Source organism: Equus asinus, chromosome 9, assembly GCF_041296235.1.
Source record: "Equus asinus isolate D_3611 breed Donkey chromosome 9, EquAss-T2T_v2, whole genome shotgun sequence".
NCBI classification, from domain to species: domain Eukaryota; kingdom Metazoa; phylum Chordata; class Mammalia; order Perissodactyla; family Equidae; genus Equus; species Equus asinus.
Window position 1 is genome coordinate 12206217 of NC_091798.1, and position 128929 is coordinate 12335145.

A 128929-nucleotide genomic window follows, 5' to 3' on the forward strand; every position below is an offset into this window, starting at 1 on the left:
TGAACACACGAATGGACAAAATGTTCTAAACTTTGGGTTGCATTTGCTGACTCCCCTTAGCCATTGCACTTGCTGTCCTTCTGCCTAGAACGTTCTTCCCTGACTCATTCAGATCTCAGCTCAAATATCTCCTTCTCAGGGAAGCCATGCCTTATTACCCAATCCAAGAAGGCTCACTACCCCCACCTCCAGCACCTCTTTATGCTTCATCTCCTTGTTCATTTTCCTTCCTAATACTTTTCTCACCAGGTAATTATTCCATTTGTTTATGGCCTGTCTCTCCCCACTACAACATCAGCTCCTTGAAAGCAGTGCCTCTGTCTGTCTTGTTCACTGCAGTATCCCCTTTAGAATGTCTGGCATGTAGTAGAAGTTCAATAAATACCTATTGAGTGAATGTATAAATGAATATGCCTTCCAACCTTTTGTAAGGCTTCCAATGGCCCCCTCTCCAGAGCAGAGGATCTTTCTCATCCATCCAGTTCCCTCCAGGGTCTCTCACAATATAAAGCATCTTAAAAGTCTTTCCAGCCTTGACATCAGTAACCCCACACCACCCTGGCCTCCTATCCCTTTGACCGTGCTTCCCATCCTTCTCCTACCCCCAGAGCCCTGCTCCTCACCCTCTGGATTGTTGGTTAAATTTTATTATGGGGTAGGAATACTACACAGCTGTTAAAAAGGATGTAAAGAAGTGTGTGTATCAACACACAAAGTTACTCACAATATTACAACTAATTAGATTACAACATTTTATATAGGTAGTTAGATTCTGTTTCTACAAAATCTCCATGTGTAGGTATATGTGTATTTAACACATGGAAACAATCAGAAGATTATACAATAAAATGTTATCAGTGATAATATTTATGCATTTTCTTTCTTTGTGTTTTCCTGTCTTCTATTTTTTTATGATGCTTCTATATACCATGTACAACTTCCGGAAATTTTTAAGTTGAACCATCTGAAATTGCTAGTTTGATAAATCAAAAGCAGTCAAATATCTTCCATTTCATATGATTGGATGAAATAAATAAACCATGAGACCACCTAACATTTAGGCAGGATCGAAGGTTAGGACGCATGGAGAGAATATACGGACCAAGAGCCCTGGGAGCACGTGCTGAGTGGAACTGCTATGCAGGGAACCCAAAGCACTCAGTGGGACCAAGTTTGGGTAAAGACTGTGAGCCACCTGTGCTCCATATTAGGGCACTAGAGTCCTTGGTCACTGCTGGTCAACAGGTGACACCTGGTGTTATTGATTAGGCAAGCACAGGGACAGCTGGAGGTGATTTCTGCTGCATCTGGGGATTTCAGTGCCTGCGCTCCATGCATCAAGTGCCTTATTTGGGAACGATGGCGTCCAGTTATCACTCGAGCAGAAGTCAGCTCTGCGCCGCTCTCAGCAGCCTGGGAGGCTAAGTCAAGATTCGCCAAAGGAAGGGGAGGAGAAGGGGAGAGGTGGAAGGGAGGGAAGAGAGGGTGTTCATGTTTCCCAAGCACAGGAGCCGATGGCAGGTGCGTTCCCGGGGGTTCTGAACCACAGTCTCTGAAAGGGGAGGTGACACTCCGCTTCCATGACAATCGCTTGAGAGAACCAAATGGCCAATATTGAAGGGAAATCCCTGATTTAGACACTCAAAAGAGCCTTTCATGACGTTTCACAGCAATGACTCCAGTGTGCTGTGGCATTTGTCACAGATAAGCACCTAGCTCAGAAGTGGGAAACCAAGAGGTAGCCAAGACTGCGGAAGGGAGGGGTCTCCCAGGCGTCCGCGGTTCTGGGATGGTGACAATCAGCCTCCGAGACTGTGCTCAATCCACACACCAACATGCTTTCAATGCTTAGTGTAGACATTCAGCCTCGGAGGAAGGTAGCTCCGCCCAGCTTCCAGAAGGCCAGGGCGGGTCAAGCCTAGATGCATTCGAAGAGATGACAGCAGAAAATGCAAATGCAATTTAGCTGCATACTAAAAAGCAAAAAGAAGCCAAAGTGAAAATGGCAAGCCCAAGAATGTGGAAAAAAATTCAACCAAAATGACAAAGAGCTAAAAAATCTGTATTTAACTTATTAAAAAACAAAAGTCAGCTATATTTTTTGATGGGCAAAAAATTTAAAAGATGCGTGTCAAATACTCTGCAATTTCTATGTCATGAATAATAAAGTGCAGTGATGCCAAGCACCCTCCTGACATAGCTGTCCTGTCTTGTCTTCCTTCCCCTGAAACTCATCTTGCTTCACTCCACGGAAGTGGGGTTGGGGCCAATATGCTGGACAAATTCACGTAGTGCACAAATGTCAGCAAACCCAAAGAGAAGGAAAAGAAGGCAAGAATACATGAAGGGGGAAAAATCTCCTGAAACATATATAAAGCACTGTCAACTTGGTACTTACAGAAGTGCAGGAATAAGCTAGAAGCATCCCTTCCTGACCTGGCCTGGAAAGAAAAAAATTCTAGAAAAGTTGAAAAGTGGGCAAACTAGAAGAGAATGCCTTAAATGCAGACTTTAAAAAATCTCAGAGGGGGCTGAAATATTCTTATCTCAAAAGAAATGGAAATTGGATACATACAATTTCTCTGTGAATTCAGTGACAGGAGCCTACTGTCTCCAGGGGAAAGAGAATCAGCTTTTGGAGTTTAAGCCTCCAGCCCTCCACCTGCTGGCTGGGCGCACCCTGCAAGTGGCTTCGACCCTTCCCGGAGGCTCAGGCTCTCTCTGCACAGAGGGAAAGGCACCACACCTTTCTGGGCTGTTGCCGGGAAACACTGCTCATTACTGCTTATCCATTAAGCGCTCCCCCTCTGCCGGCACAGGGCAAGGAGCTTCACACGCATGATCTTAATTAATAAGAAGAAGATTGCACAGGTCAAGGGTGTGTGGGTTTTATGAATTCTTCTTTACTTCCCCTCGCTGAATTGGTGTTAGATAAACAGCTTGTAGCTTGAACACTGGATGAGTCTGAAACCGGTCCCATTCCTGCACCCAGGCAGGTCTGGAGTTCTCTGACGGGTCTAACATGTCTGCTCGCAATCAGCAGGACTTTACTGAGCATCTACTGTGTGCCAGGCACTGTGCTGGGTGCTGGAGGCATAACCATAGAGAAGCAGCCCTGGACCTTGGGCTCCTGGAGTTTACAGTCTGATGAGGATAATAGACCAGAAAACAGGGCTTTGCAACACAGACTGACAGGTGAGCCATAACAGATCTCACCTTCTCCCTTTACTACCCGTGTGAGCTCGGACAAGTCCCTCCCTGTCCCTCAGTGTTCTCACCTGGACAGGGTTGGCAGTAACAGTTCCTCCTTTGGAAGGTATTTGAGAGGCTAAAATGGACTAATAAATATAGACCACTCAGAGCAGTGGCGGCGCCTAGGAGGGCTACAGAAGCGCTCGCCATCAGCTGTCAGTGTTAGTCTGTATTAGTGTTGGTATTAGTACTAATATTAGCTTTAGGATTAGGATAACCATAAGCAAAGCACTGGGGATACAGAACAAAGACACCTAATCCAGCCTGGAGAAAGGAGTGGGTGGGGAAGATTTCCAGGAGGAAGTGACATTTAAGCCGAGCCCTGAAGAATGAGAGGCGTTCAGTTGGTGAAGGAGACAGTGGAAACATATTCCAGGAAGAGAGAACCATGTGTGCAAAGTCCCAGAGCTGAGAGAAAGCAGAAGGCAGACGGTTAACTTCGAGAGGTCGGGTGGGCGAGGCTGACACAGAGGTGGAAGGACATGTGCTAAGGGATGAAGCTATCGAGGGCAGCAGGGGCTGAGCCTGCAAGGCCTGTGAGCCAACATGGGGCGTTTGGACTCCCTCGTGAGGTCACCGAGGGCTTTCGGTAGGGAGGTCACAGGAGCAGCTTTGGGTTTTAGGAAGCCCTTTCCGGTGGCCATGAGGAGAAGGACTGATGCAGGGTTGGCTGGAGGCGCGGAGTCCAGGAGGAGGCAGAGGCCATGATCCAGGGGAGGGAAGACGGTCTCTAGAGCCTTGGCAAAGAGGTAGAGAGAAAGGGCAGGTCCCAGAGACGCGGAGGACTGAGGAGGGCCGATCAGCAGGACCTCGTGTCTGATGGGATGGGGAGGAGGAAGAAGCCAGGGGCAGGAAGGCTCCTGGCTTGAGTGACAAGAACTTTGGTTTAAGATCTGTTTTTAACTTCTCAAGTTTCGAGTCTGTATCCATAACAAGATAATGAGGTTCTTGGAGGGCAGGGATTGTTTTAAGCATCTGTGAATCCCCGGGGCTTGGTACACAGTGGGCGCTCAATGAATGTCTCCTTGATTCTGGCCCCTCCCAGCTACCGGCCGTTCCACTGGGCTGAGCCCCTGCCAAGGCCTTTACCACGGAAAACCAAACCGCAGTGGGTTTCCAGAAATGTGGAAAACATCCCCTCAGGAATCCAGACGTCCCCACGGCTCTCCTGGGCAGGAGAGGTGGTGGGAGGGGGATGCCAGGCTGGTGAGGGGGGCTCGGCCATGGAGGCCACCGCTGCCCGGGAGAGCCGTAAGTGGCCCGTGGGGAATGCTTGAAAGAGTAAGGTCTGGGGAGAGAAGGGCTGACCCAGAGTGCGGGTCTGTGAAGGATCCTGCACACAGGCTCCCCAGCGCTCAGGGGCTGCCTAGTAAGGCCAAGCCAGGCAATAAAAATCTCCAACCCCACTCCCAACATGTGCACACACACACACACACACGCACAGACCACCTCCTCACCACCGTTTATGGAGCGTCTGTGAGGTGCCCAGCCCTGGGTTAGTCACTCTGCACACATTGTCTCCCATGATCCTCTACAGCCCTGAGACTTGGGGATGTTTGACGGATGAGGAAACTGAGGCCCAGAGAGATTAATTCACTTGCTCAAGACCACACAGCCATTAACAGAAGGACTGGGGATTTGAACCCAGGCCTCTGTGGTCCTAAAACCCTTGCTTTTAACCACTAGTCCAAAAGGCCAAAGCCTGGAGCTGGTGGTCCGTGAGGTCAACTCAGCAGGCAGATGTGTTTTGTTTGGACCCAACACGGCTTCAAAAAAGTGGGAAATTTCAGATAAAAATCCAGATTCCTGGCTTCTCTTTAGAAACCAAGTCTGGCAAGCTGAGCCCACCCTTCTGCAGGGCCACAGTTGGCTGGGCTGAGGGGTAACTGCCTTCCGGTGAGGCTTGTACCGTCTGTTCCCCGTCTACAACGCACATTCCTTGTTTATCTCCCCTGCCTGACCTCTGAAAGCATGTGGGCTGGGACTCCGGTGGGCCTGGGAGCTCCCTCTTGGGAGACAGAGACCCAAATCAAGATGGGAAGGTTCTGAGCCCTCTTTCTCAGCACCCTGCTGCATCTCCTTCTCTCTCTTACTTGTGTTAAGTGCGTGATCTTTAAAGTCAGACCTGGGCCCCAGGGCTCCCCCTTTCCGAGGCTGTTTCCTCATCTTTAAAATGGGGATGTTGATAGGACTTACCTGATAAGGCTAGGGAGAGAACTATATCACGAGCTTCCAAAACTTGGGTTAGGGGCCCACGCACCTCTCCCTTCACCCTTCTGTGGAACGGAATAGGTTCAGGGGGTGCTAACGGTCACTCAGGCCCAGGCCAGGCAACGTCAGCCAGAGTAGAACTGGAACAGGCCAGGCTGTGGGTGCCCCCTGGGCTGCATGAGGCTCCGACAGCCCCTGAGCTGGCCCTCTCCTAAAGCTTGTGACTTAGTGAACTTCCCAGTTCCTTCCCTGTCTGTTGCCCTCTTTGGAAGCCCACCCTGTGAGGGCTGTGACCATGTTTTCTTCCCATCTGTAGGCTGAGGGCTCACTATGTATTGGTAAAATCTCTTAGTGATGGAAGGTCCAATGGCTCAGTCCTTAGTCCTTGTCTCTTCTCTGTCTATACTCACTTGCTTTGTGACCCTTCCAGTCTTAAGGCTTTAAACACTATTCATATACCAATGACTCCCAGATTCACACCCCCAGCCCAGAGCTGCTCCTGACCCCAGACTGCGCATCTACCTGCACTCAATATGAGATGTCTAGTGGACATTTTCGACTCAACATGTCCAAACACGGACTCCCAACCTTCCCCCGAAACCAGCTCTGCCCACAGCCTTCCCTGCTCAGTGACAGCCACTCCATCCTCCCCATTGTCCAGGCAGAAAACCATGAAGTCAACCTTGACACCTCTTCCTCCCATACCTCACATTGGACACTGATAGTTCTTGCCACCTCCACTGCTGTCATCCTGGTCCAAGCCACCATCATCTCTTGCCTGGATTACTGCAGTAGCTTCCTAACTGGTCATCCCTTTGCCTCTTTGTAGCTATTTTCTACACAAGAGCCAGACTGATCCTTTTAAAACACCAGTCAGCTTGTGTCTCTCTGGTCAAAAGCCTGCAATGGTACCTTCTTACTCAGAGTAGATGCCAGAGTTCGTAACAATGGCCTGCAAAGCCCTCCATGGCCTGGAGCCCTCCCTGACCTCACCTACTGCTCTCCCTGCATTCACAGACTTTCAGTGACTTGCACAAAGTCAGCCAGCTAGCAGGGCAAAGAACTGGGATGAGAACACAGGTCTGTTTTGACTTCAAGGCTTTCAATCCTTCTACTACAAAGCACAACTTCCGGGCAAGTCTCACAGCTTCCCCGGGACTGCACTTTCCTCATCTGTAAAATAAAGATGCTTCGTCCCCCTGGATTACCCGGCAGGAGGAACGGGCTTGGATACTGTCTAAGATTACAGTCCACCTCCAATATTTGATGGATCTGAATGGGACTTAAGAAGGAGCTATATTCTAGTCATTTCTACATATCTGGTGCCTGAAACTTAGCACATATGGGACGGATGGGTGGATGAATATGTGAGTAGAAAGATGGGTGGATGGAAGGTAGGTGGATAGATGGATGGAAGGATGGGTGGATAGATGGAATGTGGGTAGATGGATAGAAGGTAGGTGTGTAGTAGATGGATGGGTAGATGGAAGATGGGTGGATAGATAGATAGATGAGAGGATGATTGAATAAAGGAATAAATTAACAAATGAATTAATACATAAATAAAGGAAACTCAGAAAGCTGAGAAGAAGAGAGAAAATATTGCTGAAGGAGTTGTTTCCTGGCGCTGTAATCTGGAGTTGGTGGACTGAGATAATGTTTGATGGGGGGCCAAACTTTGAGCTAACGGGTCATCAGGAGGCAGGTTGTGACAGAGAACAGAGCACAGACATTAGGGTGGGAAGGACAGGGGTTCAAATCTTTTCACTGCAGCTTACTAGCTGTGTGACACTGAGCCCCAGTTTCCTGAGGGGCTTGGGGACAATATAGCCCTCCTGTCTTGTGGTCAGTGTGAGCACTAGACGAGATAGTCTATCAATATATATTTTAAAGAGCCTGGCACATAATAGGTGTGCAGAAATGGTGCCGCCATCATGGTTATGAAAGGCCTAAACCAGGAAGAGGGGCCTGGGCCAGGTCTGGCACCTCAGAGTGGACTCCTTGTCTTGGCGCTGCCTGGGCAGCTTTGATGAGGAGTGCCAGAGGCTGGGGCCAAATGCTGTCTGTATCTGCCCATCTCCTGGCCATTGGCTCCGTGGCCAGCTGGCCAGGGGCCTTGTAGAGTACACAGGTCGGGCCTCGGGGCAGAGCAGGCCTGGCTGCGTCCCTCCTCGACAGGTTAAAGGGCCAGCCACCTGCCCTGCCCCGCCCGGCTTAGGGGGGGGAACTTGGCCTCAGAGTCTAGAGCCCCAACTTCTCAGGAAGCTCTCAGACATGAGGAACTTTCCATCCACATCGCAGGAATTTTTTGCAGAAAAGGAAAAAACTAAAAACCTTCATCCTTTGGCCTCTGGGAGAATATTCCTTTTATGTGAAACTGGCAGGGAGGAAAATTCAAGATTCCTTCTCCTTTGCCTAATTGATATCAACATGAAATATTCTGGTGTTGTTTTAATAAGACTTTGGTTTTCCAGCAAGAGTAGGGGAAAAAAAGAAAAAAGATCTTCTCCTGGACTAGAATATTTTTAGCGAAAATATTTTGCTTGCATCCTCCCTGCCCCCTCCCTTCCCTGTTCCTGCCCTGGCTTCAAAGGCACAGCAGTGCCGTTCTGGGGTGCTAAGCAGCCGCCGGCCCATGCTCAGCAGCCCCCTCCTCCCCTCGCATGGCAGGCAGGCCGGCCAGGGAGTGCCAAGCCAGGAAGATATTTTTTCCAGAAGCGGCATCTGGCTCCTTGGCAGCCACACAAGCAGTTGTGCTGGCAGCCGGGCTGGCCGGGGTCTGTCGTGTGTTTAGGCTGCTGCGTCTTCTGACTCTCTCCCACAGACACGATGTTCTCTCTCCTAGACTGGGCCCCTCCTGCCCTCTCCCCTCGAGAGGGCGGGGGGACCTCAGAGCACCTGAGGCCTTTGTCCCTTGCCTCCAAAAGGTTTGACACTGGAGACCCACCTGAGCTCCATCTCTTGCCAACTCGACCTTGGGCAGGTGGCTTAACCTCTCTGAGTCCTCAGTTTCCTTCGTTGGTAAATATGAGTCATCACCATCTACAGAAACTGCCTGTCTGATCGGGCCTGTACCTGACTTTCCAACTGAGTAACTGACGTTCTTCCCATGATACAGGCAACTCCCCGCTAGTGTTGCCTCCTTTGCTTTCTCAAGCCTCAAAAGTCCTTGCAACCCCAGGGCCTTTGCCCTTGCTGTGCTATCTTTGCTCAACTTTTAAATAGCTGATTCCTTCTTGCCCTTCAGGTCACCACTCAAAGCCCCCCTCCTTTGAGAGGCTTTCTCTAACTTCATCTCAAGCAGCCCCTAGAGATGCTGTCACAGCTCCCTGGAACTTTCCTTCAGAGCACTTCTCGCAAACTGCTCTATATATCTGGTATTCTTCTCCCCTCCCCCACCCCGAGTCTAGAGAATACAGACCTGGTCTGTCTTGTCCATCACTGTCTCACAAGCTCCCCACACAGGGCTTTCTCAATGGCTCGTGGATAAATGCAGGGACTTCCAGGCCCACTGGAGATGCCACCTGATTCTCCCAACAGGCCCTGGGAGTCATGATGCCCCCAGCCCATTCCCTTGGAGAAGGGGAAGTGGACGAAGGCTGGAGTCCAGCGTGTACCTCAGAGGACACATCGAGACTGCCTCTGACATCCGTTTCATCTTTGCCCCAACTTTGCAAGGTAGGCATTACGATCACTGATGCACAGATGATGATTCTGGGAAGTTGATGGACTGGCCCACAGTCAAACGGCTGGGGCATGGCCAGCTCTTTAAGCCCATTGCCCTCTTTCTTCTAGTCCCCAAGGCTGGTCCTGCCACCACGCCTTGTTGTCTGAAGGCTCGTCAGGACTCCATGATAAAGACTGATGACAGCTCTCACACAGAGGCCCTCTGACCAGGCCAGGTGCTCTCCATCACAACGGCACTGCCAGTGGTGATCATGAAACTGCAGTATGTAGAGGAGGAAACTGAGGCCCGCTGGGGTAGTAGGGAGTTCCAGAGTGAGATCCTTCTAGCTTTCTGCCATGCTTTCTATGTCCATTATTTCCATGTCCATTATGGATCCCAAGCTGAACGTGCCTGGGCTCCACAACTAGTTCTTAAATGAGCGGATGTGTGGATGGGTGAATCCCAGGGCTGGGTGTGAGTCTCGGTCTCCCCGGATAATAGGAACCAAGGCCCTACTTCTGCCTCCACTCCCCACCCCGGGCCTAGACAAGGGTCTAAACTCCGTGGATGTCCAGATGCCAGCTTCAAGCTTTGTGGCCTCCCCTGTGGGCTGGCCCCACAGGGAAACCATTGCAACCAGCCCATACAGCTCTCAGTCTCTGCATCCTCACCACTCCCCAGAGGGGCCAGGGGTCAGAAATGACAGCCACAGCTAATCCAATCTAGTTCTCCGGCCACCTTCTGTGTGGCCACCCAATTCCATCTCTCCTTGAAACATCAGAATGAGGATGTTGGAGAGCACCCCTGAGCCCACAGGGAAACTGAGGCACAGAGATGGGAAAGGACTTCTCAAGGGTACTCAGCCTTGGGTCCTGGAGTTGAACTTGGTCTGGGTGAGACAGGCTTCAAATGCTGTTTTGTGCCCAGGTAAGTGGGGCCCAGCAGTCACCCAGACCACCTGCCATGGGTACATTGTTGCAGCTTCCTCTTTGCAAGTGGTGGCACATGTGGCCCAGATGCAGCCCTAGTGCCTGTGGAGCGAAGGCCAGTCAGCCTCAAGACATTGTCTTGCTTCATGGGCAGCCCTGATCAGCTTACCAGACACGATTAAACACATTTGGAATGGTTTTTACGCCAGCGAACAAGGCTGGGATATCCCTCAAGTCAAGCAAAGTGTCCCCTTTGCTGTCCATCCCTCACCCCCTCTCTGGGTTTAGGCCCACGTCCCAGTCTAACATACCCTATCAACATTCCAGCAACACTACAGTAGCCGCAAGGCCTTCGGAAACACCGTCCCTTCTGCCCAGAGTGCCCTTCCTTACTCTATCCCTTGAGAAATCCTCACTCTTCCCACAACACCCAGCTCCAACGTGGCCCCCTCTGAGCCTCTCCTCCCGCCTGCCCCTCTCTGCTGTCTGTCCCAGCTCTCTGCTCCATGGTGACCTGGCTAAGGGATTTTTTCCCACACTGGTCTTTGAGCTCCGTGCAACAGAAATCTTGTTGAATGATCTCGACATCCTTCCCCTCCCTGTGCCAGCCTGAGACCTGGCACATTTGGGCGTTGGTCACTGATGTCCCCATTCTGCCCGGGCTTTCTCTCTCCTGTAGTTGCAGCGGTCGGTCTTGAGCCGTGATTCATTTGTTCGTGCTCTTGCTAATTTGGGGGAGGCCTCTGTGCTGCAGAGGAATGCGGCCAGTCCCAGCTTTCTCACACGACCCACTCGGGGGTGGGAACGATTAAGGGCACCGTTTCACATTAGGTTATCGTTTTCTCTGTGGTCGCTAAGCCTCGCTGGTCTGCTCACAGCTGTCTCCCCAGCACCCAACTCCAGCCTGGCACATAAATCCTTGCAGAGCGAAGGAATGAATGAATGCAGCTCTCAGCGCAGCAGCTTCTGAGCGGTCCAGATTTGCAGCTTCCCCATCCCCTAGGGCAACAGAGAGCACATATCGTAGTTTGGCGCTGGAGAGGCCCGGCCTTGCTTGCATCCTAGCTCTGCCTCTTCCCAGAGAGGGAAAGTGAGCGAGTCACGGGAGTGACAAGGCATCATTCTGGAGGCTGTCTGAGGGTACAGAGTGCTTGGGGCGACTGCAGCTTCTCAAGGGTCTGTCCCACCTGCCTGAGGCTGCCCTGCCTGCTGGTGCCGGAGCAGGTGGGTCTGGGAAGGCCAGCGGCCGTCTCCTCCCTTCCCGCCCCGCGCTGCCCGCAGCCAGCTGTGTGGCAGACATTCCTGGGCCTGCTCATTGATATTCAGGAATGGAACTCGAGCCGCTCCGCGTGCCCAGGGCGGGTGGGCACTCAGGCCCTCTGCCTGGGCTCTTCCGCCTATAAGGGGAGGGCCTAAGCACCCTTACCAGCCAGAGAGCATCCCAGGCCACCGACAGCACAGCTGGACAGCCAAGGAAACTGAGGCCTGAGGGGGGAACCTCTCGACAGCCCTGGGCACTCAGAAGTTGTGGGGGGCGCCATGGGTGGCTGGGGTCTCCTGACTCCCTGCACAGTGCTCACTCTCAGCCAGCCCTCTGAGCTGCTAAGTGTCCCCCGGAGCTTCCTGCTCCTCCAGGTGCTTCCGAGCCCTTCCCAGCCCCACACTGCTCTCCGGAGGCCCTGCTCGAGGCCCCACGAAGGGAGGGGGACTGGTGCGCAGGCCGGGCTGGCCGGCCTTCCCACACTGTCTCAGCGGGAAGACTGACCCGCAGGCTCCGCTCCGCCCTCCCAGCCTCCGTTTGCCAAGCCCCCACCTCACACCTCCGGGTTTTCGCAGATGGGTTTGTTTTTCCTTGGAGTGTGAAAGAGCCGGTCATTGCAGGGGCCTCCTCCCCTCCATGCAGCTGGCTCAGGCCAGCCACAAGCTCCCAGCTCCTGAGGCGACAAGCCCCTGACCCAGGGGTCACAGGGTGGGGAGGAGGGGTGCCCTCCTAGAGCCAGCTGGGACTGGCCCTCAGGGGCCCAGCCCCCAGGACTCAGAGGGACCCTAGGACCTCAGGAGGTGGCATAAAGTCCCCCCACTCTCTCCCCAGAGAGCCACATGACCACCTCCCCCCACCACCTTGTAACTTCCCGTCACACTTCTGGGCCTCAGTTAAATTCTACTGGGCCCAGGTGTCACCAGAGGGACCCAGAGCAAGGCCTCACATCCCTGAAGGGCAGCCCATGCCCTCAAATTCTCATCCCCAAACTCTCTGCACGGTCTCTCCCCTGGCCCAGCTTCCCACCTCCCCTCTTTCTAGAACTTTCTCATGGTGCCCCCAGAACTCCAGCTCTGTAAACAGCACACTCCCTCACACACCGTCCTCTTCTCAGATGCTCCTCTCCATGGCTCCACCAGAGCTGCCTCTCTCTTGAGGACATCCTCCCCTCTTGCCCTCCCAAGAGGAGTCTGGGTTTCCTCTCACACCTCAGAGAAAGAGTGTAGAGGTGGTGTCCCCTTGCTCCTCATGGCGAATTTATGACCTTCGCTGCTACATCCTCTCCCCAAAACACCCTGCTCCTTTGGGGCTCAGGTGGACTGGCGGCACCTCACCCCCATTACCATTGTCTACCAGCCTTTTGGTCACTCCTCACTCACTGAGGACTCCCTCCCCCTACCCCCCACCTCTTGCATTGCCCTGGAGCACTTGGACACCCCCACAGACATCTCAACCAATGCCCTGCCCTCTCTGTCCTTGGACTGCCTCATCACCAGTGCCCTCTCCTCCACTCCAAATCAGTTATCACAACTTGTCATCACCAGAAACTGCTCTACCTCCAACACCAAGAATTCAAGCATTGCTTCTCCAACTGCAGCCCTGTCTCTGGGGTTCGCTCGTTCCTATACCCCACACTGGAACAGTCCTCAGACGCATCCACATGCTCACCTGCCTGAGTCCCCCGCCTCTTCTCCAGCCCAGATCCAATGGCCGGTCGTCGCCAACACCACGTACTCTCCCCTTCCAGCACTCTCTGCCTCCGTCACCTGCACCTAGCTGAACCACAAGCCTGGGTGAGCCCACCACCTCCTCTCTGCTCCTGCCCCAAGCGGCTGAGCTCAGCTGAGGAAACTCAGCCAGGCGGGCAGACCGTCTTGGAGTCTCCATCCCCCACCTGCCCTGTGACCCTCATTGCCGGCAGGCTCACCCCGCTGCTCTGGCCAGCTTGCTCTCCCTCTCTCCACAATGGCTATTTCATTGCTCCTTTCCACTCCTTGACTCTCTGATGGCAACTCTCTTCCTCCTTCACCCTCACCCAAGCCCCTGCCCCTTTCCCTCAAGAGAAGGGTTTGTCTTGATCTTCGTCAAGATCATAAAGAAAACGGAGGCCTTCAGATGGGAGTCCCTACGTCTCCTCCAGCCAAACCCCTGCTGCCCTTGCTGTCCTCCTCCCCTCCCCTCACCATGGACATGGTGGCCCAATTGCCACCCAAGGCCCATCCCCCAACCTGGGATCCCCTGTCCCATCTCCTCTGTCAATCTGACCCCCATCTACCCTCTCTCCTGTATCTCCATTTTGTCCTCTGCTAGGTCCCTCCTGTGAGCATTTTCAAATGTTCCACTCTCTCCCATCTTTAACTCACTTCAGTCAAGATTTCAACCCCTGCTTCCCAGCGGCTGATCTTGTCCAGCCCACTGATGTCCACGTCGCCGCATCCAGGGGCTGGGAGTCTTGGTGTCCCAGCAGCAGCGTTGGTGGTTACCGCTCCCTTCTTCTTCAACCCTCTGGCTCGCCTGGTTTTTTCCTACCCCTGGCTGCTCCTTCAGTCTCCTTTGGGGCTGGGGTGACCCGAGGTCCCAGTTTGCCGGGGATGTGGGGCCGCTGGTCATCCTATTTGGGGTGCTGCCTTCTCTGCCTATATTGAGTTCCCCAAGCTTGTCTTCAACAAGTTTTCTCCCCGCTCTGCCCTCCTGCTCCAACTCTTGTCCCCCATCCCTGTGGATTAAATAAAACCCGCCTGCCAATGACTCCCAAAGGTGGGTCTGCTGCCCAGCCCACTCCTTGGAGCGCTCTATGTTGTCCTCTCCTGCTGTCCTCTGCGTTCCTCCAGGACAGGGTCACATGTAACTCCCTTCTGTGTCTCTGCTGTCTAATGGCCGCACGGGGCCAAGACTCTATAGTGATGAAGTTAGCTATAACAGCAGCAATCACACGTGGAAGGCTCGGCAGGTGCCGGGCACTACTCAAACCCATCCAATTCCCCATTTTAGAGGAGGGGAAACTGAGGCCACAGGCAAGCAGTGACTTGCCCAGGATCGCACTGCAGGAAGCGCGGAGCCAGGATGTGAACCCAAGCAGCCTGGCTCCACAGCTCACCTGCCTGATCTCTGTACGAAGTGCCAGCTCGTGTGGTGGGGAACCACGACTTGTTCAGTGAGTTGAATTGAACTGAGTTACTTCCCCACCAGAGTAGAAGCAGAGATCCTAGACTTCACCCAACCTCCTCCTATTCCCAGAACTGTAACCAGAGGTACCATTTGCCAAGAACTAAAGAAATATGCAAGGGGCGGTTAGAGGCTTAACCTGGAGGCAGACGTCACTGGTTTTGAATGCCAGCGTTTCACTTACCAGCTCTTGGACTTTGCTCAAGCAGGTCATTTATTTCAAACCTCAATTTTCTCATCTTTAAAATGGGAGATAATGATAGTAAAGATTAAGTGAGGACAATACACATAAGGCATTTAACACAACAGCAGGTACAGAGCTGATGAGCGATAAATGTTTATTGAGCGCCTGCTGTGTACTAGGCACTGAGCTGGGTACTGGGGTACAGAGTTGAAAAACAGACTGGGCATAGGGAGGAACGCTTACAAACAGAGTGTGGAAAATCTCTTAGGAAAACCAACCCTGTGAGATTTGGTTTCTTTGAGTTGCTGAGCTGTGTCTAAAGCCAGCTGTGCCTGGGCTGAAAGGGCAGCAACTCTATCATTCGCTCACACTCTCTGCCTTTACACAGGCTGTTCCCTCTGTGAGGGATACCTTTCCCTCGTCTTTGTCTAGTTGGAAAACTCCTACTCAACCTATAACACCCAGCCCAGGTATTAGCTCCTCTATGAAGTTGTCTCTGATTCCTGCCAAATAGAATCTTTCTTTTTTCTGGGTACCCCCAGCACCATGTATGCACTCTTACCAAAGTTACTCATTCATTCATTCATTCACAAATCAAGTAAATAAATAGATAAACAAACAAACATTTGCTGAGTACCTGGGTACCCAATATGGCCACAGAGGTTACAAATAATAGCTAAACGCTAAGATCTACAGTCAAGAGCCTCATAACGATGTTTCAGTGAATGCAGGACGGCATATGTGACAATGGTCCCATGAGATTAGTACCACACAGCTAGGTGTGTAGTAGGCTATGCCATCTAGGTTTGTGTACATGCACTCTACGATGTTTGCACGACAACAAGATCACCTAACGCATTTTCCAGAATGTATCCCCGTCATTAAGCAATGTGGGACTCTATTGAGTACTTATTATGAGCCAGACACTTTTAAATGCTTTATGTATAATCTTCACAACAGCCCTGTAAGATAGAAGCTGTGATTATCCCCACTTTACAGATGGATACATTGAGGTACAGAGAATTTAAGCTCCTTACCCGGATCCCACAGCTAGCAGGCGGTGAAGCCAGGATTGGCCATACTGCCCCTCACAGGCTGGATGGGTCAGTCCTTGCCCTTGAGTTTCAGACACACCCCTACTTATTTCTAGGGTGAGCCACCCACCTAGTTTGCCTGGGACTGGGGGATATCCCAGAACATGAAACTTTCGGTGCTAAACGTGGGAAAGACTCGGGCAAATTGGGACAAGTTGGTCACCCCAGTCTTCCCCAGAAAATGTCATGGAACCAGATGCACACCCACATCTGTCAGACTCCACACACCCTCCCAAGCAGCCTCCAAAGGAAAGAGAAACGCCAGGTCCAAGCGGATCCTGTCCAAAGGCAGGGAAGCCCCTTCTGGCTGCTTGTCCCCAAGGCCTGCGGGCTGGTGGAAATGGATACACGGAGGGGCTGGCTCAAGGCCTGTGGGCCAGGAAGGTGACCTCAGAGCAGGTGCCAGCTCACCTCATTCTCAGAGCCAGCCCAAGTCACCGAGTCACCGCCAAGGGGCACGGTTCCTGCCTCCGCCCACTCCCTTGCCTGTGGCCTCCTCTGGCCTCTCAGCAGGGCCAAGGCGTTGCTTTTCCCCATTCAACCCAAGACTGGGGAGGACCCAGTCCCATTTCTTCCTGATGCTGGCTGGCCGGCCCTTCTGGTATAGAGGAGAAGAAAGCCACCCAGACAGGATGTCTCCCCCGTCTCCACCTCCTCCCTCTCCCTGGCCGCCTCTGTGGCTCTTGGGATCCACTCAGATACCTTCCTCCTCTCTAGAAAGCAGTTACTTAAAAGTGAAGGGAGGGACAAAATTCTTGAAAAACTGAGGAACAAGAATGGGGTCAATAGCACCATGCCTGGAAAGAGAAAGCCTTTAGCAAATGCTGACTCAGTTCCATTAGCGTAGAAATACACCAAATTGTCCCTAGCTTAAAAATAATAAACCCCTTGACCCCCACACCTCCCATCAGTGTGTGATGTGACCCCCTCCGCTCCCCTTATGGTAGAATGCCTCAAAAGAGTCTGTGTTCACTACCTCCACCTCCCCTCCTCCCATTCTCCTGACCCCACTTCCATCAACCCGGCTTCCACAGCTACCGCATTTCTGTCACGCCAAGACCCCGAGTCGTCACAGCCAGTGGTCGGTTTGCAGTCGTGTTCCTCTCCCTCCTCCTCCTCAGTCCCCCAGCGGCGTTTGCCACAGGTGATCCCTGCACCCTTCTTCAAACTGACTTTGCACTGAGTTTCTGGGACCCCTCTCCCCCGGTTCCCTCCTCCCTCTGGCACTCCTCCCAGCTGCCTTGGCTGCTTACCCCTCATCTGCTGCCCCCGGATGTTGGAGAACCCCGGGGCTCAGTCCTCCATCTACACAGCTCCCTCAGGGGTGGATCTCATCAGACTCACTCCTCCAAATGTGCTCTCTGAACGTCAACTACTCCCATTTTGTATCTTCAGTCCAGACCTTCCAGACTCGCTGCTCTTGGAATATCGCTAACCCGCACCTGCACCAAGACCCCCTGCGCATCCTGACTCTTTCTTTCTGTCCGCTCATCCCCCGGATATCTGGAGAGCTGGAGCCAAGGCGCCTTCTCCAAGTACTTCGTATAAAGGAGCCCACACCTCCTCAGCACCTACCCCAAACCTGCTTTCTCTCTCTTCATGTCGTTTATCACAGCCTGTCATATGTTGATTTGCCGATGTCTCATAGAACAGAGTCTCCCTCCTTTAGGGCAGGCACTTCTCTGCTGTTTCCTGCTTCAGCACCAGCAGCTTCAACAAAGGGGTGTGTGTGTGTGTGTATAGACCTTTAATATATACATGTAAGATGTGCCCTGGTGCTATCACAGAGCAGTACCTAGCACACAGTAAATATTTGTGGGATGGATGAATGAATGAATGGACAAACAGCAAATAATAGACAAACATTTGAATAACAAATGAATAAATGAATAAAGAAATATGTTGGTGATAAATAAAAGGTGGTGTACTATGGAATACAAGTCAGCAATTTAAAGGAATGGATTACTGATATATTGCAACAACATGGAGGAATCCCCCAGTCATCAGTCAGAGTGCGAAGAGTCAGACACAAAGAGTGCACACTGTGTGATTCCATTTATAGAAAATTCTAGAAAATGCAGACTAATCCGTGGTGGCAGAAAGCAGATCCGTGGTTGCCTGGGAGCGAGTTTGGAGGGAGGGATGAAATGCAAAGGGGCACCAAGTCTCCTGGGGGAGAAGTGTTCTGTATCGTGACCACGGTGGTGGTTTCACTGCTGCAGACATCTGCCAAAACTCATCAAACTGCTCATTTTAAGCAGATGCAGTTTATGGTAGATAAATTATACGTCAGTCAAGTCAATTTTAAATAAATGTCAGTAAATGAATGAATCAATCTGGGCACTCGCCACCCTTCCCCTACCAACTGCTCCACCGGGGCCCCAAAAACATAGATGTCACCCAAATTCTCACACCTCTCATCTTCCTTTCCCAGCCAGACCTTTTCCATTAAGGACAGGAATTGGTATTTATTTAGTGCCTACTATGTGCCAGACCCGTTGTCCGTAATTATTTTAATTCTTCCTCACAAAGGCCTTGTGAGGTGGGTAATGTTATTCCTAGTTTACAGATAAGAGCACTGAGGCTCAGAAAAGGAAAACAACATCTCCAAAATCATACAGCCCCAAAATGGCAGGGCCAGGATTCAAACCCAGGTTTCTCAGACTCCCAAGCTGTGTCACAAACTTCTTCCCACCGAGGGGCCCGATGCAAGCTTGTCTCTGTGTGTGGCCTTGTACACGTCTCCCATCTCTCCAGAAGAAAGTGTTGCCACTTGCCAAGGGGACCAAATGTATTTCTCCTCACTTTTGAGCATCATGAGAAGATTCAAGGAGAAGCAGTAGCCAGGCCCAGATGTTGTCTCTGGTCCACTGAGGATGAAGATATCATCCCAGCTGCAGCAAGAGGCTCAGCCAGTGCTGTCCCTTTTAGGACGAGAGAGGTTGACGGGGGCTATTCTATGTCCAAGTGTGGGGCTCAGGGGGTCACACCAGCAATGTCAGGGATGCGTTTACATTGAAGCTGGGGAGTGGGGTTCAGAGGAGACCTCAGTATGACTTTGCCCTATAAATCTCAACCTACCATCCAAGAGTAAGGAAGGAGGAGGAGGAGAGGCAGATGAAGGCAGTAAACTGACATTTTTGAGAACGTAGCAACATTCAGGGCACTGTGCCAGACACTTGCACACATGTCTCACTGGAGCCTCACAGCACCCTGCCAGGTAGATAGGATTTTATTTCCCTTTTCTTAGATGAAGAAACAGAGGCTCTGAGAAATGAAGGAACTTGTATAAATCACATAAATGGTACACAACATGTTGCTTTCCTTCTACAAACTCTTTCTTCCACAATAAAGGACTTGCTGTCTTTAGCATTTTTCCAATTTGGCATTTTCCCAACAAAATCCACTGCCTAATACACCTATTCACACATCCATTCACTCATTACCCACCCTTCCATCCATTCATATCTACATCTAATCTATACACTTAATCATTCAATTATCCATCAATCCACTCATCCCCTCATACAAGCATTCACACAGCTGTCCATCAGTGCACGTATATATCTGTCCATCAGCACTTCATCCAACCACACGTTCCACAGACAACATCCAACCAATCATTCAACCACCCATTGGTCCACTCACCCACACATTTACTACCCAACCAATCACCCATCCATACACATATCCACCCATCTATCTATCTGCTCCCTACCCACTTGTTCAACCAATCATTCCATGATTCATTTACCCATCCATTCATTCTTTCATTCATCCTCCCATGAATCTTCCCAAACTCATAGTAAACCACTTACTGTCCATCATCCCATCCACACGTCCAATCATCCACTCATCTTTCATTGATCCATTTAGCCAGCCAACTATCCACATTCCATGTATACAAAAACACATACATGCCATGATGATTAATTTCATGTGTCAAATTGGCTAGGCCATAGTACCCAGATATTTGCTCAAACACCAGTTTGGATGTTGCTATGAAGATATTTTTTAGGTGAGCTTAACATTTAAATCAGTAGACTTTGAGTAAAGCAGATTACCCTCCCCAGTGTGGATGGACCTCATCCAATCAGTTGAAGGCCTTGAGATTAAAACACTGAGGTCTCCTGAGAGAATTCTGAGGTCTACGGATTTGGGAGATATTTCTAAAGCAGCATCGGTAGGACTTGGTGACTGAAAGAAAATGATGGCACCAGGGAGGACTCCATGTTTTTGTCTAGAGAGCTGAGATAACAGGAGGTACCACTGTCTGAGAACAAGCTGATAGGAGACGAAGGGGAGGCAGTGGGCAGTTCAAGTTTGGTGGTGTTGGCTTGGCACTTCCTAGGGAACCTCTGGGGGGACATTCAGCAGATGGGGAGATATGAGCAGCTGGAACTCAAAGAACAGAGAACTGAGTGTAGAGGCCTGAGTTGGAAGGAATGAGTAGGTGACAATCCTATTTGAACAGAGGGGCCTCAGGGCCATAAACAGACTTCTCTAGGGGGAGCAGCAAGGGATCCCAGAAGATCTATTTCTCCCCTCGTGGGGTCCTGACCTCCCCCTGCTCTGAGCTCACAGGAGGAGTTTGGTCCCTACCAGGGGGCCCTCCAAACCGCGCCCTCTTTCTCCGGGGTTCATTGAGGGTTCACAGGAGCAGACAACCTCGTAGGGCTCCCGCACAGATGGGAAATGGGGCCATCTCAAGCTCCGGCCAAGGGGTGGGCCCCAGAGCTCCAGCTGGAAACCCCATTTGGGGGCTGCAGGGGTGTGTGTAAAACTGCTCCCTGGGTGGCTGAGGCCAGTGCAGCTCAGAGAACAAACTGTTGTCTCTGCCATAAATCCCCTTGGCCATAAAGTCCCTTCCCCCCTGACCCCTTGGCTGGTGTGAGAAACTGAGGGCAGGGCAGGGCAGGGTGATGACCTCCCGACTCCGGGGCCGTTGGCCTCTCAGCCCACCATGTCATTCCTTTAAAGGCCTCCTGAGCCCACTCAGGGCCGAACACTGAGGGACACAGGCCCGGCCTGGGAGTCAGAAGCCCTGGTTCAAGACCCAGCGGTGCCCTGGTGTCTCCTGAGGTCATTTGCCCTATCCATATCTTAATTTCTTATTAGCAAATTGTCCTTAAGAATCCCTGTCTTGCCTCTGGAGGGAACCGTGGGGGTCAAAGTTTAGTGTCGTGGAAAGGAAGAACGTTAGCATGCCCCACCACCGTTTCACTTCTCTGGGCCTCGGTTTCCTCACCTATGAAATTGGGGCAGTGGTAAGATCTGCTTCAAGGGGTTGGGTGGATAAAGTGAGACACTGAGTGAGGTCCTGCAAGCAAAGTACAGAATCCAATGCTTTAGAGCAAAGCCTTTTGAAATAAAAGCATATGCATTTCCCTTTGTAAAATGTTGAAAGGATGCTACAACCGTTATTTAACACTTTGATGACTAGAGAAAATGTGATTAATAATGATTTTTTAAATTGCCTGGGAAATTACATGATATTTTTCAGTTGCACTTCATTTTCCTCAGGTTTCTATTAATGTATTTTACAAACGTGTGTGTGTATATAAAAATAAACACACATGATACAAAACTAAGATTGTATATGTGAAAAGTAAGCTGTCTTCACACCCATATTTTCCAGCTACCTAGTTCCCAACTATTATTAACAGTGTTTGGTGTATTCTTCCAGAAAACTTCACATACATACATACATAAATCTACAAAGGTGAAGGAGGGAGCCAATATAACGATGAGTAATTGAGGTCACTGATGTGGACAACATGGACCCTGAGATGCATGGAAGGTGGAAAACGTGTAGAGGAAGCCATGATGCAGCACAGAGATCGCCCCCTTCAGGACCGCGACACTCATTCCCCAGCTGCCTGCAGTGTCACCTGATGATGGCACATAGCTGAGTCCCTCTCCAGGAGTTGCCCTCAGCCAAAGAGAGTTGCCTCCCCCAAGGTTACACCCTTCTAGGGGCAGCCCACATCCAATAACTGGTCCCCATGCCTCAATTCCAACAACCTGAAAGTGCCGTCCCAGCTCCAGAGGTCCTCATGGGATTGGGAAGGTCCTTGTTCCACTGCGTGGCAGCTCGTCTTCTCCCTCTGCCAAGGCTTGCTCTACTCCCTCCTTGGAGGACCCCCCTGCCATGCTGTAGTGTGGCAACTCCAAAACCTTTCACTCGTGGTGAAATGCGATGGGACGCTGGTGGAAGGGAATGTAGCGTGGGTGCGATAGCTCAGACGTTTGAGACGTTGGGGGAAATGGTCATTATGACAATTCTGGAAGCAGACGACTATTGCCAAGTGCCATCAATACACCGGAGAAAGACAGTAAAAGGCTGAGAGTGATTGATTACCAACTGAAGGTGAAGCGCAAAAGCAAGAAGTTCTCCCTCCTTGGCAACATAAGGGATTCCATCTCCTGCAGGAGAGGACAGACGAAGCTGAGGATCGAGCCCGGGGCTAAATAAAAGTGCAGCTTCAGAGAAGACTGAATTTCCTAACAAGTCTGCTATGCCAGAGTCATAGTCCTACTCAGAAGAAATGGGTCCCTGAGGATTCATATGAGGACATGTGGGTCAAGGCACTCAAGCATCTAGAATCCCTGAGTTTCCCTGAACCCCGAGAGTGTGCAGAAGTGGTCATGGCTTCCGTTAAATGCTAGCATTTCCCCCTCATTTGAAGATGATGCAGAGGTCTCTACCTTGAAAGATAGGCTCTACCTCCCTCAGAATCAACCTTCACCTGCCAGATGGCCGCTGACCAATAACTAGGGTTAATCTCAACACAACCCAGCCAGGGGAGTGCCAGGCCTGCTAAAGGAGAGAACAGGGGACTACCACTAACTCGACCAAATAGCTCCAATTGCAGCTGCGGTGCTGGAGGTCGTGTCTTTTCTATAGCAGATTAACATGGTACATGGTATACCGTCATTGATCTGGAGAATGCATTCATTTCTGTCTCTATAGGAAGGAGGACCAGAAACAGTTCATATTCATGTGGGGTGGATAACAGCACTCCCCAAGGCTACGTTAATTCTCCGAACCCGTCATAATACACTCCAAAGAGATGTGCACAATATGACCATTACATGGAACATCAGAGTAGACCATCATATTGGAAAGCTGCAGCATGTTAATCAGACCAGATGCACAAGAAGTGGCAAGTATATTGAAGACCTTGGTAAGAAACTTGCTCTATAGAGGGCAGGAGAGAAACAATATGAAGATTCAGGGACCCGCCATGTCAGCGACGTTTTTAGGGGTCCAGTAGTCCCAGGGCATGCTGAGTCAACTCCTTCAAAAGAACAACTTATTGCATGTCAGAGATCCCGCCATGAAGAAGGGAACACAATGCCTGATAGGACTCTTTGCACTCTAGAGGCAGCACATTTCACACTTGAAAATACTCTTCTGATCCGTTTACCGAGTGACATGGAAGCTGGGCTCTGCATGGAAAGCAAGCAAGGAAGAGAAGAAGTGGTTACAATCCTGAGCCCTGGAGCCAGGCTGGCTGGGTATGAATCCTGGTTCCATCACTTGTGGCTCTGTGACCTTGGGAGGGGGTAGTAGTGGTGCCTAGCTTGAGGCTACAGGGAATTAATACATCTAAAGCGCGTAGAACAGTGCCTGGCACGTGGGAAATGCTCATTAAATGACTACAAACGGCAGAGTGGAGAATCAAACCCGGGTGTGAACCAAAATCTCTTTCCATTGCACCACCCTAGAGATGGGACCAAATGGAATTCAAGCCAAGGAAAGAGGCAGGTGCCCATCCCAGGACTGAGGCAGGAGTACAGCTCAGAGTGGAGAAAGAGGGAAGGAGAGAGAGAAGCAGCAAATGCTGCTTGTGGGCTGAGGACTAGAGTGTCCAAGTCTGGGCTAGACCAGGGGGGCTGCAGTAGTCAAAGCAAGTGACACTAGATACTATAATAATAACAATAATAATAATAATAATTTAAAATCCCCAAGTGTCCTGTGGCTTGACCAAATACATACTTATTTCTCACTCATATCAAGTCCCGTGATTGTGAAAGTTTGGTGGCTCTGCTTCATCATGTCACTCAGGGACCCAGGATCTTTCCATCTTGTGGCTCCAGCATCTCTGAGGGCCTCAGAGTCTTCTGAATCATCTGCAAATGGCTGGGAAGTGGAAGAGGAGAGAGAGCACAAAGGGTCTGGCAGGAGGCTCCAGGGCCTCGCAGTGGCGTCATCACTCCCACCCACACCCCACCGAGCGGGTCTCAGTCACAGCCTCACTTAGCTGCAAGGGAGTGGGGAGACGCAGTCCAGTTGTGGCCCAGGGAATAAAAGAAAACAGATTTGGGGCACAGCCAGCCAGTCTGTGCCCCCGGCTTGGAGCAAGGAGGCCAGAATGAGGCCTCCTCCAGGCCACCCCTATGCCTGGCACCCAGCTAAGCACTCAGAAGTCCCTCCTGGCACCTGTCTCCTCACAGAGCTAACACTTAGCTAGGGCTTCCAGTACGGAGGGCTGTTGACAGCCAAAGGCCACTCTACCAGGTCAGAGTCTGTCCTGTCATTTACTGTGTTGAACACCACCCTGCGGCCCCTGGCCTAGAACGCTTCCCATTCGGGATGGCATTTCACCAGAGCAGATCAGCATCTGGGTGCTGGAATTAGACCACTTAGGGTGAAATCCAGGCTCTGCCCTTTTCCAGCTGGGAGACCTTGCTCAAATCCCTTAACCTTAACCTTGTCTTGCTTAGCCAGACACCATGCTTACTAGGCACCATCTCCTTTCATTGTCCCTGCAGCTCGATGGAACCAAGATGAGATAATGTGTGTTAAGCAATGTGTATAGCAAGGACTCATACAAGGTGTATGAACCACCAACTCCGAACGACCAGTTAAGTCAGCTGAGCCCAGAGAGACCAGCAATGGGAAGACCTAGAAGGAACTTGCGGCAGGGCCAACATGCAGGCAGGATTTGGGAATCTGAATCGTTACATCTTCTCTCAGAGGAGCTGAGGGTGCGAAAAGGCCTGCATTGCCCAGCCCTCAGCAGAGAGATGAGGTCAGTGGGGCTCGAGGGGCAGCCCTCTCTGGCCTCCACTCTGGCTCCTCCCAGCCACAGGCCTGGGGAACTTGCTCTGCTCCCTCTTCTGGAAGACATCAGCCTGCTCCCTGGTCACCTGCCTCCAGCCAGCCCCCTCAGATCCATTCTCCACACCTCCCGTCCAGGAGGATCTTTCCACAGCATAGCCTTGACTGCCGGCCCTACCTACAGCCCAGCCCTGGCCTCACCATATTCAGACTGGAGCCCGAGCCCCTGCAAGGCTGCAGAGTTCACCCTGATCTTGAGTCTTGTCTCCCTTCTCACCCCATTTTCCACCGCACTCAGCCCTGCTCCACCCCCAGACCCACCTCACACACACACCACTTGCTTTCGATGCTCCAGCCACTCAAAGCTTCTTTCAGTTTCCAGAACACACCAGGCACTCACTTTCTCTCTCCTCTGAGCCTTAATGTATGCTGGTCCTTTGGCCTGAAGAGTTCTTTCACCACCCCCACCCACCTAACTCCCACTCATCCTTCAGAGCCCAACCTTAGATTTCATCTCGCCCGGGAAGCTTATCCGTGGTCACCAGAGATTGCATTGTGACCCCACTCATCTGCTCCTGCAGCCATCTGTCCCCTCCCCATCTCCCCACACCAGTTGATTCTGAATGAGTGGACTGGTATTATAATGCTGCTCTGTTTAGTAACGTGAGATGTGTCAACATTCAATTTCAGCCTCAGAATTCAGCCCAAATCTGCTATTTGGCTTCAGCCTTGGCCTAGGCTTTGGAAAGCCAATAGCCAAATGCCAACTCCACTGTCATTTTTGGAATCTCTAAATTATACATGATAAATGGTCTTGTAATCACATAGGTTTCCCATCACGTCCAATCATTGTAACAATGTCGGAAACACATACAAGACACATCATTCACGCTTATTGTTAATATCTGAATATTTACTTTCAAACATAGGCAATAAGTTTAAGTGTAACTCAGAGTGGAAATTGCCTTGTAGGATTTATATCTTCTCAGTCAGTTAAAGGGTAATGTGGTGTTGCAAGCATAAGAGCCTGCAATAATTAATGACGATTGTGAATGCTGTTCATTTTGTGTACAAAAACAATCATTAAGAAAGCTCACATGGTTAATTCAGGGAAACAGATTGACAGTTGTTGGGAGACAAGTCTCTATGGTCTCTTGCTTTTCTACACATCTTGGGAGCCAAGGCTCTAACTACCTTTTCGAGGATATTTGTATAGTGAACAACCCTGGAAGACAGAGATGGTGTCTCCCTCCAGAGCAGTGGGCAAGTGTGTCTACCACCCAGTATAACAAAAAAAAATGTCTTCCTTCAGGGCAAAAATCAGGCACATTTTCTGTCCATTATAAGGATCCAACTTAGGGTTCCCTCATCTTGGGGTTCCTCAGCTGTGACACAAACCCACTGGAAGCGCAGCATCCATCTGGCCCCTCCACAACCCTCCCCATCAGTGAAGCTCATGCTGCCTGTTGTGCTGTGGGTAAGAACTTCCTTTATCTTTGACCCAGGAGTCCTGTGTCGTCTGCCAGCATCCATGAAATAAGCAGGCTAACTTGTTAACATACAAGTAGGTAACATCTCAGATCCTTTACATTTCTTAGCAACAATTTATTTGAGTATTAAGAGAGAGTTTGTCTTAGGTTAATCTCCCTGGGAAACTGGCTCTGAGACTGGAGGCTTGAAGAGATACGTGGATGGACAGATGCAGAAAAAAAGAAAGGACTCTGCTTGTGTGTTCAGGCAGGAGAGGTGACTCCTTGTCTCTCCAGGTCTGGGGAAGGGAGGTAGGTATGAAACAGCGGGCCATGGGTGAATTCCCAGATGCTGCTGCCTGACCCAGCACTTCTCCTGTTTCCAATCTGCACACTGACCCTCACAAAGGAGGGCTGCGATTAAACCCAGCTGAACACTGAGCCCCAGGGATGAGAACTCAACAAAGTCTGCACCTCAATTGACAGGCAGATGGGGTTGTCAAGAAGGAAGGGGGAGCGCTGCCCAGGATCAGGGCACACACCTCCCCGCTTCGGCTGAGGACTTTAATCGAGGGATTATGCACAGGACTATTTTTAGCCAGGTGAAATTTGTGGAAAGCAGACAAGGGCTCAAAATGCAGCAGAAACCTGCTTTGAATTTACAGAGCAGACCTCCATGCGAGAGGAAAGGGGTTGACCGGGGGTTCCCTTTCCAAGAGGAGAAGGCGGAGGAAATTTGAGAAAAAAGGTAGGGCAGGGCTCACCCCCACTGGACACCCACCGTGTATCAGGTAGGATGCTGGGAGGCTGAGAAATGGCATTTCAATGTGGCTCAAACTCCACTTACCCGTCTACCACCTCCGCATGTAAGGACCACCTGTGTGTTGCTACTGCTAAGAATGCAAGCTCTGATCAATAGGAGGAGTAACAGCAATAGGGTCGGCAAACTTTCCGTGAAGGGCCAGATGGTAAATATTTTGGGTTTGCAAGCCATATGGTCTCGGTCGCAACAGCCCCACTCCGCCGTTGTAGTGTGAAAATAGCCATGGACGATACACAAATGAATGGCTGTGTCCCAATAAAACTTTATTTGTATAAACAAAATATATTTTATTTTGGACTGGATTTGGCTCATGGGCCATAATTTGCCCCCGCAAATGTCAACTCAAGGTTACAAAACACTGTTGCCTGTTTTAAATATTAACACTGAACAAAGTAAAGATTTTTAACCCCCACAAAATGCAAGATAGTTCCAAGATAACTTCAAGACTTTTTAAAAATATCAATCCATATAGCACTACAGGCACGGCAGTTTAATAAGTTTGGGGCAAAACTTCTCTTCTCTGAATCCCATCAGGGTGGTTCTGGGGCAGTATGTAGGGTGGCCAGGTGAAATACAGGATGCCCAGTAAAATTAGAATTTCCAATAAACCGCAAATAATGTTGTAATGTAGGTATATCCACACTTAAGAGTTAGAAGGAAGCAGAATATGTGGAACATACTTACACTGAAAAATTATTGGTTGTGTTTCTGAAAGCATTTTCATTTGCTAAATGCGGCAGTCCTAACATATGTGTAATCTCATTTGAAGAGACTGTTGAACATCTGTCTATATCCACAGCAGGGCCAGGGCCAAAGGGAATGGGTGTCCCCAAACTCCCACCACCACCCTGAAAAGGCCCTGAAGTCAAAATAGAAGAGTCACTTTGAAGCAGGCAAATTTAGGTTCATACATAAACTGCCCGGCACTCCCTAAATTGCCATTGTGGTTTTTATTCATTTGCAGCGTCTTGATGTGTTTTATTCTCCCATTGTAAACTCTAGCGCCAGTGTTGTGACCTTGGCCACGTTCCTTCCTTTTTCCTGAGCCTTAGTTTCCCCCTCTGTACCACGGGGATAGTGGAGGCAGCTCCTTGGGGCGTTTGTGATCTGAGTTAAATGAACCAATGCTCATCAAGAGCTTAACATAGCGCCTGGCAACTGATATGCTCTCTAGAGATTTTAAGTAAAGCATAATAACTAATTCCAGCTTCACAGTCATTCTTCCACTAAATCCTCAAAACAGTCAGAGAGGTAGCTATTAAGATCCCCATTTCAGGGCCAGCCCCGTGGCAGAGTGGTTAAGGTCATGTGCTTTGCTTCAGGCAGCCTGGGGTCCGTGGATTCAGATCCTGGGTGCAGACCTATACACTGCTCATCAAGCCATGCTGTGGTGGCATCTCACATAGAAGAACCAGAACGACTTACAACTAGAATATACATCTATGTCCTGGGGCTTTGGGGAGGAAAAAAAAGACGATTGGCAACAGATGTTAGCTCAGGGCCAATCAGGGAAAAAAAAATCCCAATTTCACAGGCCAGATGAACTGAGGCTCGGAAAAGAGACGTCCCTCACAAGGACTAAGCAGCAGAGATGGGATTTGAACTAGTGGCCCCGGCTGCAGTCAACTCCACAGGAGGCAGGGCTAGGCGTGCTCCTCGCAGTCTCCACAGACCTTCCACAAGTCCCCCCGTCTGCTGCGCTAGCTCCCAGCCACCTGGCAGGTGACACTGTAGCAGCAGCACATTTTCACCGGGTCGGGTTGAGCTACTAGAACAGACTACCCAGGGTTTTCCTGGCTGCTGCAGAGGAGACCCCCCAATGTCCTCTTTCCTTGGCCCTAAGGACCCCTCCCACTGGCCTAGACAGGAGCTCTCCCTTGTGCCATGGGACATGGAGGCTTCCTGGCCTCAGTTTCCCCAAGGCACTGTCCTTACCCATTTCCAGTCCATACCCAATCCTGTACTTCTCTCTGACAGCACAGAGCACATCTAAAATCATCCAGTCAGTTCTGTGTAACGATCTGCTTGGTGCTTGTCTTCACCCCTGGGCTGTGAGCTCAGGGCAGGGAGAGTTCGTCTGTGGGCTCCCTGTTCTCTCCCCGACACCCAGCCCAGTGTCCAGCACAGGCAGGAACCCACTAACACCTGATGAATGACTGGCAGGCGGAGGCAATTAATATGTTTCAGGCACCTCCTATTTCCTGAGCACTTTACTTTCATTTTCTCATTGCATCGTCATACCAGTTCTTGGGGTTGGAACCAGCAATCTCATTTTACAGATGAGGAAACTGAGGCTCAGGGCCACAGTCATAGAAAGCACTGCGACATGGCAGTTAAGCGTGTGGCCTCTGCCACTCGCTGGCTGTGCAATCACAGGCAAATTCCACACTCGTAAGATGGGAACAATAACCTTATCTCCTCAAAGGGCTGTTGTGAGGATTCAAACAGAGAATGACAGAAAGTGCTCCACCCAGTCTCGGGGACAACATTAATGCCGCGTCGTTACTAGAGTGATAATTTTTACTGACTCGCACAGCTGACAAGTGCTGGTGCTGCGATCTGACTTCACTGTCGGTTCCCTATGCCAGACAGAAGCAAGACAAGAGAGGGAGATGACAGTCCTTTCAGAGCTTCAGCCGGATCTGGCAACACACTGGACCGCCTGCTGAAAGGGAAGGCCTGGCTCTGCCGTTCCTGACCCAGTGGAGCTGGCGGGCTGGCAGGCAGGGGCTGGAAGCTCCACCCTTAACTGCAAGGCTGGGTTATGCCTCCACTCCAGGCTGGGGCTGGGGCAGACTGTGGTAAGCATTGAATGGGATAGGAGAGGAAAGGGATGGCCCAAGGTCTGGACTTTTCTGCCCCCAGAATAGCCATTCATCTCTGTTCTCCCCCAAACCTGGAATGAAGTCTTGATTGCCCCCTGGGAAAGGTACAGACTAGAGTAGATAGATGAGTCCTCCTAAGGGAGCACACTCCCAGGTGCACCTTTAGCTCAACAAACATCGTGGGAGAGACCCAGGCTCTGGAGCCGACACACCCGAGGTCAACCTGGCCTCACCCCCGGCAGATGTATGACCTTGGGCAGGCAACTTCAGCCTTTGGGCCTTAGTTTTACCCACAAAATGGGTAGAGGAAACCCAGTTGGGTTGCTGTGGGGATCAAAGAAAACTAAGATAAGAAACGCACTTGGCACACAGTAGGAGCTCCATCAATGTCAGGTGGAGTTCCGTCCCCCTCTGCACCCACATCTGTCTCCTACTTCCCATCTCCCTCTAGGTCTCTCTCTCTTCCCAGCTCATTTCAGGGCAGGAGTTGGAAGGAACTAGAAGACCATCCTGGAGGCAAGCCTTAGGCCCTGCAGAAGGGATCTAGGGCCAAACATAACATCAGATTATTAAAAATGTGGATTGTAAACACCAGCATAACTGGCCAGAACACAGTGGCCACCAGACCACAGGCCAGCTGCTCCTCATGCCCGCGGCCACACCTCCTGCTACCCCTGGATCTGGGATGGGCCCAGCTCCGCAGGCACCGGGCACAGGCTAGTCTGTTTTCCCTGAGCTGAGCCCAGGGAGCCTGGCCAAACCTTGTCCTCATAGTCAGAAGCCTTGGGGAACAGCTACAGGGTCTGTGTGCAGAGAGGAGAGGTCTCCCCACCACCGCCTGCCCTTGGCCATCAGACAAGCCCTGAGGAGGTAACCAGAGACCAGGCACCACGGGGACTCTGACCTGACAGTGTGGTGCTTGGTGCAAGATGGGACCAGCATGGGAACCCCGATGCCTCCAGTTAGCAGCTCTGTGAGCTTGGGCAAGTCATTTTACCTCTCTGAACCCCAGGGTCCTTATCTAAAAAATGAGGATTTTGAAAACCATCCCCTCCCCAGATTGTGGTGTGAGGGTGAAATGAGATAATGCATTTAAAGCACAGTGCCTGGGAGAATAAAAGGCAGGAGTGGGCCTCAGCCACCCTTGGTTCAGCCCCAAGCTGGACAAGATAGAGGCTGAAGACCAAGGCCCCTGACAACTGGGGGCCATGTGGTCACTTTCATTAGCACCCAAAGATGAGCAGCCTGGGTGCAGAGGTGAGTGAGGGGGCTGCGGAGCCCAACAGCTGGCTTTGAACCCCAGCTCAGCGATGTTACAGTTGTCACTGCCCCAGCTGAGCTCCAGGGGCCCCACTAAAAATAACAACATTCTCCAGCTCACTGTCCTCACGTGCTCATTCAAAAAATTGCTGAAATGATGACTGAGTACCTACACGGTGTGCAGCTCTAGAACCCACGGAAGAGTGAGGCTGGGTTGCTGTCCTCCAGGCGGCTGTAAAGATTCAAGGAGATGCTGTGTGGACAAGGCCTGGCATCCTGCGAGCAGTCAGTGACTGTCCTCCCTACATTGATTACTGTCTGTCTCTTCCCTCCTCGTCTTCCTCCCTCCCCCCTCCCTCCTTCCTTCCTGCCCTCCTTCCATCCTTCCCTCCCTTCTTCCTTCATTCCTTCCTTCCTCCCTCCCTCCCTCCCTCTTTCCTTCCTTCCCTCCCTCCTACCACTGAGGCATGAATCAGACCCTGGCCCTCTGGGCATAATTACATGGAGAATGAGGGTAGAGGGTCCAACCGCCCCCACTCCACAAACAGGTGCCAAGCCCTTCTTGGCAGGTGCAGACCAGGGCCTGGAAGGAAAAGACAGTCAGTGGTGGCCACAACAGGGGAGAGGGTTTAGAAAAACAACCCACTCGAGTTACCTTCTAGATGACTAAAGCTTTGGCCCGGAGACCTTCCCCGAAGCCCTGAGGTTCTCTGACCCTCGGCTCTGAGAGGTGACTCAGCAGCCCTCTCACGAGTTGTTCCAGCCCAGGGGCCTGGGGAAGCCCCTTTTGGGGAGAGGAAGATGCTGGTTGCCCAAGTTGGGACTGGCCCTGAGTCTCCCCAAAGTCACACCAGGGTCACGACCCCACAGGGAACGGGGCTGCAGCCCTCCTCAGCCACGGCCTCACTGGCCTGCCCGCCTGCGTCTCCGCCCAGCCTGGCTGAAACCTGAGCCGGAGAGATACAGCCCAGCCGAGCCAGCCAGTTATGTCTTAATGTAATTTAGCTGTAATCACAGCGTGTTTTCCTTCGCTATAATTAGTAAAATGTGGTTGTTTTTTGTGTTCCTGGAAGATGTCTGAACCGGAGCCAGCTCCCTGCAGCTTTTCTGACAAGCTCTCCCAAACAGGCCCACCAGTAACACCGCGGGTTTACCAACACTCTTTTTCCCCCTTAACCGGAGTCCTCCTGATTCCTGAGTTGGGGCCTCTCCCTTCTGGTCCCTGAGGCCCAGCGCTGGGCTAGCGATAAATGTGGGAGGGTGATTGAGCCATCAAACCAGGGACAAGAAAAAGGCACGTAGGGGAGGAATTCCTTTTTTTGGAATTCCACAAGATCCTCAGAGACATGTGTGTGCTTGCGCGTGTGTGCACACCCACACACATGCAGCTGTCTACATATGAGTGTACCCGTGATAACGAGCACAGCCAGCCACGTGTGGGGCTCTACCTGTTTGTGACTCCAGGTCTGTGTGTGTCCACCTGCCAGTGCTAGGTAAGTGGGAGCACTCTATGTGCTTTGGGACCACCTGGAGGGTACCAGATGCTCTGGTGGCCATGTGGGAGATTGGGACAGGGCAAAGGACGTGGAGCACCCATGTCCCACTGTCCTGCAATCCATTTCTCACATCTTCTGCCTTGGATTATAATGGGGCACCATCGTTTGTCCTTTCATTCAGGCGTTCAGCAAACCTTTTAGAGTCCAACTGAGCATTGTCACCTATCACTCTTAATAGCTCTCTATTGGGTCTCCCTGTAGCATCTCACTCCCCCACTTATTCATTCAATGAACATTTGTTAAATAATTACATGGGCTAGACTTTGGGGTTTTTGGTTTGGGGAAGGTCTTTTTTTTTTTTTTTTTTTGCGTGAAGGATAAAGATTCACATTTTCCTCCTTTGTCAAAGTCTTGTCCAACAGGAGACATATTTAAGATAAGTTTCAGATTTTTTATTACTATTTCATCAGTCACTATGTAAAATAAAGTAGTAACAGCACCCACTCCCTAGAGTTGTTGGGTACAGTTCACATCTAAAATCCCCAGCTCAGTACCGGGCACACAGAAAGTACTTGTTCAATACCAGTGATGACAATTACTATTTCACAGAGGTGGTAGAGCAGTGGGGGGCTTGGAGGTGTGGACCACTGTGTGACCTCAGGCTGAGGGCATTTTGAACGTGATTGATGCATATGTGCTCAGGAAATGTTAATGATTATGTTAGTAACCGTGTGGGCCTTACTTTTTCAGCTGACTTGTAATTCTTCAAAAGTGCCCCCAGCAACCACTCCCCACTTGAGCCCCTCAAGTTCCGTCATCGGCAGAAATCAATTACTAGCTGAGCCAGCTGGATTCTGCATCAGAGGAATACTGAGCTCTGGTTGGCTGCACTAGCCTGGACTCTGAATGTTCTGATTGGCTGGAACACCAGTGGGTGTGGCCCATTCTCCCGAGGGCACTTACCAGTGACGTCTGGAGAGTGATGTCAGATCATGGATTTACCTGGGTTATTGTTCTGTTTATCTTTCCTCAGTAAATCTCACGAGTGTCCAGCTGTATGCCTTTTGCAGATAAATTCTTCCAAAACACATCTCCCCTTACAAAGTGCCTAAGTGTTGTGGTATTTAACCCACCAGGCACCTGGATGACTGAAGTGGGAATGTGCCTGTGTGCAGGGATGTCCACTTGTACATTGTCACGTTAGGCAGGAGGATGTTCTCGGCCCTTGCTCACGCGAGGAGCCTCCAGGTCTCCTTGCAATAGGACACTACACCTGCCAGGCCCTCCTCCGGCCAGGTGCAGAAAGAGATTCATTTTTGAACCACGATACCACGGGGGAAATTTCTCCATAGCGTGTACCATCTCTGAGACCTGAAGTGGTCGTGGTTTTTCATTCATTCACTCACTCTCTCACTTACTTGCTGTGCCTTAAATGCTGTGATCAGCTCTCAGCAGGTATTTAGAAGAGATACGACATCAAGGCAATGATACTGAGAGAATATATGCAAGGCGAAATGACATTAAAGGCAATGAAGAGAACTACAAATGGCCACTGAATATATGAAAAAATTCTTCACCCTACTGGTCATCATAAAACTCTATATTTAAACAAGAAGATGAATTTTTTTTTTTTGCCTCTTCTTTTGATAAAAATCTAAAAGGTTAATGCTAGCGCCAAGAGAGTGAGAAAACAGGCCCTCTCATGTAGTGTCAGTGGGGGTCTAAACTGAATCAACATTTTTGGAAGATAATTGAGCAAATTCACATCTAGAATTTATCTTAAAGAAAAACTTGGTCAAACACACAAAAAAAGGAATTTTGTTGTGGCCTTTATAATGAGAAATTTAAAATAATACAAATGACTATCAAGAGAGGATTAACTAAATTATGGTACAATATTCATCCATTGAAGAAAAGGGGGATGTTAGTAGCAATAAAAGACATCTAAAACAAAATAAGGTAAAAAGCAAGTTGTAGAAAGGCCTACAGTGCATATAACATGGATAAATGTATATATAATAGATAGATATTTTATAAAATATTCCAAAAGGATATGTGCTAATCTTGATAGTGGTTCTTTGGATGGGATGATTTTCATAAATCAGTAAACATTATTTTTTAGAGCAAATTTAGGTTGATAGCAAAATTGAGTGAAAAATCAGAGTTCCCATATACCCCCCACCCCATCGCCACACAAGCACCACCTTTCCCCCAGTGGACATCCTGCACCAGAGGGGGACATTCCCTGCCATCAATGGACTTACACGACACGTCATCATCACCCAGAGTCCACAGCATACATTAGGGCTCACTCTCGGTCTTGTGCATTCTATGGGTTTAGACAAATGTATAATGACATGTATCCGCCATTATAGTATCATACAGAATAATTTCACTGCCCTAAAATCCTCTCTCCTCCAGCTATTCATCCCTCCCACCTTCCTCACACCTGGCAACCACTAATTTTTTTTCCTGCCTCTATAGTTTTGCCTTTTCCAGAATGTCATATAGTTGGAACCATACAGTATGTAGACTTTTGAGGCTGGCCTCTTTCACTTCGTAACATGCATTTAAGGTTCCTCCATGTCTTTTCATGGCTTGATAGCTCATTTCTTTTTAGCACCGAATAATATTCCATTGCCTGGATGTACCACAGTTTATTAATCCTTTTCACCCACTGAAGGCCATCATGGTTGCCTCTCAGTTTTGGCAATTATGAATATAGCTTCTATAAACATCCATGTGTAGGTTTTGGTGTGAAAATATGTTTTCAGCTTATTTGGGTAAATATCAAGGAGCACAATTGCTAGATCATATGGTGATAGTATGCTTAGTTTTATAAGAAGCTGCCAAACTGTGTCTCATAGTGGCTGTACCGTTTTGCTTTCTGTACAGCAGTGCATGAGAGTTCCTGTTGCTTCACATTCTTGCCAGCCTTGGGTGTTGTCAGTATTGTGAATTTTGCCACTCTCACAGGTGTGTAGTGGTATTTTGTTGTCATTTTAATTTGCACTTTCCTGATGACATATGATGTTGACATCTTTTCATGTGCTTACTTGCCATCTGTGTATCTTCTTTGGTGAGATGTCTGTTCAGTAGGTCTTTTGCCCATTCTTAAATTGCCTTGTTCATGTTCCTTTTGTTGAGTTTTTAGAGTTCTTTGTATATTTTAGACAACACTCCTTTATCAGACGTGTCTTTTGCAAATCTTTTCTCCCAGTCTGTGGCTTGTCTTCTCATTCTCTTGACATTATTTTTCACAGAACAGAAGTTTTTAATTTTAATGAAGTCTAGCTTATCAATTATTTCTTTCATGGATTGCGCCTTTGGTGTTATATCTAAAAAGTCATCCTCATATCCAAGGTCGTCTGGGTTTTCTCCAAAACCTGAGGGGTGGGCTGGCAGGCTGGAGACCCAGAGAAGAGCCGATGTTGCAATTCAAGTCCAAAGGCCTTCAGCTGCAGATGCCCTCTTGCTCAGGGGAGCTCAGTCTTTTCAAGTCTGTACAGGCCTTCAACTGATCTGATGAGGCCCACCCACATTATGGAGGGCAATCTGCTTTACTCAAAGTCCACCAATTTAAAGGGATAAAGACAAATATTACACAATGACAAAGAGATCCACACTCCAAGAAGACATAATGATCCTTAATGTGTATGTGCATGTGCCTAACAAGAGAACATCAAGTATGTGAGGCGAAAACTGATAGAACTGCAAAGAGAAGGAGATGAATAGATGAATGCACTATTGTTGTGGCTGGAGACGTAGCACTCCTCTCTCTGTACTGAGCACATCCAGTGGGTGGAAGAGCCGCAAGGACATGGCTGAACTCAATAGCACCATCGATCAACTGCATGTAATTTAAATGTTAATCTCATCCAAAAACACCCGCACAGAAACATCCAGAATAATGCTTGACCACGTATCTGGGCACTGTGGCCCAGCCAAGGTGACCATAAGATGAACCATCACACCATTGCTTATAAGTCTGTTCTCTCAGAACTTTTACAGGGTGTCCGCTATGCTTCTCATCAGAAAAAATGACAATAATAAAAAATGAAATAAAAAGTAATAAAATGTGGTGAATGATAAAATAACAATATATTGAAATTCCAGGACATATTTGTAATGTGTTGCTTTGAAATGTGGTGTCTGCAGCCCTGGTAGGAAATGATGCCCGAGACATGCGTCCAGGGAGAGCGAGGCTGTCAGTGAGAGCCCGGGTGGGAGACTCGAATGTCTACAGAAGACCAACCTTATGGCTTCTGTTTTGGCTGCTCAGACATCTTTTGTTTTTTACCTCCATCCAAATTTTCCTCTGGGTCTAGATAAACGAGGTGCCATTTTTAAGGATAAATGTTTCATCTAAAGCTGGAAACTGTTGGTGGAACTTAGTCAGAATCGAAGAAAGAGAAGTGGGGTGCCAACAGGCCTGGGGAGCCTGGAGGCAGAGAAACCAGGGAGGAAGGAGGAGGGCTGAGGGAGGGAAGCAAGGAGGGAGATGCTCTCAGTAGGTCGAGCAGATGGGCTCCTGTGGAAGAGAGGGTCCCCATGCCGCTTCTGCTGGGCAGTCTGCTGGGGCCACAGTCAGCTTATGCCAAAGGACGCCCTTGCAAGTGGCTTCCTAAAGCTCTCACGTCTCAACCCCACTTCACCCATTTTAAGGCTTTTACTGTTGCCCTATTGCCCTTGAAAAAAGGCCTACAGTGCCCACCCTGACATTCAAGCGCTCAGGGGGAGACCCGGGGCTCCCCAGACTTGTCTCCTGATGCGGCTGCTCCCGCCACGCCCAGTTCGTTGAATGCTCCCAGCGTTCTCCTGTGTGCCCTCTGCCTGGAAGTCTTCCCGACGCCCTCGGCTCCCTGGGGTGAGTCAACCTCTCTCTGGGCTCAGACAGAAGCTTCTACCCCCGTGTACAGTGACTGGGACATCATGCCTGCCTCCTCCCCACACAGTGGACCCTGAGGTCAGGCACCACATGCCGTTTATTCTGATGTCCCTGAAGGCAGCCTGTACCACAGACAGGTGTTGTGTGGTGTGGAGTCACTCACCAAAGCCTGGCTCCTTCGTCCCCCTGACGCAAGCCCCACCCACTCCCATCATCACTGCACGTGGACCACAGGCTTGAGGGGGTAGCAGAGGAGAGGGAGGACACACCAAATGACACGAACACCAGCTCTCAGTCACTGCATGCTGCCACGTGCCAGGCACATTTCTAAACACTGCACGTGGATTGTCTCACGTAATCCTCACTAAGAACTTCATCAAGTTGGCGCCACTCTGAGCCTCGTTTACAGAGAACGAAACGGAGGCTGGGAAGGGTAAGTCTCTGCCCCAAATCACACAGGTGGGGAGGGTGGGCCGCGATTTGCACCCCAGATTTTTGGCTTCACAGCCCATTCTCTTAAGCAGTAGACTCCATAAAATTACTGTACAGAATAACCAAAGAAATCTTATTTCTTGTCACGAGTCTATGAAGTGATCCTGAAGTTTGTCTTGAAGGATAATTGAGAGAGAAAAGTCATGAAATATTTGAGTAAAAAAGAATGATTGGGCTGGGGGAGGTCTTGTTCCACCAGATATTAAAATGCATTCTAAAGTCACAGTACTTAAAACTGTCGAGCTGAGTCTAATCTCAGAGACCAGCACTTATAAGGATGGAGTCAGATAAAGAAGAGGTCATTTGACCTCCACAAGGTCTTGCAAGATAGGCAGGGTGGGTATTCTTCTCGCTGTCAGCATTGTGCTGCCCTCTTACAGAGGTGGAAACCGGGTCCCAGAGGGGAAGGTGAGTCATACGGGACAATCAGGCCCTCTGAAGGGGAAATGTCTGACGTCACGGAGGGAGGGGACCCTGGGTCAAGAGAGCTTGAGAGCAAAGACAAGAACTCCTCTTCCTTTGGAGGTGTGTGTGTCGGTGAGCAACACACCAGGAATAGAAACCGTCCGCGTCTGCACCCTTGGCAGGCATCATTAATCCATCTCCGCACTCTTCCTGGCTGAACAGATGCAGCCTGAAATTCCTATTAATGCAAAGCCACCGCCAATCAGTGAGGACTGACTCATGAGGTGAAAGCACTTGCCATCTTCCTCTGGGTCAAACCACCTTCCCTTGCAGATGATGAGCAGGGGTGTGGAATGGCCTCTGTTACACCATACTGCGTCTGGAGCCCTCCCAGCCTCTCAACCAAATGCCATCTCATCATGTGTCACCTTAAGTCAGCTGGGGCCACCCTTCCCTTGGCTCTCCAGACACAGTCACACCAGCCCCACCCCACACGTGGCTGCAGGAAACGCGGGGCCCTCCTGAACGCTTCTGAGGAGACCCCAGGTGGATGCTGGTCTTCCCCTCATTGTTTTCCCTCCCACTGGTGGCTGTTCTGTGCTCACTTCTGCCTATCTGGTGACCTGGGCCGCCGGCTGCTGGCCCCTCTCCACCCCACTTTCCCCCGAGCACAGACCAGCCCCCTCTCCTTCATTCCCCAAAGCGCCCCGAATACAGGGCTTCTGGCATGACAGAGGGATATTCCTGCAAAGGACGGAACTCAATTTAAAACTGCGGACAGAGAATAATCTATCCCTGGAGCTTGTTGGTCCTTTGCCCCAACAGAGGGAATCTCTTGCATGTTTGTTGGGAGTCCCTTCTCTCCCTTCTCTCCCTTCTTCTCCTTTTACCCCAAAAAACCATAACTCCTACTTTGGGGACACCTAAAATGGCCGTTTCCCCTAGCAGGGATGAAGGTGGCACAGGTGCCATGACATAGCCAAATGTTCTCAAAGCCACACTCCCCGCAGCCCCCCGCCCTGCCTTTGCTCATGCTGTGCCCCACCCCCACCCTGCCGGGTCCACCCTTGCTCTCCTACTGCGCCCCTCTCCTAATCTCTCCTACCCTCACATTAGGCTTTCTTCTGGGGGACCCTCCTAGGCTGAGTCAGGGGCCCGGCCCGGCCTCAAGGATCCCATAAGCCCCTCATAGCACATCATTAGGCTGGATTTGGTCTACAGCTTTGTTTGGCCTGCCCAGATTTATTTTTTAATCTTTAACTTGTCTGATTTATGCTCCCGCCCCCAACCCCAGATTTTTAAAATTAGTTTTAAATTAATTTTCAAAGTTTCGGAAAATGGAAGAGTTCACACAAATATCAAAATTTCTGATTTGCCTTTAAAAAGTAGAGGATCTGACCACACTGGAAAAGGGACTAGAGCTGACAGTAGCCACCACCCACCATCCTAAGGTGTGTCTCTGAAGTTTGCCACAATCCCCACCATTCCCTATTGCCTTACACTTGCCCCCTCACTTATTTACCTTGCTGCTCTAACCCTATGTCATGTGGGCTTGTGACCCTGGTGCTGTTTGTGTTGTATGTCTCTAATCTGCCTTTGTCTCTCTAACCGGACTGTGAGCTCTAGTAACTCATCTGCATAAAGGGGGTGAAAGCACAAGAGTTCCTACCTCACAAACTGTTGTATGGATTCAGTGGGATCGTGCTTAGCACTGGCCTGGTCCCCAGTAGTGCACACAGTGTTAGTTCCAATGCCCACAGCCCCAGGCTGACCCACCGAACAACTCTCCCAGCTGGAGGGATTTGTTGTCATACTATAGTTGAACTGAGTTACTCCAGCATCACTGCAGGAGTCAAAAAATTCCAAAGATTCAACTCTTTTTTTTTTTTTCATTTCCATTTTTTTTTCCAATTTTTTTTTATTGAGTTATTGATAGGTTACAATCTCGTGAAGTTTCAGTTGTACATTAATGCTTGTCAGTCGTGTTGTAGGTGCACCACTTCACCCTTTGTGCCCACCCCCCACCCCACCTTTCCCCTGGTAGCCACTAAACTGTTCTTGGTCCATAATTTTAAATTCTTCATATGAGTGGAGTCATACACAGATTACAAAGATTCAACTCTTACAAAGTAACAAGGTGGACCCAAGGCAGGACCTGGGATCAGGCAGTTATCCCACTGCACTGAAGGAGAGCCTCACACGGTGCAGGGACCGCATTGCCCCCAGTACTCCTGCACTGGACAAGCTGCCGGGAGACCATCGACCCAACTCTCATAACCACCGTCTACTCCAGCGTCTCACCCAGGAGGGGCTGCACACTGGTCAGAGGTGGGATAGGGGCTGTTTGTTTGGGAGAAGGACTGACAGAGACTGTGGGGGCGCAGATAGCTATCCCTCAAGCCACCTCTTGGCTGCCACACGTGTCCCAGAGGTGTCCAGTCAGGACTGAGGTCTCCTCATAGGGGAAAGACAGTCTCCACTCAGCCTCTGAGGCCAAAGACTGAGCACCTACCCCAGTCACCTCAGGCCTGGACCTAGACGGGGTCTTACCTTGTCTCAAAGTCAGCACAGCACACGGAGCGAGCGAGCAGCGGACGGGGTCAGGACACCTGGGCTCCTCGGCTCTGCCTTTAACCTGCTGCTCTCTGGGGCCCAGAGAGGGATGTATCCAATCAGAGGTCTTCCACGTGTGGCCTGGGGAGCCTCTGGCATGTGTCCTGTCCCCACCTCCTCTGCTTCCACTCACTTTTCTCTCTTAAATATTGAGATTCTGGATAAGATTCATCTAAAACAAGACAGCATAATGTAGAAGTTAAGAGTCACAAGCTCTGGAGGCAAACAGACCTGGCTTCAGACGAGTAAGCTTGGGCAAGATGGTTGGCCTTGCTGAGCCTCAGTTTCCCCGTCTGTAAAATGGAAGTCACACTAGAACATATCCCCATTGGGTAGTTTCAAGTCATAGGTGAGCTCGCGTCTGTAGAACACTCAGTGTCATGGTGGCGTGTGATGAGTGCATCGTGATTGTTTCTAGTACAATTACAAAAAGACCCCGCTGAACGTTTTTGTAAGTTTGCAGCCACACGCTTTGGTGGGCTCTGATCATCTCAGTCCCAGCTGCCACCTCTAGTTCCCATCCCCCAACTTCATCCCCCATCTCAACCACTGACCCTGGGGGCCGCTGAGCCCACAGCTCTGGGCTGAGATTGACCCTGGTTGGACACAGATGCTGGTCCCAGCTCTGTCATTGACCAGCTGGGTGACCTTGGGTCGATCATTTCACTTCTCCAAACCTCAGTTTATCATCTGTTGAGTGGGGATGATGGCACTGTCTACCGCCTTGGGGTGCTGTGGGGATTGGCACAGCACCTGGCACGTGTAAATGCTCCATAAATGATGGCTGTAATCATTAAGCTCAGTTGGGGTGAGTATTTTGGTTTTGTTTCCTCAATCACGTTTTGGGGAGTGGTGGGCGCCCTCTGGTGGTGGAGCCCCACAAGGAGGGGCGCCTCAGTCTTTCGCCTGGGGGTCGGAGGGTAGTGAAGAGAGGTCAGGTGGGGCCTAGATCTTAGAGGTGGACCTTCTTGGGACTGAGGATGAGTTTCAACCCAAGGCCATCGCAGCTGGGCTGGGACCAGTGATCTGCAAGCTGGCTTGGCAGGGAGGGCAGAATAGAGAGTTCCAACTTAGACCCTGGAGTAAACTTCTCTGCAAAGAAAGAAGGGTGCCCACCCTGGAGCCTGGAGACAGGCATGGTGGGGAGCAAAGGCGGCTCTTCTTCCTTCTTCCATCACTACCTGCACCCTCACCATCACCCTCCAGCTCCATTTCACAGATGGAGAAACTGAGGCCCACAGAGGAGAAGGGACTCTCCCGAGGTCACACTGGGCACCCAAGGCAGAACGGAGACCAGAAGCTGGACTCCAGGTCCAGTGCTCTCTGCCCTGCAAGGTCAGCTTGGCCAAGCCAGGCGATGGGGAGCAGAGGACATTTCATTGAATCATGGAGTGAGGTTTTGAAGGAGAAGAAAAAAAGCAGCAGCCGGCAGAGTTCCCGGGGCTGGAGCCCTGCCCAGCCGGTCCCAGGGCTCAGGGAGGGTGGGAATGACGCAGCCTGGGCCCGTGGCAGTCTCAGGAGCACCATTCGCCGGGAATCTGCCTGCGGCAGCCAGGAAGACTGCCGAGGCTCCGGGAAGGATGGCGGAGCCGCGGCCCAGGCTGACTCCGCGGGGCTCCGTGCAGGGGGCACAGCGTGCGCTAGGGGTGCCCTCCACCCCAGCACCCGAGAGACACCCCATGACACTCACACCCCTACCGGCACCCAGGCCCGGAGAAAGGGTGTGCCTGGGGGCAGCAGAAGCTCCTCAGAAGGGAGGGGGTCAGCCTGGAGCAGGGAAGTCCCTGAGGCCCATGAGAGGGGCGGCCACGAGCTGGAGTTCAGGCCCAGCTGCCGGCCGAGGCCAAGGTCCCAGGCTGTGGACACAGCCAGCTCACTTCCCCCCTCCCTCTCCCAAGGCCCCCCTCATGTCCTCCAACCTGGGAGGCCTCGCCCGCTGCGTGTCCTCAAAGCTTTCTCAGGCCTTATAGCTCAGCTGAGACTCATGCTGCCTTCGTCGATCTTCCCAACCTACAGATGGGGAAGCTGAGGCCCAGGGAGGGGAAGAGACTGCGGGCTCAGGGCCATTTCTACCCTGCACGACTGTCCATCATTTGGGGGACCTGTGGAATTAGGCTAATGGGAGGGAGGAGTAGATTCTGTTCAGCCAGAGGTGGCCGCTGGCCTCCAGGACCCTGGTGAGATGCTAGCTCTAGCCTCGACCCCAGCACTCACGGGCCACCGGCTCCCAGTGAGCGTTTGATCCCAGGGCTCATGGTGACAGAAAGAAAGCAGGCTTCAGCACCAGCTGGACCTGAGTTCATATCCCAGCTATCATCTATGGTACCTGTTCTAATCTCGTTAGCTGCGTTAACTGATGGAACTTTTTCAACACTCCTCTGTTACAGTATTACTGGTGGCTCCATTTACAGATGAGGAAACTGAGGCAGCTGGGAATGGGCAGAGTGGGGATTTGAACTCAGCCTGCCTGGCCCCTTAAATACTAAGCTGTGATGTCCATTTATGATGCCTGAAAAGCCCACCACAGATGTTACATATGCGAAGGGCTGGGAACTTTGGGGTAAGTGGAGGTGATGTCACCAGAAGGAAAGGAGACCTTGGGAGCAGGGGAGCTCAGAGAACAGCCCAACCAGGGGGTGCCCATCCCTGCTGAGTTCCATTCAGACCACACAGATACGCTGGACCTGGGAGACCAAGAGGAAACTGAGTCAGGAAAGGGCTCCATTTGGAGTCTGGGGTCCCAACTCACAGCTCCAACCTGGTCCCCTCACCAAAGTCCTCTGTTCCTTAGTAGCCACTGAGGTGTTCCTCTGGGACTGGCCAGGACTTGACCCAAAGGACAAGGTGGATGAGGGCCCCAGCCCCAGGGCCCCTCAAGTGGGAACAGGCCCAGCACAATGCCCTTATGGTGAAGAAGCAGGAAACCAAGGGCTTCGCTAAGAAGCCGGGGCCCTACTGCCTGTGAGAAGGCACTGAGCTCTACCCCAGGTCTGAGAGGCTGGGAGCTCCCATGGCCCCTGCCCAACCCAGCATGCCCCTTTAAGAAGAGAGCAGGCAAGGCCATTTCCCACTGCGTGCCCCCTCCAGCTGCAGCTGCAAGACTCCTGACTTTCACAGCCAGAGGAGCTGGGGATAGGGAGCCCCGGCTGCCCCCTTGACCTCCAGGCCCCCCCCCCCCCGAGCCCGCCCCAGCCCCAGGTCCCCGTGCCTGGGTCCTGGCCCCTCGGCAGCCCCAGTCATCCCATCGCTCTTGATCCCGTTCCCTGGCTGGGACTCCTGGCTGGGGCTGCAGCAGCCCTTCCCTTCCCACTCCGTGCTTGGCAAAGGGGTGAGTGTCTGTTCTTGAGCCGGGGCCCAGGGGGCCAGCCAGGGCCAGCGATGGAAAGGGGGGTGGAGGGCAGGGCTGTCTAGAGGGAACCCCCTTTTCTGAGGAGCTGGCCCCGCCCACCACAGCGCTGCTGGTTAGGGCAGGCAGAAGGGAGACCAGCCCGCACTTGAGGGCCGGAGAGCATCTATCTCCATGGAGGACCAAAGCAAGTGGTTAGGCTTCTGGAAGAACTGATTAAGCAAGGAGATTCCAGACTCCTGCAAGAATGGAAAGACCCACCTGCAGGGAAATCCTCAGGCTTAGCTTTCCAGCACAGGAGGGCACGAAGCCAGGAACCTGGGTGAGCCTCTGCTCTGAGCCTGGCACCTTAAAGGCCTGACACAGTCCACACCTGTACCAGCCTCCCTTCCCACCTCAAGCTCTCACTCAATGAGGAGAATGTGTTAGAACCCGGGCTTTGGAGTCTGACAGGTGCTAGTTTAAATTCTGGCTCTGCCACTTATTCCTGTGTGACCTTGAACAAGTCGAGTCGCCTCCTTGGGCCTTAGTTTCCTCATCTGTAGAATCATGATAATAGTGCCTGCCTTCGGGGCTGTTATGATGAATGCCTGGCATGCAGAGTGTGTTCAGTCACCTCATGCTCCTCTCTGTGGGTCTGTCCGCCCCACACACCCACCCAAATGCTGTCGCCCCCTGGAGATCCAGGTGGGGATTCCCGACCTTCCCACAGCAGGGAAGGCCTTCCCCTCGGCCCTGCCATCCCCCGCCTAGGACGCAGCGGATGTTCAGCAGGGATGCACAGAGCCAGGCTATAGCCTCTTGCAGAAACAGCCTCAGACTCTCACCGCAGAGGCTGCCCAGGACCCAGCCCAAGGCCTCCCCTGTTCTGTCACCCACTGGAACCAAAGGAGGTGGAGAGGGGCCAGTGAGGGGGACGCTTCTCCCCAGATCTCAGTCGGAAGGCCCAGAGTCAAGTCTCTGCCTGCCACTCTCAGCAGAACGACCCTCATCCCCTGGGATGGGTTTTCCTGTCTGTGAAGTGGAGCACATGGGAGGTCCCCGGGGACTCCAAAGTGGAGGTGGTTTGTGAGCCTCGGCTGAGCAGAGCCAAGGGCCGAAGCTTCAGCCCTCAAGGCTGCCCTCGCCTTTGTTTGCTTTATTGAGTAAAAGAAAATACTTTGAACATTTTATGGGGACCTGGGGAGGGGAGGAGGGGTCAGAGAGAGGCTTCATCCAAGAGAAACAGCCTCCAAGGAGGATCCTGCCAAGAAAACCCAAGGGCAGGGGCCAGGAGGGTTCTCCTCCAAGCATGGCCAGTGATGGGAGCCTGGGGACACAGGAGCCAGGAGGATGGAGCCCTGTGCACGGGAGAAGGGATGCTCGGCCGCTGGCTCTTCCCCAGATGACGAGTCGAGGGAGCCCCTTTCCCAGCCGTCAAGACCCCTGCTCCTGCTGCTGCCTCTGCCGCCAGGGGCACCCCAGAACCCCCAGCTCACCCCCTCACTCCCACTGGGGAAAGTGCATTCATTCCTTCATGCACTCAGTGACTCATTCATTCTTTAGCATGGGCAACCACAATTCCATTCACACATTCATTCATTCCCTCACTGGTTCATTCATTCAGTCACTGATGCACTGCCCTCAAGGCATTTTCGGGTTAGGACAGAACATGCTCTCCAGAGACAATCTCTGCAGGGGAGCCCACCTGAGGCCGTAGGAGGCCAAAGGGTCAGCTGCAAACACCTCTCAGAGAGGGGAGATATGGAATGTGAGTGGAGGGCACCCGGTGGTGAAAGGGCGGGAGAGGGCAAGCCCGGAATATGGCAGAGGCGGGGCAGTGGGGCAAGCACACTGGGTGTTTCAGAGGGGAGACAGGAAAGGGGGAGCTCAGCACCCACAGAGCAGACCAACCCCGGCCCCAGCAGGGCACTTTGCAGGGCCCCCCAGGACGGCTGGGTGCCCTCACCATGGAGGGGACCAGGATCCCCTGCAATTCCCCAACGTTCCTTGTGGGCCTTCTCTCTCCAGCTGGGTCCAGGCCCCCGCTTCCCAGGGGACTGGAGTCAGCCTCCAGCTGGGCCCCTCCCATGCAGCGCAGGGAAACCCTGGAGTGACCCCCCTGTTCCCACCCCTCAGGAAACCCCAGAGCTTCCTGCCATCTGGGTCGCAGAGCTAAAAGCCTTCCTCTGGGCTCCCATCCTTAGAGCCCGCGGGTCTTGAAATTCAAGCTCAGAGACGGCCAAAGCAGCTCGAAACTGCTGTGTATTTTTCTGAAGGAGGAGGAGGAGGAGAGATGGAAGCTGAGGGGGAAGAAAAGAGAGCCTGGAAAATGGCGAAGCTGGCCGCATCATCCTGTGGCTCATATGCAGGCGGATGCTGTCCCCTGCAACAAGGGGCGCCCCTGGGTGCGACTGGCTCCTCCAGGGTGGGGTCCTGGTTCCAGGCCAGTTCTCCACCCTAAGGGGTTTTTCAACCAAGTGCGTGATTCTCCCCAGGGAAGTCACTCAGGCCCTCTGCCTCAACTTAGCACCTGAAGGCATGTAAAACTCCCAGATGCCCACTCCCCATGGGGATGCTGGCTGTCACCCAGAACTCCAGGGGAAAAGCTCAAGATGACAGACAAGCTCTCGATTTAGTCCTCAACGCATAGCAGAAAGAAGAAGATCTGGATGCAAGGGCCATCTCTGCCCCTTACTGAGTGATCTTGGGTCAGTTAAGCAACCTCTCTGAATTTCAGTGTCAACGGGGATGACAATAGCTATGATAATTAGGAGTTACGTTTATTGAGTGCTTACTACTTGCCTGGCTCTGGCTAAACACAGGACCTCATTTCATTCTCACAACAATTCTATGAAGTCGACACTTCTATTATCACCACTTCACAGGTTAGGAAACTAAGCTCCGAGAGGTTAAGTAACTTGCCCAAGATGATTCAAGCAACAAAAGAAAGAGCAAGAATTCCAACCCAGCCACCAACTCCAGGGCCTGAAAACTAGATTATTATGCTGCATCTCACAGTGTTTTCACGCATTCATTGAACAAACAAATACGGAGCATCTTCCCATGCCAGGCACTGGGCACAGAGAGACAAATCTTGTATCTGCTCTCAAAGAGCTTGCAGCCCATTGAGTGACACAGGTAAGTAACTAATCATAACGCAGTGTGATCGTTGTTACAATAGATGAATTATAAGATGCTGGGTGTATTAGTTAGGGCATTCAATGCAAGCTGCTTTAACAAATAACCCCAACTTCTCCGTGGCTTCACAAGACATCACATGGTGCAATGCATTGGCAGGGGCTTCTGCTCCATGTAATTCTTACGAGATCCAGGCCTCCTTGGAATCTTCTACTGGAATCTTCTACTGGATGCCAGCCAACGAGCAAGAGAGAGGTGTCATGGAGGACTGCGTGGAACATTATATGGCCTGGCCCAGAAATTACATACCTCAGTTGCCCGTGTTCCATTGGCAGGAACCGGTTCCACTGCCCCACTTAACTGCACGGGACGCTGGGAATTGAGGAGCTAGGATTGATGAGTCCTAGCAGGTCTCTGCCACCCTGGGAGAGACAAAGGAGAGAGTAGCTAACCCCACCCAGCTGACCAGAGAAGCTCCCCAGAGGAAGCGAGGATTGAACTGGGTCCAGCAATGAAGTGGGCAGTGGGAGGGCATTGCGGGCAGACAGAACTGCATCTGCAAAGAACTGTGTAAGATCATCTATCCAAAAATGCTTTGCAATGAATTCTATAATTGATTGAGTAACTTCCTAAGCAATAGAGGGAAGGAAGATATCTTAGGTCAGCTTGTCCAGAGCAGACTCTGAGCTGAGTATTTGAAGGCAAGTGATTTATTGAGGAACCGCTTCCACTAAGAGGGTGGGAGAAGGACAAGAGGGAAAAGAAGGAAGGCAAGGCAGGTGCAAACTGTGGCAAAGGGCCAGCCTCAGCCTCATCCCGCAGGGAGCCTCTGAAGCAGACACCACCTCTCAGAGTTTGTGCAGACCGGGATATGGGCACTGGGTTTTCATGCTCCAGTACCAGCTGGCCCCTGGCCAAGGATGCCCTGGTGCAGGGTGGAAGGAGAGCGTAAGTTCTCGGGCACAGCCCTGGGTGAAGCTTCTTCAGTCGTCGGCAACCCTGCAAAGAGAGTGTGTGCGCAGACCGACAGACACAGAGAACACAGATGCCACGGCAGGAGCTCAGAGAGACAGGGAATGGGCGCCGGGGGTCTGGATGGAGCAACACGAGGATGACAGTGTTGGGTGCAGAGATAGAGTGACATCCCAGAAGGAGAAGGACCTGGAGTGGCACTGGGGCTTGGCAAATTCCAATAAGTAATAAAGACCATACCCTTAGGGCTTCTCTAACCGAGGCAGGTGGAATTGGGGAAACAGCGGTGGACGTGGAATCCGAGGTCTAATCCTAACTCTGCTGCTGGGTGAGCGCGTGGGTAACCGTCTGAGGTCAGCACCCTCATCTGCAAAATAAGAATGAGAATATTAACTTGAAGGGTTGTGCTGAAGATTAGACCTGGGGCCAGGCATATACAATAGGCACCTAATAACTGGTAACCATCCTTGCCATGGTTTTGCTCCTTGAATCCATACCCCTGAGCCTCAGGTGTACTCTAGCAGTTCTCTACCTGCAGAGATTGTGAGGAAATATTTATTCTGTGTCCCAGCACATGATGAGTCCCACCCACTTCCCAGTCCTGAAGGCCCCAGGAGGAGGGGGGAGTACAGGGTGAGAAAGTCCCTCCAGAACCTACAAGCCTGCCCCACGAGCTGTCTCGCCACCCAGTGACTTGGAGATCTTCCATTCCCACACTGTCAGAACGGGAAGGCACCTTACAGATCATTTGGGCCACTAGTTAAGAGACAGGGAAACTGATGCCCAGAGAAAGGAAGGAATTTTCCCGAAGTCCCACAGTCCCCAAAACAGGACTGGCAAATAGGTTCCATTTCATGTGCCAACACTGGTCAATTGGTTGTGGCTGCCTGGAGGACTGGAAGAAGTTTCCTGAGGCTTTATCTGGGCTCAATGGGAAAGAACATCAGCATCGATTAGTCATGTCTGCCACGGGTGGTGTTGAGAGAAGGCAGAGTGGGTATTTACTTGACTGCAGAACAAGAGGAAAAAATGCATTGGCCCTCCTAACCAACCTCTACCTTCTCCCTAAAAGATTTAGCAACATCCTTACTCATAGGAAATGGTTCCAAAATAAGTCAAAAGGACTTAAAGGGGCAAAAAGCTAATGTCCAAAATTGTGAAATCACTTAGTAAAAGTTAGAGTGTACCAACAGCAATTCTTGACCATCACCCAGGCCCACAACCCTGGAATCCAGGGAGTGGCTCGAGAGTGCTCAATTATAGTAGACACTTGTAGTTCCTATTTCCCCTTCCGGAATGGTGTCCCAGCTTCCTCCTACAGGATTGCCTGTTCCCCGTTGCATGCAGTCTATTCTCACCTGTTCTGACCTGCCTCCCACCCCACTCAAGCCTGGAATTTGAATCTCACACAGAGAGACAAAGAGACTGGAAATGGTTGAGGCTCGTCCCCTCCAGTGGCGGCCTGCTGACCAGCTATCCAGGCTCAGGATGAAGAGGTGCCCTCGTCACAGATCAGTGCCACGGTCTCTGCCTCCTGCTGGTCAGTAAGTTCCTTAAGGACAGGGCCTCCATTTGTTCACTGACGTATTTCCAAAGCCTGGCAAGATCTCTGCACATAGTACGCATTCAATCATTTTTGATGTTCTTGAATGAATTAATGAATGCATGAATATAAGAAAATATACAAGTTCTGAATCAGAGGACAAGATTTAAGCACTAGCTCTGCTTTTCACTAATCACTGGGCGAGACTTTTACCTCTTGAACCTTAGTTCTCTCATCTATAAAATGGATACAACTACACCCACCTCTCAGGACTGTTGACAGGTTTAAATGAGATAATGGATGTGAGAGTGCTTTATAGACTGTAAGTGATATGCTGAGGGTAATTACTCTCATCACCAACGTAAGGAAGATGTGGGTAATAGACCTGGATAATACAAATAAAAAGCCCACCCTAGCAGATAATTAGGGTCAGAATGAAGCAGGCATTGTCCTTGTCCAAAAACAGTTTGTGAGTCAATGTCTGTGTCAAGTTGAAAGTCACAGAAAACTTAATTCAAACACAAGGAGAATCTGTTGACTCAAGTCACTGGAAAATTTTTGTTACTGGCTTCAGGTAAGGTTTGATCCAGTAGCTTAAATGATGTCACCAAGGACCTACTTTCTAAGCACCAAAGACCCAGTGACTAAACACCAATTGGGTCCCCATTACTGAGCACATAGTAAGAAGGTAGGAGGTTTTTGTTGAGAAAAATTTAAAAATTTGCCTTTAATCCAACATGTAGAACAAATATAAACTTTGATGATTTAAGAGTTGGAGTCTCTCGTTGCGTACAATAGAAACTAACTTAGGTAAAAGAAATGTATTGGAAGAACTGATAGGGACGATGGAGAATAAGGTTTGGAAATGGACAGGGATCAATGATTGGCAGGACCAGGTCAGGAAGGGCCTTGGAAGCCCCTGTAAAGAGTCCCAAGGTCAATGGGAAAGCATGGAGGAATTCAACAGGAGAGTGACGTGCTTCTATTTGCGTTTCAGAAAAATCCCTCTGGCTGCAGCCCGCAGGAAAGATGGAAGGGAGAGACAGGACAAAAAGAGGCCAGAGATGAGGCTGTTGCTGTGTCCAGGTGAGAGGTGGTGGAGGCCCAGAAGCAGCAGTGGTGAAGTAGAGCTGAAGAAGCGCAAGGACCCGAGAAATGGTAATAAAGAGGAATCAACAGGATACGGAGGCAGATCGGATGTGGCAACAGAGTCAAGAATTACTTGCACTTTCCGAGCCTGGCAGCTGAGTGGGCCATGGCACCATCCACTGAAATGGGGGATGTGGAGAGAGGATGGCTTCACGCACCGGGTCTTGAGTGGAGGTGGTATAGCCGGCGCCATTTGTCCGGCAGAAGGCCTAGGCCAGGCAGCCTGCCCAGGGAACTGGCCAGAGAGGGATGGGCTGGAGAAGGATGCCCAGTTTGGTATCAAACGTCAGGGTAATTCCAAACTCTTTTGGGTACAGAGATGGGCCTCCAGAGCCAAGTTCTGGGATGCTCTCTGCCGCTGGCTTCCCGCCACGGGCATCATCTGCAGAGAATATTCAAAGATGTAAACAGGATGATTTCATCAAGGTCCGCGTGTCAGGGGACACATGTGCAGGCGATGGCAGCCCATCAAACCGTGGAAATTCTGACCCAGGAGCTTCAGACACAACAATGTGGAGGCTTCCCTCCCCCGTGTCCCCTCTGGCCTGAGCCCAGTTCTCAAACGTGGTTAATTAATGTAATGAATTATGACAAACGTGTATGGCGCCTCTGATTTGCTGACAGCTGATACAAACAGAGGCTGTGGCCAAGAATCCCAATGCGTACATTACACACACACACACACACACACATACACACATACACACACCACAACTCCACCAAAAATAGCTTGCAACTGGGTTTGTAATTCAGTGACTTTTCCATCTGTACTGGAACATGGCAAGAAGTGACTGCTGCTGCTAAGGGTGAAACGAAGAGCTGGAAATAAATTGTTCCTCGTTTTTTTCTTCTCATGATGAAGCTGCTGCTCATCGCTGCCTCTCCCTCTGACGTATATTCATTGGTTACCTTTAGCCAACCTTGCTTTTAACGAAGGAAGGAAGGGACTCACATTCACTGAGGACCTACTATGTGCCAAGAACTTTATATAGTAAGTCAGAACTCTTTTGGTTGCAAGCAACAGAACTCCTATTGAATCAGCTTAGGGTAAAACAAAAGAGGGTGGGATGTAGAAAGGACCTTGAAATACCTCATATAATCAACCAAAAATTGAATATTCAAACCAAAAGAAGGGCAGGGAAGTGGCTGGAGCCAGTGAGCAGAGCTGAGCAAGCTCACCCCCACTCGCTCTCTCTCTCTCTGTCTCTCTCTATCCATCTATCCATCTATCTTACAGTTGATTCTCATTTTTCACGGACTCTATATTTGTGAAGTTGCCTACTTGCTGAAATTTATTTCCAACCCCCAAATCAATACTTGTGGCATTTTGATGGTCATTCAAGGACGCGCTCAGAGTGGCAAAAAATTTTAGTCTTCCAGCACACACTGGCCCGGCTAAGTTTGAACAATGCGACACTCCACTTTCTTGTCTCAGCTCTCATATTATAAACAAGCGTCCTTTGTAGTCTATTTAATGCCACATTTTTCTCATTTTCCTGCTTTCTTTGGCAATTTCACTGTTGAAAATGGTCCCCAAGCACCGTGCTGAAGGGCCGTCTAGTGTTCATAAGTGTGAGAAAGCTGTGATGTGCCTGCGGGGAAAATGCATATGGCAGCCAAGTTTGAGTTACAGTGCTGCCGGCTGTGAGTTTAACGTTAATGAATCAACAATGTATATTAAATAAGGTGTCTTTAAATAAAAACACAGATTAAACAAGGTTGTATATTGATCGGTTGGTAAAAATGTTGCGACAGAGGCTCACAGGAACCTAGCCGTGTGTTTCCCCTAGGAGCAGTGGTCCCTATCCCCAAATTCAATTTGTGGTGACTTCATAGAACATGATACCAGGAATCATGAGAATAGATTGTATCTTTTATTTCTCCTTCTCTCCGCTTGCCTCCCTCGCTCAAGGTCAGCATCCTTGGTGGATGACGGAACAGGCCAACAGCTCCCAGCCCTCATGTCTCATAGCTTCTGCCACTAGAGAGAAGCTTTTCATGGTTTGAAAACTCCTGAGTGAAAATCTGGGCCAATTCAATGTGGCGGAAATCGGGAAGGTCGTAGTATACATGGCGTCTCCCACTGAAACCACATAAAATGCAGAAACAGCAGTTCCTAAAAGATCAGAAGTCTGTTCTCATTCTCCTCGAAAAAAAGATTGAGCAGATAAACATACTAACACACACGCACACACACGCACATTTGCGCACATTTATTTTATTCTCATTACACAGATTTTACCATATCTACAGACCACCTGTAACATTACCAACTAGTTTTCCTTAAATTAACTTTTTTTAATTTGTTAACATGCATTTAAAAGGAAAATTTATATTTCTGCCATATGAGGAAATTGATCATCAAAATAAACTTGTAACTGGTAAGATAAGAAACAAATGCTAGTCTGTGAGTCCAAACCCCCTCACCTGGAACTGACGGCATGCTGAGGAACAGAGGTTCGTGTTTTCGTCTCTGTCACTGGACTGGAGCTCTGTTCGGGGGGACTATGTCTCGTCCATTTCAGCCCAGCGTGAGGCCTGCACAGAGCGACTGGGCAACAGGCCTTCTAGGTCTACGCTAAGATTGCTGCTACCCGCATCTCCCTCTCTTGGGAGGGGAGGAGAGGAGACTGACTGAAGAAGGGGAGCCCGTCAAGAGGAGTGGAGGGACAGACGGAGGCAGAAAGAGAGCGCAAAGGGGCGCTGCCTGACCTGGCTGAACCCTGTCTGGCCTCACCTCTCAGAAGAGGCCTTCCGTGTACTTACGGGCCTCCCCACTCCATGCACACTCCCTGTTTTCTCGGCTCCTGTGTCTGGGCTGTACCCCTTCCTGAAACGCTCTCTCCTTTCTCATGACTTATTCTTCAGATTCTACCTCCTCTTCTGTATCAGCCAGGAAGCTTTCAGCAACACGTAACAGAAAACCCAACTGAAAGAGATTTAAATACGAGAAAATTTTGTTATCTCAGACCATGTGAAGTCTCAAGGTGGGAAGGCCCCACATGGCTTATTTCAGCAGCTGAACAATGACATCAAGGACCCAGGTTCCTTCCATCTCTTTGCTCTGCCATCCTCAGTATAGCAGCTAGTTCTCTTCATGGTTGCAAGATGATTACACCAGCTCCAGCCATCACATCCTCACCAAAATCCAGACTCAGAAAAGGGATCACGACTTCCTTGTGTCTGTTTTTAAGAGTTAAGAAACTTCCATAGAGTCATGCCTCACCACCAACACTCCCCCGTGCCCTGCCAACAGACTTCCCCTCACAGCTCATTGGCCAGAATAGAGTCATATGCCCCTGTCTTAAGCCTGTTGCTGGCAAGGGGAATGCAATTTGCATGATTGGCTCTGATCCATCAAGACTCACCCCCTGAAGATGAGATTGGGGCTGGCATCTCTGAAGTCCATTGCCTCATAGGGGAGCAAGGAACCTGAAGCTGACCCACGTTCTGTAGTGAGAAGTCTGCCATAGTCACTTAAATAACTACCCTTCAGGCCACTTGGATAAAATCCCTCTCTGGTCCAGGGAAGCCTCATGTCTAATGCTTCAAATGTCTCCAGTCTTGTCTCCCCTTCTAGACTTTTCCGCACAAAGACCACTCCACACCATCTATCTCCTTTGTCTAGACTTGTTGATTTACTTTGCTCTTATCCCACCACAGTGTAATTTATAACTTATCTGTTTATGAGTCTGTCTTTGTCACGAGGCTGTGTGATCCTTCCAGGGTGGGCCAAAATTGCACTGGGATCTAAGGTGCCGTGTGAATGCTGGTTACATTGAATTGACTGAATTGAATTGTGAGGGCAAAGGGGAGGGAGAGGAGGAGGGAGAAAGAAGCAAGAAGGAAGGAGAGAAGAGGACGAAGCAGTCAATAAAATACAGGCTTTGGTTGCAGACAAAACATAGGATGCCTGGAGGAGCCAATTCACTAACTGAGACGGAGGTTCTATTGTGGGAAATAATCATTCGTTAGCTTAAATAAACCCTTTTACCTCAATTACAGTGTAACAGCAGACAAAGGTATGGACTCAGCCTGGGGAGGGAGGCAGAAGTTCAAACCCACCACCGCTCCGCTAGCTGGCACTAATTGCCCCCAGGCTTAGGTCAAAGGTTATTGCAGGATTAAAATTGGCAGTGAAAACAAAAGCAAGGCCTTGACTCCTGAATTAGCTAATTGCTCCCTCTTCTGTCGGCTTACCCTGGCTTCCAATGGAAGTGCTCTCTTGGCTGGCAGGTCCCTCTGCCCAACAAAGCAGCTATTTGCAACCCTCCCTGGCTAAGCTGCACCCTCATTACACTCAGGCTCCACCCCAGAGGGTCTGGAGGTGCGAAAGCAAGTGTGGGAATGCACTGGAGGCTGGGGAGAGCAACTTGGAGGAGCTGATTTCTATCCTTAAAATAATCACTGCATTCCATGAGTGCTCACTACATCCCAGGCTCTGTGCAAAGAGCTTTGTAGGGATCACATCTCGGGACCCTTGAAAAGCCCTGACGTTCTCCACTGAAGTGAACCGGGGCCCTAGGAGAAAGAGCTGACCCCAGGGTGGGATGGGAAATGTCCAAGATGAACCGGGGACATCTTGTCACAAAGAAAGGAAGCAAAGAAGCCATCAGAACATTACGGCAATGACAAAAGGACACAAGAGCCACCGAAAAGAGTCCTCACTGGTCAGAAGATATGATAGAATTAGAAAATCGCCATTTTGCCGTCTCCTGAAAGAATGGATTGAGGCCAAAGTTTTCGAACCTCAGCACAATTGACGTGTTGGACCAGATAATTCTTCGTTGCGGGGCCTGTGCTGTACATTGTAGGATGTTTAGCAGCATCCCTGGACCCTACCCACTAGATGCCAGGAGGAGCCCCCCAGTTGTACTACTGGAATTGTCTCCACATGCTGCCAAGTGCCCCTGGGGGACAAAATCCCCCTGGTTGGGAACCGCTGAGGCAGTCCCTGATCTTCGGTGGCTGCTGAAACCTTGAGGTGAAAGCCCATGAGGACTGCAACCACACCTGCCTCTAAGGCGGCCCCCAGAGGGCTTGAGGGAGGTTTGGTACCCACCACCAGCATCGATGTCCATCAGCCCAGGCCCCCAGCTTCCCCAACAAAACAGAAACCCCAGGTGAGTCCCTTAGTAACATCCCCTCCCCCATTTTTGCCAACCGAGTTGCCACTCCTACACTGAAACCCACAATGCCCCCCGGCCCTTTCTCAGCATCCTTCCGGAGGCTGTGCTCACTTAGCCAGCTCTTTGCACACACTGCTGCTTCTACTAAAAATGCTTCACCCTCCCACCCCCTTCTGTTCCTGCCAAGGCTTCCTCATCCTTTCAGGTCTCAGCTTCGACTCTTCCCCTAGGACGCCTCTCTGACTCCCGCTTTGTACTCTCCTTGCCTATTGTGTCACTTGTCACAGTGTGTGGTCATTGTTAACTGTCTGTCTCCTCAATAAGAGCCGTGGGGGCAGAGGCTGTGCCAGATTCATCGCTTTTTCTCCGAGGAACCCAGTATAGCGAAGACACTCAGAAAATGTTGCAAGCAGGAAGGGGTGGGGGTGGCCTTGTGCTGTCACAGTGCTGGTGTGTGCACTTGGCTGTAGCATCGCAGCGTGACTGATGGGTCACACGTGCAGAGCAGGGCGCACGTGAACAAGGATATGCGTGCACAGTGCAGGAGTGCTGTGCGAAAATGGGGGCCTCCGAAAGCCACAGCTTTGATGGTCTCACCTATCTCTCCTCCCAGCTTTGTCTCCCATCACTGCATCTTGCGCTTCCTGTCACGCTGTGTTTCTTTAACTTTTCACATCTTTTTGCTCCTCTCTGCCTTTGCACTTGCTGTTCCTTCTGCCTGGGCTGCCCTTCCCTGCTTTCTCTTTGCAGTTAAACCTCCAGTCAGCGTTCCAGAGTCTCCTGACCCCTCGTTCCATTCCCAGTTAATCCCGGTGTCCTCTGTGCATCCAAAGCTTTTGGGCCTCTGTCTATACGCTTCTCCAGTTGCTTTATAGTCCATCTGTCCACAGCATTGACCTCTGAGCCGCCCCAGGGCTACCTCCTGGGGGACCGCCAAGGGACCGCGTTGAGGTACCGCTGTGCTCCCAGCTGCAGAAGGCAGGCAAGCGGCCAGTGCCAAGGGGAATGTCTCTGGACATTTTGCGGGGGGGGGGTGCAGAGCCTACAGACGCAAGGATTGGACTAGAAGGGGTCTTCACACTTTTCTTGTTCATGAGTCCCCTTAAATAATTTTTTAATTATGTCATTTCAGTAGAATCCATATGACACACAATTAAGTTCATCTAAACCTAACAAATGCACACTGAGAAGAAATAAATGAGCAGTGACGAGTGACAGCAAATAAGAGATTTACACCCAAGTGAAAAATGAATGCAGATTTATAGTAGCCAGTAATCTTCTTGCAAAAGTTCAATGAAAATATTTCCCCTATAAGTCTGAATAAATGTTCAAGAAAATATAAGACACTAACTTCCATCTGATGCAAGATGATTTACTCGAAGATGGCTGTAGGAACAAGTCTGGAACATTTCACCTCCTCCTCCTGAAAACGGGGCAAAAGACTCCACAGAGACCGGACCAAGGAAGGCGTGGAGGAGAAACACACCAGGCCTTTTCTTCGCTGAGAATGGTGACAGCACAATGGACGCACTTCACCCAGATTGGCATTGCCCAGGATGCCTTTTCCAAATCCTGAACATTGTCATACTAAGATGGTTTGGTAGGTAGGTAGATAGATAGACAGACAGACAGATAGAGAGAGAGAGAGAGAGAGAGAGAGAGAGATGGATAGATAGATAGATGGATAGATAATGCATGGAACTTAGCCATGAGTTCATGTCCCCTAAGTAAAATAACCTATAAAATAAAAATAAATGACTCCCTCCATTGACATTCCTTTTGCTTTTACAAAACCCTCCCTTAGTAGTAAATGCATTCTAGGACACATCTGGGGAATAAAAGAGACAAGGTAATTAAAAATTGTCCATACTCCCACCATCCCAATGTACAATCTATCTGAGTTCAGAATAACCCAACCTGGACCAAAACAGGATCCACATGTTGCCCTTCTGGAATAGATCAACACAAGACAGGGGGAAGCACAAGTTCTTATTTCAGATTCACAGCACCATGATTGAAGGGAGCGCCCCGCACTGATACCATCCCTCGTTCCGCGATCCGGAGTTGTCTACACCCCGGACACTGCCTGCATTGAGAAGCAGGGAGGATGAGAGGTGTACCCTTCCGTGGCAAAGCGGAGAAGGGCTCTGTGGAAAGGGTGGTGGGGAGGGGAGCCGGCTGGCACAGGGGCATTCTCCAGCACAGTTTAGGAAAGAGCACTGGGGAAGGCTGAGGGTCTGCGCACTGACTCCCACAAAATTACTGTACCGTGGAGCTCGTGGAAAGCCCTCGCAGAGCCCGAGGGGTTCATGTCCCGATTCTGAAGGCCCTGGATTGGAACACATCCCTCATGGCAATAGGATAAGATGAGGGTGGGGAGAATGAGGGTCAGAGGAAGGTGCAGACCAGCGGTTCTCTAAGTACAGCTGCCAGACCAGCAGCTTTAGTATCCCCCCAGAACTTGCAAAGTCTGGGCCCACCCCAAGCCTGTTGCAGCAGAACTGTTGGGGTGAGGCCCTGAATCTGTGTGTTAACAAGATCTCTTGGGGACTCTGACGCACGCCCAAGTGGAGAGCCAATGAAATAGACTTTTCTTGCTTTTGTCCCTTTCTTCTGGTAGTAACACTTCCATATTCTTCCATATTCCTTTGAGAAACCACCCCTCCCCCACTTTCAGACCATATGGTTGGGGGGCTGGCCAGTGCCTCCCCGACCCCAGCTCCAGGGATTGGCCCAAGACCTAGTAAGATCTGGCCACTGTCTCCCTGATTAGTTCAAAGTATGTAAGAGAGAGGATTGATCCAAACAGAGTCAGCCCTGGGACTTTTTTCTTTTTAAGATTTTATTTTTTCCTTTTTCTCCCCAAAGCCCCCTGGCACATAGTTGTATATTTTTACTTGTGGGTCCTTCTAGGTGTCCTATGTGGGATGCCACCTCAGCATGGCTTGATGAGCAGTGCCATGTCCGTGCCCAGGATCCAAACCCGCAAAACCCTGGGCCGCCGAAGCGGAGCGCACAAACTCAACCACTCAGCCACAGGGGCAGCCCCAGCCCTGGGACTTTTATTGGAGCATCTGGGAAAGATATAGTCTCTTTCCTCTAATATTATTAAGCCAGTAGGAAGTAAGCCTGGAACTACATGGGAAAACCTTTCTGAGGATGAAACCAACAGAGCAGAAAGCAGGGAGAGGAGACTAAGCACCTGGATCCAGCTTTGCCTGAAGCTGGATACCTGTGCACTTTTCTGTAACACAAGCCAATAAGTTTTCTTATTGGCTTAAGTCAGTTTTCATGTGCTTCTGCCACTTTTATCCAAAAGAATGCAGAATAACACAGGGACAATAGTGGAGAGTCAGGAGGAGCAGAGAGGTAAGATTCTAGAACCCAATAGACCTACTTTCAAATACTGGCTTCACTACTTCATCACTGTGTGACTTTGAGCATGTCACTTCACCTCTCTGCTCCTCTGTCCTTGTGTAAAACAGGGTAACATCAGTTCCCTGGAGGGCTGCTTTATGGTGTAAGAGTCATGGGCAAAATTTGGGGAATCAGACAGATGACCTTGAACAAGTGACCCCCCTTCTCTGAGCCTCAGTTTTCCCATTGGTAGGAAGCAGATAAAAATAACTATCTCAGAGGATTGTGGTAAGAATTACAAAAGAGATTTGGGTAAAACGCCCACACTAGCCTGGTGCTCAATAGATGACAATCAGCCTCATGGGGGGTGGGCGAATGAACTTTCAGTCTGTGACGATTTTTTAAAATCAGCCAGCACCTCTGACCCGCCCCAAAGGGCTCACGCGGGGCCTGCAGCCACAGAGTGGTCAGCCTGGGAGGCTGGAACGTTGAAAGAGTTGCTCCTTCTGCAAGCAGAAGAGCTGGGCAGAAATTCTAGCAAGTGCTAATTGGGTCCACGAAGCTACCCGAGGGAGGGGAGGAATTCCTGATTAATTACTGGCCTGCTCTGCAGGGGGCCACACACCGGGGCTACCTGCCGCCTTCCCTCTGTGCCAGAGCTGGAAACCTCAGCCAGGGGGCCAAGCAGTTCCGTGACGGGACAACCAAGGGTGAGCCTTGCCACCATCTGGTCCCCAACTCCACGCCTAATGTTTGTAGCAGACCCGCAACCTAATTGCCTGGCTGGGGAGCAGCCTTCACATCTTTAGCACCTAATTCACTATTGTTTCTTTGAAAGGCCCAGTCCCCGGCTGGCTGCAGAGGGAGGGTTCTGCCTGTTTATGGGGCTTTCAAGCCCGGGGCATCCCAGCCTGGCCTTGTTAGGCTCCAGCTGGGCAGGCACCCGGGAGGGCATCTCCATCACTTCCTGCACTCAGCCCGGTCTCTCCTCCCCGACCCCAGGTTCACCTGGTGGGCAGGAACAGCCCCGGACACAGCCTCTCCTGGTTGTCAGGTCCTCCTCACTCACCCAGTAGGGGCCACTTGACTTCTCTTGCCCCAAGTTTTGGTGCTTTATGCCCCTCTCCACCTCCAACTAAAGCAAGGATGAAGAGGAATGATGGGGGAGTGGAAAGTGGGAACAGAGAGGCCTGGCTTCAAATCTGGCTCTGTTACTTTCCACCATGGGATTGGGGGCCAATCACCTTCTTCTATGGGCCTCAGTTTCCCCATCTACAAAATGGGCCTCCTAACAACCATCTTGCCAGTTTCTTGTGCCAATAAAATGCGATCATAGTAATAGTAAGGTTCCAAGAGCTCACTCTGCACAGGACCCATCCTGAGCCGGGCGTGGGCACAATCCTGGGATCATAAGCGTTGATCCAGAGCAGGTGCCTGACAGATGTCTCTTCTCTCTCCTTCTCCAGTGGTGGGGGCGGGGGGAGGTGACCACAGAGGCAGGAAACTGAATCCAAACAATGCCCAAGGCTGGGGCAGGCAGGTAGAGGGAGCACCCTCGATCCCAAACCCCCTTCTCTCCCTGATGCGGTGGCTGACCCCACTGTTCCTGCCTGCTGGCCCCTGGAAATGCTAGCAAGGCTCCGTCTTTACTCACTTCTGTCACTCAGTTACATGGTACCACATGGGTGTGAGGGACAGGGGATGAGGCCCAGGGCCGAGAGACCTCAGCCCTCTGCTCCTTGCCCTCGCCTTTTTGGTTCAGAGATACAAATTTGAGAAGGAAGCTAAGAGGGACCTGGCTGGCCACTGAAGGAGCCCCCAACCCTTGAACTCCCTGGCACAGCCCTGACTCACCTCCTCTGCCACACCCCATGTGTTTATTATCACCATCCACTGGTCATCTAGTGGGCTCTGTCATTAACACCATGGGTGCCCTGGAGCAATTCACCTCCCCTATCTGGGTAGTGGTTGTTTCCTCTCTAAAGTGACAAGGTTGAAGGGAGATGGAGAGAGAACCCCTGCATGGCTGCCTTCCAGGTCTTACTGGGCAGGAATAATCTCTAATTATTTGCTCTGCCATCTCTTTATTTATTTATTTATTTATTTATTTTTTATTTTGCTGAGGAAGATTCATCCTGAGCTAAATCTGTTGCCAATCTTCCTCTTCTTGCATTTGAGCTGCTGCCACAGCATGGCCACTGACAGAGTGGCATAGGTCCGCACCCGGGAACCGAACCTGGGCCACCCAAGCAGAACGCGCCAAACTTAACCACTAGGCCATGGGGCTGGCCTCTGCCATCTCTTTCAAGCACTATGTTGGCCTCATGAGGTAAAAACAATTGGATTAATGAGGGATACTACTCAGAAAAGATACGATGTGCCCAAGGTCACACAGCTGGCAAAGTGGCCAAGCTGAAGTCAAACTGAGGTGCCTTGGGTCCCAGGTCCCTGTGCCCTCTGTGACATTGACATCCTGGGGAAGGTGCAGACGTCATCAGGCACCTGGGAACGTGGTCTGTATCCATCTCCTCCCTCTGGCGGGTTGGGAGAGGATGGACACAGGGCAGGATAAGGGGAACGGGCGAGGGGGGTCTGAAACCCTGGACCGATGCCAAGGGCTCCAAGCATCCAAGCCTGGGCAGAGTCACAGCTCTAGAGACAGACAGAACTGCGCTCGAATCCCAGCTCTTCTATTTACTAGCTGTGTGACCTCAGGCAGGTGACTCTACCCATCTGAACTTGCTCTATAAAGTGAGCCCCAAAATGCCCACCCCAAACGCTGGCTGGGTGGATTCAGTAAGATGGTGCTTGGTACTCAGTAGGTGCTCTGAGAGGGTCCCCGACTCAGCCGGACTGAGGAAACACTCAGCTCCTCTTCCAGCAAGCATCCTAAGAAGACATCATCGGGGCTGGGAAGTCTTCCCGCCAGTCCACGGTGCTTATCATTAACATATTTCTCATAGCTGCAGAAATGTCTAGAGTAAACAGAAGCTGGGCCCACATCTTCCAAAGTCCGGGGGTCTTTAGAGGGGCGGGAAAAGGACAAAGCACTGGTCCCATTGCTCCCTGGGACGAGGCAAAGGCCCGGTGCCTGGCGTGGCAGGTGCCAGCAGCCCATGAGGGGGCGGGGAGCCAGCAGCAGGAGGCAGCCCAGGGTTGTGCTGAGAGCCCGGGGTGGCGTCAGGCAGCCCCAGGCTGGCATCGCTCGTCCTTCTCCACACAGTAGCCCAAGCAACCCTTTAAAGTGTAAGGCGCATCACGTGTGGCTCTCCCTCTCACTCAGAATAAAAGTGAGAAAAATCTCAAGTCCGGGCCCCCTCCAAAACTGCCCCCTCCTCCCCCATCCACTCTGCTCCAGCCCCACTGGCCCCTCCTTATTTCATGACAGGCCTCCGCGCCTTGCTCTCTCTGTTCCCTCTGCCTGGAATGTCCATCCCCTCGGTGTCTGCATAGGTCTCCCCTCCAGAGGCCTTCCCTGGCCACCCTATCTAGCCCCGCCACCCTTTATCCCCTCACCTTGATTTTTCCTTATGATTTGCCACTATTTGACACATTTTATATCCCTTTGGTCTATTGCTGACCTTCCTCAGTGGGATGTAGCCTCCGTGAGGGTAGGGGCTCTGCTGAGTCCACTGCTGCCTCTCCAGCCCCTGGAACAGCATCTGGCACAAAGTAAACTCAACACGTACTTACTGGATGAATGAATGAATGATTGATGGAATTCTGTCTCCACGGTTTTCTAGCTTGGATTGCTTTGGGCAGCATTTCACTTCTCTGAAACTTCTAGTGCAAAAGGTAGTGCACATCCATCTCATAGAGTTATTGTTTAAATTAAAGAGAGTGTGAAAGGAACTGACACATAATGGGTGCTCAATAAATGACAACCACCACAATTAACTATCGCAATTAACCATCCCCAGGGTCTCAGGCTCAGTTCCCTGCTCACGGAGGCCTTGGACACTTTGAGGACCTCTCTGAGCCTCCGTCCGCTCATCTGTCCAATGCAGCAGTTAGAAGTACCATGTCCCACACCGGGATGTCTGGTGGATGCCCAGGCGGTGAACGGGAAGCAGCTGGCAGGGGGTCTGGAACACAGTAGGTACTCACCAAGGGGCAGCTACCGCAACCCTGGGGAGTCTAGGGTTTGGATACCAGCCCAGCACTTTCTTATTCTGGGATCTTGGGGAAGCAGCTAAATGTTTCTGAGCCTCAGTCTCCTCATCGATAAAATGGGCATAATAATGGCACCTTCCTCCTAAGTTGTCCTGAGGTCACAGTGAGATTGTGCACTGAAAGGGCTTCACAAAGCCCTAAGGAGATGTGCTGTGCCAGGCGGGAGGGCAAGCACAGACACACGGGACAGGGCCCAGGGATGAAGAGAGAGGCCCCCAGAACGCAGGCAGGAAGGACAGAACCAAGAGCTGTGCTTGGCCAGAGCTCTGAGGCGGGGCGCAGAGGGAGCACGCAGCTCGGAAGTCCAGCCCCCTGTCCAGCCAGGAGCACTCTGCAGAGAAGGTGCTCCTACCCCCCACCCCCCCCCCCCCCCCCCCCGGCCCCTCCGCTCAGTAGGGCCTCAGTGGGGACCTCTCCTGGCCAGTTTCAGCAGGAGACACTTTCAAGGGAGGCGGGTGACAGCTGCAGGACCCCAGAGGAGGCACCTTCCTCCTCCGTCAACCTCCTGCCCAATCTGCATTCCATGCCATGCCTAACCCAGCTTCTCCCCATATCCTGGGCAGGCCCTGGGAAAGAGGACCTAGAAGAAAGGGCCCCTGGAAGTCAATGAGGTGACACACTCCTCACTCTCCAGCCGCTGAGTCTGAGGAGAGAAACACCAGGTCCCCCGGGCCTCTGAGTCCTCCACCACCAGCTGGAGCCTCAAAACCCAGATGTGGACCCCACAAACGACTCCAGCAATAATCCTGGGATGGCAAGCTCTGCGTGGCATGACTTTTGGTCTGTTTCTTTGAGGAACTCCAGTCCCCAAAGGAGTGCCTGGCACTTAGTAAGCGCTTAATAAGCATATGTTGAATAAGGGACGCTATCAGTCAATCAACGAATGAAGCAATGAATTAGTGGGTTACTGCACGTGAAGTTCGCCACGGGCTGGGATTGTGTGCGTTCTCTGATAAATTCCCAGTGCCTAGAACAACCCCTTGGCACATAGGAGGTGCGAGTGGACATATGTGAACAGTATGACTGAATCAGCCATCCAATCAAGGTCTCCATCTGCTTCCTTTCGGCTGCTTTCTCAGGGCCTAGCACGTGCTGGCAGCATAGCCAGTTGAATGAACCAGTGAAAGAATGAATGAGCAAGCCCCCGCCCCCCTCCTCAGTGCAAAGACCACAGACCGGAAGAAGGAAACACACACAGGGGCCGCCCCGCCCCCAGCCACCACTCCCTCACGGTTTTTTAAATAATTTGTCGATTGTTTTTAATTGTTGAGGCAGTAATACTTGGTTCATGAAACTGCAATATACAGAGAGGTGAAATAAATAGCTTATATATATATAATATATATAATATAGCTGGTTTTAAAATATTCCCTTATCATTGGTGTACCAGGTCACGGGAGTCACGGAAGGTGGGTAGCAGCATCCTCCAGAACTGCGAGCAATGCAGGGTCACCGTGATTGGACGAGGCCGTCTGTCGTCGGAAGCTGAGGCGCCGAGAACTCCGAGGGGCAGCCCTGCCTGCGCGGGGTCTCGGGGCAGCTTGCAGCGGACAATAAATAAATGACTGCAAACCAGAGAGCGATTTTTGTTGGAGTTTGGGGCAGGGATAGGGGCTTGGGGAGGAGGGGGAGTTTGTTGGGGGGTGAGGGGGCGGGTACTACTTTCTCTTATTTTTCTTTTTTTTTTTTTGCTTATTTTTTCGCTTTTTTTTTTTTTATGCTTTCAGAACCTTTGGGAAAAAGGACTTTGGTTTCTCAGAGTGTCGTTTTCCTCATTCAAGTCCTCCTCTGGGGACGAGTTTTGAGTTGTCTGTTCCTAGAGAGACAAGCACCTGTGCGTTGACAACAGGCCCTTTGCGTGAGTCTTTTGTGGTCGGGGGTTTCAAGTCAATAAAATCCTTATCGCTCCCCCTCCCCCAAGGGTTTTGGTTCAGTTTTTGTCTTCTTTTAAACACAATGTACAAAAATAGAGCTTCTTCCTTATTTTTCATGTAAAAATATTCCTCTGATGCAGTTCTCTGTGAGTGTGGGTGCAGCCGGGGGGCCTGGGGGGCATGGCCGGCCTAGCCGGGGTGTGTGGGGCGGATCCGCCGGGACCTCTTGGTCACCGTGGTGTACTTGAAGGGCTTCTGCAGCTCCGCCTGCCCCTTGGGGTAGCGCTTCATGAAGTGCACATCCTGCTGGTTCTCCCGGGTCTTGGGGCCCTTCCGCGGCCGCCCCTTCTTGGTGAAGCCCACGTACCAGCCGGAGTACTTGGCCGACATCAGGGCTGTGTAGTTGTTTTCCAGGACCTTCTCAATGAACACACACTCCTTGCTGGTGCCATCAGGCTACAGGGGGAGAGAGAAGGAGGCGGTGAGAAGGGAGAGGGCGGGAGCGAGGGGCAGAGCTCTCTGGAGAGGGCACGGGCAGGTGGCCCAGGCTTGGAGCAGTGGCACACAGAGAGCCTGCCCCAAGCTTTGGCCGCAGCGATTTCATTTCCCGGATCTGTGGAGTGGATGTGTCATATTGGCCCCTGCATCCTTCCCCACCCGCCAATGAGGTAACAGACTCCCATTATCATTCAGGAATCCTTCCCTTCCCCACTCTCCACCCTGTAAGGCAGGGGCTGCCACCTCAACTCTACCAGAACAAGAGACCCAGATCTAGCCAATCCAAACACCACTTCCCAGTGATTGGTGCAGGGCTGGGCATGTGGCCTGAGCCATCCAATCAATCGAGCATTCCTTGAGGCCCTCCTATAAGCAATCCCCCAAAACATAGGTTGATTTAAATGTGGGGAACATGTAAGGCTGAAGCAAAGGCAGCCATTTTATCACCATGAGGGGAAATGTCGTCTGACAGCAAAGCCAGCACAGAGGAAGAAAAGCCACGAGGAAGAGAATGAGAGAAACGAAGTCCTGGTTGCACCCTTTGGGCTCTGGACCCAGCTGCCTCTGAAGCTCATTCTCTCACTGTTATGTGGGCCCATAATAGCTCCCTTCCTTTAAACCGTTGAGATTGTGTTCTAGCAATTGCAACAGAAAGGAGTCTCCACAGATGTGCACAAAACCTGACATGAAGTCGGCTACCCTACTGCCGCTCAACTCCACCGCTGGATAATAAATTACACTTAACGTGGGATGTGGTGCATTTTAATGTTGGCTGTGAAGAGCGAGCGCCTCCAAAAATAAGAGCTTCAGCATGGCCAAACTCCAAAGCTTGTGCCCTCAGTTGGGAGATTTCAGACTCCCGAGCAGACGTGTAAACTCCCTAGGAGACTCGTTCTGTTCTGCCGGCCAGGGAGCCCTAGATTCACAGTCAGAAGCTGAATCAACTCTAACACTTCCTCGTGTGACCTCAGGCTCGTTAACTCCCCTCTCTCAACCTCAGACTCCTCACCTTACCAAATGGGGACAAAGACCCCTGCATCATGGAGATACTGCGAGGAACGACGCTCATAAATGAGCCTGGTGCACAGGAGGAACTTGCAAAATCATTTCGGAAGATCAGGTGGTCCGGACGGGTCTGGCCTCCCTCCTGGGATCTGACCTGGCAAAGGGTGGGGGGGGGGGCAGGGCTTGGCACCGCCTCCCTGAGACAGCGAACGGCTCCATGTGGAAGAGTGGGAAAGACAAAGCTGGAAGGCTGAATTAGCAGCACTTGAGTTTCCAGCTAACATCTCCAAATGTAGGCCGGGCCCACTCCTCGTTCCGGACGGGTGCCCAGCCAAGTTGGAAGCCCGACGGTCTGGCTGTGTGTGGAGACGGAGGTGCAAGTTCCAGCCTTTTGTTTGAAGTGGGAAACGGGCTGGAGCTTCCAGGAACGTTCACCTTTGAGCGGAGGGCAAGCTCAGGCCCTGCAGACAAAGTGCTGAACTTTGCAGAAAGGGACAGGCAGGGTAAGAAAACATTGTCTGGAGGACCAGATCTTTCGAGGAGGCTGCAGGGCAGGAAGAGGGTGGGCCTGGGAGACACATGGGACCCAGAGGACAGTGTGGGGGAGGTGAGCAGTGAGGGACTCTGGTGAGGGCAGCCGGGGCATGTCTGCAAGGTGGGTCGAGGGGAGTGGTCTCTGGGCTCAGGGTCCCCCATGGATAATTCTGAAAGCTGCCTGTCCCACCTGCATCCAGGTCCCTTGGCCAGTCTGGATGGAACAGTCAGAGCAAACTGAACAAGGGCTACGCCAGGCTGTTTCCCCATCCTAGAATACCTGCTGCTGCCTGGAAAACTGCTTTCATCCTTCCAGGCTCAGCTCAGCAACCACCTCCTCTGAGAAGCCTTCCCTGACTGCCACCTATCTCCCTGGGCATTTCCTCCTCTTCCTTCAAGACTCCATTCAAGCATCAAGCTTTATGGGACTTGCATAGTCCATCTTCTGAATCCCCTTGGCACCCATTCCTCCTCCCACCCCCCAACAGAGCAATTCTATATCTGCATGCCTCCTCTTTAGCCCAAGAGCTTCAGGAGGTTGGGACCACTCCTCAGTCGCTCTCATGGCTCAGCACAGGCCTTAGCCCCAGACAGGGGTGCCCACAGCACTTGTGGTTGAATGGGTGAGAGTTCTGCTGGGAGAGAAATGGTGGGGGTGACACAGGAAATGGTCTTCATCTAACAGAAAATAGACTCTGCCTCCTGGATCCCTTACTGATGTCCCGGAGACAGTCATGAGAAGGGGACAGAGCGAGCAGAGGGCTGGAGCTCTCTGCCTGGCCCGTTTGGCCTCCCTACTCATTCATTCTGCATTTATTGATTGCCAACCACGGGCCAGCCATTTCCACAGCCATTATTTCAATCCTCTTAACTCACTGAGGTAGACTGCACCTGATAGAAGAAAACAGAGTCTGAAGAGGCAGACGGCCTTGCCCAAGGTCATGGAGCCTGCGAGCGGCAGAGCCGGGCTCTCAACCTGCATTTGTGCTACAGTTGCTTCTCCTCTGTCCAGTTCCCGACAGGTCCACGAGGAGAAAGGGTGCGCAAGAGCAGGCACTGCTGGTCCAAACACCTCACCTCCCCCAGCCACACAGCCACCATCCGCATGAAGCAAGCTCGTGGATGTGCAAGGGCTGGCGGGGGGCCTGGCACACGTGCTCACACATGTCGGGTTTACTTATGACGGTTGTGGAGCTCACCTTCAGGCTGAAATTCCCAACACCCCGGAGCTCAGGAACCCCTTGGGAGGAGCCGCGGGACCCATGATGGTCACAAGTTCCCCACCACAAACTTACACACAGCGGATAAGAAGCTACCGGCAGGCCGCACCTGGGCCTAACCCTCCCCTCTGCTCCGGACTACCTCGAGGACCCTGCCGATCGACGGCCCGCAGAGTTGTAAAGACACTTGCGCTTGCCCTCACCCCCAGAAATGCTGACTCAATTGGTTCAGGCAAGCAGATCCTCAGTATTTAGAGAGTAAGTGAACATCCCATCCCAGAACCTTGGTGATTTAGTAGAATTTGATCATCTCTCCCCCACTGCCACCTCCAACTTCCGCCTTTCCAAACTGGAATCCTACTCCTTCTATTTGATCTGACGACTGAATCCTGATGATGTCGTTTGGCCCCTAGATCCAGCCTTACTTGAAACTAGGACTAGCCCCCTGCACATTTTTTAGTTACATAGGCAAAAAATTCCTTTTTTGCTTAAGGCATGTGGAGTCGCATTCCAGTCACGATCAAAGCGGTCCTCACAAGGAAGTGATGGTGGGCAAGGTACCCCCCGCCCTGAAAGGGCCTGGGACCCTATGTTGCCCCAAAGAGGACTCACCAGTGATCACACAGGAGGGGACAGATGAGAAAAAAGTCAATCTGGGTAAAATCTCTAGAGATGGGGAAAAAGTGCCTAGTATGTAGTGCTCAACACTCAGCAACTATTGATGGAATGAAAGGAAGTACTGCCTCCTGGGCTAGACGGCTGTGGGGTCCAGAGAGGTGGAAGGGAGAAGACGCGCTCGGAGGCAGAGCTTTGGTACAATGCAGCAGAGGGAGCAGCTACAGCCAAGGGCCTGGAGCACTTGAAGGCTCTGTTGGGGCTCAATGATGTGCCCAGCTGCGGCCGGATATGTGCAGGGTTGGCACCTGGGGTCAAGACCGCCCAAGAAAGCCATCCCGGTGAACCACTCCAAGGGAGCCAGAGCCTAAGCTGAGGCCAAGGGCTCCCACGGTGAAGGAGTGACTTTGTGACCTGGCTTCAAAGAGGGAGGGGACCCACATTTAACAAGTAAGCAAGTGCCTCCTAAGTGCCAGTGTCGTCATTCTCATTTTACAGGAGAGGAGACTGAGGCTCAGCGAGGCCAGCGCACTTTGGTTCTCTGGGCTGTGATGTGGATAATTCTGGCTATCGGTTAAGAGTCAATCCCCCAAAGACAAGAACCATATTTCTGTTTCTTGGGTGCCCCTGCAGCCCTCTGGGCAGGCACGAGGAGGGCGGAGGCACGGATCCAGAGGGGCCCTCTGTGAGCTCCCAGTCTAGTGGGGGATGTAGGCATGAAGACAGACAGTGACAACGGGGTTAGCAGACGAGTGACAGAGGGTGGTGTGAGGTGCTGTGGGGTCCGGGGTGGGTGCGCTGACAGGGGTGAGGGAAGCTAGAGGCTATTGACGGACGAGCCAAGACTCGGGGCAGACGGACGAGGAAGGGCTGTCCCGGCAGAGGGAACAGCATGTACAAAGCCTGAAGGCCCCATCCAGGGAGTGGAGGTTGGCAGTGCCATGCGTCTGTGGCACAAGGAATGTGAGGGCAGGTGGCAGGGCCATGAGGCCGGGGAGCCTCCCCCCAGGCAGTATGGCCTTCCTCCTGGAGGTGGTGAGGACCCAGGGACTGGCTCAGAGCTGGGTTGGGAGTGGCAGGCAGGGGGGACCCGATCCTTCTGTGCTTCAGAAAGCTGAGGGTGGGCAGTGGGGAAAGGCCTAGAGGAGGAGCCTGAGGCTGGGAACCCCCGCCTGAGGCAGCTGAAGGAACGATTCCTGGGAAGGTAGAGGCCAGAAGGGAGGCAGGAGCCAGGAAAGGAGAGGACACAGCCCAGCTGTGAGGGGTAATCCCAGGACCTGGGCCTGCCTGGCCAGGGAGTCGCTGATGGAACAGCAACCCCAGGGCCTGCGGTGGCAGGAGCCAGAGCGAGTGTGGGGCGCTGGGCTAGACAGCGGGGACCTGCCTGGGGCCAAGTCGGGACAGGTGGATTTGGGGGTGCCCGTGCAGCGTCCCGGGCCGGTCCGGAGACAGGAGCCCCAGACGGTGCCGCCGCCGGGGGAGCCGCGGCCAGGGGGCGGGCAGGAGGGGCCGGGCCTCCGCGGGCCGCGGCCGCGCTGCCAGCTGAACCGTCCCCAGCATTAATGACGGGAGAGAGGGCGAGGGGCAGGAAATCGGAGCCGGCTCCTGTGGAAGCGGTGACTCAGCGGCCAGCCGGCGGGCGGCGGGGAGCGGCCCGAGGGGACGGGGCTGCTTTCTGACCCCAGGACGGCCCTCCTGGGGTCAGGATGCCGGGAACCGCGCAGACGGGGCGGGAGGGGCGCGGGCCGCACGGTGGGCTGCCGCCCCTCTTTCGCTCGAGGACAGAGCGCGAGCCGCCCGCGAGAGCCGGTCGGGCTGGGAGGGGCCGGGGAACAAAGCGCGCCCAGGACACGGGGGCCAGGCCGGGCCGGCCCGGACAGAGGGCATCGCTAACCAGAACCGCCCCTGGCAGCCGTTTGCGCGAGCGGATTCCTATTCTTTTGCTCTTTGAGAGGCTTCACTTGGTGTGGGCAGCGGGCTGGAATCTTTGCTTTCCAAGCTGGGCTTTGAATCCTGCCCAGCTCTAGTGTGGGATCTGGGACAAGCGCCGGGGACTGGCCAGGCTCAGCCTACTCCTCTGTGAAATGGGGATGGTCGCCGTACCACCCCCACGCGGCCATTTGGGAGCATTGTTGCCCGGTGCCTGGCTGAAAGTATGGGCTCAATTAACGGAAGCTATTGGTACCTTATTATGAACAAATAATAATGGGCAAATACCCCGGCTCAGCTCCCTGGCCTCTTACACCCTCCCCAGCCACTTGGGTATGGGGGAAGGGAAGAGGGATGAGACGGGGGATTCAGGAAATCAAAACCATGGCTTAAACAAGAACAGGGGTCTTGCTGCCTCCTCTCAACAAGGTGTAATAAATGCAAATGATCAGCCAGGGCCTTGCCCCAAGCAGGAGAAGCCATCCTGCTTGGAATCTGGGTCTGCCCTCCACCCCCTCCTCCACCTGTCCAGCAGAAGCCCCCCTCCCGTTATACAAGTTGGATGTGGAGGTGAGCACGGTTCTTGCAGAGAGAAGGGGATGCAGAGCATGGTCCACCATAGAGCTACTGCCAGGAACACCTTCCAGTGGAAAACCCAAAGGAAGTGAGTGTGCGAACTTCACAAACAAGCACACCCAGGAGAAAAAGGGGCACCAAGCAGCAGCACTGGTGGAGGCTCAGAACCCCTGGCACATAGCTCCACCCCACCCACACCCCCACCCTCACCCCGATATTTTACATGCAGCTCTCTGGCCGGTTCCAGAGTAATAAACTCTTCCTGAAATGCTAGAACCGTGGGGCCCAGCGCTGACGAGTCTGTGGGTTCCGGAGGCGCTATTGCACGCGCTGTAAACCCTTGGCAACTGTTAAAACAACGCCACCGCCCCAGCCACTGGCCTGCGGTTCCCTGCTCCCAGACGTCAGGTGCATGCAGGCGGGGAGCCCCAGAGCCCCTGGAGGATTCTCCCACTACGGAGCAAGCCAGAGCTCCACATCCACCTGGAGAGATCAGAGCCCTGTGTGCTCCCCAAAGTCACAGCCACGGACTCCACGGCCTGGCAGGCTGCAGGCACAGAGAAGAGGGTGGAGGTGAAAGGAAGAGATTACAGGGGAAATCTCACACACACACACACACACACACACACACGCACAGGGACTGTTTTCCATTTAGGGCTGACGCCCTGGACACACTGTTCCAGCTACCGAGAACTGCTGGGGGGGGGACCCGCCCAAGTTCCCCGGGAATCCCAGACCATCACTCACCTTCCCCACGAGCTTGCCTTTCCGGTTCATACACAGGTAGAATTCCGTCTCCTTGCCCTTGATCCGGACTTGGCTACCAAAGGTGTCTGTCTCCACTAGGAGCTGGGCTTCGAAAGGCAGAAGGAGAACAAGACACATTGTTTAACCAGGGGCAATGGTGCGGCCTAAGGCTCAGTGAAATGACCTCTGACCTCGTCCCTGGTCCCCCCACTCCCTCAAAGTCAGGAATGGGGGAGGCCTTGACAGGTCCCATTGGAGCACCCCGCCCCTCAGGCAGGGAGAAGGAATCTGTCCTCGCCTTTTCCCACCACCCAGCCTCTCTGGGCTCCACTTGGGACCCAGCTCAGCCAGAGGGGAGTTCTGCCCCTTGTGTGCCTTCCTCCTTCTCCCATGGCCCACCTCCCCCAGCCCCCAACTTCATTCCCCAAAGCAGGACAGCCAGCCATACAAATAACCCCAGAGAAGCAGCAGTCTCTGGAAAAAGGGGACAGACAGATGGCACGTGAGCACACATGGGCGCACGCATGCACACACACGTATGCACTTACTCTCACACACACAAGTAAACACACACACCCTTCCTTGGGGGACATCAAGCTACTTCCTCCAAAATTTAGGTCTGAGGCCCTTTTCTCCAGGGCAAACATCTGGAACCCCTGCTAGTGTCCCCTCCCCCCGCACACCTTCTTGGAAGTGGGGAGGTGCGGGGAGGGGAGGGTGGAGGCCCCTGAGGAAGGGAGGCCGACCAGGGTAGTCCACTTGCCTCAATCAAGGCCACCAGAGTTGAAAGGTGACTAACTCCCAGGAGCCCAGAAGTCCCAGTCAGGACCCAATACCTCCTGGTCTGGGGTGGGAGACCCCACGCTAAACCATTCATGCCCCACAGAGCCTCCCTCAGCATGGAGGTGTCCAGAGTTGGTCCCTAAAGCCCTAACGGAACAAGGACACCAAGTGGCCAAAGGGTAACTGTCCCTTGATTAGGTTTGCTGTGTCCAGACCTTCCCCTGTCCCTCTGCCACTTCACATTTTCTCCCCAGCAGGGTGCTATGTGACTTTGGTAGGCCATGTGCCTTCTCTGAGCTCTCCTCTCTGGTCTTGAATCCCTGTGCCTGGCTCCCCCCCATCCCCCATCCCCCACTCCCCCACCCCCACCAGCTGCCTTCCTCGCCTGTGACCCCCTCATTCCTCACCTCCCTCTCCTGACCCTCTCCTTCCCAGCACTGCCCCTCCCTCACCCACAAAATTTTAATTTCAGTGACAAGGGACTTGCTTCTCCATAACAAAAATCACAGCCTTAAATACAGTATCCTTGGAGCCACAAAGAGTGTACCTCAGTGCCCCTAAAATACACTAGGTATGATTTTAATAAAAAAAATTTAAAAATATATACCCTGGTGCCCTGCTGTGAAAATTAAAACCATCTGGAAGTCAGGATTTCCAATAATTAATCTAGCCCTCCTTTGACACCGCTACTAATTAAAATATGATACCCACCTTTCCAAGGAAAAAAAGAAGAATTTACATAAAATTTAAAGATCCAACAAGAATTTAGTAATTCTAGAAACACAGTGGGGGCACATTCTTCTCTGCGCCTTCCCCCATCCCTAGTAAACACTGAGTGGGGAATGTTCACCAGCCCCCAGATAGGGGGGTACCAGCCCTTCATCCTCCCTGCTCCCCTTTAATTCAAACTCTCCGTAACTCGCCCTGGTAGCTGGGTCCCTGGGACCCCAGGGCCAAACGTCACAGCAGCTCTGGGACATGCTTTCTGCATCTGCTCACAAAGCTCAGGTCCCACCCAAGATGGGGAGTGTCGGGGGTCAGGAGGTCCCCACGCCAGGAGCTGCTGAAGAAGGCTGCCCGTGCGAGGGAAAGGTGAGGCCTGGAATGCACAGACCTGGACACGCATCCCTTGCCCCACTGGCCAACTCCATGACCTTGGGCCTCAGTTTCCTCACCTGTAAAATAGGGATAGTCATCCCTAATCTTCAATGCTTATTCTGAGGATGACACAAAATGAGGCTGCAAAGGGCCTAGCACCCTCTTCTCAGAGGCCGGGGAGGGGAAACACGGTAACTGTTGTTTAAGTTTCCTAACAACTGCAAAACAAAGCTGTTGTCCCGAAAGAAAAAAAAGCAGGAAAAAATCAGATGTCCGTAAAAGGGCAGAGCGGGAGCGGAACTGGCCTCCCCATGGCGTGCCCTCTGACCTCAACTTCCTCAGCATACTCCAGGGGTGCTGGGATCCCACACTGTGAAGTGCAGCAGAAAATGCCTGGGGTCTGATTCCATTTCTGGCATCACCATCCTGGGCTGTGTGACCTCGAGCAAGCTACACCCCCTCCGAGCCTCAGTTGCCCTACCTGTGCAAGGGCGGGGGGAGGGTGGGAGCTCAACCATATTCTGCTTCTCTCTGGGTCTAGGAGAGGAGCACGGATGGGAGACTGTAGGAAAGGGGTGAGGCCACAGCGCTGCGGTCCAGGCAACCCCAAGTGAGTCTGAGGGGGAGACTTCTGTCTGCCCCTCTCCCGGCTCATGCCCGGGCCTCTGTCTTCAGATCAGCGCCTGCTGCGTGCCGGATCTGGCTCCCATGGGAGCCCACTGAAGTCACACATCCCACAAGGTTGGGTGTTTTCCTCCCCACTTTACAGTGTAGGAAACTGAGGTTCAGAGAAGCAAGCCAGCAGGAGGGGCTGACATCAGGTCTGCCTGCCTCTTACTGCTGGGGCCTGGGCTCCAGGGGAGGGCTCCCAGCTCTGGGGAGACACAGCTCAAAGCACAAGCCCCCACCACCCCTCAGCCACAGCACCCCACAGGGAGCCCCGGCCTTTGCCTGAGCCGTCCAAAGGGCCTGGGGCTGGGGCGGGACTGCACCTCCACCCCGCGAGGGGAGGGTCTGCACGGGCTGCCACGCCTGGGGAGCCAGAAGTCTGTTCTCCCGACCACAGCAAGCCATGGAGTGACCTAGACCCCACTCAGCGCATGACATAACCAGGAGGGAGCTGGGCCAGAATTATGTAAAGTCTTTGGGGAGTAATAGCAGCAGCAGTTCTCAGAGAGAGAGAGAAAGAGAGAGAGGGAGACCCCACCCACCCAGGCCAGGTTTGTCCCAGAGTCTGCCTGGTCCTCAGCCTCAGGCTGCCCCCTCTCATGACCCAAGCCCCCAGGATGCAGCCCTCAGGAGCTAGAAACCTCGTCTCGGCTCAGTGCCCTTCTCGAGGCCTGCATCAGGCCAGGCAGGAGGAGTCGGTGACATTATCTCACGCCACCCCTCATTGGACCTCCCCACCACCCCAGCATCCCCTCCAGGCTGCACAAGTCAACAGCTGCCTCTCTCTGCACTCTTGCCCCCCACCAGCCTCCCCGCCACACATCTGCCAGAAGGTTCCTTTTAAAACATAAGATTAATTATGTCTCTTCCCTCCTGAAAGGCTCCTAGGGATCTCCAACCCACTTAAAACCCAGCCTCTTTATGGGGCCCCATAAGGGGCACGTGATCTGGCCTTGCTGACCGTCCCCACCTCCCACCCTTGCTCACAGCCCTCCAGCCAACAGGCCTCCTTGCCCTTCCTCCCTAACTCACCAAGCATGCTCCACCTCAGGGCCTTTGCACTTGCTGTTCCCTCTGCCTGGAGATGGCTTTGCCCAGAGCTTCCCACAGTGGCTTCTCATCTCCTAGGTTGTCACTCAAACATCACCTCCTCAGAGACGCCCCTCTTGGCCATGCTGTCCGATGTCATACCACCCTCCCCAGTTCAGCTCTAGCCATGCCCTGCTCCATTCTCCTCAGAGCTCTTCTCCAAACTGTCTGCTCTGTTGCCTTTTTGATCGTCTGTCTCTACCCACCCGAGGGTAAGCTGCATGAGGGCAGGGGCTCCTCTGTCTCATGCACCACTGATTTCCAGCACCCAGCCCATACCTGGCTCACAGGAAATGACCAATAGGTAAATTTTAGTAAACGCATAAACAGCCTTGTGAGGTAGGTATGACTAATGCTATTTAAGAGTTAAAGAAAACAAGATTCAGGGAGGTGAAGGGACTTTCCCAAAGGCACACAGCCGGTCAAAGCAGGGCAGGAGTTCAAACCCAGTCTCTGATCCCACAGTCAATTTCCTAGGCTGCCCCATTCTCCCTGGGGTCGTTCGCATCACTCACCGGAACTCTGAGCTCCCGCCCACCCAGCCCCAGCCTCCAGTTACTATCACATATTCTGACTCGCTGTGTGTCAAAGGGAAAAATCTGATCCCTCTCTGGGTCAGGCCTAGGTGACTTCCAAGGCCTCTTTCAGTTCTGCCCCTCTAGGAAGTATCAGTAACTTACATTTATTTAGAGTTTATGATGTGCTGGGCACTGTTCTGACTACCTTATATGCATTATCTCATTTAACCCTTACAATAGTCTCACGAGTTTAGAATCATTACTATTATCCCCATTTTACAGGTGAGAAAACTGAATCCCAAGGTCACACCGTGATGGAGTGAAACCCAGGCTGACCCGGAAGTCTTGGTCTTGGCCTGCCTACTCCCCGCCCTGCTCCTCCAGGCCAGTGCCTCTCCTGAAGGGGCGAGTGAGCGTACACCAAGGCTGGCAGGGAGCTTCTGCCCTTTGACTTCACTCTTTTGGGGCAGAGGCCTGCGGGTGGCGAAGTCCGCGGAGCCAAAGGCTGGGGCCCGGCCCTCCCCAGCTCCACTCCCAAACGACCTTGACAGAGGAGGGGTGCCTGGGTCACCTCTGAGCCGATACTTAGGAGCACCGGAGGCTGGGTTCAGACCACAGCCAGAGAGGCAGGAAACAGCTTCAGATCTGGTCAAGGGAAGAAAAGGCTTTATGAACCAGAGGAGGGGTGAGTGCAGGATGGGGGCCCCACAACAAGCTCCCCTGTAAGGAAAGCCCACAGCGCCAGCCTCCCAGGACCAGCATAGGGCAGGAGCCCTGTGTCTGCCCATGCTGGGGACCAGGAGGACAGCAGGAGGGAGAAGAGCCCAAAGGACCCACGCCCTCCTTCCAGCTTCCAGAGGGGAAAGCAGAAAGAGAAAAGGGGGAGTGGAAGGAAAAGGAGCTGGAAAGAAAGCCCTTTCTATGAAAAACTCATGCTGTCCTTGTTTCTTTCTCTCCCTGTTTCTCTAAATGTGTGCAGTAACAATGATAATTTAAAAATAGCAGCTAATACTTCTTTGAGCATTTACCATCTGTCAGGCACTGTGCTTAGAGTCCAGACATGGAATGTCTCATTAGATCCTTACAACAGCCCGATGAGGTGGGAACTATTAAGCCCATTTTACAGATGAAGAACTGAGGCACTGAGCAACTAAGTTACCTGTCCAGAGTCACACAGTAGGGCCAGAATTTGAACACAGGCAGAGTGTCTCCAGAGCAAGTCTGAGACAGGGAAGCAGACAGAGGTACGGAGGCAGAGCAGGACAGACACACAGGCCGGCGATAACAGAGGGAAGAGAAGTGATATTGATGGATTGATTGACTGACTGATTCCAGTGATTCCCTAGCTAAGCCTCCAGGGGCGGGGGGGGGTGACCCAGGGCCTCACTTTGAAGACTTTTGGTTTGAAGGGTAGGAGATGGCAGGAAAAGGCACAGAGAGGCAGCCTGAGAACCAGAGAGGCACAGGAGACAGGACTAGAGAGAGGGAGCCCAGGAAAACAGAGCTGCAGAACACAGGCTGCTTCTCCCCCTGCCTCAGGGTCAACCCCGCAAGACTTCTGAGAGCAAGAGGGAGCTGAGGGTCCGTGAGAGGCTGGGCAGAGCGGCCCCCATCCGGGCCAGCTGAGTGCTGGCTGCCACGATGCCAACGCTGACAGTGCTGCTGGCTGCTCTCCAGGCATCGTCCTCCAGCGAGCAAATGTCCTTGTCACAAAAGGTGCTGGGCGGTCATGCCGAATCAGTACCCCCTCCCTGCCTCCCCCGAAGGTGGACCAGCTCCAGAGGAAGGGCGAGGGGTGCAGGTGGGGGAGAAGGAATCCTTTCTGGAGATGTTTCAGCATCACTCTCCACACACACCCACACACAGACACACATACACATTACGGCTTTCTCCAAAGGTGCCCACCGTTCCCCTTCTCCTAAAGTCCCCCAAGGAGATTCACAGGCCACGTGGGCTCGCCAGAAATGAAGAGGGGAAAAATCAATAGGATTGATCAGGAGCTATATTTAGTCCTGGTTGTAGCTCTAGTGTGGCCATTTCAGCTCCAGAGACAGTGAGATGAGGGTGGCCACTCCTCACTGGGGACAGAAGTTGTGGGACATGAGCTCACAGGGCAAGGGGTTTAGACTGAACTACCAATGCCCCTTCCCAGCTGGGGGGGTCCCTAGGGGAAGCGGGTCTGCTGCTCGCTGTATCCCTGTTGCACGGTGCAAGGCTGCAAGGCTGGCTGGAAGGATGGAAGGGAGGATGGGAGAGGAGGAGGGAGGGAGAGGAGGGGGAACAGAGGAGGGGGGAGGAAGAGGAGGAGAGCGGGAGCACTGATTGGCAAAGCACCTACTGTGTGCTGAGCTCTGTGCCAGGCACTTGCCCCAGGGGGAATGACCCCGTCCACACTCCCAGTCACACATGTGGGTCACCATGCCTTCATTGGCTCAAGCATATACTGAGCGCCTGTTTGTGTTGGCTCTGTGCGTGGGGATACGGCAGTGAACAAAACAGTCAAGAGCCCTACCCTCAAAGAGTTTGCATTATAACAGGAGAGACAGAGAGCAAATAACTAAATACCCGTAGAAAGTCAGACAGCGATAAGTGCTAGGAAGAGAAATATACCGAGGAGGGGATAGAGACGGGAACCCCCTGAAAAGGGACAACCAAACAATAGCCTAAGTGAAACGAGGGAGCAAAAGCCATGAGGATATTGGGAGAAGAGCATCCTCAGGTTGAGGATGCAAAGGCCCTTAAACTGGAACCTGCTTGGGGTGCTGTGGCTGGAGCAGAGTGTGCAAGGAGCGGGCAGTGGAGCCCGAGGCCGCAGTGGAGTCAGGAGCTGGGCCACCTGGCCTTCCCGCTGATCCAAGGCCATGGATTTCATTCCAAGTGAGACGAGAGCCTGGAGCAGCTGAAGGACAGTGTCACATTTAGACTGCCATACGGAGAGTGGGCTGTGGAGCATCAGACTCAGGGGGCAGCTGACTCAGCCACACAGCCAGCCCAACGGACCTCGCTCCTTGCTCAAACACAGCCCTCCGGCAGGTACCAGAAAGAGGGAAATGGGCACTAGAAGAGACCCTCCCACTCTCGTCACCAGCTCAGCACTGCCCCCGAAGACCCCACATCCCTTCCTGTGGGAGCCACACAAGTCAGCCCCTGATTGTGCTTTGGGTTGCTCAGTAATTATTTTACTCATTCATCTAGTACCCTTTAAGTGGGGGCCTGCTTTCTTCGTGGTCTTGTCCTAGACATGGGGACACACAGAAGGGTCACTGCTTTCAAGGAGCTCACGTTCTCAGAGGGACAAGAGTGAGCAGTGGGACTCGGGGAGGCTGCCCATGGGGCGGGCCCATGCTGGGGCAGCCTGACTCCCTGTGACCTTGAACAGCAGCAACACGGCCAGCTGGAATCACGGACTCACCCATGCCCGAGCTGGCGGAAGCCAGACTGGCACCCCGCCCCCATTAACCGTGAGGAAACCCAGGCACAGGGAGGGCCCGCGTCACAGAGAAAGTTAGGGGCCTCGGCTCCTCCGACTCAGAGTCAGCCCCTAGGAAGGAGCGAGGGCTCCAGTCCGGGACCTGTGGGACTCAGCACTGTATCCCAGTGCTCAGTATTTCTGTGCGGACTGAGCGAGGGACGCCAGGTGTGAACTGAGAGAAGACGAGGCCATACCCAACAGGAGGGCCCAAAGAGCCATCCTCATGCGGCTGAGACAGCAGCCAGCGCTGGGCCAGCCAGCCCCTGCTGCTTGGAATTGCGCTGAAGCAGCCTTTCCCACCTGTGCTCACTTGCCAGGGCCCCACTGATGGCGGAGGCAGGGTCCCTCCTGGAAGCCCCAGGGGCCAGCTCCTGAGAGGGCACCCCGTCCTGAGCCCATGACGGTAACCCCCTGCCCCCACACAGCAATGAGTTCAGGTGGCTATTATTGACATTCCTGCTGTAATAACCATGTAACTTTGGGCATGAGCTGTTCTCTCAGTTCAGTCACCCCGTCTCACAGACGAGGAAGCAGCGTCAGAAAGGCCAACTCAGATGCAAGCTCTCCAGCTCGAAAGTTGTGGAGCTGAGATTCAAATCCTGTCCGACTCCGGTCTACAAGCCGAACCCCTCAAAAGACCACCTCCCTGGCTGACACAGCCCCTCCAGGGGGCTGCTCAGGGGCTCTTCTCACCACTGTCAGTCCTGGGAGGCTGGCCCACGGCAAAACGTTGTTAGTTTGTCTTTATCATTTTTTTAAATGAAGTAGAGAAGTTGTTTTTTCAAATGAAAGCAGTCAGGAATATCGATGATGAGGCTTATGAAAGCAGAGATGACCCCGCCCCACCCTCCCCAACGCTAGGGCCCCTACACCGCCCTGACAGCAGGCCCCACTGGCCCCTGGCTCTCCCCTTTTAAGACTCGAGTCCCGGCCCCACGGCCCTGCTCCTGCAGCCAGGAGAGGCTGATGCCCCCAGCATCCCCAGCTTAAGCACGCCCGCCCCGGAGGCAGGCGGTGGGGCCTTCTCATCTTCACATGGCAGATGGGAAACCTGAGCCCAGAGCCCGAGATGCCCGTCCCAAGCTCTGGGGGTTGCTCAGAGGCAGAGCCGCAACTGGAACACAGGTGTCCTGCCTCCTGGTCCAGTGCCGTTTCTTCAACTGCCCGCAGGACTGAGGTGACCAAACCAAGGGCAGGAAGGGGAGGGGCTGATGTAATAATCCCAGGTGGGCAGGGTGGCCCTCCCTCCAGCCTCCCACCTGCCAGGTGTCCTGCTACCTAAGCCTCTAGCCCCCTGGCCAGCATACCTCTCCCTCCAGAGCCCAGCCCACCTGCAGAGCCCTGAGAATGCTCTGGGATGCTTTAGGGGGCCACAGGGAGACCCTCTTGCAGCATAGCATGGTATGGAAGCCCCACTGACATCTACACAGACTACACCAGAGATGGCCCACTGCACAAAGCAGGCCAAAGCTCCCGGGCAGGGCTCCCAGACAAAGGTGGGCCTGCACCTTGCACCCACCCCTGGAGCCAAGGCCCTGAGGATGCCGTCGAATCTGAGATTCCGAGTGTTTGCAGGGATTCCAGATTCCAGGCATTTGTAGGCATGCTGTTTATACCTAGTGTTTGCTGAAATTCCCAACCTGCACTCTACCTGTGTATGAATGCGAGTCCCAGACTGCATCATTCTTTCAGCTGGACCCAGCCCTGAGAAGGAGGGAGCAGGTTCTTGGACCATGCTGGGCCCCCTGGCTTTACAGGGACTACTGGCTGCCCCTCCCCCACAGGCCGGACAGGCCCCTAACACAGCTCCATCCTCCTGGCCCAGCCTGGCCACATAAATCAGCCTCCCAATAATATTTGTATTGATTATCTAGATTGGAAGCCTCAGTTGGCTCCATTGTCTCACTTCCTCTCCCAGGGCTCACAGATGGGGTCCCTTCGCCTCATCTGCGTTTCTAATGCGACATTTAAATGGAGCAGCAGCAGCAACCAGCAAGGCCTCGCGCTGCCCTCGGTGTTGGGGGGCTGGAGGAGTGATAAACATATTCCTTGAGAGAGAATTATTAAATCCTAGAGCTCGTGGAGCTGGAGGGGCGGCCAAGATGGGCTAGTCCCTGGATCCTCAAAGCATGGTCCCTCAGCATCACCTGGACCTTGTCAGAAATGCAGAGCTCAGGCCCCACGCCAGACCCAACCCATCAAGGAGCATTTTAACAAGATGCCTCGGTGATTCACACGCCCGTTAATGTTTAAGAAACACTGCTCTAGTCCCCTAGTACTATACAGAAGGGAAACTGAGGCCCAGAGAAGGCAAAGGGTTTCCTGAGGTCACATAGCAGGTGAGATTCCCTGAGTCTGCAGTTCAGGCAGAGGAAATGAGAGGGCAAGTGGTTTCTGGAGCGAGGGGCCAGCCATTTCCGGGCTTCTCTCCCTCCTGAGCTCCTGCCTCCTGTCTCAGGGCGTGGACAGATGGTTCAGACCAGAGTCTGACCCCCCTGTACTCTCCCAGCCCGGAGGAGCCAGCAAGAGCTCCCGGGACTCCCCAGGAGGGCACCTCCCTCCCACCCCGGCCAGCCAGCTGCCCTGTCCCTGGCAGCAACTGGACAGCAGATCTCAGGGAAAACCACCACCTGGGTCTGCCCAGCACAGCCAGGCGTCCTGGGAGGAGGGGCATGGAGAGGGAGGCCCCAGAGAGGCGGCCAGCAGAGGGCCTGGGAGAGGTGAGGAGGAGGGATGGGAAAGCTGTGGTCCCAGGGAGGGAGGACAGAGATGATGGGGAGCAGGGAGACAGAGAGGGACAGAGACCGAGAGGGGAAAGGATGAGAACCAGGAAGGAAGGCAGAAGGGCTCAGAGCGAGAAGCCCAGATAAAAGGAGAAACAGCCAGGCTGAGAAAGGGAGAAGGGGCAAGCAGGAGGGAGGGGGACCGAGGCAGTGAAGACGGATGGCGCAGAGAGAAGGGAGGGGAGGCAGCTGGCCTGGAGACTCAGAGCCCAGCGTGGCCCAGCCCTGCCTGGCCTGGCCTGGCCCAGCCCCCAGTGACGGTGCAGCTGCCACTCTTGGGCCCTACCATGAGGTCAGTCCTGCCCCGGGGCTGAGGGAAAATAAATGGTGTCCAAGATAAAAGGTCCAAGAAATTATTTGTCTTGTTGTCACATCTTGACTGCAATGGGCAGGGGCTGGCGGGCAGGTGGGGGGCATCGTCCCAGAAAAGCTCAGGCTGGCAGGCCCGCAGGGTACACTCGGATCCCCGCCCAGCCCCACACCTGGGCCACCCGAGGCTGGGGCCTGGGACACCACCCAGAACCTGGCCTGAGAAGGGGCATGGTCAGTGTTTGCTCAGCATCTCTCCCCAGATCCCCTCCAAGCTCTGGCAAGCTGGATCCTGCCGCTTCGCTCACTGCTGAGGTCTCTGAGGGCTGGGGGCCCAGGGAGGGAGGGGGGCGGGGTGTCTCCCTCCTCCCAGCCCCCTGCAGGGGCAGCCGAGGCAGGGGGTGGTTCCCAAACACCCCAGAGGAAGACTGGGCAGTTCCAGGGTCAAGGGCAGGTTAAGGGGACTGTGGCCCAAGGTCCTGTGAGTGCCCATGCCTCACAGGTGCACAAGCTCAAGCTTCCAGCACACACATGCACATGTACACACGCTAGCACACAGATGTGCACTCACACACACCAGGCCAATTTCCACCACCACCAAGAGCATCCAAAAAGCATTACCCAGAGGCTCCCACCCTGAGTGTCTGAATCTGGAGTTGGTGGAGCAAAGCCGCAGGGCGTAGCCACGTGCTTTAGGCCGTCCCCAGGCAAGCCACTGATACCCACGAGTTACGGGGCATTCGGTTAGGGCTCCCAACAAGGCTCTCAGGGATGAGGGATGTGCTCTGCTATCCCCATTTCACAGATGGGGAAATGGAAGCCCAGAAAGGCTCAGGGATGGGTGCAACATCACACAGCCAGGACACAGCAGAGCTGGGATTTGAACGCAGGTCTGGGAGGCCCGGGAGAGTGTGTCCATGGAAGGGGGGAGAGGGGTTGGCACCTACCATACTTGTCCCCGTCCTCGCCTCGGGCACTGATCCTGCGGCCCAGGACCTGGATGTGCTTCCCACTGGTCCGGCTGTAGAGCTGGTACAGCCGCAGCTGCTTACGGCTCACATCGTCCCGAGCCCGCGTCTGGTTCTCTACATGGATGCGGAAGTCCACGTTCTCCTCGGCCGCCAGCACCTGGGCAGGGAAAGGGGCGTCTGTGAGCCACCTGGAAGTCTTGGGTCCCCTGCATGCAAGAGCCCCGTGCACAACAAAAAGAGCCAGGGCTGCCTTACGTTGGCTTGGGGCCAGGCCTTGGCATACACTCATAACTGCCCCCGTTACCACCTCCATTTCACAGATGAGGCAACCGAGGCTCAGAGAGGTGTGGCAAGTTGCCCAAGGTGGCCCAGCCGGGAAGTGGCAAAGCTAAGAATCAGGCCTAGGTCTGTTTGACAACAAAGCTTGCTATCTTTCCACCACAGCTCCGAATTCAAGCAGGAAGTATGGACGGGAGGTTTCTCGTGTGACCTTGGTTTCTTCTGCCTCAGATTCCTTCCCAGCAAAACAGTGGAGCAGAGCCCCTGCTCTAACTCCATCCCAGGGTGGCTGTGAGGACAAAGTGAGCAGGTGGGAAGGAGAGTACCAGACGGAGAGGGATGGAGGGCATCTGGCTGCTGTTGGGGTGCACGGTGGGGAAGAAGGGAGGCCTGGCAAGTCCCATCCTGGGAATGAGTCCCCGGGAGCTGATGCTGGGGGCTCTCCGCTCCACGCCCCAAGGGTCCTCATAGTTGCCTACACCACAGAGCATTTGCCCACATCCCCAGCCCCTCGCGGAGAAGCCTTGGCTTTGCATCTCCTGTCAAAATCCCCTGTACCCCTAGAGGTTTAGTTCACAGCTGACCGCATCCTCTGGGAAGCTGCCTCTGGCTACACCAGCACGGATCTCTCCTGTCTCCCTTCCCAGAACATGGCATCTCACCTGGACAACTTGCACCCACCTCCTCACCAGCCTCCTGTGTCCATCCTGGCCCCCTGGTAGTCTACCCTCCACCAAACCCAATCACGCATCACATTTTGATAAAGGTCCCCACCGTGGCCTCAAGGCCCTGCAGGATGAGTCCCCGACTGCTTTTCCACCTTCATCTCCTACCACCCGCCCCACCAGTCACACTGGCTGCCTTACTATGCCTCTGAGCATTCCAAACACAAAGTACATACCTGCCTCAGGGCCTTTGCACTTGCTCTTCCCTCTGCTTCCATGCTCTTCCCCAGATTTTTACATTCTGGCTCCTCTACTTCAGTCAGGTCTCTGCTCAACGTCACATCCTGAGACAAGCCTTCCTTCCTTGACTGCTTTTCTGAGGCAGCCCCACCTCTGTCACTCTCCATCCCTCTACCATGCTTTGTTTTTCTTTCTAACATTTATCAACCCCACCTAACGTCTCTTTGTCTGATGTTTGTCTGTCTCCCCCGACTAGACTGGCAGCACCCTGAAAGCTGGAGCTATCTCTTTCTTATTCGCTGCTATGTCTCCAGCACGTAGCACAGTAGAAACTCAAACGTTTGTTGAATGAATGAACATTGAACAGACCTGAAGTCCTGTCATTCCACTTCGCATTAAATTAGGTTTTCCTATGCCCCGCTAATTGTGTGCCTGTCCCATCCCATCTTAACCAGGAAGCCGAACAATTCTTGAAGCCCACACAGTGCCCCCGACCTGGGTTTGTTCCATGTGCCCACAGGGTCTGACAGGATGCTAGACACGCAGGATCCCATTGCCACGAGAGCACGGCCCCAACTCAGCCATGGCAGAGCCCTTGGGACCGCGACTGCTCACACATCTGTCTCACCCTTCAGCCGTGAGCTCCCAAGGGAAGGGACAGTGTTCTCCTCATTGCTACACCCCACGCCCAGCCCAGGGTCTCTGTCCCCCCGCTGACCTGTGCATGTCCTCCCACCCCAGGCACTTCTGCTGGGCCACATTACTTATCCTTCACTACTGCCCCAGGGTGGAAGCATTATCCCACCATATAGATGAGGAAACTGAGGCTCTGAAGCTGAACTGACAAGGTCTCAGAGCGCGCAATGGCAGAGTCAGGCCCAGTCCTTGCAGCCCCGAAGTCCTGGTTTCAGCCTGACCCGTGGGCCCCACCTGCCCCATCAGTGCCATCAGGGGCAGGACCAGGTTCAAAACCCAGAGTGTGCCCTCCCCTAGCTGAGGGGCCCTAGGCAAGTGACTAACCTCTCCGTGCCTCAGTTTCCTCACCTGTAACACGAGAGTGATGACAAGGGCACCCACCTCACGGGCTGCTGTGATTAAACACAGCAAGTCTTAGAACAGCTTCGGGCACAGAGGAAGCGCTCAGTGGGGCTATGCTGAGAGTATCAAGCAGCCTGTGAGAGGCTCCCTGGGGACACAAGCGCATCACGCTCCCCGGTCCCACCGCAGGGCACTTCCTCGGCACAGATTACACTGTGGGAAGACGCTACTGCTTTTGATTATCTGAATCAATGCTCAATGCTGACTGCCATTCAACAGATGTAGAAACTGAGGCTCAGAAAACTTAAGTCGGTTGATCCGAGCCACACAGCCTCAGGGCACAGGGCCTGGCCGCTGGCCCGCCAAGCACGCACATCCTCCACTTCTACCACCCCTGTCCCCATTCACAGCCAGGATCTGATACCTGGGACCTGCCCCCTTTCACATCTTGATGCTCGAGGAGGAAAGAAGTCCAATGCCACCTGAGGCCCACACCTGGCGGGCAGGTGTCCTGAAGACCCCTGACCCGTGGCCCTCGACCTCCCTGGAAAGACTTCCCAAGGTGGCCTGGCCCTGTCCCCTCCCCCAAGGGCAGGCCTCCAGCCGCCCTCCCTGTCCTCCAGCTCTCCTCCTGCTCACAGGAGACCTTATCGACCAGAGGTCAAACCAATCTCCTCGCCCCGGGTCCCAGAGGGGCGCTGCCCTGCCCCAGAAGCCAGCCTCCCATTAACGATTTTCTCCCTGGCCCGCTGGACAGGGCAATGCAGGCGACCCCGGGTCAGCAGGGCTATCCGGTGGCCCTTCCCCAGGATGTGAGGGCAACAATCCATCTTGCCCAGCTTCCACCATTTAAGCCACGCTCCGTGGCCAGATCAATCCCTAGGGAGGTAGCCGGGGTGGCCTCTGACACGGAAGCAGAGTCCATTCTCCTGAAAAGGCAAAGAGACCTCTGGGCTCCCTGGGAAGACCTGAGGGGGGGCGGGGGGCGGGGCTTTAGGCCTTTGCACAGGCCGGGTCCTCAGCCCAGGGAACCCTGCCCTCAGGTGCCTCTTCTGGAAACCTTTCCTGCTTCCCGCCCAGGCTGGGTTAGGGCCTCTGGACACTGTAATGGCTTATTGTCCCCAGAGTCCAGCTTGTCTCGTTCATCCCTGAATCTCCAGCTCTGCCCCGAGGAGGCACCTGGCAAATGTTTGCTAAATGACTGTGGCTAGGATGACGGAGCCCTGGAGGCTAAAGTCAGCCCCCCACTGACTACCCAGAAAAGCAGAGTGCCCACCCGAGGGAGGGCAAGGGGGGTTTTTCAAGTCATCAGTTGCTAAGCTCTCCTCCGTTCCAGGCACCCTGCTACGAAGCTCGCCGGATGTGGCACCTCATCTAATTCCCTCAGCCGCTCACGGAGGTGGGCACCAGGTACAGCCTGTTTCACAGGCGGAGCCTCAGAGGCACCTCTCCAGGGCCACAGAGCCCAGGGTCTGCCTGCAGAGCTCACGAAAAGCGGCCCAGGAACAATCTCTCCCTCCTCCTTTCCCGGCCAGCTGGGTGGTCGGTCACTTGGCCTCACTGCCTAAGAGCGGGCCTGTCTTCCAGGCCTCCTGGAAGAGAGCTGCTCTCTGCCTGGCTGACGCCCCCCAGGTGCACAATCTTCAAGGCCGTTGAAGAGCTGCAGGATGAAAGAATCAAATTGCCGCGGCTCTCACACGAGGCGAGCAGGGCTGGCACACGCGGGACGGCCGCTCGCACAGCTGGAAGGCGCCTTCTGTAGCTCTGTCTTCCCCCACCCCACACACGCAGATTATCTTGTGGGTCGAAGTAGCTTTCCCACAGCAGAGTGGCCTATAGTGGGGTCCCCCTGCAGCCTGATACCCCAATCACCCCCCGGCCCACCCCTTTCCTGCCTGACGGCTTAGACTCTGGTGGAAACAGTCACTCTCCAATTCAGGAACTGCACAGAGGCAACAGGGGCCCGATGGGTTCAAATCTTCCCCCAGCTCTGCTCTAGGCCCGGCAAAAACACTGTGCTCGGGCACAGAGCCCATGGCCTCCTGCTGAGTCTCGTTCTGAGGGCTGGCAGCTCTAACGCACCAGGGGAGGCCGCTTCCCTGCTCCACACTCTGCCTGCCTCCCTGGTACCGAGAGGACAGCATCCACATGTGGTCCCCAAGGATCCAGCCCCTGCCTAGATTCCAAGCCTCCTCTTTCAGGTACCTGGGTGGGAACCGGCCCAGGGTGAAAAGAGGTTGGGGTGAGCCCCCACCCACCCCAGTGCCTGCCTCCAGACATCAACACAGGCCCCCTCCCACTGGGGCATCCGACAGCCACCAGTGCTCCCTCTGGCTGAAGATGTCTGCCTCCCGCCCACTCATGACTCCGAAGGCCGGTTGGGGGCTTCCCATTCCCTCCTGGGTCACACACCCACCTCCCACAGACACCCGCCACATCCCATCACCTACACAGAAACGCACACCCCGCACAAATTCAGCAGCACAATGAGCGGCACTAACCGACCTCAGGTGTGACCCCGCTCCACTGCACGCCACCAGCTTATCTGATTCCGTGACTCTCAGCTCGCCCATCAGCAGCATGGAGACTGTTCATAACGTTTACCTCAGAAAGAGATTCTATTAGCAACAATAGCCATGACTTTTTTCCTTTTTTGTTTCGTTCTGTTTTCTAAACAGCCACTCCTTACAGAGCACCTCCTCTGTGCTGAGAACCGCTCTGGATGAATTAGCCTGTGTAATGCTTGGAGCAGCCCCATGAGGTGGCGTGATTATTAGCCCCATTTACAGATGAGGAAACAGGCCCGGAGACGTTACATCGCTTGTCCAAAGTCACAGAATTGGTGAGAAAAGGAATCAAGATTTAAACCCAGCTCAGTCTGGAACCCAAGCTCTGCACTCCTTCACCTCCGCCTGCTTCCACTCTGCTTGCTCTCCTTCCCCTTTCCAGGACTGAATTGGTCCCAGCCACCAGCCACGGTGGGGCAGGGACTTGGTGGGGGGGATTCAACAGGAAAGGGCTGAGGGCCTTGAGCTCACTGTCCCCACCCAGGAGAGAGGAATGGGGTCAGACTGCCCCTCTGCCCCGCTCCCCATCCTTGAGGCCTCCTAAGGCAGGTCGGTGCCCCTGTCTCTAGGCAACCTGCCCAGAAAGGGAGGGTCTCCCTGGTCCCAGGAGGGGCAGCCCACAGACTTCCGGCCACATTCCACCACCGCCTGCCTCCTCCCGTAGCAGCAGCAGGCCAGCTGTGCCAGGCTTTCAGAACATCTCCGAATCCTGGCTTCAACCCTGAGCCCTGCGCCCGACTCCAGGAGCCGTCCCCAGTAGAGACAGTACCCCTCTCCACCCCAGAATGCAGCTCCCCAAACTCTTCCTCGAGAGCAGCCTGGACTCAGCCCAGGAGCCGCTGCTGCCAGCCCCAGTGCTCCGCGGGTTGTTATTATCGTTGAGAGCGAAACTAACGTTGGCTCCCACTCCGCGGGCACGCGCTCAGCGCCAGGGCCTGAGGTAAGCACTTTCCAGGGACTGTCTCCTTATGCCTCACACGACCTGCGCAGGTCGCAGTGATTACCATCCTCGTGACAAAGGGGGACACAGAGAGGCCAAGGGGCTCACCCAAGTTGTACAGAAAGTGACAAAGCCAAGATGTGAACCCCTCTCTGGCTCTAGAGCCCATGAACTTCCCCCAGCTGGCAGCCCTGGACAGAAAAGGGAGGAGGAGGAAGGCCGGGGCCCCCCCACTCAGAGCTTGGCTTAGATTGACGGCCCCACCCACCCTCAGGCCCAGAACTCTCCCCTCTCTCCTGTCACATTCCCCACACCCAACCCAGCCGGACAGAATGACGCTGCAGAGGGCCCTTCCCCACCCCCAGCCTGTCCATTAAGCTCCCAGGGCTATCAATGTATTGATTGGCAGGGCCGAGCCATCAGCAGGGGAGGGGGCACTGCCACCCGAGGCAGCTGAAGGAGAGCTCCCTTTCCCCATAGATCAGCTTTCTCCGTACAGATCGTCAATATGGGTGCCACTGCCAGGCAAACCTGGAGCCAGCCTGGGGGAGGGGGCAGGAGCCCTAAAGACCCATGCTCCCTTCTTTCCTCCCTTTCCCCTTCCTCCAATCCCTGTCTCAATTCCCTCTCTCTTAATGCCCCTGGGTGGGGAGAGTGGTCACACATATCTAAGAGGCAATAAACAAGCCCTCTATTCCATCATTCGATGCCCACCATGGCCTTTCACATCACTCCCATTCCTGAACTTGATACGCCAGCCACCACGACCAGCTTGGAGTCCCCTGAGCACATCAGGCTGTCCCCCGCTCCACGTAGAAATGTTCCACGTGTGCCTGCAATGGCTTTTCCATACACACACACAGGCTCACGGTGTCTTCACCTGACTTGTTCCTATTTCAAGATTCAAATGGGGCACCTTCTCTGGCCAGATCTTCTGGCCCCGCCTCCGGTTTCAGGGCCCTTCAATCAAAGTACCCTCTGCACCCTCAAGCCCCACCCCCTACACAGACCCCTCAAATTTCTCTCAAGCCCCCAAGGGCTGGCACAGGTCCCGAGCCCCCTGTGCCCCACCCCTGGCATGGGGCAGGCAGGGGAGAGGGCCCCAGTCCAGTGCCCAGCCCTCAGAGCAGCTGCCCCCCCACCCCTCCACTCACTGACCCACCATTCATCCTGCAGGCCAGGTCTGTGCCAGGTGCCGCAGGGCCCGCGGGACAGGTCTGGCCTCCCTTGTCTTCCAGGAACCACGAGCTGGTGGATAAGCAGGGCTCTAGACACGTCAGAGTCCAGTGCGTAACTGCAGCTCCCATTCACTTAACACTCATAATGAGCTGTGCGCTGTGCTGAGTGCCTCCCCGGGTGACCACACTTCACCCTCACAGCAGCCCCAGAGGGAGGGGCCATCCCCATGCCTGTACTGAAGACGATTCGCAGAGGCCAGCAATTCACGAATCCCGTGGCTACCAAGCGGTCGAGGTGGGGCGGGGCCCAGGTGGGCGGGGCCCAGAGCCTGAGCTCCTCTACATCCCTGTGAGCCCCAGCAGGGATGGGTCACAGGACAGTGACCAAGTGCTAAGGGGTTCCAGGGCAGAGGTGAGGCGCAAGGTGGAGGAGGAGGGGAGAGTGGTCAGTAAAGCAGCCCGAACCTCCAGCCATGTCTTCACAGGGACACTGAGGAAAAGCTGGAGTCTTGGGTGTCTTCTTCATCCCCCTCAAAACTCGGTCCAGCCATGCAGCAGGCATCCCACAAAGGCTGGCTGATTGTTGATGAGGAGCAGCTCATAACTGAGTGCCTACTGCATACCTGCTCCAGGACATGGCTACAATCACTCCTCCCACAGGCCTGGGGAGTGTATTATTATCCCTATTTCTCTCATGCTGAGGAGGCAGAGACTCGGAAAGGTTAAAGATCTCACCCAAAGCCACACAGCTTGTGAGTGGTCCAAGGAGGATTAAAGCCAGATCTAAGTGCAAAACCTCAGAGCGGAGGAGGCCTCATGTCACCGATGTGAGGAGCACACCCTTCTCAGCTCGCCCAAGCACCCTGCAGCGTGACACAGACCTAACACACACACAGGGCATGCAACTGCTGGAGCAGTTGCTATGACTCACTTCTTTACCGAGTGTCAGCCTCGGTGCCAGCCGCTCTGTGTGCATTCTCCCATGGAGTCCTCACGATAACCCTTAAGAAGTAGGCGCTTTTCATTACCCCATTGTACAGATGGGGAAAACTGAGGTGCCGAGGGTTGAAGGTTAAGAAATTCGCTCAGCAGCACAGACAGGATTCAAACCTAGGTCTGTCCTCTGCCAAAGCCCCTGCATTCAAGCACTGCAGAAGCTGCCTAGCTCAGTGCCCTGATACCCAGCTGGGTAAAGCGAGACACAGAGAGGGAGGTCGCACAATGAGCCAGTCTCAGAGCCAGGACTCCTTCGCAGGGCTCCTGAGAGTCTCTCCGCTCTGTGGCCCACAGGGGGCCTGTCCTGGCCCCATCCTTGGTACAGCGGCATTGTAAATGGGCCTGAGGCCTCATGCCATTTAGTCGTCAGAGCAAATGAAACGCAAAGGTCTCCCAGCCCCCACCAGCAAGCCTGACTGCAGCCCAAGGGGCCCGCCTGCCTGCCGATGTTCCAGAACAAACCCCCTTGCTCAGACCATGCGCTGACGGCAGGCCTCAGCCCTGTGCGGCCCCGTGGTTCTCCCCAGCCTGGGCCATGCCACCACGGCTCTCGCGGGCCCTTCTCTGAGTGCTCTGCCACGGGTCCTTGCAAACGGGGAAAACCTGACCCACTAGAAAGTGTGGGGCACCCAGAGGTTCATTGGACAGCCCCCGGCCTCAGAGAGAAACAGTCAACAGCTCTCTGTCCCCAATCCCTAGGAAAGGACCTTACAACACTGACAGGGAGGGAGTAAGGGAACCCTCCCAGAGGCAGAGCGACTAGGTCTTGAAACCCAGACGCAGAGTTCAGAGAACTAGGCTCTGCACTCCCCCTTGCTCCACACCCTTAGGAAGTAGGCACTGTTTTGTTGGTTGTTTTCTTCCCCTTTTACTAGTGCAGAAGCTGAGACCCAGAGAGGTCAAGTAACTTGTCCAAGGTCGCACAGCAAAGACAAGGCAGAGTGACTATTTGAACCAGGCTGGCAGACTCCAGAGCCCTTATAGTGCTGTTTAATAAGCCTGGATCTTAGAGTGGGCAGCCCAGGGTTGAATCCAGCTCTGCCTCTCTCTTGCTGTGCGACCAAAGGCAGGTTATTTCATGCCTCTGAGCTTCACTTTCTTCATCTCTAGAATTCCCCCATTCCAGGCTGGTTGGAGGTCAAGCCTAGATGCTGTGAGAAAGCAGCCATCACGCAGTGAGCATGCAGTACGTGGTGACGGCTACCAGGACCGTCAGCCTGGCATGCCTGCACCCATTTCCCAGCCCCATAGCTCCCCTGCGGGAGGACGAGGGCAGAACCCAAAGGTCCTGCCGAGGATAGGAGGCCTCCTCCCTGTCCCCCTCCATCTGCCTTTGGGGGCCAGGGCAGGGTGGAGGCAGCAGAGTGGCCCTGACACACTGCCCCAAGCCTGCAGACACTGGTCGTGCCAACCACAAGAAATTTTTAAAATTCACCCCGTTATCTCAGAGCAGGTGACCCCACCAGGCTGCAGGAATGCTGGCAGGGTGCCCCTTCCCCTCCATGCTGGGAAAGAAGCTGGGAGGAGAGTGCTGAATCCCCCAGGCCCCACCCCCCAAAAACACCCACCTCTGGCTCTGGGACCCTTTCAGACCAGAACATTCCAGGAAGATCAGGGCCTGCAGACTTCGAGTCAGATGCCTTCGCCCACAGAGACACCTGCCTGGGCTCTGACCGTCCCTGACACGGGCATCCAATGGGCTCTCTCATGAGGACCCCTAGCATGCCTCCTGGGACGCTGTTTCCCCACTGGTATTTTTTCTGAATAGTTTCAGCATTCTTTCCAAAAAGTCTGCCTGGTGTGGTGAAAAGAAGACAAGATCTTGAATCCAGACTCTTGAGTCTTAGCTGTGGCCTTGAACAAATCCCTTCCCTACTCTGGGCCTCAGTTTCTCCATCTACTCCAGTCTCCCTTGTAGAATGGCAGGAAGAATGAAACAAACTTCCTGATGCAAGAGCCGCTTGGAAATTGTCACAGGCAGCACTTTTTCATCTCCCCAGACTCAGTTTCCTCCTCCATCAGACAGGAGGAGCGTGCGTCCTGCCTCACGACGCTTCACAGCGTGGGAGAGGAGGGGCGGCACTCAAGGAACTTTGTTTGACTGGCACTCTCCCCTCTACACTGGGAGTTCCTTGAGGCCAGACACTGCCTAGCCTTGTTTCCAGCACCAGCAAGAAGCAGGCTCCCAGTGAGAATTTGTTGAATGAATATCTGACTGGAAGGATGGATAGCTGGATGCTGCTGCTGCTTTAAGAAATTAAAGAAATTAAAAGTGCTATCCAATAGGACAGCTTCCTATCCTCCTCACGTCCCAAAGGACTCTGCCTCTGGCTTCCCCATCCTCACCAGCTTGAAGAAACGTTCTAAACCTCACTGAGGAGGCCAGGTGTGGGGACAGTCAGGCCCAGAGCAGGCGAGGAAGGAAACTTCCAAACTTGAACACATAGTGCGGGCAGAGAGGAAGTGGCGCTGCAGGAGGGACGAGGGGCGGGTGGAAGCCCCCTGCCCTGGCCCGCCTCACGCCTGGCCTGTCTGGGGAAGGCCAGGACCTAGCCGAGCCTGGCGTCAGGAACAATGTCAGGCAGGTGCCGGCCGAGCTGCATGAAAGGCCCAGCCCGGTGTCATTGTCAGCGCTCAGCCAAGTGCAGAAAAGCAATTGACTGGTCACGCCGCTTGCTCCCCTTGGAAATTTTTAAAATTCTTCCGATTTGAGCTATCCGCGGTGTCCCAAGTCGTGTGGAGAAGGGATTTTATTAAATTCCCAGCTTCCCGCTTCCTGGGGTGGCTGGCGGGTGAGGGCGGGGCTCACCACATGGGGGGAGGGGAGGGCAGTGTCTGGCATTGACTGTGCTCATGGAAATGCGGCTAGGGGCAGGGGCCCATTCCGGGCCTGGTGGCTGATGGATGTGAAGAGGGGAGGAGCCCAGAGACTCCATTGCTAGGACTGAACCAGTCCCCCAAAACCACAGAGGTGGGGGAGAGAAGGGCACAGGGGTATCCATTTCCCAGCAGAGCAATGTGCCCTTTCGGGTGGAAGAGAATTTGCAAAACTTCTTCCACACCTATCATACATCACTTCAGCCTCACGGCCACCCATTTCACAAATGATGAAGCTAAGACTCCCAGAGGTCTACACATAGGGAAAGATGGAGCTGGGGTTCCGGCCCAGTCTACCTGAGCCCTTCCCACCATGCAGGGAGGCCTCGCCCTAGCCCTGCTCACCCAGGGAGCACTCACTACCAGTGCACCTGCTAAGAGCAGCCTGCCCAGGAAGTAGCTGCTCTCCCAGTGTCTGCCCAACTCCTCTGCAGGGAGCAGACTTCAGACTCCCGGCAGCCAACACACGGGTCCCCCCCCTCCCCCCCCCCCCGATCTCTACCTCCAATGGCCACTCCACCTTGGTCCCTAGAGCATGAATGGGGACAGGAGCCTGCTCACCTTGCCCCTAACCTGCTATGGTAATATTGCTTTATCTTTTAGGAATCATAGGTGCTTTTGAGAATCCGTGGGGAGCTGAGAACCTCTCCCGGACACAAGCACATTTGTGCACCACTTTGCATGCAATGTTTCATGGACCCCTTCCCCCATAATCCCATCCTTAGATATTCTCAGGGTGCATGGACCACGGGTTAAAAACATCAGTTAGTCCTCGGCAGCTTGGAAAGGGAAAAAGCTGCAAAGGAAGGAGGAGGTAGCAGAGGTAGGAGAGGAGGCTCTCTCACCTGCTTGGAGGCCTAACCCAGATGGACCAAACCCAGACAGACCACCCAGCTCTTCCCTCCACCCCCAGCCCCCTCCCGACCGACCGGGAGACGCAGGCTCTAGCTCCAGCCAGGAGGTGGAGGTGGGATGCAGAGTCCAGGTTCCCTCCCTCACACTCCCCCAGAGAGCACAAAGACCACACAGCAGCCCCTCCTGGGCCCCCACTTCAAGGACCAAGAGGCAGCTGGCATCAAAGTCCTCAGCCATCTCTCTACTTCCATGACCATTTCATCATCCCTACCCCCAGGCTCGGCACTCAGGAAAAGAATTCTCATCCAGGTCAGCCAGCAGATCCCCTGGAATGACCCTGGGGCCTGCCCTCTGCTTGGGGACTCAGCTGCAAACCAGGCAGGCCATGCCTGGCACTGGCCTCTCTGACACCAGCCAGTCCCCACCCCCGCCAAGACACAGGGTCACATCTGCTTTGGCAAACAGCCAGTCTTAAGTTACTGACTCCAGTTGTATTGATTCAAGGAGTCACTGGGGACCCCCGCCTGCCCAACAGGAGGAAAGAATCCATCAGTCTGTCCATCCATCCATCCTTCCAGCCCCCAGCCCCAACTAGCTGCCCCCAACCCAAGGCCTACCCTGATGGGAACAATCCCCTCCCAGGAGTGGGAGGAGAGAGAAACAGACCCACCACCACCAAACACTGCAAGAGCACTCAACACACACAAGACTCCCCACGCCAGAAAACTGGGAGAACTACCGTTTTCCCTGCTCTTGGCACCTCGGGAATCCAGAAGGCTAAGGCCTCGGCATCCTCTCTAGCCCTGTGAGGACACCAGAGGGGGAAGGGACAGACAATCTCTTTCGGCCCAGTCCAGCTCCTCCTCGGGCCCCCCCCGAGGTCACAGCTCTAAGTGGGTGGGGGTCTAGGGCAGCTGGCACTTCCTATTCCCTTTCCCTTTGCCGCCCCCCCCCCCCCCCCACCGTGCTGAGGCAGCCCTGGTCTGGTTCTAATCGGGGCTGAAGTCGGCTCCCTCTTTCCCTCTTCTCTTTCCCTCCCCCCGCTTTTCCTTCATTTCCACGGCTTTGGAAGCCCGAGCGTTCCAACTGTCTGCGTGCCAAGACCTTCCCGAGTCTGAAAGCTGCTGAAGTAACAGATCAGATTTTAGCAAGTGCTTTCCAGGCTGAGCGCCAAGCCCTCTTCTGATTCACGGAGAGGAGCGAGCGAGAGCGGGGAGCGAGGCAGGGAACCAGCGGAGGGCTGCACCACCTTGGGCGAGGGTGCGCGGCGCGCGGCCCATTCGGGAGCGGCCTCGCGGCAACGGCCTCTCAGCCCAGGCGCCCCGCTCTGCGCCCTCTCACCCTAGTCTCCCCTATCCTGTCTCTCTCTTTCTCTCTCTCTCTCTTTCTCTCTCTCTCTCTCTCAACGCTGCAAACGCCTTTGAAACCACAGAGTAATTTACAACTGAAGCTTTCTCCCTGGACTCGAAATCCACTCGGCTGAAAGGAGCCTTTTTGTTTGGAAGAGCAAGCGGAGATGTTAAGGGACGGTTGGCAGAGAAAATCCCTAGGTCCCAACTCCCCGCCGGTTGCGGGCAGTGGGGGTTGGAGCCAGGAACATTGCAGCGACTGAGCCCGCAGGCTCCGGGGATCTCCTCCCAGCCGAGGCAGACAGGGGCCGCGGCAGCCCGCGCCAGCCTGAGTCCCGCAGCGGAGCCCCATCCCCCAGGCCGGTCCCCCGTCCGCGCGGGGCGCGCGCGGAGCCACACTTCCGCGCCCTGGGAACAGGTGCACTGGGCTCGGAGCCCGGGAGGGGTGGGGCACAGGGAGGGGGCGCGGCCCGGGGAAGGGGGGTCGGCGTGTACCGCGAGGCAGGGGCGGGAGGAGGTGAGAGTCAGGAGCCCACGTACCTGTACCTGGAAGCACAGCAGCAGGAAGTGTAAACACCTGCGGGAGAGAGAGCGAGAGAGGTGGTCAGGGGGACTTGAGGGAAAGGGGCGCGCGGACAGACAGATACGCAGTCGGAAAGTCAGAAGAACAGCCGGCCGGTAAGACAGAACCACAGGCACACGGACAGACGGCCAGGCAGGGTGGGCAGTCCCGCGCGCGAGCGCTTACAGGCAAGTGCAGGCGGAGGGCGCTGAATACATCGCTGGGCGGGGGGGAGGCGGCGGCTCCTAGCCCAGCCTGCACATGTCCGCTCCGCGCGGCCGGGACCGGGCGCCTCCGCCGCCGCCGCCGCCGCCGCCGCCGCTGCTGCTGCTCCCTCCTCGCCGGCTGCTGCTGCTGCAGACTCTGCTGCTCCGGGGCGCTCCGCAGCGCGCCCTGCGGCATCAGCGCCCCGCGCGGCTCCTCCCGAGCGCTGCGCCCTCCGGGCTGGCGCGGGGGCTGCGGGGCGGCCGCCGCTGTGCAGGAGGCTCCCGGCCCGTGCGGGGAAGCTTGCTCACTGCTGGCAGGCCGGCCGTCCGGGCGTCCGCGGGACGCTGGCTGCCCGACTCACTCCGGGGGCAACATGTGCGGCGGGGCTGGAAGCTGGAGCGCGCTCTCCGACTGGGGCGCGGGTCTGAGTCGGGCCAGGGGTCAGAGCTCTGGGGCCGGGGCGCGCGGCTGCAGCACGAACGCGTCACGGCCGCTCCGTCTGGGCGCCCGCCGGCTCATGTCTCCTCCTCCGCGTCTCTCCGGCCGTGCGCATCGCCGCCTCCCACCACTGGCGGCGGCCGGGGCGTTTTCTACGCGCGGGCGGCGAGGGGGCGGGGGGCCGGGGGCGGGCCCGGGCCCGAGCCGGCACAATGAGGATGCGGGGCCCGGGGGCTCCCCCCTCGGGGCGCGGCCGGACGGGCGCTCAGCTCGCCTGGGTGCGCCGCGCCCACATCAAAGGCGGCCCTGCCGGCTTGCCTGCCTGCCGCGGCCTCTCCACTGCCTCCTCCTCCTTCTCCTGGCGGCTCCGAGTTGGAGGGAGGCACTCAGACTCTCGGCGATGGGACCGGCAGCTCCGAAGGGGCAGAGCCCGCGAGGCTGCAGCTGGCGAGCGCTGGAAGCCGTCGGAGCTCTGCGCCCGGGCGCAATGACCCGCGCCGCGACGCAAACGCTGCCGGAATTGGGCAGGCGGCGGTCTCCAAGAACGCAGTTAGATGCAGAACGTCCTCACTCGCCCACATTCGCTACTCGCACCAGCGCTTGAGTGGGGAGTGAGGAGGGGACGGGCCAGGCCCAGCCCCCGGGGCGGCTCCACTTAAGGGGGGTCACTTTCACCCGCCCTGTGAGTCCACGCAGGACTGTAGCGTGCCCCAGCCGCTCTCTCGTACGGCCGGCCATTCTGATCCTGCTTCCAATCTCTCTGTCCCTACTGTTGAGGGGGAGGGGGTTTCCAGGGCGTCTCTTACCCCGACTCCGGGGCTCCCGGGTCGGTTCTTGGGATCCCAGCTGGACTCTCCGGTAGGCGAGGAAGCTTTGGAAACGCACGGCTGCCACCTAGCGACCCCGAGGCTTCGCTGCAGTCCCAGCCCGGCGCGAGCAACAGGCCCGGGCGGAGCCAGCAGGACTCTGGTCAGCGACCACTCTAGGCCCTCACCCGGCCTCCTGGCTGAGATTGGCTTCCCTTTGCATACTAAGCAACGTGACTCTTTTAACCAGGACCCCCCTGAGGACATCTCTTCTCACTGCCTCCGCCCCTTCAGTGGCATCACTTTTGTCTTTCCCACCAGTCTGAAAATGGAGGTCTTCTTATCAAACACAATTGCCTGTCAAGAGCCAACAGCCAGGCTCTGCTTTGGCCTGATGCTACTGAAAACAGGTCATGGTGGAAAAGAAACTGGAGAACAAGCTCAGAACGCAAAACTCAGGAATCCAGACTATTTGGTTAAAAACCTCCTTGCGTCATTGGCTGTGGGTGATATTCCCATTTCACTAGAGCATAAACTGAGGTAGGTGCCGTCGAGCACTGCTATAGAGTTCTGCTATAGAGAACACTGCTATATGGAGAACATGAAACAACAGTTGTTGCGCATCTCAGGCCTCTGCGAGCTATTTTAAGTCCCCTTTCCAAGCTGAGGCTATCTTAAACAGATAGCCTTTTTCAGCACTGGACACAAGTGCAGAAAACCTTTTCAAAGCTAAGTGCTGAGTGATGGGGAAAGTTGTTGAAGTGCTGGCCTGAATCTACTTAGACACTCTCATCCCCAGAACTGGCCCTGCATTAACTGATAAGTCCCAAGTCCTGGAGAAAATGAACATCATGACAGGATGCAATGACAAAGGACAAGGAGAGAGGGACAGAAATGCTCCCACTGGTGCCCGAGTCATGGCCACCACCCTTGATCTTTCTTACAAGACAACCTCTGACAGCCCAGTCAAGAGGTGGTTTTCACTTACCACCTGCTGAAGGGGGTGTTTTAAGTATCTCCTAGCTAAGAGTCATACTTCCAGCTTTCTATACTATTAGTGTTTTCTATTACTTTTGAATGGAATGAGTATATAACTATGTTCTATCTAAAATGCTTGCAATGTTTTCAATGCTCAGATAAAGCCTATTTGTCGATCTCACACATAAGACTATCACTCAAATAAGACTGACCAAAAAGTCAGATTAAGAGAACAGTTATGAGTAAACGCACAAACTCGAGTCAGAGGTCCTGGGTGTGATTATTACCTCCAACGTTTACTTATAAATTCCAGCAACAGTCCGAGACTCTGCTTCCTCATCCACAAACCACGACTAAGAACATTTTCACAACTCAGAGTTGTTACTGAATGAGATCAGAGTCTAGCGCACAATGAAGGCTCCAAAGGTTTTAGCTATTAACAACCCTAATTAGGGTTTTCAGGTTTTCACATTATTTTTTCTTCACAATTTCATGAAGTAGGAAGGTAGGATCATTCTCAATTTACAGTTGAAGAGGTGTCTAACCAGAATGTCTTTTGACTTTGTCTAGCCATTTGACCATTCTTTTCCCATCATTCAAACCTAGTTTTCACATACCTATTCACCGTACACATGAATCTTGAGTTTTCCCTATATAAACTTGACATGTTTACATAGCACTTAATATGTGCCACTAGTCTGGTAGTCACTTTCATCAATTCAATTATTATTAATGATATCCTAGTGTTCAGGCCTTGGGTGAAGACAGACAAGGTTCCTGTTCCTAAGAAGCACTTCACTCCTATTAGAAAAAACAGGCAATAAGCAAATAAACCACAAGATAAATTTCAGCTTATCAGTGCTTTGAAGGAAATCAAGGGGATAGAGAAGACCTTAGTAACACTTAGACTGACCCACAGGTGGGAGCGCCAGCCACGCAGAGGAACACTCCAGGCCAAAGATGTCAAGTCAAGTGCCTGCAAGTTCAAAAAGGCGAGGTGACAGGCAGGGATAGCCAGGGGGAAAGAGGCAAGAGATGAGGGTGAGAACAGGTAATGCTTGGTCATGCCTCCTAGGCCCCTCAGAGCCCAACACGCAGCCATCAAAGGCCTTTTTTTTAAGGTACTATGTACAATTTTTAAATGCACCTAAGTGTGCTTGCAGTTTGACAAACGTTTATACTTACGTAAACACCTCTTTCTCAGGCAACCTCCCCACACCCATTGCTGGTCCCAAGTTACCATTAATCTGTTGGCATTGGATTCTAGGTTCACATAAATGGAACCATACAGTATGCACTTCTGCGTCTGGCTTATTTTTCCTCAGGATGTTTTTGAGATTCATCCTCATCCGTTGTTGCTTTTATCAGTACTTCTTTATTGCTGCCAAGTAGTACTCAACAGTGTGGATATACCAATTTGTTTGCAATTTATCCAAGGCTTTGCAACTAAGGGACAAAATCCAGTTTGTTTTTAAAAACCTTAGTGCCGGTGCTAAGAATGAATTGCAACAGTGCAACAGTGCAGTGAGGAGGCCAACGAGGCTGTTACCAGTCCAGGCAAAAAAGTACAGCAGTTTGGGGTACATGACTGGGCTTGGTGTTGGAATCGGACACATTTACTTTCCAGCTCTAGGCTAGTAAACTGGCACTCGGTATGTGTTTAATTGTTTAGATTCTTCCTATCTTATTTTCAAGTGAAAGTAAACTAACAACAACACAATCTGACACTTCTTTTCGACCTCTCCCCAATCTTAAACATCGCAAAAGCAGGGAGTCTGTAGAATACAGATATTCTGGCGACACAAAGATAAGAGAATCTCCAGCCTAAGAACACAGGACAAGCACAGCCTCAAGCCTTCCACAGATCAAGTAATTTAATGAGAAAAGGTGATCCTTAGCACAAATGAGGCTCTAACATTTTCTCAAAACCAGCTCTTGGAACTTTCACAGCACTGGAACACAACCTGTGCTGCCAAGTTCATGAGTCGCGGAGCAACAGGCCCTTTGGTGACAACTGGCTGGAAGGTAGCTCTAAGACTTTCTGAACTAACTTTAACCCTCTATCTCCAGAAGCCCAGACTACCTGTGACTAATAGCTCAGTATATACTGGTGACTCTCAATCTTTTTTCTTGAACAATTTCAAACAAGAGCTCCACCCCCTAGACAGTGTTTACCTCCTTTTGTTAAGCTAGTTGTTGTCAAAACCACATAGTAGCTTCTGTAAGCTTTGTGACATACCACTATAAGCCTCTTTATACTACCCATCACTTACATGATCTAGTTTAGACAGCTGATTGGCTCTCCCTAAACAGCCTTATTTTATTGACCTAGTTTGATTGAGGCCAAAGGTAACAGCTCTGTAGCATTCTCACCCATGACCTAATCTTACATAATTATTTGATATCAAGTGAAGAGAAGCTTCCTTCAGTCAGTGCATCTCTGCCCTCCAAGTGCTCTTACAATTTTCCCTTTTACTTTTTCAAAGGATTTGTTCCGATGATCCGTAAGTTAAACTGGCTAAACCACCACTCCCACCCAGACTGTGGTCTCTCAATGGCATTCTTTTCTTAAAAGGAACTCCTTGAAAAAATGTATCTTTCCAGGTCTGAGAAAGCAAATGAACAAGATGAATCTGGAATATTCGGTCACACTATAAAGCAAGAAGCTTGGTATCGAAGACTACTAGAGTCTGTGATGGTAGGAGCAAGCTAGAAGGGGAAATTCCATTGGCTAAAAGATAAAACAATAGAGTGTTCAAAACACACATAAAAGTCTGAATTCAGGATACTTTGAAACTCACCAGGCTACTTTCAGAGTTGGTAGGACGTCGAGCCATTCTGAATATTGGCAAAGGAAAATAAAACATTAAAGATATTTATTTCAGAGTTAGGTACAAATGGAAGCAATAAAAGTGGAGATTTTAAAGAAGATGCCTGCAGAATAATGAATGATATTACTAAGGACTAAGCCATTAAGAAACATTCATATTCAGCAGATCAGCTTAAGGTAGGGAATATAGTTATTCCATCAGCGTACTAAAACAGGCAAACTCCAGACCCACCTAAACCAAGTATTATTCCTAGAAAATGTACTATAAATTCCCAATATTTATGAGAATAAACCAGCTTCTCCTACAGCTTCCTCTACGATAAATCAAGATCAGTACTAGGAAGAAAAGAAAAGCAATAATATTTTCTCCTTACGGGTCTTAGTAATAGGTCAATTTTCAGATTACCATCATACCATGATATTTAGTTGGCTGATGTCTAATAACTAGCACTAATACAGGGAAATCTTCAATTTCTGCCCTTCCAAAAAACAAGCCCTACCTGGAACCTTTTTCAAAGATGGATCTGATTAGCTTTAATGAGTGAGAACAGGACAACCAGTACGGCCAACTGCTTTCCCTCAGAATGGTGAGAAGCCCTCTTGGGTTTCCTGCTACATAAAAGTGCCCATCAGCTAAACCAAAGTAAGGTTTAACCTCTGCACAAAGCAACTCAAATACTAAAAATTTCAGACCCTCATTCTGGTTAAGGCATTATCCTCCAAGTACACTTCCACTTCTGAACATGTTAAGTAAGTGATCATTACCTACCATTCTCATATCACACACTATAATGTGAAACACTATCTAGGGAAGGAATGACAACTTAATGTACTTTGGGTAACTTTTATTTGGGATTTTTCTATCACTTTAAAGTAGATCATCTTTTAAACCTCAAGTATATAAGCGTCCCTTAAAATGGAGCTACTTTCCAATGAAACAAAGAACACTGAAAATTTATCATCTCCTATGAGACTCCCCTAAAATAAAGGTATAAAAAGAGAAGCTCCAAGAACAGAGATGTCCTGGAGAGAGGAAACTGAATAATCAATGAAGAAAACCACAACCTAATCGACTGGTCAGTCACTGACACCTGCAAACTAGGATTAGACAAGACAGACTGCACCAACCTTTACCCCAACCCTCCAAAATGAGACTAGTCTGAGAAAAAACACCCCAGAGATGAAATGGCAAACATCTGCAGACACTCCCATCAAAATACCTGGAACTACATAACCCGGTCAACAAGCACCACTCTCCCAATCAATACAAAAGGTAAAATAAACAGGCTGAGAAGGGATAAAATGAGTAAACAATGCATGGGATGAGAACTCCCCTCAGACTTCAGATACTACATCCCCAAAGAACCAAGGAAGAGAGCATTTGGAAGTTCAAAAAATAAAACCAACATAAATTTGAAGACAGAAAATAAAGTCTCTCTCCTGAAGTTTAAACAAAAAGGAATGAGGAAAAACATCCAAAAGAATCAAACAGAAGACCTAAGAATGGATGGGAGTTTAGTAAGAGACTGAAATCTCCCAAGAAAATGGCCCAGAACAAGACTACAAGACACAAAATTTCAGAACACCAGCAATAAAGCAATCTTAATTAGCTCTCAGGAAAACTAGTCATATACAAAAAAATGCATGAAAATGGCAAGACTAGGCTAAAAAAGAACATATTTAAAATCCTGAGAAAAAGATTTAGCCTAAAAGGAAGCATTGAGTGTTATGTTGAAAATCAAATCATTTTCACATATACAAGGACTCAGAAAATACTTACCTCATCTGTTAGGAAACTACTGGAGATTACACCACAGCAAATCAAGACTAAGAACAGGAATCTAACCCCAAGCATCATAAAACTGAATCATGCTAAAACAGATAAGGGGGTCCAAAGGAGTAGCCCCTGAATGTCCCCATGTAATCACCACATACAATAAATTAATTTTTCTCCTATGGATCTAAAAGGTATTAGTTATGTACTACTTGGGGCAGAGTCAGAAATCATTTTCTGTTCTGAATCAGATTAAGAACCATGTTTTAAAAAGGCTGCCGCAGGCTGTTTAACATGTCAGATTTTCTTTGGGAATGAAAACGCTGAGATAGGTGGATAAGAGGTCTGATGGAACATTTAGAAACATGTTTGTGTGGTTATAATTATCAGGACGTGAGAAGGTATAAACACTAAATCCTCACGATGAAAAATAGATTGGTTAACTCTAGGAAGCAGAACTATATGAAGGGGTAGGGCAGGAACTGTCTCATGAGATTTTGTGACACTATTTGACACTTTTAACTACGTACATTTCTCTGACAAAGTATAAAGAAGATAAATAATAGAGAAACAGTGCTACTTTATTAAAATACTGAGTTTATTTCACATGTATATTTTTGTCTCCCCACCATTTCCATTTGTCTGACCACCACTACTACTATGTCCTATCATAACATTCCATACATACTTAAAACCAAGCAAAGGGTGGAGTTCCATCTTTAAAAACTAAACAGGCATTTTGGACAACACATTCTTGGCAATGGAACCTGGACAACATTTATCAGACACGGTAGGGAAAGTTCTCACTCTGCATTATAAAAAGGACAGCCAGATATCAACTGTTACAGAAATGAAATAAGACGGAAAATTTTAACAAACTGTTTAAACTATTTTCTTAAAGAGACTTCCTCCACTGCCAGAGATCTTGAATAGCCTGGAAAAAAAAAAAAATGTGGTTAAAGAACCACAATACTTCATAGACACCAATAAATTAAGCCACGTCTCTTTGTATAGTTCAACATATCTATTTTTCATTCTACCACCAAAAGGGTTCACTCTAGACAATTAAGAAATCATTTCAAGGAAACTTATACTCAAATGTAATTTTATTTCAAATTTAGACACTAAATCGAGATTATTTGTAAGCAAAGTCAATTATATTAAAATACATTTAAGAGCTTAGATATCTTTAGTTAAGGAAATCAAGAGGAAAGGTAGAGACCAGTTTAGCCAATGCTGCCTCCATGTCATCTGCTTTAGGGCTGCCAGATTTCACACACAAAAATATACAACACAAAGTAAAACGTATTTACGTCTAAGCCCATGCATGTGTACATGGGACACATACTAATTACGTATGTCTGAAAAAGACTACGTATACCTAACTTACATCTCTTTCTTTTTCTCTCTTTAGTTATACTTCCTTGATGATGTGGGATCAATAGTTCCTGTTTGGCAGAATTTGCTCATAAAATTCCATTTACATTGTAACATCCAAATTATTTCATTTTGTCCACTGAACACTCATTAATGAGCATGCTTGGCATCAGCATTCTAAGAAAATACATTGAACATGTTCTGCCTTATCTACTACTCTGACTTGCTCCTATCTGGGTATAGTACTCAACACCATCTTCTATGACATGACTTGCTTTTCCACTCTTGAAATCTCCTAATGATTTAAAGTGTCTACTGACAAAAAAAGCATCCCCCAAAATTTCTGTTCTCCTTCAATACATGACGATTCTATTCATTCTTATGTTGATATGTAGTAACATCCATGTAAAAAATCAAATTCTTTAGATGAAAAATTCATTTCAAATGATAGCCGTAAGTATAGTATTATCTATTTCAAGTTGGCATTTCTTTTCCTATTCATAAATAATGTTCTTTTTTAAGAACAGTCACGAGGTTTCTGACTCTTTGAAGGATTCAACAAGTTCACTCAACCAATGGAGTACTTCAGTGGAGTCTGCTCTTCAAATTTACATAATCCTACTGCTAGAGAGACATTTAAAACTATGAACGAGAAATAAGTAGGTTTTACCCAGCAGATTATTAAAAATGTCACCAAGAACTTTTGGGGCCTTTTCTTCAAAAGTTTGCTTTCAGTGCTTCAAAGAAACAGGATCCTCTCAACCAGTATTGTTTAACACAGCCATTGGGTTTCAAATGCAAGGGAACTGAATACCAAATGCCAACAAGTATCACAAAAATCCTCCCTCCACTCATTCTGTTCGATATAAAAGCTCAAGAACAATTTTCCGACACTTCAATAGCAAAAGAAACATCCCCTGCTGCTTGACCAGTATTATGTAGGACAGCACCCACCTTCTATAAAAGGATTCGTGCTCTCCTTCAATTCTGAGTAAACACTGTTTACACTTTTGCACAAACATTCGCCAAAATTTCTATCTGTAGTCTCTCCACAGAAAGCAGTACTTTTCTCACTCTTAATTCAAGAGTTTTTGCAAAAATTTGCTATTATTTCTCAAAACCCACGTGGAAGGACTTTACTAGCCAACTCCTCACAAGCAACTGTTCCCACAAGAAAAACTGCAGAAGCAATAGGAAAATTTTTCATACATTGTGATTACTTACATCTACAGCTATGCCATCAAAACGTGAGACATTTATAGTTTTGATAACTTGTAAATTGAGCTATTACATTTATTACATTAATTACTACAGAAATTTCATCCTGGTACTTGAAAATATGCTTTCAGTTTTGTAGTCACAAGATACTTCTGACAACGAGTTTGAGTTTAGTCATTTCAGCTGCAAGACTGATGTTATAACACTGAGTGGAAGGCCCTCGCAACTCTGGTTGTTGGTATCTGAATTTTCCTTAATCAAAAATTTTATTTTGGTACTAGTTGAAGAAACCATGTATTTTTTATGCTTCCCTATTAGTACGTGATGATTTGTATCTGACTTCCCACTGTTTTCAATGTTGAATTAACAGTTGCATACTGCGCAGTTTCAAAACTACTCGTGTTTAATAAATGCCCATTACTAAGAAAATTTACATAATTTACACTCGCACTCAGGGGCTCAAATATACACAAAAAAGAGTGGCAACCAAAAGAACTGAAAGCTACATTTGATCATCTCAAGGCCACATCAATCAAGGCTAAACTCACAACTAACCGTAAACAGCACTGAGGCACTGAAAGGATTTCAAACCTAACAGTATGGCCATTTAAGTGATTTAAGTACTAAATATGGTGGCAGATGACAAATTTCTTAATTCACTGTAAAAAGCTAATACAGGAGAGATTTAGGAAGTCCTGACAAAGACCATTAAACACAAGATGTATCCTGTATATACATGCTGCCCAGCAACCCTATGTAACGGCTTTTACATTTTCCTTTACATCCCGAGTCAACAAGTAAAAACATGCATGTGAATTTCCTTCTATTGACAAAATACCTTCATGTGTAAGAAATACAAAATCTAACAGCTGACTCAAGCTAACATATTGAGTATTAACTATAACTTGGCCTCTTGCTTCCAGATTTTGCACTTTAGGTTGATTTCGGCAAAACGTGTTTCCCGTAAGATCTATGAAAAAAAAGGCACTCTCTGCCAACTCACAAGAAAGCACAGACCAGACTACCCCAAGTAGTCGCCAAATGGAGCACGGCAAGAAAAACCACAGCTCATTTCCTTCGCCAACACAAAACCAAAAGTAAAACTGAGCTCAGTAACCAAGATAATTGACCAACTATATAAAAGCTGGGAAGAATGTACTAAAAAAGTTATCTTCTCAGTCTCCGCCAACTAAATTCTTATGAGTTTCCATGTATTTAATCTGAAGTATTGTCTGTGGTTAGGAACCTTTAAAAAGAAGCCAACACTTAGAGAGACTAAAAGAACAATCATAATAAATCACAATGAAAATTTTGAATTTGGTCATGGTTAGAAGAAAATTCAGTTACCTCCTGGTCAGTCATCCGGAAGCAATTCTTCACATAATTGATGAACTTGGCTTCCACTTTGGGAAGAGAACCACCCTATTGAGACAAAAGCATTATTGAAGATAAGTATAGAAACACTGTTTTTGAAGGAGACATGAAATTCCTCAAAGATTTGCATACTATTACATGGATCAGTAGTTCATTCCTTGTCTCAGCTCTTTCAATTTAATATCAAGTCTTTTTAGGCCCAAAAAGGTCTACTGGGCAACATATTACTACTTTGATGTCTCTCATAGTACCCCCTTACTGACAGGTCTGTCAAAGTTTCAAATTCTCCACAGCCACTTGAAAAATACAAAGTAAAAGCTACAGTTGAGATTCTTCAGGCACTCAAATGTCAACTTGACTGCCTACTGTATTAGCTAAAAGTCAGTTTTATCACCACTCTACCACCCAGGACCAAATACAAAACAGACACGTACCCCCTTTTCAGTACCACATAGACAAGTGACCCAAACTGTTAAGATATGACTTCCTACTAAGAACCTAGGTACAGCACAACACTAACTTAGGAGTCAACGTCAGGAGGTATATGAAGTCAGATGTGGGTAAAAAATTAAAGTTACTACATTTCATTAATCTTTCACTAAAATTTGGCATTACCTTTCATTATGGACATAGGGAAGAAACCACAACAGTATTCCACCAAATTATTTTCAAAATATTTCATCATCAAATATTTTCAAAGCATTACAATTATTGAAAATATACTGAAATATTTATATTCACAACTACACTTTGGAATTATATTATTTAACGTACTAGGTACATCACTTTCATTTCCTTTTAGCTAACTAAATTTTGATTTTCCTTGTAACCTGAATCTTTTATGCATTTTAAAAAGATCAAGGTGGCTTCACGAATGCCAGAAAGACCATGGCACAAAACAGCCTAGTACAGTATAACATACTTAATTGCCTCTATCACCTAGAAAATAAACCTCACTGTAACTTCCATTTTTAAATTATCGTCACATACATTCTTATTTGATTCATTCAAATATTTATTGAGCAGCTAGGGAGATACAACGGTGATTAAAACATGATCAAAGGTGAGGCAAATGCACAAGTTATAGAAAGCAAAGTATAAGGTTCACTGAACCACAGCAGTCAAAAGAAAGTGCTTTAGGAGATCGAGTGAGATTGCTTCCAGCCTGGAAGGGGGCATGGGTGGGTGGCAATCAGGAAAGGGGATTGAGATTAAAATAGAAGACTTCAGTCTGGATTGTTGATGATACTCAGTATGGACTATATTTCTCTCCTTTTCCTCTCCCCATCTTTGGGCTTAATTTACCAGTAGTGCCCAGGATTGTTCAATGCGCCTGCAATTAAACCAAGGAGATAGGACCATATTAAAATGGGGGGGAGGGGTAGCTAAAAGATGTCATATTTTAGCACCGTATGCAAGGAATAAAAATCAAGAAAGCAGTGATACCAGGAAGGCTAAAAGGTTTACAGCAGTACTAAAGCAAAAATCAAGAAATACATTCTGGTTCTAAAATGTTATTTTTCCAATTGACTCATCAATGCACAAGGAAAGGAAAACTACTGAAGCCATGTAGAACCTAGAGAACATAAGAAAAACGCGGGAAAAGAAGTCAGCAACTTTTCCTCATCATCCCACACTTATTCTCAGTAACTGGGACCTAAAGTAGTATTCCTCGAGTAAAGCTTCTTCCAAATGTGTTAACATATTTAAACCGATTATTCCATCCTCTGCAAGTCCAGAGTTCCCTAAAGTTGACTTAAGTTTAGTCCCCTAGTCAAGTAAATAGCAAGGAGAGAGAGCGAGCTAATCCTCTTCTCACATTTCCACTATTTGTAAAAGGAGACTAAACGTAACCTATTAGTCACTCAAAACTTCTAGATATTACCACATGTATTGACTGGTGACACCTTGGTGTAAAAGACAAATAGAAGTGACTCAATTTGTTGGAAACCATTTTTGACTAGAGTAAATTTTTTTAAACTGTAATACCAAGCAGTCTACTTTTCCAGTCTTTTGCAATTTTATGAAAGACTCATACGCCCTCTGCTGGTTCTGTAGCATCTTACAACCAGAAGAGCAGGCAAAGTAAAGTGTTCTCACTGATCTCACTTTAACATCTATGGTCAGAATATTACCTTATAACCAACTTTCTTATATTTTTTATAATGGAAAATAAAACACATGTAATTTCAAATACATAAAAAAAAAATCACCATAGAGATTATAAATGAATGTTAAGTTACCAGTAATCCATTTTTGAAAAAACTTCATACCATAAAAGGGGTAGGTATATTAAGGATAACAAAATGAGGAACAGTCCTGTTTCCAACCCAGAGAAAGGTATAATTCGGGGGGGGGGGGGGGGGGGGGGGGCGGAGGGGGGACTAAACCTATCACACTTCTTTAAGAAAGATCATTTTACTTACTTTTTCTATACTTGCTTGCATTTTTGCTTTAATGTCTTCTACAGAACTAGGTCCTTTTGGTGTTTTAGGAGTTTTTTCCTGTTTTTTGAAGGATTCTTGACCCTGGAAAAAAAAGTTGAATTTCAAAAGATCAGAATAGTACAGCTCTTAAAAGACCCATCCTACCTGGATTTTCTCAATACATACAATTATTCCTACAATCCTTCTTAGTAAAAACAAGCATACAACCAGAGCCAAGTTCCTATAGTATAAATGAATTCATGTCTGAACAATTACCTTTTGTTCTTAAAATCATTCCTTAAGAAAGGAACAGGAACTGTTCGAGCCTTTATACCAGGTCAGTTCTGCATTTAAATTCCATCAAAAATGAAACCAGAAGGGCCCCAAAAATAAAGCAAGAAAATCAACGCAACTTGCTGCCTGGGATCCAATTCAAAGCATTTAAACGATAATCTGTGAACCCAGGTAAGCAGGGTTTTTTTAAGCTTCCTACTTGGTCCTGACACGCAGCCAGCGTTGACAAACTGCACTATGTGGTAAGTCTACCTCTCAACAAGGAAGATCACTTAAAGGAGACAACTGTTTATATCACAATAAAAATCTTTAGCTGTCTCCCCGACTAGAACGCCAGCAGCTGTATATACGTCAATGATCACCAACAATCACGTTTTAGCTCTTTAGATACCAGTTAACAGATGTTCTCCAAAAGCCTATTAAATTTCAGACAGACTAGATTCATCCACAGTAGAATCTAACTTTTCTAACTACTTCAATGAAGCCTGTATTTGTCTATTTATGTTGCCACTTTTTTTTTTTTTTGGTGAAGAGGAATGGCCCTGAGCTAACATCTATCTGTGCCAATCTTCCTCTATTTTTCTATGTGGGATACTGCCACAGCGTGGCTTGACCAGTGCTATGTGGGTCGGCACCCGGGATCCAAACCTGCAAACCCTGGGCCGCTGAAGCAGAGCACACGAACTTAACCACTAGGCCACTGTGCCAGCCCCTGTTCCCACTTACTTTTGATCTTGGCGTTGACGGTTTGGAGTCTTTTCCATTCTGGTTTGACTTTTGTGCATTTTTGGCTGGAGTATCTCGTATAGACTGCAATTAGAAATTAATCTTAATCAATGCACCCCCACATGACATCAGTGCAAATAAACTGCCCCAAACCATCTAAGAAAAGCAGCAGTCAGGCTAAGATGAAAACAATCACTTTGACAAAAGGCTGCAAAAGGGAAGACGGAGAAAGCCCCACAGATGAAGAAAATAGATCACTCCCCACTATTAGCAAAGTTTTCAGGACAGCTCTACTCAGAACCCATTTTAAGTATGAGATCATCTCCACCCAAGCCAGCTTTCATTAACTTGAAAACAAAGTAAATAGCACTAAAAAGTTTCCATCATCTTCTGTTACTAGCTATTTCTGACAATCTTTTAACATTGTATCATACTTACTTTCTTTACTGGAGCTTTTTCTTCAGCTTCCTCCTCATCAAAATCATCATCATCATCACTACAAATGAAATAAGTCGTTACTAGTGTTTCAATGCACTCACAAACCCTAAAAGCCTACCAAGAAATTGGCTGAACCTATAAGCTTAGCCAAACAACTGTCATGCTTTGGCGGCTGACACAAGAATTGAAAGCAGGAACTCAGATATCTGTACATTCATGTTCACTGCAGCATTATTGACTATTGCCAAGAGATGGAAACAACCCAAATGCCCTCAACAGTTAAATGGATAAAGAAAATGTCATAGGTACACATAATGGAATCTTCAGTCTTAAAGGAAATCCTGTCGTGTACTACACATGAATGAACTTCAAGGACACGCCAAGTGAAACCAGATAGGCACAAAGACAATATTGTATGATTCTACTTCTATGAGGTATCTGAAGTCAAACTCCTTACAGAAACCGAAAATAGACTGGTGGTTACAGGGGCTGAGGAGAGGTGGAAATGGGTAGTTTTTGCTCAATGATATATTTATCAGTATTACTAAAAGAGTCTGAGTTTACACAACAATGTGAATATGATTAAAACTATTCAACTGCACACTTGGAAAATGGTTAACATGTGTTATGTTTTTTACAACTAAAAGTAAAAATTAAAACTTGGGGGGAGGTAGTTAAAATCAATTAATAAACAGAAACACAACCCATGTTCACGGATCAGCATATATAACATTAAGGTGGCAACTCTCTCCAAATTCATCTACAGATTGAACAAAATCTCTACAAGAATCTCAGCTGGCTTCTCTGTAAAAATCAATCCTAAAACTCCTCTCAAAATTCAAGGAACCCAAAGTAGCCAAAAACAATCTTGGAAAAGAACAAAGATGGAGGGTCCACTTAGTGATTTCAAACAGAACTCTATAAACACTACATAGTAAAAGAAATCAAGACAGCGTTTTACCGGCATAAGGATAGACATGCCTCAAGAGAAAGGAACTGCAGAATCTAGAAACAGACCATATATTTATGGTAATTATTTTCAACAAGAATGCCAAGACTATTCAACAGGGAAAGAAGCCTTTCACAAATGGTGCTGGGACAACTGGATATCCACATGTAAAATGAAGTTGGCCCCCTACCTTTCAGCATATACAAAAATTCTAAACGAAACAAGGATCTAAATCTAACAGCTAAAACTGTAAAACTTCTAGAAGATTTCAAAATGGTTTCTTACATTTGACATCAAAAGCACAATCAATAAGAGAGAAACTGGACATGGTGAAAAAAACTTTTGTGCAAAGGACACCATCAGGGGAGTAGCAAGACAACCCAGAGAATGGGAGAGTATTTGCAAATCTGATAAGGGACCTGTTTCCAAAATACATAAAAATTCTTACAATTCAATAATATAAAGATAAGGGCAAGTACTGGTGCAAGCTGCAACATGGATGAAGCTTAAAAACATTGTGTAGGTGAAAGAACCCAGTCACAAGAGTGCATACTGTATGACTCCATTTATATACAACATCCACACTAAGCAAATTTATAAACAACAGTACATTAGTGGTTGACTAGAACTTGGGAAGATGAAGAGTTACGGCACGGTTACTTTCTGAGATGATAAAACCTTCTCAAATTGTGGCAATGGCTGCACAACTGTGCATATACCAAAAACCACACAACTGTACTCTAAATAAATGGATAAATTGGGGGGAAATCCAATCAGTGGAAAAGCCTAGGGAAGTCTTTATTAGCAAAATAGTGCAACTGGTTCACGTTTTCATTACTTCACAAACCAAACATCATATACTGACCAAAATCTTTTTCCACACTTTAGTCTAAATGTAAAAAAAGGAGTACCTTCATCAATGCGCAACTAAAGAAACACCCATCCTTCCAAAACTGGGGGGTAAAATTTGGTGTGTTAACTAGAGTAAGCATCATGTAGTATACATAAAACCATATGCAGTCTTTTAAGTGATTTTTAATAGTGATTTTGTCAATTTTGGCTTTAGAACCCAATCCCTACAGGTGTCTCCCCCTAGTAGAAACAAGATCACAATGATTTCTATAAAACCACTATCATAACCAGTTTCATTTATTAGAATATCCCCTAATAAAATGTAGAAAAGGTATTTTTATGGAGGACCACACATTATGTTGTCTCTAACTTTCAATGTACTAAATGGTTTTGTTTTTCTTGCTTATATCAATAGAGGTCAACCACCCCACACCATACTCTTCCCATCTCCCAAACAGGACCCATCAATTTCCCTTTTATCTAGTTGGTTCCAATTCTTCTGGGACTATGGCTTATAATTTCCACATAATAACTATTTCAACTAACAAACCTTGAGGCATCTCTTTACATTTTCATTGCCACCTAACTAGTACAATTTTCTACTGAGATGTGTTACCCTCCAGGCATCCATTAACTGTCCCTACGACAATCCTCTCTCCTTAGATGTAAAACTTACTGATTTAGAACTTCACAACATCTATACTTCTCATTCCTCCCTCACTACCTAACCAAAGAAAACAAGAACACAAACTACCTTACATTGTGATTACATCAGAAATTATTCCCATTTTAAAGACAGGAAATCTTCCAAAGCCCAAGCAGAATCAAGATACCAAGCAGGTGACACTCCAAAGCCTTCCTGGAAAGAAATGTCTGACTCCAAAATTTTAAAGACAGGAAATCTTCCAAAGCCCAAGCAGAATCAAGATACCAAGCAGGTGACACTCCAAAGCCTTCCTGGAAAGAAATGTCTGACTCCAAAGTCTCAATGAATATGCTACTGGACATTCATGTGCAAACGCACACAACACACAATGGTAACTTGAAATCACCAAAGACTAAATAAATTCAATCCTAATTAAGAACCATATGCCATCCATATTTCTCATTTCTGTTTTCTAAGCCCATTTCCCATTCTTCTCTTGAGGTATATTATTTTAAGTCTTACTAATGGCAAATCTTCTTAGAGTAGTAATAGTCAAACACCAGTTATATTGAGTTTCTTTATAAGTTTGACATGCAGGTAATTTTGAATTTTCTAAGCATTTAACTCTTTCAGCCTTTTCCTATTTTCTGCCTTCACTGTGATGCTCAAAGAGCTTTCTTAAGAACTACCAGCTTGGCTAGTTGAGGTTACTGAAAACCTAACTTTCAGATTTGATCATTAATTAGTGCACTTTCTCTCAGAGTCTTAGATTCTATTTGAATTATGTTTTCAGTAAATATATACAGACCAACTTAGAAACTCAGTGACAAAGCTGACAATTAAAAATCCAATGTATCAGAAGTTATTAATATTGTTTCATGCAAGAAAGATCAATTATGAATAGTATTTTATTTCATAGTGTGCATGTTACTGTTTACCATAGCCTGACTTAGGTTAGTTTAATAAACCCATCAAATCTTGTTTCCAACCAAATTTTAAATTCTCCATGAAAATCCTATTGTCTTAGAGGATCTTATTTTCTCAGTAAGGACCATGGGCCAAAATCCCTTGCAGGAAAAAAAATCCTCATGTGAGAACTTCCAAAATAAATGTGGCTGGACTGATTCAGATTCTTTCCACCCAATCCATTTTATTATAAACTGTTCAGCATAAAGTACACCAGACTTGCTAGCATACAGTAATGCATCCACTAATTTACTCAGGAAAAAGGGACCTAGTCAAATACATTTTGGAAATGCTGCTTACTCTATCCTTCTGAAAATCTGCAATGCACTGCATTTTAAGGTTCATAGTCTGATAATATCCTTTAACTCAGCTCATTTAACAACCACTGACCATTTACCCTTTATTTAATTAAAACAAACTCCACAGGATGACTTTGGTAAAGAATTTTCATAAAAGTTCCTCCCATAAAACTACGTCAAGTTTCTAAGAACATACTTACTCTTCATCATCATCTTCGTCATCATCTTCGTCATCATCATCTTCATCGGCAGCAAGTTTTACTTTTTTCTTGGAGGGAAAAGAAAAAAAAAATATATATACACACACATGCATGATCAAGTGCTGATTCTAATCACCGAACAAAGGCCAGAATAACGTATCTGTGGTAAATTACATCTATACCTGTGGAACCTTGCTACCACTTCCAGGGGCAGAACGCTTTCCAGATATACTCAGGAGTTTCACATCCTCCTCCTCTTCATCTTCTGATTCTGCATCTTCCTCCACAGCTAAGATAAAATCCTTTATTAGCCACTACTAAGACTCAACCGAGAACTCAGGAAAAAGGGGCATTGACAATATACAGTAATGAGTATTTAAAAACAGCGAATAGAAAACAGAAATTTTTTAAAAAGGAATTTTGGGGGCTAATACTTATTACTAGGTTTTTCAATGTAAAAAAACCACAGGCTTTGCCAGTTATAAATTATTGGGTTCACATATGAACCTATTATAAAGACACTAGTATCAGAACTAAGCATGCTTTATAAAGTCCAAAATGGGAACAAAGTAACTGCATTAAAAAAGAATAAACAGCATAATACATAAAAATAACATACCTACTAAGTGCTGTCCACTAATATGCACTGGCCCTGAACCACACTTCAATCGTAAGACCACAGGTGGTGTTATTTCAAAGCCCCCAAGGGAAACCTAAGAAGGAGAAACTTATATCACTAAGTATTATGAAGAAAATAAGGTTAAATGTTTGGTATAAAACTGTTCATAACTTAGAAATATTTAAGTAATAGACATTAAAGGTAAACCCGTGAGCCAAATGAACAAACCAGTGAACTGGTTTTTCCACCTCTGATAAACAAGCAGCAACCACCCTGTTCCAAGAGTTGATCATTCAACCCCAGTGACAGAAGCAGCAGCTGTGACTACTGGAAGGACCAAACTCGATTACCCTTTCTATCTCCTTGATGTAAGGTAAATGACACCTACCTTCATGCAAGAGAACTAGACTTTGACAAATAATCCAAAGTATAAGTGCCCTTACCGTGGGCTGTACAGACATTTTCAAAGTTGCCAGTGTTACTTTAATTGGACTGCCTTCATAATTCATTGCCTCTGCTTCCACAATGTGCAATTCATCCTTTGCACCAGCCCCTAAACTGACCTGTGAACAGAAACAGTACTTCAATTTAAGTTCCCACTATTTTACAATCCCCTCAAGATGTGTTTTTTAAAAACCATTATAATCTTTTCATTATTACCACTGATGGAAAACTATTTTGAGCACGTCATCTGCAACTTTTTTATGTGACCTTGCCCATCAATTTCTCATATTCAGTAAATCTGAACAAATGCATAAAAACACACCTGATGACATAGTTGTGTAGGTCATCACCCGTTCACAGTATGGCCCACCTACTACAAGTTGAGCAGTCTCGAGTCCAGCAGAGGCTAGTCTCTGTGGGAGGACACAAAAGACTGACCACTGTCCTAAAGGGCTTTATAGTGCTATCGAAGCAGCAAAGTAGATAAATATGGAAAGGTGAACAAGAGTGTCACTGGACTTTACATAATTACTAAAGGAATGGTGAAGATGCAAAGTTTGGTTATCACAAGCATACACAATACTCAGTTATAAAAATACTATTATAAAAATAAGTATTAAGCCACACGAGTAGGACCCAAGAGGCTGAAATCGAGAAAGATTAAGTAGTTTATTTTGAAAAGTTTAAGTACCGTTCTTAATGATAACTGGTGCTCATTTTCATCATTATCCACCTTAAAGTGATAATCTTTGTCAGCCTTTAGTTCACAACCTGTAAATGAAGAAAAAGCAACTATAACATGGAGAAAAACAACAATGAAACTTCAGTATGGGTAACCAAAAAGATAACGGTTAACTTGTGAACCAGTTTTTCACCATTCTAACTACCAGAAGGCAGGGCAGATGTATCTCTTCCTGGATTTCTTGAATACAAACGTCTATAAACATCAAAGAACATCCATACAGGACTTCATAAAGTCCATTTTCCCACTATACTATTTCATTCTCAACTACCCTATTAGCATTCTCAGGTAGAAATGAGCTCACAGATTTAGTAAGTCTGTAACTGAAACAAGTATCTGAAACCAAACCGTACAATGTTGGTAAAATCACACTATTTAAAAAAGCTGAATTACCTACCTAAACTCCCAAGAAATGCAGCAAATTTAGAAACAAGAATGGTTACACAAACGCCTACATGAACTGTTCGTATTTACAACAGAAAAACTACAAATGGAAAAGAACTAAACTTGTTACAGGGGCCAACATTTCAAGTAACTGAAATGATGAACATTAAATTATGTTCAGAAATTACGCTTAAAGCAAGAATAGATATATCCTAAGGATAGTTCCGACAGAAAGGGTTAACACAAAAATATTCTGGTGTAAACTAATCAGAAACCCCAGGTATTCAAAACTGCTAGAATAAAAGCCTGCACGTGTGATGCGTGGTATCTACTCCCATTCCACGAATAGGCAAATTGTTTAAAATACCGTGAGAAGAAAGCTTTAAATGATTGCATTTAGTTGTCGTCTAATAGTTATTGGTACATACATGCTTCAATGTCATTGCTCATTTAGCAAATCTCAGTATGGTATACAAAGAAACAAATCTGGGGCAGGATCTGCACCTACTTTCAAGCCTGACTGACACAAAGAAATGCCTTCAACAATCAAATTCACTGAGACTGAAAACCAAAGCAGACCTCTCCTTAGTATGGTACTGTGTGCTGGGGAGGTGAAGATCCCAAAACCTTGGTATAAAATGAAAAGCTAACAGCACCAGGTTAACTGAACTCTCAGCACATTTCTCATCTTAAAAAAACAAAAAAAAAGTTGTTTGCTCGATGCCGCACAGAAAACTGCCTCCGCAGGCCTCCCTCCAGAAAAAGAAAATCCTTATTAATACACCAGCTCTGGAGACAAGCGTCTTGCTTTAGAGCTAGTCTCTATTTACCGCCAAGTGCACCCTTCATTAGTCACTTTAGTTCTCTGAGCATCAGTACCCTCATGTGCAAAGTGGGCTATTCCATCCACCGCCAGGAGACAGAAAAATGGCTCTAGAAACGAGAACTACCGTCATAGTACGCAGATGTTAAGCACTCAACAAAGGCCTCCAGAATCCTGGCGCTACCAGCCACCTCACCTAACATTTCCCGCCCAACAGCCTCAATTAAAACCCAGGATCCCAGGCTCGGGGGTGACAGGACATCAGTGAGCCCCGGATGCAGCGCCCACACCCCCGCCTCCCCCCAACCACGTGGCAACCACGTGCTCCCATCGGTTGCGGCCTCCTCACGCCGGGCCGCGCCTCCCCTCCCCCCGTAACCGGCCGAGGCACCGGGGCTGAGTCTGGGCCCTGGAGCTCCCGACGCTGAGGGCTCAAGGCCGGAGAACAAGGCCAGGCTGGAACTCTCCTCCCCTCCAGAAAGGAGGCCCACGCCTCAGACGACGAGCCCACACAGCCTCCTGCACCACCAAGCCGGGGCCGAGCATCCAAGACAGCGGCGCGGAATCGGAAGCCTGCGAACTCGCACACCGCTAAGAAAACTCACGCTCAGAACTCGACCGTGCGCCCCGGGCAACGCCGAACTCTCAGCCGGTCGGGTCCACCTTCCCAGAGGCCCCGGGCCTCAGACCGCTCCCGCCCGGGCTCCAGGCGGCCTCCGTCCCACCCCTTGGCGTGCCGGCTCTCCGGTCCTGGGTCCCCATACCTGAAGCTACGGGGCCCTGGCAGCTCGCTCCCCCCACCCGAGGCTGCAGGGCCCCGGCAGCTCGCTCCCCCTCCCTCGGGCCTCCAGCCTGCCTGCCTTTCTCCACCAGCCCAGGCCTCCGCAGGATTCCCGCCCCCCCACTTCAAAGCCACTAGGCCTGCTCGGCCTCGCTCCAGTCCCGCTAGCAGTTACCGAAAAGATAGTTCTGGGGCCTCAGGGGGCTCATGTCCATGTCCATCGAATCTTCCATGGGGTGGTGGCACGCACTTAGGTGGGAGAGAAGGCGGACGGAGAAAAACGACCACTGTTCCACGGAACAGCCGCGCAGGACGGAATCACACCAGGGAAAGGACGCGGGCTCCCTGCGCACATATATAGCCCCCTGGAGATCTCGCGAGAGCTGACCAAGTCCCGTCTCCGCGCGCGTGCTCGGGAACCCCCCCTCCCCGGACGGTCGCTTTCCCGCGCAAGCGCTCTTCAACCCCTCTCCCTTGTACCTCGCCCCCCACCTCCCCCAGGTACTTCGCGGGCTCCCACCGAGCAAGCGCACTCGTACCCCGGCCCCACCCCTCCGCCGCCGCCGCCTGTGCGCACGCGTGCTTCCCCTGGTAGCGCGCTCCCTGCTCCAAGCCTTCCACGTCCTCTCCAGCTCCGGCGCGCGGGTGTCGCGCCAAGAGCCTGCGCAGCCCACCCTGCAAGATGGCGACGGCCACGCTTGGCCGTGTTAGGGGTCGGGGGCGAGCCGGGTGGAAGTGAGCCAGAAATCAGCTCGATTCACCTTTTTCCATCCCCTCGTGCCTCGCAGGCCTCCAAACAGGCATAACCACCTCAGGAATTTTGACTTGCCTAAAGGCCTGGGCTCAGAGTTAACCGTTTCCCCAAAGTTAAAGCTCCAGGTCCCAGAGACAGAGTGCACTACGGATTACTCTTTGTTGGGGAGGAAAGATGCAGCCGCTGGCCGCACTTACCCTGCTCTGTGTTTACAGCTCTGTACTTTCTGAGGAAACATCTCCAAAGTTGCAATCCCTCATCTTTATGTCATTCGGGCGCCAAAAGGGACTGCGTCAACCTCTTCAGTACGGGCAGGGCAGGAGCCCGCCCTGGGGGTTTCTCCCACAGACAAGGTTTCAAGAGGGCTGTATATCTACAGTCGGTCCTCACATAAGGTCCGGTGAGGCGGGTCTGACTGTCTCCACTTTGCAGACAAACGGGCGAGAGATGATGAAGTAAGGTGCCCAAAGGGGTGACGCGCTTCTAAGAGCTGGGAGGGTTACACGTGGGACCAGCCTCTGAGGCAGTGCGGCTCTCAATCTGTAACATCCCAAAGTGTTCTGACCTGTAAAGAAAGCATATATCTTCTAAGAAGTGTGTAAACCTCAATTAGACACTTTGGGAGTGAGCCTGGAAATTAGCATTCTAAACCAACTACACGTTGACAAACGGGACCCCCGCCGCCGCCACAGGGCACTGGAGGGTTTCGAGGATTCCCCCTCCTCTCCCCCCCCCCCAATAATCTAAATCAACAGGTTAAACGATAAATTTAAGAAGTACTGTGAAGAATAAAAATGGTGACAGTGATGCCCCTACCCCATTTTCTCCAAAAACAATCCAGTTGAGAAGATAAATTATAGTACGCATGAACTAATTAATAATTAACAGAATCAAAATCCTAAATTAGAGAAATCAGCGTGTCCTATATGTGAATCAAGCCAAGCTGTTCCCCACCTTTTCCCCACCCCCAACTGAAGAAGAGTCTTCACTAGCTTGGTTCTCGGATCTTTTGAGATGCAGAGTATTGCTAGAGAAAAAAACTGGACTTGGAAGTACATTTACAGAATGGGATGAGAAAGGCTGATAAAAGGGAGGAGAGGACTGTGGCTGTGGAGCATTTGGGGATTTAGAATGAGAAAGTCTCAAGAGGAGCTACAGGACAGTGGAGGAGAACGGGTTAATGTTCTTTGAGCCCATGCAAGTAAAAGTTGGAGCTACTTTATAATTTCTCTCTGGATTCTGGACCACGATTATTCAAACTCAGCTCTGTACAGAGCCTGAACTTTATGGGAGCCATAGCTCATGTTTTATAAAAACATTTGTTGTTTTAATATGTGAGGCACCTAGTCTAGTATGATATTATGGAATCACGTGGTTAAAAAACCCACTTATTTTTCAGATTTACAAATGTAATGGATGCTCATTATCTTTTTAATAAAGTTATTTGGGTCTATACAAGTGAAAAAGTAAGATGCCCCTCTTTCCATATCCGCATTTCTATTCCTTAGAGTTAATCACTGTTAATAGTTGTGTGATTATCGTTCTAGACTACAGAGAGAGAGATTATATAGTTGGGTGTTTTTTTCTTTTTTTTGCTAAGGAAGATTGTCCCTGAGCTAACATTTGTGCCACTCATCCTCTATTTTGTATGTGGGCTGCTGCCACAGCATGGCTCGATGAGCCATGTATAGGTCTGCACCCGGGATCTGAACCTGGAAACCCTGGGCCACGGAAGTAGAGTATGTGAACTTAACCGCTACACCACCAGGCCGGCCCCTCAGCTTTTTCTTTTCATATTCAAAAATATATTTGGGACATTTGTCCAAACTAGTACGTAAGATGGAAATGTTATGATTTAATATCCATTCCTCCATAGATGGACACTAAAATCATTTTCATAGTTTTGCTGTAAGAAATAATGCTTTAGTAAATATTAGGGACTGAATGTTTGTGTTCCCCAAAAATTTGTATGTTGAAGCCCTAACCCTCAATGTGACTGTATTTGGAGACAGCCTGTGAGGAGTGATAAAGGTGAAATGGGTAAATGAGGTCGTAAGGATGGGCCCCACTCTGATAGGACAGGTGCCCTTATAAGAAGAGGAAGAGACACCAGAGCTGGCTGTCTCTCCTCCATGTGAGGCCACAGTGAGAAGGTGGCCTTCTGCAAGCCAGAAGAAAGCACTTACTAGGAATTGGATTGACTAGCACCTTCCTCCTGCATTTCCAGGCTTCTAGAAGTGTGAGACAAATTTCTGTTGTTTAAACCACCCAGTCTGTGGTATTTTCTTATGGCAGCCCAAGCAGATTGATACAGTATGTTTGTACATATATCCTTATGAATGTCTTAAAGTAATTTTCTAATATGTATATAAGAAATGGACTTGCATGTATATATAAATGCATCTTTTTATTCTTTACAAAAATAGGATCATCTTTTATATATTGTTGTCTTAGTCCGTTCAGGCTGCTGTAAAATACTGCAGACTGGTAGCTCATAAACAACAGAAACTTATTTCTCACAGTTCTGGAGGCTGGAAGTCCAAGATAAGGGGGCCAGCAGGGTCAGGTGAGGACTCTCTTCCAGGTTGCAGACTTCTCGCCGTATCCTCAGATGGTGGAAGGGGCTAGGGATCTCTGTGGGATCTCTTTTATAAGAGCACTAATCCCATTCGTGAGGACTCCACCTTCATGAACTAATCACCTCCCAAAGACGCTTCCTACTAATACTATCACCATTGCGGGTGAAGATTTCAACATCTGAACTGGGGGGGATGCTTTCAGACCATAGCAATTTTCTGCAGCTTCCCTTCTTGATTTTGTATGGCTTAGCTATCTTTCCATGATATAATGTATAGAGGCTCACTGCTTCTTTTTAGCAGTAGCGTAATATTCCATAAGATGAACACATATACTATTTCCAGGTTTTATTTATTCCTTCATTTATTAACACATTCTGCGATGGAAATTTCAAACATGCACAAAAATAGAAAGAATATTATGGTGAGCACCCAGATACACATCGCCTAGCTTCAACAATTACCAGCATATAGCTAATCTTGTTTCATATATACCCTCTCACCATCCTTCCCACTCCCCCTTTGCTTTCCTTTAAAGAAAATCCCAGACATGTATATTTTTGTCTATAAATGCTTCAGTATGTATCTTTAAAAGATAATTTTTAAAGCCCAAACATAGTACCATTATGATACAGATCAAAGCTTTAAATAATTCCTAATATTATGAATTATCCAGTTCAAATTTCCCCAATTATCTCTTATAGTTGGTTTGTTTGAATAAGGATCCAAACAAGGTCTACACATTACACCCTGAGACGTGTCTTCATTTAACTTGTTTCTTTGTCCCCTGTATTTTCTATGAGTTAGTAGATCTATGGCTGCTCTGCCACATGTCATTGCCTCTAACTGTATATGGCTACCTAAATTTAAATTAATTAAAATTAACTAAAACTTGAAAGTCAGTTCCTCAGTCTCACTAGCCAAGTGCTCAGTAGCCACATGGCTATCGGCTGATGGCTCTTTGTATTGGATAGCACACAAAGACATTTTCATCACTGCAGACGGTTCTGATGAACAGCTCTGCTGTAGAGTCTCGCCAGACTCGAGCTTACTTTCTTGGCAAGAATGCTTCCTAGGTGGCAAGCATACCTCCTGTTGCAACAGGAGACAATGTCTGGTTGTCTCTCTTTTTCTGGTAAGTTCAGGAATTATCAGTCTCATTCTTCCTTTATAAAATCCTCCATTCACCTAAGAATTTTAACTGATCGTTGCCTCCGTCCGTTATTTCTGATTCTGTCATTCCCTCTGCATGTGTTAATTGGAATCCTTCTATAAAGGAAAACTTCCCCTTGTCAACTATTTGGTTACCCTGAAAAATAGCTCATAAATGATTGCATCTTTCCTTTTATTTACTTGTTTTCAAAATAATAGGTGGAGCCCTGTCTCCAAAGGTGACTAGCTTTTTTTAGCATCATGTGCACATGAATTTTAACATAGCTAGTGTTTCAGTTTCTTTCTTTCTTTTTTTCGTTTTTTGGTCCTCAAAATGGCCCATTTTTGACAGTGAGAGCCCCTTCAAGTTGGCTTTGATGTCTTTGTGAAATGACTCCAGTAATCTTTGACGGCTTTCTTACTTTTTATTTTTAATTGCAGTAACATTGAGTTATAACATTATATAGCTTTTGGATGTGCATCATAATATATTTGGAATTCTGTGTAGATTACATCATGTTCACCACCCAAAAACTAATTACAGTCTATCCCCTCACATGTGAGCCTCATCACCCCTTTTGCCCTCCCACCCCCTTCCCCTCCGGTAACCACCAATCCATTCTCCATTGCTATGTGTTTGTTTGTCATTGTTTTTATCTTCTACTTGTGAGTGAGATCATACGGTATTTGACTTTCTCCCTCTGACTTATTTCACTCAGCATAATTCCCTCAAGGTCCATCCATGTTGTCACCAATGGCTGGAATTCATCATTTATTATTGTTGAGTAGTATTCCATTGTGTATAAATACCACATCATCTTTGTCCATTTGTCCCTTGATGGGCACCTAGGTTGCTTCCAAGTCTTGGCTATTGTGTATAATGCTGCAGTGAACATAGGGGTGCAAGTATCTTTATGTCTTTGCGTTTTGAAGTTCTTTGATAAATACCCAGCAGTGGGATAGCTGGATCATATGATAGATCTATTCTTAATTTTCTCAGGAATCTCCATACTGCTTTCCATAGTGGCTGCACCAGTTTGCACTCCCACCAGCAGTGTACGTCCATCTCTCCACATCCTCTCCAACATTTGTTGTTTCCTGTCTTGTTAATTATAGCCACTCTGACCAGAGTGAGGTGATACCTCATTGTGGTTTTGATTTGCATTTCCCTGATAGCTAATGATGTTGAGCATCTTTTCATGTGTCTGATGGCCATCTGTATATCTTCTTTGGAGAAATCTCTCTTCAGATCTTTTGCCCATTTTTTAATTGGGTTGCTGGTTTTTTTGTTGTTGAGCTGTATGAGTTCTTTGTATATTTTGGATATTAACCCTTATCTGATATATGGTTTGCAAATGTCTTCTCCCAATTGTTAGGTTGTCTTTTCGTTTTGTTGATGGCTTCCTTTGCTGTGCGGAAGGTTTTTAGTTTGATGTAGTCCCATTTGTTCATTTTTTCTTTTGTTTCTCTTGCCCAGTCAGACATGGTACTTGAAAATATGCTGCTAATACTGATGTCAAAGAGCGTACTGCCTATGTTTTCTTCCAGAAGTTTAATGGTTTCGGGTCTTACGTTCAAGTCTTTAATCCATTTTGAGTTGATTTTTGTGTATGGTGTAAGGGAATGGTCTACTTTCATTCTCTTGCATGTGGCTGTCCAGTTTTCCCAACACCATTTATTGAAGAGACTCTCCTTTCTCCATCGTATGCTCTTGGCTCCCTTGTCGAATATTAGCTGTCCATAAACGTGTGGGTTTATTTCTGGGCTCTCGATTCTATTCCATTGATCCATGTGTCTGTTTTTGTGCCAGTACCATGCTGTTTTGGTTACGATGGCTTTGTAGTATATTTTGAAATCAGGGAGTGTGATACCTCCAGCTTTGTTCTTTTTTCTGAGGAGTCCTTGGGCTATTCGGGGTCTTTTGTTGTTCCACATAAATTTTAGGATTCTTTGATCTATTTCTGTGAAAAATGTTGTTGGAACTTTGATAGGGATTGCGTTGGATCTGTAGATTGCTTTAGGAAGTGTGGACATTTTAACGATGTTAATTCTTCCAATCCAAGAGCACAGAATATCTTTCCATTTCTTTGTGTGTTCTTCGATTTCTTTCAACAATGTTTTATAGTTTTCAGTGTACAGATCTTTCACCTCTTTGGTTAAGTTTGTTCCTAGGTATTTTATTCTTTTTGTTGCAATTGTAAATGGGATTGTATTCTTAATTCCTCTTTCTGCGACTTCGTTGTTAGTGTATCGAAATGCAACCGATTTTGGTATGTTGATTTTGTATCCCGTGACTTGACTGTATTCCTTTATTGTTTCCAAAAGTTTTTTAGTGGAATCTTTAGGGTTTTCTAGATATAAAATCATGTCGTCTGCAAAGAGTGACAGTTTCACTTCTTCTTTTCCAATGTGGATCCCTTTTATTTCTTTTTCTTGCCTGATTGCTCTGGCTAGGGCTTCCAATACTATGTTAAATAAGAGTGGTGACAGTGGGCATCCCTGTCTGGTTCCTGTTCTTAGAGGGATAGCTTTCAGTTTTTCTCCATTGAGAATGATATTTGCTGTGGGTTTGTCATATATGGCCTTTATTATCTTGAGGTATTTTCCTTCTATACCCATTTTATTTAGAGTTTTTATCATAAATGGATGCTGTATCTTGTCAAATGCTTTCTCTGCATCTATTGAGATGATCATGTGATTTTTATTCTTCATTTTTTTAATGTGGTATACCACGTTGATAGATTTGGGGATGTTGAACCATCCCTGCATCCCTGGAGTGAAACCCACTTGATCATGATGTATGACCTTTTTAATGTATTGTTATACTCTATTTGCTAGTATTTTGTTGAGGATTTTTGCATCAATGTTCATCAGTGATATTGTCCTGTAATTTTCTTTTTTTGTGTTGTCCTTGTCTGGTTTTGGTATCAGGATAATGTTGGCTTTGTAGAATGAGTTAGGAAGCCTCCCCTCCTCTTCCATTTTTTGGAAGAGTTTGAGAAGGATAGGTATTAAGTCTTCTTTGAATGTTTGGTAGAATTCACCAGGGAAGCCATCTGGTCCTGGAATTTTGTTTTTTGGGAGGTTTTTGATTGCTGTTTCAATCTCCTTACTGGTGATGGGTCTATTCAAATTTTATACTTCTTCTTGATCCAGTTTTGGAAGGTTGTATGTTTCTAAGAATTTATCCATTTCTTCTGGATTATCCAATTTGTTGGCATATAGCTTTTCATAGTATTCTTCTATTATCTTTTGTATTTCTGAGGTGTCCGTTGTAATCTCTCCCCTTTCATTTCTGATTTTATTTGTTTGAGCCTTCTCTCTTTTTTTCTTGGTGAGTCTAGCTAAGAGTTTGTCAATTTTGTTTATCTTTTCAAAGAACAAGCTCTTGGTTATGTTCATTTTTTCTATTGTTTTTTTAGTCTCTATTTTGTTTATTTCTGCTCTGATTTTTATTTCCTTCCTTCCGCTGATTTTGGGCTTTGTTTGTTGTTCTTTTTCCAGTACCTTTAGATGCACTTTTAGATTGTCTGTTTGGGATTTTTCTTCTTTGTTGAGGTAGGCCTGAAGTGCTATGAACTTCCCTCTTAGAACCACTTCTGCTATATCCCACAGATTTTGGCATGTCATATTTTCATTTTCATTTGTCTCCAGAATTTTTTGATTTCTCCTTTGATTTCTTCATTGACCCAATCGTTGTTCAGTAGCATTTTGTTTAATCTCCACATTT

At 50.3% G+C, this 128929-nt stretch overlaps 2 protein-coding genes across 4 annotated transcripts; both read right to left on the reverse strand.

Annotated features, from left to right (window-relative positions):
- Window positions 1-65607: 65607 nt before the first annotated feature.
- FGF18 (fibroblast growth factor 18) lies at window positions 65608-98537 on the reverse strand. Its single transcript, XM_014850868.3, has 5 exons — window positions 98313-98537; window positions 98105-98141; window positions 84557-84737; window positions 72889-72995; window positions 65608-66220 (listed from the first exon to the last, which is right to left on the reverse strand). The coding sequence occupies exons 1-5, from the start codon at window positions 98342-98344 to the stop codon at window positions 65954-65956; spliced, it is 624 nt and encodes a 207-aa protein (XP_014706354.1). The 5' UTR covers window positions 98345-98537; the 3' UTR covers window positions 65608-65953.
- A 7199-nt stretch (window positions 98538-105736) lies between these two features.
- Window positions 105737-121243, reverse strand: NPM1 (nucleophosmin 1). Of its 3 annotated transcripts, none has more exons than XR_011505726.1 (11): window positions 120893-121119; window positions 118679-118758; window positions 117987-118106; window positions 117544-117637; window positions 117107-117213; window positions 116925-116992; window positions 113013-113070; window positions 112575-112658; window positions 111555-111656; window positions 109102-110461; window positions 105737-106093 (listed from the first exon to the last, which is right to left on the reverse strand). XR_011505726.1 is itself a non-coding variant. In XM_014850870.3 (11 exons), exons 1-11 carry the CDS (start codon window positions 120948-120950, stop codon window positions 106055-106057), a joined length of 885 nt encoding a protein of 294 aa, XP_014706356.1. In that variant the 5' UTR covers window positions 120951-121243; the 3' UTR covers window positions 105737-106054. The 3 variants fall into 3 exon arrangements, 2 of the variants coding, with proteins under 2 accessions (XP_014706356.1, XP_070373198.1); XM_014850870.3 differs by having other exon boundaries at window positions 109102-109176; window positions 120893-121243; XM_070517097.1 differs by having other exon boundaries at window positions 109102-109176; window positions 113013-113067; window positions 120893-121063.
- Between the last annotated feature and the right edge of the window lie 7686 nt (window positions 121244-128929).

Bases quoted from the DNA above. Each gene is read 5' to 3' on its own strand.
- NPM1 (XM_014850870.3), bottom strand. From the start codon at position 120,950: ATGGAAGATTCGATGGACATGGACATGAGCCCCCTGAGGCCCCAGAAC. The intron at 118,107-118,678 runs GTACTTAAACTT...TTCTGTTCACAG, and splicing joins ACCAGTTATCATTAAGAACG to GTCAGTTTAGGGGCTGGTGC. The intron at 117,638-117,986 runs GTAAGGGCACTT...TCTCCTTCTTAG, and splicing joins AAATGTCTGTACAGCCCACG to GTTTCCCTTGGGGGCTTTGA.
- FGF18 (XM_014850868.3), bottom strand. From the start codon at position 98,344: ATGTATTCAGCGCCCTCCGCCTGCACTTGCCT. The intron at 98,142-98,312 runs GTAAGCGCTCGC...TCTCTCCCGCAG, and splicing joins CCCTCCGCCTGCACTTGCCT to GTGTTTACACTTCCTGCTGC. The intron at 84,738-98,104 runs GTACGTGGGCTC...TTCCCTGCCCAG, and splicing joins TGCTGTGCTTCCAGGTACAG to GTGCTGGCGGCCGAGGAGAA.